The sequence below is a fragment of the Phocoena sinus genome, chromosome 10 (assembly GCF_008692025.1).
Source record: "Phocoena sinus isolate mPhoSin1 chromosome 10, mPhoSin1.pri, whole genome shotgun sequence".
Classification (NCBI taxonomy): Eukaryota; Metazoa; Chordata; class Mammalia; order Artiodactyla; family Phocoenidae; genus Phocoena; species Phocoena sinus.
In genome coordinates this window covers 57,075,547-57,219,725 of record NC_045772.1, presented here as the reverse complement: position 1 = coordinate 57,219,725, position 144,179 = coordinate 57,075,547, and the positions used below count along the sequence as shown (strand labels likewise).

The 144,179-nt window shown below is 39.9% G+C and overlaps 1 protein-coding gene across 2 annotated transcripts; it reads right to left on the bottom strand.

The window, feature by feature from the left end:
* Positions 1–32,235: 32,235 nt before the first annotated feature.
* Positions 32,236–79,555, bottom strand: LRIG3 (leucine rich repeats and immunoglobulin like domains 3). Of its 2 annotated transcripts, none has more exons than XM_032646851.1 (19): positions 79,017–79,555; positions 73,243–73,314; positions 72,953–73,027; positions 51,543–51,674; positions 50,856–50,999; positions 49,457–49,600; positions 49,003–49,146; positions 48,449–48,592; positions 47,410–47,490; positions 46,312–46,383; positions 44,064–44,135; positions 43,384–43,547; positions 40,967–41,287; positions 38,890–39,171; positions 37,452–37,904; positions 36,525–36,683; positions 34,529–34,672; positions 34,163–34,438; positions 32,236–32,899 (listed from the first exon to the last, which is right to left on the bottom strand). In XM_032646851.1, exons 1-19 carry the CDS (start codon positions 79,250–79,252, stop codon positions 32,655–32,657), a joined length of 3,360 nt encoding a protein of 1,119 aa, XP_032502742.1. In that variant the 5' UTR covers positions 79,253–79,555; the 3' UTR covers positions 32,236–32,654. The 2 variants fall into 2 exon arrangements, with proteins under 2 accessions (XP_032502742.1, XP_032502743.1); XM_032646852.1 differs by having other exon boundaries at positions 32,342–32,899; positions 41,102–41,287; positions 79,017–79,545.
* Positions 79,556–144,179: the final 64,624 nt, after the last annotated feature.

Sequence of the window (144,179 nt, the reverse complement as noted above, 5' to 3'; positions counted from 1 at the left end):
TTTTGGCATCATTCCCTGTAAGTACTAATTTGATCTATTCCTCAGTCTGATTTGGGCAGAAAAAGTTGTAATATTACATTCTTTTTTATTTTTATAAATTTATTTATTTATTTAATTTTTGGCTGCTTTGGGTCTTTGGTGCTGTGCGCGGGCTTTACTCTGGTTGCGGCGAGCGGGGGCTACCCTTTGTTGGGGTGCGCGGGCTTCTCATTGTGGTGGCTTCTCTTGTTGCAGAGCACGGGCTCTAGATGTGTGGGCTTCAGTAGTTGTGGCACGTGGTCTCAGTAGTTGTGGCTCACGGGCTCTAGAGCGCAGGCTCAGTAGTTGTGACACACAGGCTTAGTTGCTCCGCCTCATGTGGGATCTTCCCGGACCAGGGCTCGAACCTGTGTCTCCTGCACTGTCAGGCAGATTCTTAACCACTGCGCTATCAGGGAAGCCCCTGCAATATTACATTCTTAATCTCTACTTAAAATTAAACACATAAATTCATTTAAACTTGATAATAATCCTACTATTGTTATTATCATATTATTTTGCAGAAAAAGAAACAGGTTCTTTTAGGGTAAGTAAGGTAGCCAAGGCCACACAACTCATAAGTGATAGTCATCCTACAAAGCGGGTTCTGTCTTGGCAGAGAGCCACTCTGCAATATTCATAAGACATTCAAGATCAGCAAAAAGAAATGAGTCATTGATAAGAATTAAGTTAATAAGAATTTATTAGAATAATCAATAATTTTATCATGAACATATCATAATATGTTTGGATGAGTCAGCATTGGAAGGGAAAATTTAATTATCAGTTAATAGATTTTCCATTCAATCCTCTTGTTTTTCTAATTAAAAATAATAACAATGGTGAAATAACACCTATTTATTCAGAAAATCAAAGTATATAAAGCTTTTTCACCTCCATGGAACTCAACTTCTCTAAAACTCATAGAAACTCATACAACTCAATAGCAAAAAAAAAAAAAAAAAACCCAAAACCAAATATTCTGATTAAGAAGTGGGCAAAGGACCTGAATAGACATTTTTCCAAAGAAGACATTGATCATACACATGATCAATAGGTACATGAAAAGGTGCTCAACATCACTAATCATCAGGGAAATGTAAAGTAAAACCACAATGAGATATCACCTCATGCCTGTTAGAATGGCTATCATCAAAAAGAAAAAAATAAAAGGCAAAAGATAGTAAGTGTTGGGGCTTCCCTGATGGCGCAGTGGTTGAGAGTCCGCCTGCCGATGCAGGGGACACGGGCTCGTGCCCCGGTCCGGGAAGATCCCACATGCCGCAGAGCGGCTGGGCCCGTGAGCCATGGCCGCTGAGCCTGCGCGTCCGGAGCCTGTGCTCCACGATGGGAGAGGCCACAACAGTGAGAGGCCCACGAACCGAAAAAAAAAAAAAGATAGTAAGTGTTGGTGAGGGTGCAGAAAAGAGAACCCTTGTGCACTACTTGTGGGAATGTAAACTGGTGCAGCCACTATGGAAAACAGTATAGACGGTCCTCAAAAAATTAAAAATAGAATTACCACATGATCCAGCAATCCCACTTCTGGGTATATATGCAAAGAAATTCCAATCGCTATCTCAAAGCAATATCTGCATCCCCTTGTTCAGTGCAGCACTATTTACAATAGCCAAGACATGGAAACAACCTAAATGGCTATCACCAGACGAATGGATAAGGAAAATGTGGTGTATATATACAATATATAAAAAGAAGGAAATCAGTCATAAAAAGAAAGACATCCAGCCATTTGTGAAAAGGTGGATGGGCATTGAGGGCATTATGCTAAATGAAATGTCAGACACAGAAAGATAGATACTGTATGGTCTCACTTATATGTGGAATCTAAAAAAAATTGAACTCCTAGAAGCAGAGAGTGTATTGGAGGTTGGTAGTTGAGGTTGCGGGGGTGGGGTCAGGAATGGAGGAAATGGGTAAAGGTGGTTAAAGGGTACCAACTACCAGTTATAAGATGAATAAGTTCAGGGAATGTAATGTACAGCATGATAACTATAGTTAACAATACTGAATGATGTACTGTATACTTGAAAGTTGCAAAATGATAGATCTTAAAAATTCTTACACACACACACACACACACACACACACACACACAAATGGTAACTGTGTGAAGTGATGAATGTTAGCTAACCATTATGGTAATCATTTTATAATAGATATGTATATCAAGTCATCACGTTGTATACCTTAAACTTACATAATGTTGTATATCAATTATATATCTCAATAAAGCTGGAAAAAAATATTAGACATTGCACAAGAAACCTGAAATGTTGTGATTCATATAGCTCACAGATGAAGGAAACTAGATAGAGCTTATCATACATTTGACAAAACTCTAAATATTTTACGTGACATTATAATGAGTTGGAAGTAAAAAAAAAAATTTCTAAATCACCAATAATAAAAAAGCCCCACAAATTTCTAGCAGACTGAATTATCTTTCTCATTGCACTATAGACAGATAATAGAAAAAGATTTTATCATATAAAGAGATAGCTAAAAATTTGGAATTTATAGAGGTGTGGTAGGCAGTTCACTAGTAAACATGTTCTGTCAAATTTTTTTCTGGATTTTGTTATGTTTGTGGTATTTTTCAGCTTTTAGAATTTAGTATTTTATTATGATTTGTTACTTCATTTAAAATAAGTATTCAATTCGTACTAAAAATAATAAAGCACAGGTTGTAGGTAAATATAAAGTGACGTGAAAAATAAGAAAAAGGACCCATTTTATTCACCTCAGGCTATCAGTACATATTTCCCATTGCCTCTTCAGATGTCCGTCATATGCGAAGAATGAGTCAAACTGAGCCAGCTAGGGTTATGTATATTTTTTTTTAAAGTTTTTTTAAAAGGCTGGAATTAAACTGAGTCAAGTACAAAAGAGGAATAAATAAAGTTATTATACCCTATAGATCTTTTATCACTTAGTTTAACTTCATTGGGATTTAAAGATGACACAGTCCTTAATCTTGCCATATGAATGTAGGATATGCAGTTTAAGTAGATATGCTTTCTTTACCTCTCATCCTTTTATATTTCCTGGGGGAAAAATAAGTGAGGGTATTATTTGGTTACCTCCTCCTTGCTAAACTACTATGATTAAAACAAAACAAAACAAAACGCAAAACTTCTGTCAGCATTCTTGATCAGTAATCCAGAAATAAAGGATGCTTCTGATGAGCAAATTTTAGGAAAATATCTTAGCTCTTCAAACCTTTTTTTGTTGCTGTTGAAGTGTTACCTAAAGGCATGTATATGCTAAACGCAGAGCTCAATGAAATTTCACAGGCTGAATGCCTCTGTAATCAGTACCTTCTATGCTATTCAATATAGTCAAGTGTGATCATCTAACTTTAAATTAATTAAAATTAAGTATAATTTAAAATTAGTATCTTTTTATTTCCCGACAAAATAGAGTAACAGGGGCCAGATTCACTTTGTTAACTGCCAACTGAAAGCCTGAGAAGTGTATGAAATAGTTTTCATGATATTGAACTTCAGGCAACAAAAGGAAATTATCCCTGAGAGATGAAAACTAGCAAGGTGAGCCCTGCCATTGCCTCTGCTTACTGCCTGAAGGTTTCCAGGAAGCAGCACAGTTCAGGGAAACCCAGCAGAACCTGATGAGGAGGTAGGTACACCTGGGACTCCTCAGGGCCCAGGATGACTACAGTTCATAGGACAGAGTACCAGCGAGAAGAAAGCTGCCCAGAGAGAGAATCCTGGGAATTTGCAGACATTCCTTTTTGAATGTTTAGTTGAGGACTTATCAGTACGTGTATGTGAGGAAATCACCTAAGGCTGGAAAAAAAACCAGCTGGAAGAATTAGAGGAAACAGTGCTCTCAACACTGTTTCAGGGATAGTGTTTTTCTCCCACAGTCAGGGCAGAAACTTCATAACTAACAGGGCATGGGTTAGAGTACTAGAAGGTTATTGGATAAGTAGTGGAAAAAAGTTAACCTTAGACTGAAAGAGATCATCACCAACAGACCTCCACAAACAGAAATGTTACAGGAAATCCTTCAAGCAGAAGGAGAATGATACCAGATGGAAACCCAGACCTACACAAAGGAATAAATAGCACCATAAATGGTAACTACATAGATAAAGTCTTTTTTCTTATTATTTACATCTCTATAAACACGGTCAACTATTTAAAACAAAAATAATAACGATGGGGCTTCCCTGGTGGCGCAGTGGTTGAGAGTCCGCCTGCTGATGCAGGGGACACGGGTTCGTGCCCCGGTCCTGGAAGATCCCACATGCCGCGGAGCGGCTGGGCCCATGAGCCATGGCCGCTGGGCCTGCGTGTCCAGAGCCTGTGCTCCACAACGGGAGAGGCCACAACAGTGAGAGGCCCATGTAGCGCCAAAAATAATAATAATAATAACAATGTACTGTGGGGTTATAACATATGTATTGATAGTAATAAAGCAAATTAATAACACAATGACTGGGAAGGGAGAAATGGAAACACTGTTGTATACTACATATGAAGTGATGTACTGTTATCTGAAGGGAGAATGTGATAAGTGAAAAATATATATTATAAACTCCAAAGCAACCACTGAAATAATATAACAAAGAGTTATAGCTAGTAAACCAATGGCAAAGATAAAATGGAATCATAAAAAAAGAATAAAAAGGAAACAGATGTGACAACTAGAAAACAAATACAAAGATGGCAGATTTAAACCTAATCATATCAATATTCACATTAAATGTTAATGGTTTAAGTGTCTAAAAGGCAGATGTAGGATTTAATTAGAAAGGAAGACCCACCTATATGCCACTTACAAGAAACTCACTTAAAGTGTAAAGACAAAATTGGTTGAAAGTAAAAGTAAATGGATGAGAAAAAAATATACTGTTAACACTAAACATATAAAAGCTGGAATGGGCTTATTGATATTAGACAAAGTAAATACCAGACAAGTAAATCATCCAAGAAAAAGAGGGTAATTTCCTAATGATAAAGGGGTAATTCATCAAGAGGAGATAAGAATCCTAAGTGTTTATGCACCTAATAACCGAGCTCAAAATAAATGCAGCAAACCAATAGAACTGCAAAGAGAAATAGACAATCAAAAATATATTTGAGACTTCAACACTGTCTCTCCATTACTAGTAGAACAAACAGACCCCAAAACAAACAAACAAACAAAGGTAAGAGTTTGGAAGCTCTGAACAATACTATTAACCACCTTGGCCTAATTGACGATTATAAAACATTCCTTATTCTCTATGCCTTGATGCATGTTCTTTCCTTGCCTAGAATTCCTTTCTTTGTCCCTTCACCTTGCCCCTTCTATTTTCACATTATTGACACTTAAGCATCCTATGTTCTCCGTACCTCTGAGAATCTTACCATTATATCTTTCGCAAATTTGGGCCTAAAAACTCCCTTTTTAATTTTCCAAGTTGCTTGTCCCACATTGCTTTAAAATCAGCTCATTTTGAGACTCTCTGGAGGGTATGGACTTTGTGCCACTACTCACACTACACTGAGAATGTAGCAAATATTTTGTGTTAAATGTGAATGACATAGCCTTGTAATTTATAAAACATATATAAATGAGAGTCTTTATTTAGAATGCTGATTGCGAGCCATTTATAGAACTTTAGATTATCTTTGGGGCAAACTGTTCTGAGCAACTCCAAAAATGCAGCTATATTCTATAGAAATACCAATCTCCAGCAGAGTTTGCAATATATATTGTGTAGTATTTAAAGGCATAATAACATTTTAGGGACTTCCCTGGTGGCGCAGTGGTTAAGAATCCGTCTGCCAATGCTTGGGACATGGGTTCGAGCTCTGGTCCAGGAAGATTCCACATGCCGCGGAGCAACTAAGCCCATGCACCACAACTACCGAGCCTGCGCTCTAGGGCCCACGAGTCACAACTAGTGAAGCCCACGTGCCTAGAGCCCGTGCTCTGCAACGAAGAGTAGCTCCCGCTCACCGCAACTAGAGAAAGCCCGCGCGCTGCAACGAAGACCCAAAGTAGCCAAAAATAAAAATAAATAAATAAAATTTTAAAAAGGGATAATAACATTTTAAAAGTTATGTTATGCAGATTAACTAATACCTTTAAAATTCTGGATAGACGTGGCTTTCATTATATTCATCAGGCCTTGTAGGAGTACTACAAACATTTCAAAATACATTTACCATTTCATATACATTTTACCATTGGATCTGTTCAACAGCACTATGACAAGGCTAAGGCAGGTATTGCCATGTCATATTGTTGTATCTGCCTCAAGGAATAGTGAAATTCCTGCCACTGCAGACGTTGAAGTTGAGGCTGGATGTCAGACTATCCCCAGTAGGCCTTTCTCCAGCTTCAAAAACAAAAAAACAATAAAACAGAAAAAACCAAATTGACCACATAAAAGTCAGTGTCCTCTTGGCTGTTGACAATGAACTTTTAGGAGAAGTTATTTTTTATATAGGTCACATGTAACATAAAACTTACAGGTTTCATTTTTGTCTTTAAAATTACAGAGCTATAATTTTATCCAACGAAGTCATATTTCACCAGGCACCCTTAGTGGAATCATTCATGGTTTTCTTTAGTAATTTAAAAAAGTGCCTTCTTTGTATTTTCACAAAGCTCTTCTCCCATCTTTAATGATTTGCTGTTTAAATGGGCACGGATTAAAATATGTCTACTGCCAAAATGTGTGAACCATCAATAAACGTGACAAACCAAATGCTGCTGGTATCAGATGTCCAGTGCCACAAAGGGCTGGCAATACCACTATGCATTAGACTTGGTATTATTTATAGCTCCTATTGTTGACACAGGCAAGGATCAATACAGGGAAGCACCAATGATCATCTCCTGAACCATAGGTGTCACTCTTCCTCCTGAATCTGGACCCTATTTGCTTAGGAAGAGCTAAGGGGTTTAGTCATTCACTGTTTGTAGATACTGTCTTCATAAGTCAAGACTTTTATTAGCGTGAATAGAAAATAGTGTCTCCCTTGTTGCTTATAGACAATAATCACCCACTTTACAAATTGCTGATTGAAAAGATCATGGACATTAACATTTGTTGAGCAGCCCCTGGGTATAGTGGGGCTATAACAGGAAGAAGAGAGAGGAAAAATGAATGTAAAGTGAAGGGCAGGTTCCAGAGAGTTTTTAAGCTGCCTGTCAAGACTCTTAGACATACTATGTGTGCTAAGAAATCAATTTAATTAAGTAAATATTTATTTAGTATTAACTGAAGCACTGGTATAGTAATTTTTTTTGGTATAGTTTTAAAAGGTGATTTAAAAAGGCTCAGACATAGTATGCTCCCTCAAAGAATTAATGGTCCAGCTATACAGATAGGACATAAACATGTAAAAGGTAACTGATAATACCATTCAGTAAATTAGGTTCAAATGAATGATGAAGACCTATGGATGTTGGACAGCTGTATAAGGAAGAATATGTGACTTCTCAAAAGAAGTTGACTTTGAGATGCATCTTTAAAACTGGGCAATATTTGCTACATGGAGGAGAAAGAGACTCAGCGATAGGCTTGCACAACTGCTGTTCACGAGGGCTATGCTGAAGAGGGTGTAGAAGTTGTTGCCGAACAAATCAAAACTACCATGAGGTATCACCTCACTTCAGTCAGAATGGCCATCATTAAAAAGTCTACAAATAATAAATGCTGGAGAGGGTGTGGAGAAAAAGAACCCTCCTAAACTGTGGGTGGGAATGTAAATTGGTGCAGCCACTATGGAGAACAGTATGGATGTTCCTTAAAAAACTAAAAAGAGAGTTACCATAGGATCAGGCAAGCCTACTGGGCATATATCTGGTGAAGACCATAATTCAAAAAGATACATCCACCCCCAATGTTCATAGCAGCAATATTTACAATAGCCAAGACATGGAAACAACCTAAATGTCCATCAACAGTTACATGGATAAAGAAGATGTTGTATATATACAATGGGATATTACTCAGCCATAAAAAAGAATGAAATAATGCCATTTGCAGTAACATGGGTGGACCTAGAGATTATCATATTAAGTGAAGTAAGTGAGAGAAAGACAAATAGCATATGATATCACTTATATGTGGAATCTAAAAAAGTGATACAAATGAACTTATTTTAAAAACAGAGATAGACACACAGACATAGAAAACAAACTTATGGTTACCAAAGGAGAAAGGGGATGGGGCAGGGATAAATTAGGAGTTTAGGATTAACATATACACACTACTATATATGAAATAGATAGCCAAAAAGGCCATACTGTATAGCACAGGGAACCAAACTCAATATCTTATAATAACCTATAATGGAAAGAATCTGTAAAAGAATATATATATATATATCTGAATCACTTTGCTGTACACATAAAACTAGGACAACATTGTAAATTAACTATACTTCAGTTACAAAAAAAGAAAATGTTGCAGAATAATGGGAGGCAACCACAGGAAGAGGGTTTGGGGTACGACTGTGGCAAACTTGGAGTAATAATAAATATATTTTTCTTTAACGGATGCTGCATGCCAAAACCATGACAGAGATAAAATCTTTTTAAATGTTCCTTTTTGTGCTTGGAGAATTTGTTTTCCTATAGTTTTAAATAACTTCCCCCCGACACTGACTTTTATTTCAACCAACTCACATATATTGGGTAACTACTCTAGGAATGGCTCTGGGCTAAGGTAACAAAGCTATGTTCAAGAGCTTATTTTGGGAAAACAGAGACCTGGAACACAAATGACTCTAATATAGCGCAGCATGTACTTATCTGTGTAAGGGAGGTTTCAGGTGAGACAGAGTTCAGATAAGGAAGAATTTGCATCCAGCTGAAGGCATCAGCACAAAAATATCCTACATTTTTTGGTCACAGAGCCTGAGATGGCATTTGGGCTTGAGGGCTTTTCCAAAGTTTCTTTGCACAACCAGGAAAGAGCTGTCAAAACCCAAGAAGTGGTGCAGTTTCAGGCTCTATGACCCAAAATTGGGATATTTAAGTGAGGACCAGCGCCAGGATATTTGACATCTTTCTCATCAGGTGACTGCCTCTCTGTCCGACGAGACTCACTGGAGCACAAGGAATCCTTAACTCTATGCGCTGTAAAGAGTGGGTTGCAGATAATTAAGCAAACCTGTGGGCCTCTGAGCCACGCATGTGGGTAAGACCATGGGGTCTCCAGCTCAAGAGGAGGGAGAGTCTGCACAGGCACCTCTCAAAGCTGGTTGTGATCTTCTGGCATTAATATATAACCACTTGGAGAAAATGTCCACATCTGCTTTCATATTCAGAGGAAAAGTACACACCTGACTTTTCAAAGAAAACTATTATGAAAGAGAGGAAATGGGGAAAACTGGCTGTCAAATGGACACGAGGGAAGACTTTGCCCCTGTGTGTTAAAAGGGTCTTCCTTTCTTACAAAGAATGAAATTATTGACCTGGTTGAGAAGTAACACTACAAACTAAATGTGAATTGACAAAATAATTTCTTTTATTCAAGTTAATTTTAGTAAGGAACCTGTTTTCTACCTTCAACTTTTTTAAAATGATGATTCAATGACTATCACATACTATGGCAACTAAAAAATCTCTGTGTAGTGGTTTTTGGTTAATTAAATATGTTTTCCTTAAAAATTTGTTTCTGCTGCACAGTAAACTTAGCTGTAGGTTGAGCAGATATTATGCTTCCTCCTTATTTTATATTAAAACAAAAGAGGACCAAAGAAATTCCTCATCTGGAATATCTAGGAAGTCCAAATTCCATGTTCTTTCCAAATCACAACACTAAAAACCCCATGAGATGGCACTTTGAAATATACCTTTCTAAAATTAAGGGAGGTTAAAAATCTAGAAATGGATCTGAGTAGACATAAGAATTTAGTATACAAAATGGAAGCACTTTGTATCAGTAACAGAGGAATGGATGGTTTAATAAATGGTCTTGGAACACTGTTAAGTCATCTGAAAAAAATTAGGTCCTTTCCTCACATCAAAATAAACTCCAGATGGACCAATAAGTTAAAAGTAAAAGATGAACCCCTGAAAGAACCAGAAGAAAATATAGGTGGTGTTTCTATACCTCTGGTATAAAGATGATTTAGTAAATATTACAGCACAGCAAAAGCTAGGAAAGAAGCCTGTGATGTACTTGATTACATAAAATATAAAACTTCTTTAAGCCAAATTACTACATACAGAATTAAGACAAATGACTCACCTGATATAAATTTGCAAATTATATCAGGAAGTATTTTTAGAGTTAACATATAAATATTTCTTACATATCAATTAAAGGTGAAAACCCTAAAAAAAACAATGGGAGAATGACTTGAATAGTAAATTAACAGAAAGAAAAAGAACCGATAATCATATGAAAAAATTCTGTCTCGCTGTCACAGGCATTAAGGAACTAGTCTCAAAGTCAGACCGCATGTGTGCAAATCCAGGCTTGGCTACAGCTACCATTTTTTTAACCTAGGGTAAATTTTTTAGTTTAACATTTTAACCTACAAAAAAGGACTTCACTTCTGTGTCTCATTTTCCTTGCCTGTAATATGATGGTATTAATAGGACCTACCTCATAGTACTTCACAGGGTTACTGTGAGGATCCAATCATGTAATTCACGTGGAGTGCTCTGAAAGGTGTTTGGCATAGAGTAAGCACTGAAGAATTTTTAGGTAAATTAAAATAACAAGGAGGATCCATCTTTCAGTTCTCAGGTTGTCAAAAATTTGTGGACATAATAATACTTCTGGATAAGGACTAGGGAATTAGTCTCCTCTGCTATCTGAGTATAAATTGATGGAGTCTTCCAAAAGAAAAAATATATCAAGCTTTAAAATGTAGATCTCCTTTGATCTAATGTTTCCTCTTCTAGATATTTGTTTTGAACAAATGAGTAACATTTATCAATGTGTTATCTTCATTAAGGAAAAATTAAGTAACTTAAATGTCCAAAAATATAAAAATGGGTAAATAAATTATGATATACATATATGTTTTTTACTGAAGTATAATTGGTATATAACATTATGTTATTTTAGGTGTACAATATAATGATTAGGTATTTGTATATATTATTAAATAATCACCACACTAGGTCTAGCTATATTCTTTAAAATTATGCCTATATTATACATATATGTGATCTATATATACATATATTTAATGCTATATATTTGAACATATCGTGTTTTACATAGAAAATAAGGTGTAAAAATATGATCAGATTTCAAGTAGAGAATACATGAAGATGATATACACGTAGATTTATCACCAGAGGAATGACAGTTCATTTGAATTTTATTTTCTTCTTAACTAATACCTCTAAAGCTTTACAGTGATTACTTTTGTAATAAGAACAACAATAATAAAAGTATATTTTTGTTGTTTTCTTTTAAAAAAAAAGGCAAAGAAGGAGCAGGGCATGGAGAAACACTGCAACAGGCATTTAGGGAAAGTTGGTTTTAGATACTCATATGGTTGAATTCTAACATGGTAAGAGTAATTCAGATCTTACATGGCCTTGCAGACAAATATAAAGGTCTTTGTCTTTTACTCTGAAGTCAGTGCATGTTTTCAGCATAGGAGGCGCATGACCTATATGCTATAATAGGATCACCCTGGTAGCTTTCCTAAGAATAGATTGAAGGATAGCAAATACTAAAGCAAGTATACCAATTACGAATATAGAGCACTAATTCAGGTGAGGATGGAGGTAGCTTGGAACAGGTTAGTGGCAAGGGATTAGGTGAGAAGTTGCTGGATTCTGAATATATTTTGAAAGCAGAGTCAACAGAATTTGCTCATGGACTGGAAATAGGGTAGCATAGGAAGAGAGAAATTAAAAGTGACTATTGTTTTAGCATGAGCAAGGGAAGAATGGAATTGCCATTGAATACAATGAGAAAGACTAGAGGAGGAAAAGCTTTTGAGAGGGGAAGATAAAGAGTCCATGGCTTGACATGTGAAGCTTGAGATGTCTAGTAGACGTCTACATGGAGATGTCAAGGAGACAGAGGCATAGAAGGAGTTTAGGGAAGAGACTGAGGCTGGAGATAGAGACATGAACATCATCAGCATTTAGATGGTGTTTAAAGTCATGGGATAAGACAATGCTCATAGAGACTGAGTATAGATAGAGAGGAGAAGACGTTTGGGGGCTCCAATGTTAAGAGACTGGGAGAATGAGGTGGAACCACCCACGGAAGAAGGAACAGTCTCTGGAGTAAAAAGAAGATTAGAAAAATATCCTGGAAGCCAAGAGGAGGAGATGTTATAAGGGGGCAGGACTGATGAACTGTCAAATGCTGTTGGTAGGTCAGGCAGAAGTAGGACTGAGAAGTGACCGCTAGATTTGGAAACATGAAAATCAGAGATGTCCATAGCAAAAGAAATTTTAGAAAAGAGGTGGGATCAGAAGCCTGAAGGGAATGGGTTCATGAAAGGATAGGAGGTGAGGAATTAGATACAACTGTTCCAAGAGTGTTGTGGTTTGAAAAATAGAAAAAAGGAAAATAAAAAAGAGGAAGGAAGTGGAGCAGATGGAGAAAGACGTGGCATCCAGATTTTTATTTTTAATATGAGAGAAATAACACTGGTCTGTATCCTTATTTTAAAAATCCAGAATAGAGAGAAAAATTGATGATGACAAAGGGGAAATTACTGGGTCAGTGGCCTTGAGAAGGCAAGGGAGTATCTAGTGCACAACAAAAATTGTCTTCGTGAAGTTCCCTAGAAAAACGAAGCTTCACATGGTATCATTTCATTGGGAGGGTGAAGTCTCAAGGAAGCAGAAATGTGGATAAAGAGAGTGTGGTGGGAAAGGAGGAAAAACAAGAGAATCTTACTGATCTGACTACACCTTTGTGACAAATTGATCGCTCTGTCTTGAGGACATCTTCAGAGATGCCATATCAGAGATATTAAGTCCTTAAAGAGTCCAGAATTTATTCAACAGTTCATGCCTCCCACCTGTCAAAGTTATCTTGCTTAGGGGGAGAGCCGGAGTAGGAGGCGAGAGGTGTGCATGCATAGCAAAGGAGTAAAAGAAGGTGCCATTGGGTTGTGCTCACGGCAACTCTGGAGACTGACAGCAGAGCCCAGAATGGCTCCCTTGTCCTGTAACAGCAGTGGTGGCAGCAGCATACACCTGGCTCTTTGATGGTGGACACTGTTGTCAGGGTGCTCCAGGCAGAGGACAGGACAGTGCACGGGTCTGGGTGAGGCATAAAGTGGAAACAGTACAGAAGGATCGAGCCTTTGGTTGAAGAATGGATAGTTCATCTAAAATAAGAGAGATGGCAAGTTATTTGGACATTGATGCAGATAGGTGGGTAGTGGTGGAGTTTGTGAAAATTCTATTCTGTTTGCTTCTATTTTCTCAGTAAAGTTCGCTGAGTGAGGACAGGAGATGAGGAGGTGTGGGAGGCTCATGGAGAGAAGAGGTTAAAATGATCATCTAGGAGAATGGGAAGACTTGCCTTATCTAGGGAGTCTGTAAAATCTTCCTGGGGAAGGGGATCTTGAAGCTGAGACATTAAGAATGAGCTGGAGTCAACAGAATGGACAGGGGACTTAACCTTCTGAAAAAAGGGAATATAGTATATGTGCTAAGACCTGGAGACCAGGAAAAGCATAACACAATTGAATATAAATATTGCTGAGTATAGTACACAATGAGCGGAAAGCAGGAGTTGAGTTTGTAGAAATAGATAGGTGGAAGGTTTACTCTTCCTGCCTTATATTTCATGGGACTATATAGATAATATCTGTAATAAGAAAGAAAGATTAAAATATATTAACAAAGAGATAATTATTCTTAATTACTTTTGACTAGGTAGGGATTTGGTCTTCTCTGACATTGATAATAAAAATACGTGGTGAATTAGGAGTCTTCAAGCGCAAGTCAAGAGTTAAGGAATTTATAAATACTTAGGAAATTCAGATACACTGGGACTTGTTGATATCCACAATTAAAGTCACACTTAGTCCCATGAATGGAAAAGTAAGCATAACTGTGAAATACAAATATGAAAAGTATTAATCATTTCACAGACAACAGACTATATTATCTTTAGCTCTGTAATATCTTTTTTTTTTTTTTTTTTTTTTTTTTTTTTTTTTTTTATTTATTTATTTATTTATGGCTGTGTTGGGTCTTCGTTTCTGTGTGAGGGCTTTCTCCAGTTGTGGCAAGCGGGGGCCACTCTTCATCGCGGTGCGCGGGCCTCTCACTATTGCGGCCTCTCTTGTTGCGGAGCACAGGCTCCAGACGCGCAGGCTCAGTAGCTGTGGCTCACGGGCCCAGTTGCTCCGCGGCATGTGGGATCTTCCCAGACCGGGCTCGAACCCGTGTCCCCTGCATTGGCAGGCAGATTCTCAACCACTGCGCCACCAGGGAAGCCCTGTAATATCTTTATAGCTATTATATCAGATAGGAATTTAATGACAAATAATACTTCATATCTTTAGTAGTATCCTAAGAGCATACTCAGAATTACACAAACACACATCTATGCACGTACATAGATATTCATAACTTTGGCAGGGAAGCTAGATAAAATGTGAAATGGAAGAGCGTAAAAATAAAACCAATTACTATCTTGGCAATAAGAGTTCTTTCGCTCTACTTAGGCATCTCCCCGAAAATAAGAGTACGCATTAACATCAATTCAGATAGTAATATGTTTTGATACTTATATCTCTAAAAGGTTTTTATTCCTCTCACAAATAATGGAAATATACTTGGACATAATGACATCTAAAACTATAAAGAATTAAAAGCAAATTTGACAGAGTAATGAGACTCCAGTTTAAGAACAAGTCATGCTTGCAGTATATTCAAATTTTAGGTGTTCAGCTAAACTTGCTAATACTGCCCTACTTATCTTGTGTCCTGATGTAATGCATCTTTGAGGACACCCCTTTGATTTTATTCATCCTTCACTGTAGTATTTTCGTGTCTACTACGTACTCAGAGTTACGCTAAAAGCAATGGAGAATACTACAAGAAGTACCTACTCTTGGGAAGGTTCACAGAGAAAATTTGTGAGAACTACCATTCTCCCTCCATCCTCCACTCAGCTGAGATGATTGGCTTAAATCCGTTAGGCTTCTCAAAGTGGAAGAGGGGTCAGGTAGAATCACATGAATCATGTATGCGTCCATCATCAGCCATTAAAACACGGTGGAAAATTCAAGTCTCCGAATGCACGGCATGCTGTGGTCCACAGAAGGGGAGAAGTAGTGTGCCTCCTTTAATTACTCCCATGGAACGGAGCATACGTCTAGCCATGGTCTTTTCTTTTACTGTTTTCCAAATAATGAGTCCTCTCATTACTGTTTCGGCCGCTGCAGCCTCCGTCATTTTAGTACTTGGCCGGCAGTGTTCTCTTCCTTTCTTCCTCCCCCCTATTCTCTATACCACATTCTCCTCCCCGCCCCCCTTTCCGCCCCACCCTGCCTTTTTTGGTCTGAATTTGATGAAGTTTAAGTGGTTGAATTAAATCACAACTTGCTTTGGTTAATCATCTAGGGAGCTCTTTAGGAATTGGGGAAACATTTTATTTACGACTCAGCTTTCCACCTGTGCTGACATGGCATGGAATTTACAGCTATATTGAAAGTGTTATAACCAGCACATCAGAAATTCCACATTCTCTGGAGCTGTATTATTATGGAACATTTGTCAGGCAGCCAATTGCTGTGTCAGCCCCTAATTGATTTATATTAGCATCTGTAGGAATGAGGTGGAGTGAGGGTTGGGGGGAGCCTGGGTCCACTTCAGACAACCCAGTTCCCAAGCCTCCTGTGGACAGGAGAGGTTTGCGCACAGAACTGAACATAGACACCATGTTTTTCTGACTGTTTTATTTTTACGCGAAATGTTTAAAATTACAGATGTTAACAAAACCAGTATAAACTTTTATGATGTTGTGAACAGTTGATTGAGCTTAGCCTCTCCCTGCCATGCTATCACTTAACTGAAAGGAACACCTGGCCCTAAAAGGTGGGCTTCATTTTTCCCTGAGGGGTGAGGATAAAGAAACCAAGAAATTCCTTCAGAACATTTTCCTCTGACAGCCTTCATTTACAAAAAAAAAGAGTAGTTAGCTTTAATAGCTCTTTTTTATACTTAGATTCCACTCTTCCTGGATTAGAAACATAAATCTACATTACTCATTTAGAAACACCTGGTCTGAGGTTAGGTCCAAGTTGAGAGAAACTGGAGAAATCAGCCAAAGGGGATGGCAGTGAGAATGCCAACGGCATTCCGTTCACTGCAGCATTTGGTCCTTGGGCACAAATGGTTTATACAAGAGCTCCCAAACAGTGGAGCTCCCAGAGTGTCTTGGGCAACATGATTTTAGCTGTTGGCATCCTTAATGGACGCCACAGTCCCTGCCACTCCCTAATGTATCCTATCTGGCTCCATCACACATTTAGGTTATGTGCCTAGACTCTGTTGGTATGTGAATTTGCAACGATTTACACAGTGCCATCCTGAAGCTTCTGCAAGATGTGTGTGGCAGGGGTGGAGGATGAGAGGAGATAGGCATGGTGTGAGCGTGGAGACTATGAGCTCTATGATGAAGGAAAGGAGTTACTTAGGTTTACCTGCGCCTCTGGCTGTGGGGTGACCACAGCTGACAGTAACTCTAGGGAAGGGGCGTCTTTCTGCTGCTCCCAGAGAACTACTGGCTGGTCAACGGGGTCCTGGTGGCAGGCCAGGGGCACAGTGTGCCTGGGTCTTAGAACTCCTGGGCCACAGAAGACCTGGGTTACAGTGTTGCTTGATCCCCTTGTGCCTGGGTTAAACTGGGTACACTTTGTTCATAGCATGCCTCAGTCACAGGGCTCCTTGGGTACCATTTACTTTGATCACAACTTGCTTCAGTTACAGACTCCTTAGACCTGGCACATCTTGGTCAGAATGTACCTGGGTCACACCATGATTGCGTCACAGAGCTCCTTGGTCCCCATACGACTTGGTCCCAGCATGTTGGCACAGAGCTCCTCTGACATTGTATATCTTTTTTTTTTTTTTTTTTTTGCGGCACGCGGGCCTCTCACTGTTGTGGCCGCTTCCGTTGCGGAGCACAGGCTCCGGACGCGCAGGCTCAGCGGCCATGGCTCACGGGCCCAGCCGCTCCGCGGCATGTGGGATCTTCCCGGACCAGGGCACGAACCCGTGTCCCCTGCATCGGCAGGCGGACTCTCAACCACTGCGCCACCAGGGAAGCCCGACCTGGTATATCTTTGTAATGGCACCAACGTGCTTTGGTCGTATGATATCTTGGCCACAGCTTTCTTTCTCATGCAGGTATCTACGTGGATGGGGCTCAGCAGCCCTTGGTTATCGTGGGCCTCTGTCTCCATGTACTTGAGTCAGAGTATCTAGCATGCCTCGGTCACTAGCTACACGATTGTTACCGTGTACCTGGGTCACTGTGTGCCGGAATCATAGCTCATCTGGGTCACAGCACGACGTGGCTACGAGGTGACTTCTGTTTGCAAAGTAATGGTAATTAGAAATAATCTCTTAGAGTATGGTGGTGGAGGGCAAGGGTGGGATTCCAGAAGCGAAGCAACAGAGACACAAATATAGCCCGGAAGATAGGTACTCAAAATCAGATTGATACACACAGTAAAAGATACACAGTATTTAAGTTGATACATAGTAAAAGAATTTGTGCCCCATAGTGTTAAAGTGGGCATTTTGGAAATATGTATGCATACACGCAGAAGATAGCTACAGGATTTACACCCAAATGATAACAATTAGTTCTCTGGAGAGTGTATTACAGTCCACTTTTATTCTTTGTTGTAAACTTCTATATTGTTTTTCAAAGTTCTAATTCATTTACTTTAGGGAAAATAAAGCGCTTTATTCTTCAAGACTCACCTCTGATGTGACCACCACTGGGAAATCTTGCCAGATGGTTGCCAGTGAGAATCAATCACTTCTCCCTTTGGCTTACAGTCACTGTCTCTGCCATTGTCAGGGACCACACTGAGGTAGTGGTGGCAATGGACAGGAATCTGTCCCTTCATCTTATTCATCACTGTCTTTTTAAAAACATGCCTTTCCTTCACCAACAGAACATGACAGCACATTTCTATTCACAAACTACTCAGTGAGCCTTTGTTGAATTATCTGCAGTGCGCTCCACTCTCCCCATCACTGTGTAAATTCTGTATAGCTTAAGGAAAAATGTATAGAGGTCATTTTCTCATATTTCTTCCTTTATGTTGAAACGGGGCTGAAACCTTCTAGAGAGCAGGTCACTTTGCTATTCTGAAGAACAGAAGACAGGTGATTCTGCAACATCCTTTAGACCACTGCAGCTGAAGAAAGCTCTTCATAGTCAAATCTGTGTCCTCTTCTTCAGTGGAGGCTTATGGCTGATCCCAAGAGCAATGAAAAGACCTGCCTCAACATCCTTCAAAAACTATCAGCTCAAACGCAGTAAGAACATGGAATCCATTTTCAACTGTGGGGTCCTGGGCCCTTTACACTCAGCTGTGTCTACGGCACCGTAGTCTGAGTGCTTTCAGATATGTCATTTCCCTGATCTCCACAACATCCCTGTGACAAACACTTTACTCATTTTATGAACCATATTTTAAAAGTGAGGAAATGAAAAATAGTTCCCAGAAACACTCAAAGTATAGTTTCAGGTCAAATGGAGAACCCAAATCTCTGTCCTCAAAGATATAGCTTTTCATTTACATCTACAATTTCAGAGTGAGATAAGTATACGAGAGGGTGTGTTTTTTTTTTCCCCCATTACAAAGAAGTTGTCCAAGATTTTCACTGGCAGAAATGAAACCAGGTTTCCTATTCGCTCTATGTTATTCAATAACAGAGTAAGAGTAAAATAAATAATAATAGTAGCTATCTTTATTTAACCCAGGTGCTTGGAACCATATTCTTTTGTATAACATAATCTTCACAGAAACTCTAGAAAGTAGGTGTTATCGCCCAATGGCATATAGGGAAACTGAGGTTTGGAGATATTAAATAATTCACATCTTAGGTAATTGGAGTTAGAGCAGGGATGTCTGACTCCTGAATCTGGGACTTCACCACTAAACTGATGTGTCTCATTCAATTATGAACACTTGTTTTATTTGTAATATAATAGTCTCAATGCTTGTTCCAAAAATAAATACAAAGCACTGATGAGGTTTTTTTTTTTTTTTTTTTTTATAAATTTATTTATTTATTTATTTTTGGCTACGTTGGGTCTTCGTTGCTGCGTGCAGGCTTTCTCTAGTTGTGGCGAGCAGGGGCTGCTCTTCGCTGCAGTGTGCAGGCTTCTCATCACAGTGGCTTCCCTTGTTGTGGAGCACGGGCTCTAGGCACGTGGGCTTCAGTTGCTGTGGCACGTGGGCTCAGTAGTTGTGGCTCACGGGCTTAGTTGCTCCGCGGCATGTGGGATCTTCCCAGACCAGGGCTTGAACCCATGTCCCCTGCATTGGCAGGCGGATTCTTAACCACTGTGCCACCAGGGAAGCCCTTTAAAGCTAAGGCTGCAGTCAGAAATGGATCCTGAAGCTCCACCTTTTTTTTTTTTTTTTTTTTTTCTGCGGTACGCGGGCCTCTCACTGTTGTGGCCTCTCCCGTTGCGGAGCACAGGCTCTGGATGTGCAGGCTCAGTGGCCATGGCTCATGGGCCCAGCTGCTCCGCGGCATGTGGGATCTTCCCGGACCGGGGCACGAACCCGTGTCCCCTGCATCGGCAGGCGGACTCTCTACCACTGTGCCACCAGGGAAGCCCTACTGATGAGGTTTGATCTAATTTGTTTGTATAGGAAGTTTCTCTCTTATTCTCACCCCCTTCACACACTTATCTCTCATTCAATAGTGAATGCTCCCCCCAAATTCCAAAAATATGGCCTCCCTGAAAATAAATTGAATTGTGAATCCTAAAAAGATAGGTAGGTTTCATTCATACATTTCTTTCCAACTTGCCCCTCAGAAAGTTGTTGAGACTTCTTGATTATGGAAAGGTAGATACATAATTTGACCATGGTTACCAATATGTATTAAACTGGTCACAAATTAGTAATTTAATCATACAACGATTACATCATTAAAGAGTTAGCTTATCCTGTCATTCATGAAGCTTTAAAATGTGGCCAAGAGGAATCCAGAGTTTATGAGCCATCTCTTCAGGTTCTTAGAAAGTGTTGTGTTGGTGGAAGTGCATTGAGTTACATCACTCTCTTACTCTGCTGAGATCAAATCAATCTCTAACATTCCTCCTTTATTTCAATCTCAGCCAACTCCTTGTTCACTGAGAAGTTAGAAGATATTATAGACAGAAGAGAACTCCCACTATCTCCCATCACCACATGTACCCACCCTCCAGTATCAGTGTCCACATGGTCCACTTTCTCTCCTGACACCAGGGTGGATGTCACCCATGCTCATGGTTTCATGATTAAGGTTGGCCCACTGATACACTAAACTCTGGTCCTAAAATTCTGTCTCTCTCTCTCCCTCTCTTTCTCATGCATTAGCAATTTTTAATTCTCCACTAGAATTTTCTCATTAGCCTAAAGACATACTGGGATTTTATTGACCGTCTTATAAAACAAACAAACAAACAAAAAAACCTCTCTTTGCCTGGCTTTTCTCTTGCAGTGGCTGCCCTATTTCTCTTTTCTGTTACAGTAGAACACCTTGAAATAATCATTTATACTTTCTGTACCTAAATTCTTTCTTTCCACTCTCCCTTGAACCCACTCTAATCAAGTTTTCACACCCATGACTCCACCAAAACAGGTTACTGTCAAGGTCACAAACGATCTCCACATTGCTAACTAAATCCAATGATAAATTCTCGGTCCTGCTCTTTCTTGATCTGAATTAGCAGATTTGACATGGTCAACTATTCCCTTCTCCTTGACACATTTTTTTTTTCTGCTTGGCTTCCAAAGACACTGTCTTTGCTTGTTTCTCGCCTACTTAACTACTGGCTTCTCAGTCAGTGTAGATGGATTTTCCTCATCTCCCGGTCCTCATTGTTGGAGAAACCCAGAGCTCAGCCTTGGACTCCTTCTCTGGCTATGCTCATTCCCTAGGTGAGCTGACTTGGTCCAAAGACTTTAAATACCATCTTTATGCTAATGATTCCTGAATTTGTAAAGCCATCCAAGACTCATTTTCAACTACCAACTTGACATTTCCACTTGGATGTCACTAAGAATTCATGGATCTGTCCAAACCCGAGCTGATATTCTCTAACCTGATCTTCCCACAGTCTTCCGCATCTGAGATAAGACAACTCCATCCCTCAGTTGCTCAGACTAGAGCCCTTATGGTCATCCTTGATTTCACTTTTTCTCTCACACCTCACATCCAACCCATCGGTAATCCTGTTAACTCTAGATTCAAAATATATAAACAATATAATCCTCACTACCTTCACAACTATAACTTTAGCCCAAAGGACTATCACATCTTGCCTGGATTAATAAAATGGTCACATCATTAGTCTCTTTACTTCCAATGTGCCCTCTTTAGTCTATTGCCAACACAGCCATGACACGAACCTGTTAACATAGAAGTCTTTCCTCAGATCAAAGCCCTTCAAGGTCTATGCGTTCTGCACTGAGAAAAGGCCAAAATTCTTGCAGTGGCCCCTACGGCCCCATGATCTGACCCCTGTGTTACCTCTCCAGCAGCACCTCCTACTCTTTTCTCACTTGTCCCCTCCACCCCTTCCCCAGTTGAATGCTCCCGTTTCAACACGCTTGCACTTGCAGGTTTTCCACTCTGTGTGGACTGCTCTGCCCCCAGATATCAACGTGGCTGGATCCCTCACTTTTCTTTTTAATTAGAGTATAGTTGCTTTACAATGTTGTGTTAATTTCTACTGTACAGCAAAGTGAATCAGTTATGTATAAAATAGATAACTAGTGAGAACATACTATAGAGCACAGGGAACTCTACTCAGTGCTCTGCAGTGACCTAAATGGATGGATCCCTCACTTTTTTAAGACCACCCAAATGATAGTGAATTTTCTTTGGCCACCCTGTATAAAATTTTTAGCCCCATCCCTGATACCTCTAAACCCATTTCTTTGTTTCATTTTTCTTTTTAGCATTTGTCACTAGGTAACATACTATGTATTTAACTCATTTTGCTTATTGTCTATCCTCCACATTAAGTTCAGTGAAGGCAGCAACTCCAGTTATTTTGTTTGTCCTTGTATTCCCTGCAAGTGGAATAATGCTTGACATATAAAAAGTGCTCAATACATGTTTGTTAGATAAATGAATGAATACTAGGCAATTAATACATTTTAAGTCTCCTTTTTATTCTCTATTTTTCTTTTACCTTTCTGAAAACTCTTTCCAGGCTGCATCGCGAATTCCACTTCATTGATTTGTCCCCTATAATTTTGGCTCTTATCTACTCACCCTACAAACTTTCTTGGTCTCATAACTTCTCAGGGCTTAGACTAACTTACGTGATAATGATTCACATCTCTCCATCAGGAGCATTTTTCACTCTCCTGAGCTGTATGCTCTCTTCCTAACAGCCTCCTGAAGTTTTCACTTGCTTTGCTAATAAGTTCTTCAAATTGTGTAAAATAAAATTCATTCCCCTCTCTCTCCAACCTTACCATGTTCTGTATCTTGGTTAACAGTGCTACCATCCATCTAATCACAGAAGGTAGAACTTTGGTATCTTCTTCAGTTTCTCCCTCAGAATCACTTTCAATTTCAGTTAGAGGATCTTGTTCCTGGTCAGGATGACATGATTTCTTGCCTCAATCTTCACCCAGCAAGTATAAACACCTATGTATGTATGGCAATTATATATATATGTATATATTTGTGTGTGTGTGTGTGTGTGTGTGTGTGTGTGCACACATATATGACATAGTGACTCTCAAACATGACATGAAAATAGCTATGGACCAACTCAAGTAACAAAAAAATAGCAACACACAGCAGTAACAGAGGCTAAAGTCATGGGTCTATTAAGCTTTAAGTCAGAAAACTAGCAGATAAAACCAGAAGTTTGACCAAGAGTCAAAAGTTTCCCAGGTGTCAAAGGGAATGAAGCCAGGCTCACTGCATGAAACTGGACACGGGGACAGGGTCTCTACCTGTGAAATGTTGTAGGAAAATCAGGGACCATTGACCAGGTCTAAGGCATTTGTCAATCTGTTCACTTGCAGTATTTGAAGGAGACAGGCTGGACTTACCCCAAGCTGCCAGACAGCTCTTGTGACTGAATCTGAAAAGTGCCCCAAATCATGTTTAGCTTCCAATATAAAACTTCCTTCTGGACTAGGGGTCCAGCAGTGCCCCAAGGCAATTGTAAGATGACTACAGAGGGAAAGCGGTCCTTAAATAAGCAAAGAAGAATTATAAACCTGCAAACAAAAAAATCCCAAAGCACATAATTAAAACTAACACTAAAAGAGATAGCCAACAAGATCTACAAGTGGAAGACTGTGTCAGTCTTGAAAAAATAAAAATAATGGAACAATCTATACGTGATTCTGAAATCATTTTGTTTTAAGATTCTCAGAGACACAAAAATGTAAGACCCAGAAAAAAAATTGTGAAACACAAACTAGCAGATATAACTCAAGAAGGAATGACTAAAAACAGAAACAACCAGCAATCAAGTATAGAGTCTTTGACTTTAAAAAAGAGAAACTTCTAGAATGTCATTAAAGAATTAGAGGATTCAGATACTACTGAGCTTGTTCCTAGAAAGAACACAGAGGAGAGTAAATGAAAAATGTGAAAGATTACTTGAGGCTTCAAAACACATCTTAAAGAAATTTGAGAATTCAAAAACAAACAGAAAGACAGATAAGCAGTTTTCTTGAAATTAATTTTTCAGAATTGAGGACACGCATTTTCAGATTAAAAGTACATCCTTAGTGTCAGGTATGTTAAATAAAAATGAACCCACATCTAGACCCATGCCTGTGAAATTGAAAAGCATGAAAGATAAAGTGAAAAGCTACCAGAGAGAAAAGATGAATTAGCAGCAAAAAGAAAGACAATTACACTTAGAACTGATTTCAACAAATGATACTGGAAGACAATGGAGTAATATTTTTGAAATGTTAAGGGACAACTACCATCAATTTAACAATTTACACTAAGCTAAGCCATAATTCAAGAGTGAGGACAATATGAAGCTATCTTTAGACCCACAAAAGCCATGAAAATGTAGCTTTCAGCAGGTTAAAAGAATTCCCAAATAATATAGTTCATCATAAAAAAAGTGAACCAAACTTAATGAAATTAAATATGGAAACAAAAATGATTAAAGGGGTGGTAAAATGTGTTGGGCAATCTATACTTTATGCAAAAAAATTCCAGAAACGTCAGTAGCGATGGTGGGGGTAGTAGGATGTGGTGGGAACTCAGTGTGTTTGAAAAATGTATTTAAGTTATTACCTGGTTTGAGAGAAGGACAGAAAAGTTTCACCTTTTGTTAGGAAAAAAGAAGGAAGAGACAGAAAAAGAGAGAGAGAGAGAGAGAGAGAGAGAGAGAGAGAAATACATGTCAAAATTTTAGTGGTAACTTCCTAAAGAATAAAAAAAATAGAGGAAAGAAAAGTAAACAAGGAAAATTTCAGTAATGTAATAGAAGTCAGGAAGGGGAGAAATGAAGAGAGCAAAGAAAAAGGATGGGAAACAGAACAAAATAAAATGGCAGAAATAATTCCAAATACAGTAGTGATCGGAAATGATAACAGCTTGAACTCCTCTATTAAAAACTAAAGAACACCACAGTGACTGGAGTCTGTCATACAGAGTGAAGTAAGCCAGAAAGAGAAAAACAAATATCGTATATTAACGTGTATACGTGGAATCTAGAAAAATGGTACAGATGAACGTATTTGCAGGGCAGGAAAAGAGACATAGATGTAGAGAACGGACATGTGGACACAGGGGTGGAAGGGGAGGGTGGGATGAATTGGGAGATCAGGATTGACATATATACACTACCATGTATAAAACAGATCGCTAGTGGGAACCTGCTGTATTGCCCAGGAAGCTCAGCTCGGTGCTCTGTGATGACCTAGATGGCTGGGGTAGGGGGTGGGTGGGAGGGAGGTCCAAGAGGGAGGGGATATAGGTATACATAGAGCTGATTCACTTCATTGTACAGCAGAAACTGACACAACATTGTAAAGCAAGTATACTCCAATAAAAAAAAAAACCAAAAAGAACAACAACAAAAAACTAAAGAACACCATGTAGGGAAAAATTTCAGGTACATGTTCAGTAGTGTTAAGTGTATTCACATTGCTGTGAAACGGATCTCCAGAATTTTTCCATCTTGTAAATCTGAAACTCTACACCTATTAAACAACGACTCCCGTTGTCCCCCTCCCCCCGCCCATGGTAACCACTATTCTACTTACTGCTTCTATGAACTTGATTACTTTAGGTACCTCAAATAAGTAAAATTGTACTTTAAAAATTGCACAGAAAGATTGAAAATGACAGTTTTGGAGAAGATTACACCAAGCAAATAAAAAATTAAGTTGGTATAGAATAAATAGATGGACGTTAGGCACTCCAATCAGGTTAAGCCCTGAGCAGCATTGCTTTTGAAGGAGTGGGTCATGGAAGAAGCTTCAGTGAAGGAGAACAAGAAAAAAATGATCGGCAAAACACCAGTAGAACTAGAAGAATGTAGAGATTCAGAAAGGAAGGAGCCTGCAACAATGTATTAGTCCAGTCAATAAGGAATATTGATGAGCTCTTTTGGTGATCTTGGCAAAAGCAAATTCAGTTAAATTCGAGCAAATTCCTAACTCCCAAGTTGAAGAGGAATTATGCTTTTGAGAAGTTTGAGGAAAAATAAGAGAGAGGATTACCTAGAGGTGAGGTTAAGGAAAGATGAATATTGCTTTATAGGACTCACATAACCATAGGTTGAGGACAAAGAGATTAAGATGGAGGGGTGGCAACTTCTCTTTTCAGTTACATCTCATTAGTTCCCCCCCGACATAAATCACATTCTCTTTAACCCAAGGCCACTCACTGGTCCCTGAATAGCCTTATACCATCACCTCTCTTTGATATTGGTTACAGTTTCCAGAGCCTGGAATTCCATTCCCTTTATTGCCACTTCTTTGGACTCAGCTCAAATATGCCCTCCTCTGGAAAATCTCTGACCTCTCCTAGGAGAAACAAACCCTCTTTCTATTGTATCCACTGAGTTAGTAAAAATAGTCTTTTCTTCTATAACAAGGTTAAATATGTTATTTATATATGGAATATAGTTACAATGAGTTTTTAAACATCCTATCTACTAATTTTATTATCTGTGTCATTTCTAGATACGTTTCTAGCCATGGATTTTCCCCCTTTATTACGAGTCAGGTTTTCCTGCTTCTTTCCATGCCTGGTGATGTTTTTATTGTATATCAAATGGTGTGAATATGACCATGCTGAGTGCTGGATATTTCTGAATTCCTATAAATATTCTTGAGCTTTGTTCTGAAAGACAGCTAAGTTACTTGAAAACAGGTTGATCCTTTCAAGGCTTGTTTTTGAAGCTTTTTTAGGTCGAACAAGAGCAGTCTTCAGACCAGGCTTAATTTTGCCCCACGGCTGAGGCAATGTCCTTAGTACTCTCCCTGTTGCCCGTCTGAACCATGAGGTTTTCCACTCTGGTTGGTGGGCCCCTCTGGGAGCGTCGAGAATTGTTCGTTCTAATCCTTTTACAGGTTCCTCTTTTCCTGGTCTTTGATAGTTGCCTTACATGCAGGTTCTGATTGGTACTCAGCCAAAGACTTGAGGGGGACCCTCTGCAGATCTCTAGGATTCTCTATCTGTGCAGTTCTCTCTTTTGTAGTGCCCTAGTGGCCTTGGCCTTCCCAGACTCCCAGCTCTGCCCGCTTGACTCAGATAGATGGCTGGCTCCATTTTCCTCCTGTGCTAACGCCTAGTACATGGGTCTCACTTGGTATCGTAGGGCTCACCTCATTTGTTTTTCCCTTTTCTTAGGTATCACACTGCCCTGTGATGCCTAATGCGTAATGCCTGAAAACTATTGCTTCAATTATATAATTATGGTTCAATGAGGAAAATAAGGGGAGGTCTAGGGGCTAGTCATTTTCTGATTTAAAAAGATAAATGTCAATAATAAAGTTTTTATGTTATAAATGTTTAACTATAAATTTTAAATCTTATGGAGAAAATTCTAACTTTTGATCACAAGGAGTTTTTGCACAGATTTAATGGCTTTTCTTTTCCTACACTGCTTTTATTATTATTAGTGTAGTTTCTTAGATATTAGCATCCATGTAACATATATGAATTATGAGGCCACTCAAAAGAACTATGCGTGGGCAACAGCACTTTTTATTTTTATTGTTTTTTTGAGTAGTGATCAGCTGTGTCATAAGAAAGGCAAATCACATCCACTAATTAATTGATCATATTAATATCTTCTATTATGACACACCTAGCCACCTGTTTACCTTTAGTAGACCTTTAATAGACTGAATGTGAGTTGATTTTCCTGATGAGTGATAGACCAAAACATCTGGTGATTTTTTAAAAAAAAATCCACTGATCTTTTAACTTACTTTATTTCTTCCTAGAAAATGTCCTATTGACATACAAGTTAACTGTTCTTAGTATTTCTTGTACAATGACATCACAGCTGGCTCTGTAATTAACAGCTTCCCTGTGGTTTTTCTCACGATGGTTCATAGAAAGTCCTAAGGGAAGAAGTTGCTGTGCTTGGGGTAAAAGCAAAGGCTTGGTTTTGAAACAGGAGCTGGATTCTGCCAGATAAGAGAAAAAACATTACAGGGTAGTAATTCTGTCATCTGTCTAGGAGCTTTTTGGGGGAAGAATATTTGTTTTAATGGTATTACAGCTCAAGCATCTAAGACAGCGCCTAGCGTAGTAGTCACTCAAAAAATGTTGAACCAAAGATAAAATATGCACAGGGACAACTGACAGTGTTGTTACCAGATTCCAACTCTGAGCTGCATATATGTCAAAATAAAGCCACAGAGGGGCATAGGGGCTGGTCACAGGTACTGTGTGTACAAATGTTGGGAGTTGGGGGGTGGGGAGGGGACATGGCTTGAAGGGTGGGCTGGGATCAGTGTGTAAAAGGTCTTATACACTGTAACTAGGATTGAAAGTTTAGCCATCGGAGGTTTTAAACAGAAAAGTGACCCATTTAGATCTATTTTAGAAACACAATTCTGGTAACAGTGAAACAGAGAGAGACAAGGGACAAGACGACACCATGGCAAGAGACAGATAAGGGTCTGAAGTTGGCTATGGCAATGGGATAAGGGGGAAGATATAAACAGCTTTGAGGAAATTCAGGTGCAAAACAACAGGAATGGTGATGACTGATGATTAAACAAAAAAGGGAGTGCCAGATCTGGAATCGTTTTGGGACGCAGGTGGAAAAACCAGGTAATCAGCTTGTTCTAGGACATGCTGAGTGAGCGCATGTAACACATCGAGGTAGTTCAGTTACAATTAGACAAAATCGGTGGCAGTGACAGGCTCCCTACTAACCCATAGCATTTAACACACTGTACGATAAGAATTTATTTATGAACCCGTTTCCTGTCCCACTGGTAACTGGGACAAGTATCATTTTAATCATTTCACATCACCTATGCAAAATAAATACATAAAGAAGTTTGACAACTGACGGTGTGTTGTTACCAAATTCCAACTCTGAGCTGTAGATACGTCAAAATAAAGCCATATGCGGGGGGCTGGGGGGGAGAAATTAGGCATTTAGGATTAACGTATACACAACTATTATATATAAAATAGATAACAAGGACCTACTGTATAGCACAGGGAACTATACTCAACAGTTTGTAATAACCTATATGGGAAAAGAATCTGAAAAAGAATATATATATGTGTACATAAATACATATATGTATAACCGAATCACTTTGCTGTACACCTGAAACTAACACAACATTGTAAATCAACTATACTTCAATTAAAAAAATTTTTTAAAAAGAGATAGCTCTAGATGATACGTTAAAAAGTGTGGATGTTTATCTGTTATATGTAGTTTTACTCTGTACTATTATTTTTCTCCCACTCTGTAATGAGTGGGGGAAAAGAGCCATATGCAGAGATATCATAATAACCACCAAAACAGTGACAGTACTCTCAATGTATTGCCAAACAATGAAGGCACTAGGTGTTATATTCAAACGTGATTTAAGAAAAAAGTTAAACTTGTTCTTTAAAGGCCAAATCAACCACAAAACCCAATAAAGACAGGAGAAAAAAATAGTTGTGGAAGAAATCCAAGAATGAAATTGTAACAGTCGTGAATTGCTTTGCCTTACGCTTTAAAATGTATTCTTAAAAATTCTTTAATTAAAAAAATAATTCTAATAAAAAGCTACAGGTGAATAGTAGATATAATTTCTGTGTTCATAGGTATCAATCATTGTATGGGAGGATATGGAATTCAGGATATAGAATTCAGATCCTTGATACTAAATAGAATACAAATGGGAAAAGAACTTGAAATTTTTGCAATGGTAAGAATGTATTCGATAAACTGTATACCTTTCAATCTATAATAGACTGTTATGTATGTTTTAGTTTGATTGTATGCCTCAGGTAAAATCGAACATCTTTATTAAAAGACACCCTACCAGTATCACATTTCTCAAAACAAAACAAAAACCAAAAACCAAATGGCCCCAAATATTGGGATAATTCAGTATAAATATTGTGGGCAAATCCTCTTCTCTTTTAAAAGAAAATACGTACTAAAGTACCTCTGAGCCATTTTAGGTCAAATCTGCAACCTCTCGAGACTGTTCAGTACTCTCTATACGTTAGTTTAAGAAATGCCCCACAGAAATGATAAGTTCCGGTAATGGGATATTTCTGGAATACTGAAGCTATTCAATTCATGAAGAAACCGTACCCCTCTCTGAAGACTTTAATAGCTTCTTTGGCAGGACATTGTGTTATTCAATGTGTTAAAAGAATGCTGTCTTAAAAAATAGTGAGTTCTAAATTATCCCATTACACAATTCCAATCACTGCAGATTCCAAGAGCAGGAGAGACAGAGCAGGCATTTTGCAATGACATTTAGTTCTCATTCTCTTTGAAAAATACCAGGGTAGCACATCTATTGTAATATTGGTTGTAAAGTACTCCCTATCACATTAAATCAAGAGGACTAAAACTCCTCAAGTGTGTAGAAATACCAAATCATCCCTTCTTTTTTCTATCAAGTTTTTAAAATGGTAACTACCATTGGCTTTATTCTGAGAAATAACTTTTGGTTTCTTTCTTTTTTTGGTTTTCTTTCTTTCTTGGTTATTTTCTAACTGAAAATAAATGGTGATGTTTCACAGAAACTTAATTTTTATAAAACGCTGCCTACCACAATTAACGAATATTTATTCCCCAATATCTTAAAAAAACAGATAAGATTATACACAATAACTATCCCATCATTTAGTGTCAATAGTGGAATTGAGAGAAAATATACAGAAGTTATGTGAACATCTATTAAGATACACTGTAAAAGAAGTCTTGTACCACAAAGCACAGAAAGATCAAACTGAAAATTGTAAGCATTCTTTCTCATAAATAAGTCAAGTGATTTGACATTTATCTACATTTTTAATTAAGTCTATGTTATTTTAGGATATCTTAACCTACTAGATTCACTTTGTTAATTCAATATGGAGTCTCAAAATTATATTCTTTTCCTGCAAATTCTTTTCCTGCAAAACTCCCACTGTTTCTCCAGACAGCTAAGATTATATGTCATCCATAAGTTTCAGCACACAAGAAAAGTAAAAGAAAAATCATGTTAATGTAGAGTGAATCTAACTTTTGAATTTCAGGTGTTAATGATTTAAACCTTTGCGCTTAAGTCCGGAAAAATTAAATCCTTTAAAAGAAGTTCATAATCCTTGCGTAGAACCCTTATCGATGCCTGGATCACATCTGGCAATAATGAAGACAAATTAACACGATTTGGAAGATCTAGCAATATGATAAAGCCAAACCATACAAAATCACTTCTCTGCTCTTAGTCACTGGTGGTCCCAGGAAGGATCAACTTCCTGTCTTGGACTCTGGTGTCTAAATTAAAGGAGGAAAATCTTACTGCAATCTGGGTTCCAGGCTTCTGGCTCACAAACAACAAAGCTCTAAACTCACTAAATAGGAAAACTTTACCCTCAACAAACCCTCTGAGAAGAATCTGCTTTTCTAATACATGGTTTTAATTTAGTTCAAAGAACTGACAATGACATAAATTCACACCTTCAACAGGTTAGTAGATTTTAAAGTTTAATGTACTATATTAACTTCTTCAGTGCTAATAAGGGAAAAAAAATGTTCACCGTCTGAATTATTAAACTTAATGTTTGTTTCATTCAATTACTTCAAACTATGTCACTTAATTTTGGAAATGACTATATTCTTTTTTGTATGTGTATATAGGCCAGTCATGTAATGATATTTTCACCTAAGTACTGCTTAAAACAAGTATTTTAAATAACTGTATATGTTTAAGTAACAGATTTGATACTCAGTTTTTAACAACGTAGAGTTGTGGTAACCAAATTAGGAAAATATTTTAATTCTTCAAGAATGTTGCAGAATAGCTTAAGCGTACCTTTTCTGTAAGAACTGCTCATTCAGGAGAAAGCCAAGCACAGCAAGGAATTCCACCAGCATCCCATTATAACCTGGAACAGAGGATGAACACCACATCTGCTCTAGACATTTTAACTATAGAAATGCGAAATAAACCACTCTTGTTATAATCAAAGTGATGGTGGATGTGAAACTATTTGGAAAAGCACAAAGCATTAGATGACATAAAGCATTATTATAATTAAGGAAACGTGGCGTGAGCAGTGATTACAGCAATGGTGGCTGTACTACAGTACACTGGACTACAACACATCTTTTCGTTTGTAGAGTAAGAAATAAATTAATGTACCTCAGATCTCTGTAGCTCCCTGGTTTGAGTCTATATTACAACCACCCTGGGAGGTACGAAGAACCATCATGTGCTCATATTTTAACGTGCTGAATGCAATTTTCACCAACGTGAGACGTGATAATATGAAATCATTAAGCCTACAATGTGTTGAAAATAATAAAGATTGTTATCGTATAGATGGGGCTTGGGATCAAAATGACACATTTATTAAATGTAATGTGCAAAATAAAATGAAGCGACCTCTATTCAAAAAACGTACAAGACAGTTATTGTTTAAAATGCTTTAGTACTCATTTTCAATAAAAAGGAATCTGGCATTATAAAAATACATAAAATAGTCATGGATTTATACCATTAATTTACATAAGATATTTTCTGCATAAAGCAAAGTTATAAAATAGTAAAATAGTTTTAAAAGGTATTCTTATATGAAAGTTACTCCCAGTATAAAATTTTTATAACTTTTTGTAATTTTGGTCCATCGGTATAAATAAGACATTTTATCCTTTTAAAATTCATAGCTCCACTTAAAAACATAGGATTCTCTCTCTTTTAAATAAAAGTCCACTTGAGGTAGTATGTTAGAACTCTTCCTTGGTCCCATTCAGTCTATGTGTCCAAGTCAGAAGACTGAAAATTTGAAGTCCTGTGGTTTTCTAAGGTCTGTTTATAGGTACATGCGTGATTTTCTTGCTGAAAATCTGTCCTTTCTTTCCCATCTTCCTCTGACTCACAGTCCAAGTTTGGGGAAGAACGAGCTTTCAAGTGAAAGGTTCTTGGCTGACAATCTGATGACTGTCCAGAGCTTGAAAAGGCATGCAGGTGAGGTCTTCTCAGAGGCTTTCCAAACGTTCCTGAAAGAAAGAATCCCCTTGAGCACATGGGGCCTTTTGGAACAATCAACAAAATGCATTTCAAATGAAGGAGCATCTTCCCCATGAATGTGAATACCCCACGGACGTTCTACAAGTCCACATTATGGGACTCAGGTGTATGGTTGTGTATCTGTGCTATGGAGAAAGACCTTACAGAATGGAGCTGAGGGCATGTGTGCCCCTCTTATACACACATCCACTGAATACAAGCAGCCCTTCTTCACCACGTCTCAGGACTTATAGTAACATTCAACACTGAGCAATGAAGTTCCCCAACAGAAGTTCTCCTGAGTCCTAGCTGTATTAATTGAGAGCCCCCAATTCTCCACAAAGCGCATTTGGATAGTAACGTACAAGTCAACTGTTCCTGAGTATAGCACATTTCTCTCAAAACAACCCGTATGTCTTGCCCTTTCTTCCTTAATAGCAAATTATTATTCCATTGACTCAAATTATTGCCTCAGTCATGTAAAAGATATTATTTTCATTTTTTCAAAAAGGAATATGAATAATTATACCATGACAAAACATGAAATTTCTTAAAAGCTGGGTAAAATATTTTAAAATTCTATTTAAAAAAAAAAAAGTTGTGGTTAATTTTTCCATCTTTCCATGCAGTGAAAAGATGATCTCAGTTCTTCCATCTCATCGTCCCCCTGCACTAGACTAAAAAATCCACAAATGAACCTCAGCGCCTGCCAGTGTCCACCAGCACTACCGAGGGCTTTAGGGCTCTGACAGCCTCCTTCGCGGGAGGTAGTCCAGCTTGGCTGATCAGCTGTTGCCAGGTAGGACGCCGTCTGCCCTTTGACTGTGAGTTCAGTTATAAGCCACCAGACATCCCAAACCACAGCCATGCTGTGCACACAACTCCACCCCAAAGGCTGCTGTAGCCCAAAACCACTTTTTCCACATGACTGACAAACTGCACTCCTAAGTCACTTCCAAAACTCTTGTCTTCTAGATGATGCCACACACAGAGTTGCCCAGAAAGTTCCTAAGGCCTAGCGCTGGATTAAATACATAATCAAGTAAAATCCCCACATCTGTCTTTGCTTTTAGAAACAAAGATACTAACTAATACAATGTCACGACAGCATCATTAAAAAGAAAAACAAACAAAAAGACAACACCAAAAACTATTTTTCACCAGTCTGGCATTGAAAGCTCTCATAGCTCTCCTGCAATGCAACTTGGAATGTGGGTCCTGAGTCAAGGTGTCTAATAATTTAATAAACTTACCCATGAAAGATTTACTCAAAGTAACCGATGCTGGCTCTGGACTTGGACTAAAATCTGCCGAAGACTTGTTCAGACATAAGTTGTTCATTCCAGGTCCTTCGTGTTGAGAGTAAGAAGAGCTGAGTAACTTCCTCACGTGGGAAGGCCATCCTGTATCACTGACACTCTGCTCGCAGGATTCTTCTGAAGGATGAGGACACGGGTAGCCCTCCTTCTTCTTTATGTAACTGGGCTCAAAGTGTTCCATTAAAGCTGTTCTTGGGTCAGGACCACAACCTTTTAAATTTGGGGACAATATCCGGAGACAGAGTTAATGCTTCTGGAGGTCTCTACAGGAAACGGAACTCAGATAAGAAAACCACATACCTGTATGATAGGCTTCAAAAGGATCTGAGCCATACACACTCCCTTTCAAATACACAGGGCCTGAGGGTCCCAAAAAGGGACAAAGGAACGGGTCTGTGGCAGCTTCCACGTCGGCTTCACTGCTGTTGTCAATGTGGCATGTCCCTTTAAAAACCAATCTTAGTCACTGAATCAATTTTGTTCAAGTACCATTCAACAGTCTCTCTCCACTTCTGACAGTTTCCATATTTATAGATGAAAGGTTTAGATAGACCATTATACAAAGGAAACACTGTAGAAATTTATGGTAGAGTTTTTTCAAAATTTATTGATGCCTACGGATTAGTAACTGCGTAAATGTGTGATATCTTACTAAAGGAGGACTTGATTAACCATTGAACTGGAGCTAACCTCGTTGCTGGCCCCACCTCGTTTCCAAGAGACACTGATCTGTGTATGGACCCTGCAGCTGAAGCAGCCATGGTCTGAACCACATGATCCCGCCAGCACTGCCTGCTTCCTCCAGAAAGTCACTGATGACCAGGATAAGGCACTGGCATTTAACCAATGACCTCTTAATGGCCAGCTCAAAGATGAGCCCGGCCAAACAAACACAAACGTATCCATGAGTATCTGAGCTAAATGACCCAGAAATGATATGCTGGTTAGTAGCGGACACAGCAGCTGAAGGACAAGAGACATCATGAGGGTGAGAGATGCCACGATGGACCATGTACCCGGGCAGCAAGAATTGGGCAGTCAGAGGGTGGGTGGTGGTCTCAGCGAGAAGCAAGTGTGCAGAATGTGACTCAGTAACGCCAGTGGCCTCTAGGGCTGCTCAGAGGGGGGACCAATCTCCAGCCCCAGCATCCAGGCGACATGGCACTACTATGCTCCAGTTCTGTCCCTTTAGACTTTTGTAAGCATCTTTTTAGTAAACCCTGCTCCAGCTGAATGAGCTTGGGCCTCTGCTCTTTGCAGCCAAATGAGTCTAACAGGGACTACAGCTTTTTTTTTTTTTTTTTTTTGCGGTACGCGAGCCTCTCACTGTTGTGGCCTCTTGCGTTGCGGAGCACAGGCTCCGGACACGCAGGCTCAGCGGCCATGGCTCACGGGCCCAGCCGCTCCGCGGCATGTGGGATCTTCCCGGACCGGGGCACGAACCCGTGTCCCCTGCATCGGCAGGTGGACTCTCAACCACTGCGCCACCAGGGAAGCCCGGGACTACAGTTTTTTTGCTCAAATCTTCTATCTCTATACCCTCTATCACTGCCTTGCCAAGCACTTTGCAATTATTTGTGGAGTTTTTTGTCTCACCACTGACTAAACTATGAAACTGGAAACAAATATTCTTCCCTCCCAACTACGGAGTCCATCGCAGAGCAGATATTCAATCAACGCTTGTGAGAAAAGATGGTAAGATGTTTGAGAATAACGTCACTAGCTGCTAGTTACTGAGCCCTTAATATGTGTCATTTTCCGTTATCATTGTATTTAATGTTTACAACAACTTAATAGGGAAGGATTATAGCTGCCCAAGGTTATGCAGGGAATGTCAGGAGTGGGTCTTGAACCAAGCTGATGCCCTTGTATTACGCTGACTCCTTATTATTCTTCAAGCAATACAGTTCTTAAAGTGAGAGTCAGTATTAGATGTCTCTAACAAAGGATTTTAAATCCTTTGACTTTTTAAGACCACACATGAAACCAGTTAATGTCATTTAAGTAAGAAGAACACCCAGGGCCAAAGAACATTTACAACGCAAAGGAAGTATTACATCGCCTGGTGGAATTAAATTTTATTTAACCTACTTGTCTTCTGCTATTGCTAGAAACAAAGATTTGTCTAGTATTTAAGAGAAGGGCATAACTATTTAATTTCAGCTTTGCTAGTGATTTTGGGCCAGGGCCCTCTATATATGGGGGTATCAATTTCTTGTGAAAATTAATATTATATTTGAATTTCCATTGGGTTATTTCAAAACAACTACAGCCCACGTTCATTTGAAGCACGTACCATTACTGCTGTGTTGTGGTAAGAAAAATCCGCCTCCTGAAGAAGTGACGAACTGGTGGTGGCTTCCACTTTCTGAGGAGACGTACCCATCCTGTCTGTCAGCTAATGTTCCCTGAGATGACAAATAACTCGGGGTGTCAGCCGGCAAGTTGGTCTCATCTGGGATCAAACAACAGCATTCCATTAACCGAGAATGATCGTAAATGCCACACGGGCTTCCCTGATGCACGGTACGTTCTGTTTGGTTTTCGGTTCAAATCAAATCAGTCGACTCTTGCAAAACCTTGATGTAAGGCAAACCAGGGCTCTGCTGCTCTGGGGCGCCTGAGCTGACTTTCTACTTTATGGCCTGTGGGATATTCCTCCCAAATTTCAAAAACAACAATGCTGACAAAGGTAAAGGTAATTTTCATGGGAGCGTATCTAAGGTTTTGAATTAAACTTGATTTCTGCCATATTCCCAACTTAATTTTATTCACTGATGTAGGAGTTTTGCACATATAAGTCAAAGCCCCTCTCCCACCAATAACTAGAATCTTCCCTAGATGCCTGTACACATACATGCACACACGACAAAACGAAAAACGACGGCAGGGTGAGAGCCTCACGACTGAAGGGCTCTTCCTGGTCCTCCATCACCAGCTTGTGACGGGGTCAGACTGGTTTACGCTGTGATTTGGATCGTCTCTCATAGCCAACAGGATATTCTGATGAGGTTTTGACAGAAAGCACTCATCTTTAACCATCAGCTTTATTCTGGGCCAGGGTGTTATTTTTAGCTAACCGTAGTTCTGCAGCTTTGAAACAAATGAGTCACCCCTGTGACACGGCCTGAGACTGTGAGACACACACTCAGAAAGAAATCACGGCGGGACCATAAGCACACACACGACTCCTGCACCCTGTGCCAGGCTTCTGCTGACACACCTGTGTTGGTGATGCTGCAATCTTCGTTCCTCCGCCGTGTGTGGTATATGATGACCACCCACACGAGCGACGTGCCCACCACACAGCAAACCACCGCGATGATCACGATACCCACGGTGGCCCATCCATCATCATCCAGTGATGAGGCGGTCATCTGAGGGGAGTCGCAGGTGGGGGTGGGGATCACGCTGAGGCGCACGTGGCCTCTCTCGGTGCCCAGGGTATTAGACATTTCACACGTGTACTTCCCGGCGTCCCTGACGTCAGAGTCCACAATGATTAGCAGCTGCTTGCCTGCTGCAAAAAAGTGCCTTTCAGTGACCACCAAAGGGCCGTCATCCTTGGTCCAGTTCAATCTGGGAGGAGGGCTCCCTCCCGCGATGCACTGCAGGACGGCCGTCTCCCCCTTGGTTACAGTTCGATCTAACAGGGGCCGCAAAAATGATGGCGTCTCTGAAATGACAAGTTACGTTTTTCATCTCCGACATGAAATTAGGGTTCGCACAGCATAAGACCTCGCGCTTAAATTTATTCAAGTGGGAGCTGAAAACTGTATTCTCCCACAACCTCACTCCCATGCTTCTTTAAGACCCTACACATGTATACAGCATCTGGGATTTCATTTTATCATTTGGCTGTCATTTACTTACAACAACAGTTAAGGATAATATTTACTATTTCCTTTCTCTCAGTCTGTCTCACTCTTGGCAAGGCTGCGGGATGGTGGAAGTAGGGCAAAGCAAAACATTTTAGACATTTTTTAGAATTAGAAAATGTATAATAATAATTTCAAGCACAACTGTGTGTTGATGGATGAAAAAATTCAGAATGTTTACATTTTTAAAGGGAAACTTCCTAGTGCTAGATGTCCCAGCCTATATTAAAATTCTGAAAATAATTTACTTTTACTATTTGGTGTTCATAGGTTACTCTGATTTACTCTTTCAATGATACACAAATGATTGACATGCTCACATTTTTAAAAAGCATCTGTTTAAGTAAATGATAAAAGATGAACTCAGATTTCCACAGTGGTTATGGGAGGCTGAGAAAAAAGTCAGGGCCCTTTCAATCTATTTATACACTTATTTTCTTATATTCTTTATATTGTTAAGACTTCTGGTAGAGATTGCATGACGGAAAGAGCAGAGAAAGGTGACTCCTGCAAAAGGAAAAGCATCAAAGCATTTACTTTTCCCCCTCCTCACATGGGAGGGAGCAGATTCATTTCACTGGCCGCAGGCCTGAAGATGTAATACACTCGCGACTTCAAAGCTTCTGAGAAGCCATTGTCCCCTCCAGGAAAGGGCAGTGTCCTATGGATCATCTCTCACCCTCTCCACTTCGGACACAACTTCTCACAGCTTCTTAGGGCCTTTGGGTGAGCTGGTATATTTAAGACGAACGTATATCACAAAATCTGAAAATATCCACTTACCGAGGACAGTCAGAGTTGCATTTGCAGAAATGCTCCCTGCACTGTTTTGAGCGGTGCAGCTATACACCCCGATGTCCTCTATCTTCACGTCCACGATAAAGAACACGTCATCCTCGGGCATTACATGCATGCGTCTCTCCCTCGCGGCCGGGAAGTCTGTGCCCCCGTCCTTCTGCCAGGCTATCTGTGGGGCCGGGTGTCCCAGGGCAGCGCACTCCAAGCGTGCCATGGCCCCGGCGCGGATGGTGAGGTCCATGGGGGTCTTGGTGAACGAAGGAAGCACTGAAATCAGAGACACAACATGGGCAATTAGCATCCTGGAGTTTGAGAGGTTCATTTTCATTCCCTTTTTTTTTTTTTTTTTGATACTTATGAATGTCCCTGACATAGTAAGGCAGGGGTTATTTCCAACTGCAAGATGAGATGGAGTGATTAAGGTACTCCCTCAAGGTTACACAGGTACAGAAATGATGGAGTCAGGATGAAACAGGTCACCTGAGCTTCAGACTGATGGTCTTTCTGCTATTTTCCAGTCGCTTTTTAGTTTCCTCAATAATTACCTGTGAGACTTTAGGCAAATGAGTTTATCTCTGTTACCCTGACCACACCATCTTTTTTTTTTTTTTAAGTCCCTCCTCGCTCTAACATTCTATGACTTTAGACGTGTGTTTTGTCCCACAATTTTTTGTTCGATCTGTGAGGCCTCAGCAACCATTTATTGAATGAATGCATTAATGAATCATATTTTCTACCATGAAAGATACAAACAATTAAATGCTAAACTGTACAACTGCCTACCTGCCACACAAAGCACAGGATGAGACACTTTTATGAACAGCAGCTAACGCTTACTGCATTTACTGAGCACTTACTCTATTCCAGGCATTCTGCTAAGTTCTTTACACAAATTATTTTATTTAACAATTATCATACCTCTATAAGGTAGGTCCTATTACTCCTAACTGAAAGATGTGGAAAAGGAGGCACAGAGAGGTTAGGTAACTTGCTGAGAGTTCCACAGCTGTAAGCAGGAGTGGCAGGGTTCAAACCCAGATCTCTGAGCTAAGGGTGGTGTGCTCTCTATTGGTGGGAATGTAAATTGGTGCAGGCACTATGGAAAACAGTATGGAGATTTCCTAAAAAACTAAAAATAGAGCTACCATATGACCCAGCAATTCCACTCCTGGGCATATATCTGGAAAAGATGAAAACTCTAATTCAAAAAGATATATGCACCCCCATGTTCACAGCAGCACAATTTACAATAGCCAGGACATGGAAGCAACCTAAGTGCCCATCAACAGATAACTGGTTTAAGAAGATGTGGTACATATATACAATGGAATATTTACTCTGCCATAGAAAAGAATGAAATATTACCATTTGCAGCAACATGGGTGGACCTAGAGAATTTCATACTAAGTGAAGTCAGACAGAGAAAGACAAATATTATCACTTATATCTGGAATCTAAAAAATAAACTAATATATATATAAAAAACAAACAGACTCAGACACAGAAAACAAACTTACGGTTACCAAAGGGGAAAGGGAGAGGGGGAGAGATAAACTAGGAGTATGGGATTAACAGATACAAACTACTTTACATAAAATACATAAGCAACAAGAATTCACTGTATAACACAGGGAACTATATTCAATATCTTATAATAACCTATAATGGAAAATTATCTGAAAAAAATACATATAACTGAATCATTTTGCTGTACAACTGAAACTAACACAGTATTGTAAGTCAACTATACTTCATTTTTTAAAAAAAAGGTGATATCCTTTAACTCTATACTTCATGGCCTCCCACATCAGACCAGTACATTGTGAACTCTCACAGAGCAAAAAGTGTCTGGTTCATCTTGGTTACCCACCATGCTAAGTATGGGGTCTTCAACACAAAAACTGCTTGCTTAACCAAGACTATTAATCTTGTGGAGTGAGAAGGGTTAGGTGGAGAACTGTAAGAGCAGAGGATAGGGTTAGCAGTAAGAAAAAGAGAGGAAATGAGAAATATGTTTCTAAAACATATCTTTAAACGCAAAAGGAAAAGTCAGATCACATACTATTTACTGTGAGCTTGGCTTTGACAGAGTAGGATGAACCAAAGTGATTGGAGATGACACACTGATATCTCCCTTCACTGGTAAATTCCACACTGCGGAGCCGAAGAATGGTGGTGTACTCCATCACCTCCCCACCTTGGGCCCGGAGGTGTGCATAATTTTCCATTTCAGCATCATGCAGTAGTTCATTGTCTTTTTTCCAAGCAAAAGTCATTGGGGAATCACTGCTGCTGGCAGCTGAGCAGATAAAACTCAAATTGGAACCTTTTATTGCCGACTGTGTTTCTGGCTGAACTGTGATCTGGGGTTTAGGAAAATCATCTGTTCAAAATGGAGAGGAGGAAACAAAACAGTTTTAAGCTTGAGTCCAAATGCTACTCAGATCTGAACACCAAGAAACTCAAAACAAACAGTGGCTTAGGTTTTTACCCTCTGTGTATGTTTCACAGATGGACCAGCAGTCCCAGTGTTGAAAATAACAGACTGGGAGAGAGTTTATAAAGTAATTCATTCATTTCAACTAGAGATTGAGCCCTATTTATCCATCATTAACTGGGAGGAGACTGATATATTGGAATACAGTTTATTGCAGACCTCTTGGCTTTTTTTTTTTTTTTTTTTAACATAAATACAAGAAGAAATCGGTTAAGACACTTCCAGGTTCATGGATCATCTTGAAATGCTATTAGGAACTGCATTTTCCCCCCATGTTCTTCATAAATAAGCAGAAAAATTAAGAAATCAAACATCAATAATGATAATCAATACCACTAAAGGCAGCAAATTAACACCCCACTTACCAAAAATAGAACTCATTAAAAAGACCAGTCATTTTTAGGTTGAGCAGGAAAAAACAATCCTGTAGTGAAAGGAAAAGCATTTCTCAAGCTCCCTGTGAGCCCCCGGCTCCAGCCTGGAGTTTAGAGTGGACAGTCCATCAGGTCGCTGTGCCACACTGTCAGAGCTACATTATAATTACAGCTAAGCAACTCTTTCATTCCAAACAGTTATTTTTAGTTCTCTGTTACTTTTTGGAAAAGTTACCTTTTTGAACTTCAGTTTCTCAGAGATGGTCTAAACCCAGAAGGAAGCATCTTAAAGCAACCAAAATGTATTACTTGGGTGCTCTGAAAAAAATTACGTGTGTGTGTGTGTGTGTGTGTGTGTGTGTGTGTGTGTGTGTGTGTTTATGAATGGGGTATGGGGGACCCTCTGACAACTGCAATGCAGGTAATTTCCAATGCCACGCCTGCATGCTGTAATCAAGATAGTTCCTTCTTCTGTGTGATTATTCTAAAATTCTCATCTGGTAAAAAATCTATGGGTACTATGTAGATATGGGAAAGTGTGTATGTGTGTGTGTGTGTGTGTGTGTGTCTCAAAGTAATAGAGTTCATATCTCGAAGACTACGGAACAGAGAAATCAAGACCATGGAAAAGGAATAGCTCAGACCCTTACAGCTGAATGCCAAATGCTTACTTAGATCCAAAAGCTACATCAGATGTTTTATTTCCAGAAACTGTTGGCACCATTTAATGCTGCAACCTAAAAAAAAATATGGTTTTCTTGTACTTAGCTAAACAATCCTAGGCAAAGCAGTTTTAGATAAAATTTTAAAGGCCAATGTAGAATTAGGTTCTGCAGTATCTTAACACACATACTAAAATTCAAACAAATTTTGATTTCGTGTTCTGTACGCACATTTAGTTTTACAAAGGTCTCCATGGCAGCAAATAGTAAACAGCAGTGTAGTGCAGCAGACGGAAGACGGCACCAGAGAGATGAAAACTTGGGGTTTTGATCCAGATCTGCTGTCTGAAGTTGGGTAAGCAAATTTCTAACGCTGAGATGCTTAGATGCTAAGACAATGGACCTTACATTTATTTACAATAAACTCAAACTTTCTGTTACTTGTAATGTTTTACCCACTAATAGTAAAATTTTTAGCAGACTATAAATCACTAGCTAATAATTTTCTCTTTCTACTCACCATAAACAGCATATGCACAGGATTTAAGTCAGTCTCTTCACTGAGCTCACAAGAGCCTCTCAACAACCCCCGGAACTGGGGAGAGCAGAGAGCAGCGCTCCCATTTCATAGATGTGAAGACTGAGATTCAGGGAATCACAGTTAAGTAGCAGGGCTGTGACTATCCTTCAGTTCTCCCAAGATCCAACATCATTCTCCTTCTGCCAAACCACTCTGATGCCAATTTTAAAAATTATAGAAAAAAATGTTCTTTCCATCAGTAAAACTGTGATCCTCAGCAAGCTACAGATCCATTCTCATCTCCCTCAGCAGAAATAAGAGCTTTATTAAGGGAACATACATTTATTGAAGTCCATTATTTGGACAAATGGGAGAAAAAAAAAAAGAAGAATGAATAAAAAAGTCAAAGGCCATAGTTCCACTCACCACACACAAAGCCATCTGGGCTAACAGCAAAAATACTTCTTCCCTTCAGCAACTGAGGATGGGCACAACTGGCATTTACAAAGCTCTGAAAGTTGTTTTCCGCCACCCACTGTGGGAGCCATTTTAGTTGGCAATCGCACAAAAGGCTTGATGTATTTAAGTGCCTGAGGAGAGTAATTACATTCAATTTGTTTTGTACGAAATGCAGATTCCTACAAGTATAAACTAAACTCACGTAAATATTAACAAAGCAATGAATGGGGAAACCAAATACACACATCCCATGGACTAAATATTCTATAGTCCATCTTAAAATGCAGGACATGGAACTCACACTGTTTTTTTGTTGGTGGTGGTGTTCTTACGGACCAGCAGAGACAGAAGTGCTGATACACCAAAAATACCTTACTACTGAAAACTGGTTACTATGATGAGGCACTGTACTGTATTGGGTCCCACAAACTTCAACCGCCAATTTGTAACAGAAAGAAAAAGGAACTCCTCTTTTCAACAGAGGGAACAAAAAACCAACTCCTCTTGCTTTCTGGTAACAAAAGTTAAGGGATGTGATGAGTGTGCCAGACCCTTTCTATAGATACATAATCCAGGATAATCCACCCCACGTCAGTTTCCCCCTCCATGCTTTATGTGAAACTCTTGGAAGGAAAAGAGAAGCTTACAGTTGCTGAAGTTTCTTCATTTGTGAGAATGCATTGCCTTGTAATGACATGATTGCGTTGTCACTCAGGTCTCTGAAAAAGCAACCAAATCAAATACATTCGAGGGAATTATGGTCACCATGTGCCTTCAGGCAAAGGGTGGGCCCGCGCTGCCCACGCCATTCGCCACAAAAATACTCTCTGTGCTGAGATGCACACGTGGGGGTGACTAGAACTCATCAGGGAGCCTGGGCTCAAGAACAAGGATATCTGCATCAGAGGCAGGCTCTGTTACGGTGAGAGAGATTTCATATCACCACATACAGGATTTTTGACTCTTAAGGGCCTAAGCTGTTCTGCCATGTTATTTTATTACACTCCTTATTATTCAAATTAGTAACCATTAGTAACTTTTAAATGCACAAATAAAATTCCTCGTAATTATGCTTTTAAAAAATCATCACGTATAGAATACCTTCTATGATACACAACCATGTTAAGTGATTTACATTTACATATTATTACATTTAATCCTCACATCAACCCAAAAGCAGAGGGTATAACTACCTTGGCTTGGCGTGAAAGGGGCAGATAAGATTTGAACTCAATTATTTTCAATTTCCAAACCTATGCTCTCAGTCACTAGCCTATTCTGTCACACACAACTCACTCATGGGGAGACAGGTAGGTGTTCAGACAAGAGGTTCTCACTAAAACAAACCAACCAACAAACACTTCAGGCAGGACATTTATAAAATGAGAGAATATTCTGGGCTGGCTTTATTTTTAACTGGTGCTTATGAGAGCTCTGGATTAAAGTCCTCTCCACAGTGATTACTACTCTGTTTTCCTTTAAAAGGGTGGAGAAAAGGGATTTTGAATGAGACAAGTGGCAACAGAAGACAGAATCGAGGTCCCAAACGTGGGCAGAGAAAGAGGCTGAGAGAGTCATGAAGGTTTAGGAAACTGAAGCAGAGGCTAACGCTCCACGGATCCACTAACTCCACTTTCCCAGAAATGAAATGGGTCAGATGACAAACCCTTTTGGCTAGTTTCCCTTTGAAAATAATTTGTTTCAGTAAGCCCAGCAATACTGGTCCGCCTTTCCAGATGACGCTTTGCAGAGTTATCCCCTACAACCTGCCCTGCTACACTGTCGGCGTGGCTGGCGATCCAGAGCTCCCTGCAACCAATGAGTCATTGCGAAGACGGCAAGATGGTGGTGCACAGATTAACAGCTAAACACACAGCACCAGTGACGGTACCAAGCAAACGTGTATCTTACATGATAACTTCTTTTGTCCAGGTTAACAGATAATACAACTTTTGGCTATAAGCATTCCTTAATAGTCAGGGTGGACACACTTTGTGCTGCTTCAGACTCCCACTGAACACATATACGTGCACCCACGGTTATCAGAAGCTGGTTGGCTCTGTGCTCCTGCAGGCTTTGACTCCTATCAAGGCTGTGCTCCTAGTGCCTGAAAATATTCGAGTGCCTAAGTGTCATTTCAGAAATGTGTGCCAGGAGTTACTGGGGGCAGAAGATGTGAAGGCAAGAGCTGCTATGAGAGCAGGGGCTGCCCTGGTTTGAGCCCTGCTTCTGTCAGCTGCTAACTTACAGGTTAGTTGCAAAAGAGAGTGAGAAAAAGAATAAAGGAGGAAAAACAGGTTGTATGCTTTATAATTAAACAACAGTAACAATAAACAAAATTCTCAAAGTAGTGTTAAAACTCTCCTGTCACTCTCCAGGACTGGAGGGATTGTCTTTTTTGAGCGTTAAGATGTGCGTTGCCTTCTTAACTGTTCGATGGAATCAATGAACCCTCAGAGCCACTGCATCTTAACTTAAAAATTAAGATAATAGTAGCTATTAAATAGTTTTCTCGTGAGGATTAAATGAGAAAATATAAATAAGTACCTAGCATAATGCCTGATGTGCAGTAGGTGTGTGATAAATGGTAGTTTTTTTAAAAAATTAAATATACCACTGCTTGAGAGAAATAACTAAGAGAAAACCCCAAAGTGATGTATAGCAATGCCCTTAAAGGCAAAAGAAATATGCACCTGTACACTTATACTTTCAAACAGATATACAGACAGATAAGTAGGTAGGTAGGTAGACAAAGGACAAAGGATAGATGTGTATATTTTATTGTACTGAGAGGATACCAACAAAATTATGTACTAGTTTGTGTTACCTTTCATGACATATAAGTAGATAACCATTTCAGACTGCCTTTAGGGTAACTAAATTCCTGCTACTCACAGATGTTCTAATGCATCCAAACCAGTGAAGGCTTTTTTGGTAATGGATCGAATCCGGTTTCCCTGGAGTATCCTTAAAAAAAAAAAAAAATTATAATGGAACAGTTAGTAAAAGCCATTGTGGAGTGCAACTCTCCTGAAAAGAATTGCTTTTTAAATCATTTGTGAATATTCTATTTTCTTCAATTAAACAAGATATCCTTAAAAAAATGTATCCGTGCCCTCTATTTCAGTAATATGGTTCAGCATGGTTGCAAAGCATTCGACAGAGAACCCAGCAAAAATAGGTATTCGAGAAGTTACTCTGATGGTTAAATCAAAGCAGTGATTTTTCAAAGAGGTAGAAACTTTATTCCAAGTAAAATGTCTCAGAACACTAATAAATAGAGCAGGTAATACTGGAGACTTTCTCCTTACCCACCCACCCCATGGGTATCTTCATCACCCACAGAAGTTTAGGACTAAATGGAAGCCAATTTGAAGACTGCTTGCTTAAAACACAGAACTTAGCCATCTTCAAGGCCACTTTGTGGCTAAATAGAAACACGTTTTTATCCTGAATTGCTTGGAACCCACTGCAGTGTTATCATTGGTCACTGGATCGCTTCATTTAAACATTCCTGTGAGGGAAGGGCAACACTGCACGTTTCAAAATGCTGAACTTAGTGCACTAACCTTTACACAGTAGTAATCCCAAGGGTCTAAGCGCTCAAAACAACTTAAAATTCTTATCTGGATACTAAAGTCAGCTGCACTAACCCAAGTGTTGAGTAAAACCACTATACCCAAGGAAGAAAATCTAATCAATACACATCTCGTGTAACAGTAGTCATTTGTGGAGCTGACAAAGGGTAGCAACCAGATTGAGCACCTGTTTTAAAACTTTTTAAAGATGTCAACTTGTGTGTGGAACTGAGCTCAATTAAGACAAAGTGTTTAGGGAGTTCCCTAGCGGTCCAGTGGTCAGGACTCGGCGTGGCCCCGGGGTTCAGTCCCTGGTTGGGGAACTAAGATCCCGAAAGCTGCGCGGTGTAGCCAAAAAAACCCCAAAATGTTTAGGTCAGAAAGCAACGCCAATTATGAAGCAAATCATACTCACAGCCGCCTCAGTTTGTCAAGCCCAGAGAAGGCACCATTCATGTCCTCAATGGTCCAAGAAATTTCATTATTCTTCAGATCCCTGGTTCAAAAAAGGGAGAGTTACGGAAAGTGGTACCAGGTACTTAGTAAAAGATACAGGCATTCTTGTTAGACATATGCTTAGAAAGCAAAGATCCCCAACCAGGTGGCATGTGATTTGGAATAATTCCTCGTAACTGCCCATATCATCTCTCTCTGCCCCTTTCAAAACAATAGAAAACTGTTTCTCTCCCTAACGTAGATCTTACCTCCTGCCCTCCTCCCTCAGCAGCATTTTATACTTTTGTCCGAGATGAGGAGAGTTGATTCCGGCCCTATTAACTCCTCTATCAAGATGACTAAATTCTGCAAGACTTGAATAGTCTGAAAAATACATTAAACTTTAAAACCTCTGCTCCAACCACACAAGGAGCAGCTCGCCAAAGCACACGGCATTTCTTTCAGTCATGTAATGCTTCATGCTTCAAACAGTGAACACAGCAAAACTTTCTGACAGTGCAAAAATCAAAAGCCCGTTGCACAACGTTAAAATTCACATTTGAAAGATTTTTCAAAGGCCATTTAATCCAACTCTCTCTTCTTCCTCTTGGGACAGAGATCAAGTCTGGATATAACTGGTCTAATAAACAGGCGCGCCTTCCTTTGCTGCACTTTGTATATCTTGTTTGCTCTGGGTAATTTTTAATCTGCATTTTTACGAAGAAAAATTAGTGGATTTGAAATTGTTTTCCTCTTGAGCAGTTACCAACTTCCTGGAGATCCTGAGAAGGCTGACTGTAATCACCAAACCAATCTGATCACTGTCCTTTTTAATCCCTTTAAGAAGCACACATGGATGAAATGGACCGATCTTAATCAAACTGATCTGGGAAAGATTAAGACACTACTTCTGAGGCTGTACACATTTCCTTCATAACAAAGGAAATCTGCTTGGAGAAAAGTGGGCACATTTAGGAACCAATTAGGTTCATGGAGGAACAGCAAAATGTGTAACTTACAAAGTCTTTAAACTGGAAAGCCCCCGGAAGGCACAATCAGCGATGTAGCTGACTTTGTTATTCCCGATGTGCAGTGTGTTTAGCAAGCTTAGGCCCAGGAAGCTTGAATCATCCAACCTTGACAAGTGATTGAAAGTTAAGTCCCTGTAAAGGAAAAAGGAACAAAAAAACAAACGATAGCTTTTATTTTCCAGTTCAATGCAATGATTTGTTTAAAAAAAAGAACAGAAACAGGTAATATATATTGCCACAGTTACCCTTATTTTAAAACTCTGCCTTCTTAATAATACTCAGGTAAACATTATTTCTAATCCCAGTAATTAAAAAAAAATTCTCTTTATTTGAGAATCACCACCATGGCTTTAGCCCATGTGCCACAGAATTGAAATGGTAGAGCTGGCTTCTACTTATCACAAAACTATGACTAGGTTGCCCGTGCAAAAAGCTGTCACCTTGGAAACTTTGTTATGAAAATTTCACAGATCAGTGGTAAGAAGCTCATGCTCTGGCATGATTCCTGCTCTCAAACCTGAGGAGAATAAAAGGCAACTCACAGCTCACTGAGTTTCTGGCAGAACTCCCAGGCATCAGGGCTGATCCTGTTGATGGCATTTTGGCTGAGATGAAGTTCCTGCAGCATCAGTAGGCCGTAAAGCCAGCCTTTGGTAATCTCTGTTAGGTTGTTATGGTCCAGCTGCCTACATTTATAATAAGAGTCAAAAGCAGGATCCCAAGTTCATTATCTAGACTCTTCAAAGGGGACATATTACAACCTATTACATATTCCTATTGTTATGAGATGTGTAGCTTTTGTTACACAAAGACATCAGCAGAAAATACCATGCTTATTAAATTCTCAGTCACATTACCTGAAACAAAACTTAATATTAAATTATAAGCTTATAAATGATGAGATTTTAACATAGGATTTCAAATAAAAGCTGCTGAATGCTCACTGAGCATTCCATGATCATACCACCTGAGTAGGAATTGATCACCCGCACTTACAAGATTTCCATGTTGCTCAGCCCCCAGAAAGCTCCATCCATGAGTTTTGTCACTCCATTTCTTTGCATTTTCAGAGACTTCAGAGCACCAAGCCCTTGGAACGTGAGTCCATCGATGTTTTTGATCTTGTTTCGGTTCAGTTCACTACATTGGATGTTACAGTTAGACAGTTAGCTTATATGACAAACTCTGGAAGCAGTAATAAAATGTGACATTACTGCAATATAGTTAAACCAGCCTGTGTTAAATTACGTAGAATGCTTTAAATTTCTAAGCATTTTTATTGAGAAGAATTTTTATTTACTAGCAGTGAGTAAATTTCCTTCTGAAACATGTGATGTATTTTTGGGATCATCAAATTCTGACACCAGATTGCACTTCAATTTCTAAGCTGTTGTCCATTCAGTATGGAAGTAAACACATTAAAATTGGTCTTTAAAGTATCCAGAATGAGAGTACTGAATATTACATTAAAACACGAGGTCTACTCAGAAGCAGGGCCGTCAAGTTTATCCTGTCCAACTGCTTACAAAAGTTGATTCCTCTCTGTCACAATTTGTACTGTGTTTAATGCTTCCTCTTTAAGGCAGTCATTCGCAACCTTGGTTGCACCCTGGAATCACCTGGGGAGTTTTAAAAAATTACTGAAGCCTGGATCTTACCCCAGAGGTTCTAATGTAATTGGTCTAGGGTGTGGCCTGGGCACTGGGATTTTTAAAAGCTCCCCAAGTATCTGCAATGTGCAGCCAAGGCTGAAAACCACTGTACTGTAGGAGCCTGTTCACAGATTATTCCACCGTTATTAATGAGACAGCGCTTTACAGCTCCTTAAGCTATGAGGGGCCCTGCGGTCATTGGTACTGTTCTCACGATCCACAGCTGTGGAGAGTCACCATGATGTCTTCAGTGCCATCATGATGGCTTTGTATGGAGGTTGTTCAATGATTACGCTGCTCACTCTTTCAGGAACAATCCAACTTGCCTTGTCAGGCAGAAGCCTGTACCGGGTGACTTTTTTTTTTTTTTTTTTTTCGGTACGCGGGCCTCTCACTGTTGTGGCCTCTCCCGTTGTGGAGCGCAGGCTCCGGACGCGCAGGTCCAGTGGCCATGGCTCACGGGCCCAGCCGCTCTGCGGCACGTGGGATCTCCCCGGACCGGGGCACGAACCCGCGTCCCCTGCATCAGCAGGCGGACTCTCAACCACTGCGCCACCAGGGAAGCCCCCGGGTGACTTTTAAGGCTCTTTCTGATTCAGTGGTTCTACAACTCCAGCTCTCAGAGGAAAGGTGGCTACATCCTTGCTTCTAAACTCCTTCTGCCACATTGTGGATTTTAGGGGGTAGGTGCCAAGGGTTTAGAGGAGGTGAGGAAACAGAACCTAAGAGGACATTTTACTTACAGGTGTTGCAGTTGAGGCAGTCTAAACATCTTGGGTGGGAGAGCTGAGATTCGGTTCCTGTTCAGCTTCAGCACCAGGAGTGTGTTGGCCAGACTGTCAAAATACCCAGGTTCCATGGATGTCACTCGGTTGCTGTTGATATACCTGTTGAAAGTCTGAAGATGAGCTTCTCTTTCTGGTCCTTTGGGAAGTTAAAGTGCATGTATTCTCTGTATATGAAAGACTCTCCAGAGAACCTACCCATCACTTGTAACAATGGACACTTAAAATAATTAACTCTTTACGCCCTTGCAGGCCAATATCGACTATGATTCACACATCTCTCTGGGGGAAAAAGTGACTAAAATATTTGAAGATAACAAACATTACCCAATTTTTGTGAAATTCATTTATTAATGAAATACACCAGGGGTTTAATTTTGATTATTTTTTTACAGAATCACTTGGTTTTTCTATAACAGTCAAAGGATGTCTCAATTTTTGTAATCCAATAGTGTAAGAATAAAATGAAGACTGTGGTTATTCGGGCTTACAGAAAATTACCAGTCAGTAAGAAAGTGACATTTTTGATCCATCAGCAGTAAGAAATGGTCAGCATTCTGGTTCCTATCTTAAAGTTGTTTCCTTTTTTAATATAGCACAATGTTTTCATCACGGGTGAAAACTGTTAAAAACAACTTGACTTACAGATATTTGAGTTGTAGGGGTGGAAGTGCAGTTTTAAGCTCTGAAATATTATTGCCACTCAGGTCCAAAGTTTCGAGGGATTGAAACCGTCTCAGATGTTCAGGTAATATTTCCACAATCTTGTTTCCAGCTCTGGATTTAAAGAATAGCACAGATAACAGGGTTAATGGTACAACAATCTGAAAGGTGAAAAATAGGTTCTATTTCTAACTCGTTCTTCAGAAATTTGGAAAACTGTTCTACACAGCACGTTAAAAAGTTAAACAGCAACTCTTTAGTCACTTTAATGTTGCATTAGATAGTAAATCATAATTCTAGAATTATGAAAAGCTTTCCGATATAAATCTGGGTGCATTTAACAGCTGTGGTTATCTAAATGCGATGCACTTAAACTGATCTTTCTTTCTCTTATTTTGTTAACAGTCTTTCTTCCTTATCATTTCATGAAATGGGATATGAAATGACTAGCACCAAGTTGGCATATTCCAGGCACTGGTGTGTTAGTTCCCTATTCTTTCTTCTTGAGTCCTAATTCATTTCTCATTCTTCCCTTGGAAAGCACACACACTACAGGTGCCAATGAACTTAAGATACTCATCAGATTGGGCTTTTTAAAAGCCATCCTAGAGAAATCTCTTTTTCTTTGGAAATAGCAAGTTTCAATGCATTGCCATTGTCTTCAAACCCAGTGGATATGCTCCAAGGCTTTGAATATTATAAAAATAAGAGCACACCAGTCTAAATAATCTCTGGGAGCAATTAGATTTTTTAAAAGTTTGACATTAACCATCTTAAACACCAGACCACGATGTCCAACATTGTAGTCACATGTGGCTCTTTACATTTAAATTAAACATGTTAAAGTTCAGTTCCTTAGTCACAGTAGCCACATGTCAGATCCTGAACAGGTGCCTGGTATCTGTCAAATGGGCCAGTACACATACAGAACATCCGCACTATTGTGGAAAGCTCTGCTGGTGGGCACTAGACCACAAATGAGAAAAGATAAACAAAATAAAACAAAAAGAGGCCAAGTCAAAGCTTTTAGAAGGTCATCAATACAACAGTTTCCAAGGGGGAGATTCAGCATTAGACAACAACCTTGCTAGAAGACAGGAACCAAACTGATGTGCAAGCCGTCTTAACTGTCATATTAGACCAGGTAGCTTGGACTTTTTAGACATTAGGCAGGGGAAAAATGACGCGTCGAGGGAGAAGGGCTGGGATGATGGCAGAGTCCACCTACAAAGAAGGGTCTTCGCGTTACAGCTCAAGGAACAATGAAACGATCGAGGGCTCTAAGTAGAACTCTGTATGTCATATAAGTCACGTGCTGCCATTTTTAGGTAAACCCTCACTTAAGGGGAAAACTTAGAGATTTCATATGTGTATCTTTCTTACCAATAACTGCATTTGTATAGTGTTTTGAGTTCATTAAGTTCTGTTGCATTATTGTAACTCTCAGGCCTCTCACCATCACAGAAGGTTCCTGAGTTAGGAGCACCTCTTACGTGTTTTCACAAGATCCTCTGCTGTGCGTGACACAGCACTTTTTGCGCTGTTGGTCTTTTCTGCCATACTGTGAGCTCCTTTAAAGCAGGGCTGTATATCTATCCCCGTCTTGGAATGTATATGGAATCTAATAACGCTGAGGGCATTGGATGCCAAGCCCTATGCTACGCATTGTTCATATATTATGCCATTTAATCATAATAACATTTCTCTGCTGTTTAAATTAGGAAACTAGAGCTTTTAACCTAACAAGTCCAAGTACTCCCCCCAGGCCACCTCACAGACTAAGTCCCTATTGATCACAAAGCAAGCCCTGAAGGCTGTTTCATAGAACACAGTTTCAAACATTCAAACAACTTAATTTTGGCAATTAAGTTCTTACTTTCTGGAGGTGAAGATGCACCTCCAGAAAGTCTCGCAACTTCCCACTCTTGCAAAACTGCTGAGCTACTGGTTCCAAACTGCTGTGGGAATCCACACCAGCTCACTGAGCCCTCATCATGCCAACACTAAGGATGCCCTGGAAACGGGTCTCCCCCCAGTCTGTGCTTGCACCTCAGGAGGAAAAGAGGGTCACCAAGAGTTTGCACGTGTTTGGCAGCCAACAGAGTAGAAGACCAGCTTCCTGAATGTGTGCAAATGCCAGGTGCTGCTTTCCCCAGTAAGTGGAGAAACCAGGTTGTACATTTTAAATAACAATGAACTAACAAAACTTCTCAAAATATTGTGAAAAATCTTCCCTGTGCTACTTCTAAGGACTGTCGGGGAATCGTCTTTTTTGACCCAAGTCATCCAAAAATCTAACCCCATTTTTAAAGTAATCCTATACAAGGTAACAGGCAGGGGTGATGTATACCCTAACAGCTGAACTCTGTGATAATAGTAAGGTTAAAAAAAGGTGGGGGGGGAGGCGCGGTTAGCAGTCCCATGTACAAGTCACAACTATCAAGCCCCTCAGATTCCCATGAAGTCTTACAGATTCTGTTTAGAGTCAAGTCAGCCATGACCTCTGATTCTGACCATTTCCCACATCTGGATTCCTGAGTGTATAAACCCCTTGATCTAGCTGTGAGGTACAGCCTAATGCAAGTGAGACAATTAGTCAATTTCTACATCCTGGAGATGGATTCAGTCCAAGAGACAAGCCACAGGGCCTCAGGGTCAGGGTGTGTGGGTTAAAGGAAACCGCACTTTAGGGGGCAAAAATGTTCTCTTAAAAACACAACCCAAATGTTTGCATTACCAGGAAGCCCCCCCCCCACAAACAGCAGAGTAACCCTGAAACACCCCCCTCTCATCTCCTTCCCTCTCCCTCCAGTCCACAGCCACTGCCGCCCATCAAATTCTGCATCTGGTTTTGGACCCCAGGTTGTCTGGGGCTAGCTAGTACAGCTATGCTTACATTTAACAACAAGAAGGGACAGCGATAGGTTTTTGCAATAAATGGAGCAAACTGGTTTCTGGTGGGAGGGAGAGGGAGACCCACAGGTGTCTATCATGTTGCTCAAATAAGGCTACAAGTTAGATAACAGGCCATACAATCTTCGGTTTGTGTATTCGTTTGTTTATAAGGTAATTATGAACAAGGTATTAAAACTGCCAATTACTTGAGTGAGGAATAAAATTTTCCTTGCAGTTCAAGTCTGCTCCAGCTGAAGCCGGCCATTTCCTGAGCCGCACACCTCCTAAATTGCAGCGTGAAAGTGCTCAGTTATAAACGGAGCCTGTACAGTGCGTCTTTGTCAGCACTGCTTCCTAGCACAAAAATCCCTTACAACTGCCAGGATAATGGTCCCTGTATCACAAAATTTTAACTCTGTTCTAATGGAACTGAATTAAATCCAAACACCAGTTTCATATGAGCTCTCAGACTAACTGGCAAATAACCACCTAATAGGTACGAGTTTAAAATAAAAGAAAAAAAAACTTGCTTTATGTCAAACAAGAAGGGTTTAAAAAAAAGACAAGTACCTTAAAAAACTAGATTAAAAAATCTTTTTAATCACCTAAAACCCTCAAAATAAACATACTTCATAATAGAGTGGGTCACAGGAACCACTTCTAGGAGACAAAGATTCAATTCAACTCCAGCTTCAATTTTTCTCCAAATACGGATAAATGCCAAAATTGATGAACATATTAAAGCACTGCAGTTGATTAATAGTTTTGGCAGGAAATGTGCAAGGCTTCAACAAAAAACAACACAAAACAAACTATCTTTTTCCATTACTTAAGTTAATGTGGAAATGTCATCTTTCCATTGTTCAAAAATCTGTACTCTGAGCATAGGAAGACGTTTCAGCCTTGTGCAAATCCATCTTACCGACCACGAATATTTTGGTCATCTATGTTTGTTGATAGTACAAGGCGTTCCATGGTCAAATCATTGCTGAGGTCAAGTATAACCAGTCCCTTATAGACAAACACAGACTTGGGGGCCTGGTCAGCTGGAATGCAGATGGTTCCCTCAGGGTTCTCAGAGGCTATGGGAATAACAGAAGGCCCAGGTATGTCAGCCTTGGCTTCTCAGGCCCAACAATCATGGTTTCACTTCGTCGCTAATTTCACCTTTCAGCCTTTGCCAAATACCTTTAAGCAGAAGCAAACCCGACTTATGCTATTGGCAGGATGATATTTGCTCTGAGGGTCTTGAAGATCTGACAACGAACAAGACGGATATGGTCCCTGACCTCACAGCACTGAAATTCTAGTGGGGGAGAACAGGCAGGCAAAAGGGAGTGGACACCAGAGGGATAAGTGGAAGAAGAAAGGACAGTCTCCTAAAAAGTGATGGGAGGGGTGTGGGCGTCAGCAAAACTTTCCGTGGCAAGGAGGAGTCTAGAGTTCCAGGCAGAAGCAAGTGAGACCAAAGCAAGGCTTCTTTCCCTTGAGGAAATGAGTGGAAACTGGAGAAAGAGGAAGTTGACGAGTGAGGTGCTGGGAGGAGAAGAGAGTAGGTCAAGTGGGACCCTGTAAACCATGTTAGGCATTTGGCCTTTGTCTCAAGATCAAGTAGAGGGAGGAGGACAGAGGATTTCGAACGGCGGGGTGACAATATTCGATGTGCATTTTGAAAAGACTTCTCTGGCAGCAGTGGGGACAAAGACTGGGTGGGGGACAGGCAAGAGGAAGTACAGAGGACAGAGGAGGGATGGAGGGGCAATGGCGACGGTCTGCCTGGACACCTGTTTTGGGGGTGAAGCACCGTTCTTCCTCTGGTTTCCAGGGCACAGGCCGTGCTTTCCCCCTCCCCTGACATACAGGCTCAGGTTTCCAGCTCTGCAGCCTCTGGACACTGGGACCCAGTTCAGCACTACTGGAGTTCCCATCCACACTACTCACTACCCCTGTGTTCTGTCTGCTTGTACGAGAGGCCCTCTAAAGCAGGGGGTCCCCTTTTGCTCAGGTGTGAGATGCTACTGACCAGAATAGCCCAGTTCTGGCATTTTCAGGTCTGTAATCACTAGGAACATGGACAAATGTGTTATTCTTATATATAAGAAATGTGTGCATTTGTTCTGATACTCGGAACACCCGCAATTAATGTAAACCCGGACTAGATTAATAACAGTAAAATATAATCTATGAGGTTATTGACCGCTTGGTACGATGATGATTGGTTCTTTTTGACTCACGGTGATCTCCAGAAAGCATGAGAGTCTCAAAAGAACTTTATGCATACCTAAGTGGATATAAATGGTATGAGTGTATTTCTGGAGTCAGAGAAGAGAGTCCCAGAGTGGAATATTCTTTGTGAGGAACCAGAATATCAGGTTTTGTCACACTGGAATTCCTGAAACCAATTAAAGTGTAGCTTCTTGGTGAATAAGAAATATCTGTCAATAGTTTCAGGTGTCTCCTACCTACTGCACAACATAAAGGCAGCTGAAGGCTTTGCAGCTCGATGTGTAAAGACGTGCAAACTTGGCTATTTAGAGAAGGTATGCATGTGTGGCATTTTCCTTTTAGAGAGGGCATGTGCAGTGAAATTTAATCTGAAACCATTTTTTTTAACATGTTGCAATGCCCCCCTTTCTTAGAATGCATTACTCCGACCACATCCCTGAAATCCAATTCAGTTACTGCAGCCAAAAAATTGCTGAATCCGTGGTCACTCCACACAACCATAGAGCAAGTACATTAACTCTATTGACTGGGACAGTTGGCCTGGCCCCAAGGAAATACTGATTGCTATATGTAACTTGTAAGCAACTGGTTTAACACCATTTATAAAGGTATTACAAGCTGTTAAAGAAAACACGACATTTTGCAAACACATTAAAGATCACTTATATTTCCAACAATAACTCCTCTCCCCTCCCTACCCCCCCTCCCCACCAAAAAAAAGCTTCCTTGAAAACTACCTTGGCTGGAATAACTAACACCCCATAATATTAGGCTTCTTTTAGCAGAGAGACTTAGCAAGCAAAGAACCTCTCCCATGCAGATAAAAATAAACTGTCTCTGCTCATCTTTTTTTCTTTTTTCTAAAAAGATAATTAAGAAGTTTCATTAAAAGAACACATGTTTAGACTGGTCCACTGCTCCTGTGGCATCTAAGGATAAAGCCAACTGAGGAAGCTTTTGCAAAAGAAAGATTCTTGATGAAGAAGCAGTGATATTAAGCAGCAAAGGAGCCACCGTAGGAGCAAAGAATCCATTCTTTCAGCTAAATGTCAGGTCAACATAAAATATAATTATCGGGCTTCCCTGGTGGCGCAGTGGTTGAGAGTCCGCCTGCCGATGCAGGGGACACGGGTTCGTGCCCCGTTCTGGGAAGATCCCACATGCCGCGTAGCAGCTAGGCCCGTGAGCCATGGCCGCTGAGCCTGCAAGTCTGGAGCCTGTGCTCCGCAATGGGAGAGGCCACAACAGTGAGAGGCCCGTGTACCGCAAAAAAAAAAAAAAAAAAAAAAAAAATATAATTATCTTTTGGACTGTGAACATGATAAAGTTGCCCACAATGTTTTAAAACAGAGATCTTCAATAATCAGGGCCCTAGTTATGTGCCAATTATAATACATGTAAGCTTGAAAAAAGAAATATAAGTTGGAAACTCATTTACACCACATAAAAAACCTTTTTTGATTCCCAAATATAAATTCTATTTAGTCTATTTATTCTATTTTATGTAAACAGAAATTTAAGGGCAGGTCCTAGAAGACAACAGGATCCTAAACAAGACACTTACTCAATCATTATTTTAATCTGAAATAATTGAAGTATATACAGTAAAAATTAACTCTACTTTCGTTTAGTAAAATTAAAAAAATTTTCCCTACCTCTCTTTTGAGGCAGGGTCTTCCACAGCCATTTTCACAGGTCAAACCACTGCTATGGTTAAGCTGTGAGTTTGAGTCTCCCCATAAGTTTGTGATTTACTTGTGATTGAAGAAAATCTCTGATTCATATTTGGTTCCCAAAACTCAGGATTAAGTGAATGGATTCAAGATTCTGAAGTGACCAAATAGTCTTAATTAGTCTTGAAACTCTAGATCAAGCTTTAAATTGACCCATAAGGATGTACCTCAACTGTGGTTCAAGATGCATACATCCATCAGAAAGTGGTATGACCACCACAGCTGCCAGCCAGAAAAAGTAAACATAAAACTGGGATTCCATACATCAATCAACCTGTCAAAAGTAGGATCGCTTTGAAGCAGCAGTTCATACCACAGCTCCCCAGCAAGTAGATTTTGATTCTGTTCCCAGTTGTACGTCTTGATCTACCATACTTTGTAAACCTTGATTTTCTCACTGTCAATGGGAGGAAATGGAAGGAAATGTCCTCTTCCAGCTCTAAGGAGTTGTGGATTTGGATGACAATTCAGCAAATGACCAGATTTGCTACAGAGGCTTCACATAATCATCATATAAAACTGTAGCCTCTTACAGATCCTGGCCTCACTTTTGGGGGATTTCTTTCCTAGGGGAGTCCCACTGCCTGGCTGCCCAGTCTTCCTTGGTTTACTACCTCATTTTCCTGGGGCATATCCTCCATGAGCTTTCTAAGAAACCATCTGTAGAGGTACTTTTTTTTTCATACTTGGAAATGTCTTCATGGGATTGACAGTTGGGCGTGTACCGAGCTGAGATTAGAAACCATGTTCCTTAGGGTTTTGAAGACTGTTTTACCCTATCACAACACTCAAGGATGTAAGTTTGAAGAGCCAGAGGCCATTCTGCTTCTCAACTCCAGTGCTTCTTAAATTGCAACAGGCACCAGAACTGGGAGTGGGGGGCTTCTTGGAGCACAGATTGTTGAGCCCCACACTCGGGGTTTCCGTTTCGGTAAGCCTGGGTGTGACCCGAGAATCTGCATTTCTACCAAGTTCCCAGATGCTGCTGATGCTGTGAGGCTCACACTGGCGAGGGGAGAACCACTATTTATCCTTACAGGTGACCTGCTTTGTATTTGATCTTTCCTCCTCTCAGAGCTTCTCTTTAACCCTGATGTTCTAAAAGAGCACAGTAATGTCCCTCAGTGTAGGTTTTTTTTTTTTTTTCCATTTGCTGGCACTCAGTAGGGTCTTTCAACCTAGAGATGTGTGTTCCGTGGTCTGGGAAATTTTTTTGCCTCTTTGATAATTTCCTCTTTTCTATTTCCACAGATGTCTCTTCATGGAATTCCAATTAGATTTGCAAGTTGATCCTCTAATTTTCTTATTTTTCCTCTCCAGTTTTCCATCTTTTTATCTTTTGGTTCTTTCTGAGAGCTTTTCAACTGTCTTCCAACACTTCTATTACCTTTTTAAAATGTCTGTTATATAAATATATATATATATATTTTCGTTATGGTTGTTTTGGCTGTGTTGGGTCTTCGTTGCTGCTCGTGGGCTATTCTCTAGTTGCAGCGAGCGGGGGCTGGGCTACTCTTCGTTGTGGTGCACGGGCTTCTCATTGCAGTCGCTTCTCTTGTTGTGAAGCACGGGCTCTAGGCGTGCGGGCTCAGTAGTTGTAGTGCACGGGCTTAGTTGCTCCGCGGCATGTGGGATCTTCCCGGACCAGGGCTCGAACCCCTGTCCCTTGCACCATCAGGCGGATTCTTAACCACTGCGCCACCAGGGAAGTCCCTGTTACTATATTTTTAACTTTTAAGGGTCCATTTCTTAAATATTCCTTTTATTATTATTATTTACTACTCTTTTCTTATTTTGTGGATATAACATCTCTCTTCTCTCTGGAGATACTAAGTTGTTTCGAAGTTCCCTTCTCCTTCCATTGTCTCTGGTTCCCTCTTCCTATGTATTTTGGACTCTGACTTTATTCTTACAAACCCTTTCAAGAGACAGTGATCACTGGCTATCCACTCATATTTAGTAAAAAGCGGCCCTGGAAAGCTTGCTGAGGGCTGTGAGGCAAGGACTTGCTGACTGGTGAGTCTCACCACAGGTGGTCCGTTTCATGATGGATCCACATGCATCTGTCTAATCGCTCAGATCCTCCAACCTCCAGGCTGGTGGGGATAAGCTTGACTGCTAGTATCTGGGAAGGTGAACAGGAACATAAGCTGAGGGGAGGACTGTCATCCTCATATTCAGATCAGACTTAATTTCCCTGACTGCAGAAGATGCTCCCCTCAATCCCCACCCCTTGCCCAAGCTGGGCCTGTGCCCCAAATTCCAGAGACCTCGTTTCAACTCTCTAGAGAGTAAACTTCTAGTTTTCTGCCTCCATCAAGGGAGGGTTGGTCACTGGGCCTTAAGTTTTGGAGGGGGAACCTGGAGGTCTGCTTCTTATAAAAGAGTTTTCACCAATCCCCCATTTTCAGTCCTACTCTGCATCCCTATCTTTACCGACTTTGAATTCCTGAAGCATCCCGAGCTTCTGCAAAAAAAAAGCGTTTGCTTCTTTTGGGATTCACTCCACTCTCTCTAAATCATTTACAGCTTGGGTGCAGGATTGAAAGATTTTAATGAAATCTTTCATTTGGACTGTCTCCTCTCCTGTTTTCTCTTTGTTCCTGTCTGTGTACACTTTAGTCCTTTCTTTGCATTTTAAGGGGGTTCTGGGATGGAGCAGAGGGAAACAAATGTGCTCAGTCCACCGTGCCTTACAGGACGTCTTTAATGGGAATCTGATCAGTGAATAAGACCAGTTCTTCTCTAAAAACCTTCCCTCACAAGTTATTGTAATTTTTTAAATTGAAATATCATTCAACTTAGTCTAACAAAAAATTAGCCTATGTAAATTTTACCTTAAGATGACACTATGAACCAGAAAACGTGGCATCATTATTCTGAACCTCAGATTAATAAACAGTTCTCATACGGGGGATTAATCCTGTATGAACACATCAGGCTAAATTAATGTCATTTTATTTTTCTGATATGGTCCACAGACCAATGGGCTAGGAACATCACAAACACAGAATGTCTTGATCTCACCAAGTACTTAACTTGTCCTTGTGAATAAGACACAGAACATGCGGTGGTGATGATCACACAGACAAGTGAGTTTGCATCCTTAGTCTTTATTCAGAGACTGGCATGGACCTTTAGGGAAGATGCTAAGTGGTCTGCTACTGAGGCTACCTGTGGCCTTGTGCTGTCAACGTTTGTATGAATATGAACAGAGATGTGAATAATCAAGTGCAACTCATCCATTAGATGATATGACCCCAAACCTCTCAATATACTAAAATGATGGTCTAGAAGCAACTAGAGAAATTAAGCTGGGGAAAGGCAGTGTTTTGAATTTTTAATCAATCATTTAAAAAAGGCCTATTTGGAAGCAATTCTTGCGAGAATGACAATAGACTCGGCTGACCGCAACTTGGTATGTGCCAATAATACAACATGGTCCTTAAAAAGCTAACATGATGTTATGCTTCATTTACATCCCATATTCTGGTCAAGAGACACAGTCCACCGTGTTCTGCATTAGACCCCATCTCAATATCTTGCTGTGGGCACTGGAGTTTAGTGTCATGCTAAAGGACGAGTGTGACAGGAGGACTTTCAGAGTCTAGACCTGCACTGCCCAGCATAATAGCCACCGGCCACATGTGGCTCTTTAAATTTAAATGAAATTTAAAAGTTAATTCCTCCATCACACCAGCCACATTTCACGTGTTCAATCCCCATGTGTCCAGCGGCTACCTCAGCGGACTGCACACATTTCCATTATCGCAGAAAGCTCTACTGGACCGCACTGGTCTAGACCCCACATCGTATAGAAAATGGGAACTGGAACTTGAGCCAGGAGAAGAGAAAGCTTTAAGAAGACCTTACAGGTTAAGACTTGTCAGTATTATGTTACGTTGCGGAAAATAGACTGAAGTTGTTCTCCCCGGTGCACAGACCTAGGACAATAGGCAGAAACTACAGAAAGGCAGAGCCCAGCTTAACAAATAAAGAGTCCCAGCAATTAGAACTATACCAAATGGAACAGCTCCTCACCCAGGAGTGAGCTTTTGTCCCCGGAAGGGCTCAAGGGGAGGTTGCATAACCTCTCTTCCAGAGAGCTCTCTTCAGTGAGAAATGCCTCTTCCAACTCAAAGTTACAAGGATTGCATGCAGACACTCAAAACTAACATGACATGGGCTCTGACCAGTTATATAATATAGTAAACCATTTCTAATTCCCTTCACCCTTTTCTTGATACTTGTATGAGGACAGAGGTGAGGAAGTGAAAGCAAGACTGACAGGACGAGGAGAATAAGAGGAAAGAGGGATTTATACGATGAACTGATGAGTGTCCTGACTCTGTAAACATGCCTTCATCTTTAAAGAGTACTGCCCTCTATTCCCAGGCCAATACCTTATGCAGGATGACATGGCCATTGGTGATGAAGTACAAAAGCATCTTATTTTTTTCCAAAAAAATTATGCTCGTTTTGATTCTAACTCCGTACGTTCCTTTGGTTATAAAAAATTTAAAATGGCTTGTACATTGTAAAACTGACAGTCCCAGAATGTATACCATGTTTATCCTGTGCTGAACGGTACTTGCAGTGAATATTACCTTAATATTTCATGCTGCCTTCAGCCTCACTCTAGAGACTGCTTTATCTACCAGCTAAAGCTTTCTGGAGAGGAAGGGAGACAGCCAGGCCGGTGACTTTAAGTGCTAGAAAGGATGTGCGAATATTTATAACTGTCTTTTCTTTCATGTTTTGAATTTAGTACTTAAGCAACTTGCAGCCAGACAGAGAAGGGGAGGTGCTGGTTAGAGCCCTGTTTCATTGTTCTGGTCTCTCTAACCAACAACTAGATCCCATACCTCTAGGCTGTGGAGGACAGCACAGACAGTAAAAGGAGAGAAGGAGGAAAAGTAACTAGGCCAGGACAGAGACACATGTTGAATCTTGCCTCCCAGTCATGGAAAGCAACTGCTATAACGTTATTGTTTTGTCTGGTCTTGGAAGCACAGGCCTCACAAGCAGAGAGGTCTCTGGCAGGAGCTGTATTTGATACTTCCAAGCAGCCAACAAAAGGCTAACGTGAAGTTGAGGGAAAGGATGAGAAAATGCTGTAGGTTCAGGATAAACACTGGTAAAACAGGAGTTCTTGTGGCAAGTTATACTGGAAGGTCAAGTTCAAGGGACTGTGGGTCAATTTTATGGGCTCCAAGAGTCATCATTGAAGAAAGGTGCCCAATTGGGTCACCAAGTCAAATCTAAGAATGTTGCCACCTTGGAACAAAGTTTTATTAATGAAAATAATTTTAAGTGTGTACAGAGAGGCAGGAACAAAAATGGTTAACTGACTAGTCTCTTTTGCAATTAACTATGTATTAATTTGGACTGGGAAACTGACTCAGTCATTCATTTAGCAAACATGGACTGAGTGGCCACCATATGCCAGGCGCTGAGTTACCTGACAGAGTTACAACGGGGACAAAAACAGACGTGATCTCAGCTTTTATAAAGTTTCATTCTGGTGGTGGGAGTGGACATTAAAGAATCACAAATATACAACTGAAAATGGGATTGCGTTTATGATAACAACATAGACATTGTAAATAAATAAGATATGAAAATGTGTAAGTCTTAACTTAGCAAAAGCTGGGGGAGGGTGAGTATTTCTAGGCAAAGGGACTTGAGGCAGGAACAAGCTGGCACATTCCTAGAAACGAGGAATGTTAGAAGGCTAACAGGAAAAGAGGACTAGGTCACGCAGAGAATTGTCTATCTTGAGAAGGATTTTTGCTCCTGATCTAAGAGCAATGGGAAATTCTTGAAGGGTTTAAAGAGCCATGACACAATCACAAATTTATGTTTCAAATACAGCCACTGTAACTTGAGAATACAAAAACCTAGCAGATGTGTCCTTTGGGGACCAGTTTATGATTAAATGTGAAGGTAAACTTAGAGAGTATTACACATACGGCTCTGTGTACAGTGAGCTCTCTTATGTGCAAATCACATACACACATTTTAAAATCCAGTAAAAGATTACAACTTATCATATTAAGGTGTTTACGTGTTTGTTCTGTAAGACATGGGCTTCATGAGCTTACTGCTATTAAACACAGTAATGTCTGGCTTGCTTGTCCTGGTGAAGGTGGTGGCCCTCGAATGCAATGTCCTTCACATATGAAGACACTAGTCCATTTATCCTCATCTGTAGGGCACACAGTTGGGGATGAATTTTTCAGTTAAGGTGGTCAAATTCCTTGGGCTCGTCTACACCCACATGTGGGTAAAGATGGGATACAGTTTGTGTCTACTTCATCAGAACCCTGATTCCCCAGAAACTGAAGTTCTCATTTTGAGTGAAGTGTCTCCCTAATTTCCTTAATTGACATGATACACTGGTGACTGCTTTTAAAATACTGATTTATATAGGCTTTGGTTTAAAAAAAAAAACCTTTGTTTTTACCTTTGAGCTTTACCTCACGGTTATAAAATTACTTAGCTATACCATCACTGAGAACATATAAAAATGCTTGCCTTTCCCACATGCAGCTTTATTTCTGAGCTGTGAGCTATTAAAATAACAATGTATTTTCGAAGTTATAAGCAGAATTTGGTGAATCATTTAAATAAATTCTGTGCCAAGCAACCAGGCAATAGCCTCTTAAGTCTCCCAAACTGATTTTTCATTAGTCTGATTTGGGGACTGTAATGAGAATGCATGCTTCTGGATGGAATTCCCACTTGACATGGTGCCGGGTTCAGTACACAGTTAACAGAACACTGCAGATCTGACTTCTAGTCATTAGTTCAACTCTACTCCTTTCAGCATACAGAAGCCCAGGCTCACGTGACTCCCATGCAATGGTCAATTTCCTTTTGTGGGAAAAGGAGGTGTGGCCCTAACATACAGCAAGGCTCAGAGCAGAGAACAGTTCTAAAGGTGGATGGATAACAGGTATTTGGCGAGGCATAACTGTTAATTATCAAAGTCACATTACTGAGTGGTCTATGGCACTTGACTTTGAATATGAGCACTGTTTAATGACTACTTGAGAAAAAGGAGAGAAGCAGATTTGGTGCTTAATTGAAATGTAGTTATTTCATTCCTCTGCTTAAGAAAAAAGTCAATTACTCCCCCAAAACCTGTAAAACACCTAAGCTGATCCCTGTCAGTGTAACCAAGTCTCCTTCCCAGTCTAGACCTCACTCACCCTCTCACTCTACACACATTGAAAGGACAGCCCTCCTCTGCTTCTCTCTATTATCCAGGGCATCTCCTCCTTGGAGTATCTCTTTATTCCTTATTGTCTGTCTGCCCATTATATTTATTCAAAGCCCCTGGGAGGCAGAGGCCGGGTGCTATTTTTCTTTGTTCTCCAGCACTCAGCACATAGTAGGTGGTGTTCTGGGGGCACTTTAAACAGCTCCAAATCCACCTTATAGTTATATAAACCCTCAGGTTAGAAACGGTGTTCATTTATTAATTATAATTGGGTGCTCACTGATTTTTTGGGAACTATTTGAAGAGAGCAAAAGTTTTCCTGATAACTCACCCCAAATGCCAAGTTCTTCCTCCCTCCCTCATCTATTGCTACCAGGATAATGTTTCTAAATCCTGCTCTCCTCCGGTGACCCTCCTGTTCGAGAATCCACTGTGTGCCCCCCCACACCCCACCCCAGTCTCTGTGCCTTCCCCCAGCCCACTGCAACTGTATCAGCAGCAGCTGTGGTCGCTCACGCCATCCGGAGCCTTTCATGTACAATATGCCATTTGATCCTTCACCGGAACCATATGAGATAGACGGGCAGACATCTTACACTGTTCCTACAGATAAACAAAGCAGAGTTCATTAGCTCTGCCTGAGGTCAGACAGGTCATTAGCGTGAAACAAGACAAAAACCTGGGGGGGGGGCCCCATTTCCAGCTCAGGTCTCTCTACTTCCGCACGAGGGCCCGAGATCTCTCATCTGCTCAGATATTTAATGAGAACCTCTTATGTGCCAGAGACTGGACTGGGCTCCTGAGGCGACAGAGAGCTCAGTAAGACACGAGTCCAACCCTGGAGTGAGAGGTATGACAAACGCCATGGGAGAACCACAGGTACTGCGCTTGTAGGAGTTTCAAAACTGAAGAAAGAAAGGTCACCGCCCTTCTCCAAATTCTACAATGACTACTGTTCATGCTACAGGAATTGCTAAGACTCCCTACTACCCAGGATTGTTCTCCATAGCATATAAATCAGATCAGGCCTCTGATGGAAGGCAGGACTCTCATCCCCAAAGCATCTCCCATGCAGGAGGACACATGATGTGATGGCGCCACATCTCAGGCAGACTCAGGTTCTAAAGCCCGTGGAGGGGGGAAGATCATCTATCATTGATACACCCCTGAAAAACCCTTAAAACAGCAGCAAAGGTTTTTTATGCACACGTGTGTTCTCTCTCTCTCTCTCTCAATGATTCCTGTAGGGCCAGTTTTTCCTTTGGTGTTAGGACAGATCGATTTCATGTTTTGTTGTTGTCATTGTTTTGTAGTTTGAATTTTTAGTTCAGGACCTGATGAAGTAGTTCCCATGCACACTGGGCACAGGGGCTAGGAAATATATCTATCTCTGAAGCCTAGTAATCCTCAGTCGTCTGAGTTATACAAACTTCAAAAGGCAAATGGGAAAGGGGGCGTTTATTTCCTGCATACTTTCACTTCACACACACTCCAGGCCATGCGCTCGCTGGGTAGAGTGGTGAGCTAAATCCTTTTGCTACTTAAATTACTTCTCTTGTGTTCTTCCTTTCTTTCTTTTAATTATTAGCATTGCTGTTGCTATAATTTTTTATTTTGTTTATTGCCAAGCATGCACAGCTGAACACAGGTTGAGACACAGGTGGGCATTTTCTCCACTGTAAATGTTTAGCCTCTTCTATAGGCTAAGTCTCTAGGAGGAGATCTGTCTGAATCATGTTAAATGCATGTGGTTGTTCCATACGTATTCCTTAATTCAATTCATACACTAATTAAGCACCGACTGTATGCCATATAACCTGCATTAAGTACTAGGGAAAACAAGAGTCAGCCCCAGAGGCCTCATAGTCAGGGGAGAAAAACACGAACAGAGTTATCTCATGGCCATGTAGCAGTTGGATATACAAGGCAAGATGGGCCTGGACAGGGCAGGGGAGGCTTACGGAGATGACCCCCACCCCCAGGATGCTCCTCATGACTCCCTCCCTCACCTGCAGACCTTAACTAAGTGCCACATTCCCAGTGGGCCCCTCCCCTCAGCCCTATTTAAAACTGTAAACTGCTCCCCCTCTTCCACCACACATACTCCTATAACTCCTCTCTCCCTAGCACTTATTCCTTCTGATCACATCTCTCTCTTTTTTTTGGGCGGGGGGGAGCTGTGTCAGGTCTTTAGTTGCGGCATGCGGGATTTTTTTTTTTTTTTTGCGGTACGCGGGCCTCTCACTGTTGTGGCCTCTCCCGTGGCGGAGCACAGGCTCCGGACGCGCAGCCTCAGCGGCCACGGCTCACGAGCCCAGCCGCTCCGCGGCATGTGGGATCTTCCCGGACCGGGGCACGGACCCGTGTCCCCTGCATCGGCAGGTGGACTCTCAACCACTGCGCCACCAGGGAAGCCCAGTTGCGGCACGTGGGATCTTCACTGCAGTGCACAGGCTTCTCTCTAGTTGTGGTGCACGGGCTCCAGAGTGCGTGGGCTCTGTAGTTTGCGGCACGCAGGCTCCTACAGTTGAGGCGCACGGGCTTAGCTGCCCCGCAGCATGTGGGATCTTAGTTCCCCGACCAGGGGTCAAACCTGCGTCTCCTACATTGGAAGGCGGATTCTTAACCACTGGACCACTGGAGAAGTCCCATCTCTTATTTATTTTACTCTCCGTCTTTTTCCTTCCATGAGAAGATCAGCTCCACGAAGGCAGGGATTCTGTCTGTTTTGTTCACTGTTGAACTTTGGCCTTAGAATAGCACCGAACACATAGCAGGATTTGGTAAGTCTTCAAAAAGCAGCCTTCCTGACCATCCTAAAGGGCAGCCGACCGAGCTCTCCATCCCTTCGCCCTCCTTTCTTTTCCTTCACAGCCATTATCAAGAACTGAAGTTACCTTTTCTTTTAAAGTTTGTTTACTTATTTTTCTCTCACCCCTCACACGGACAGAAGCTTCACAGTAAGAGGGAGTTTTTTGTCTGCTTTGTTCATTGTGGTGTCCCCAGCACTCTAAACAGAACCTGGCACTGTTTGTTTCTTTGATAAATTTTCGTTGAATGAATGACCGTCATCCCCATGCCTGTGGCTCATGTCCACTGACCACTCAGCTTACGCCAGGCAGGTTTCACTGCATTCTCTCTCCCAATCCTCACAACAACCTGATGAGGTGTGTGCTTTCATTATTCTTGTTTTATAGAGTAGGAAGCACAGACAGACTGTACCTTGCCCAAGGGCACAAACTACCAAAGAGAAGAGCCAGCTATTACCAAAGAGAAGAGCCAGCTATTAATGGCAAGCCATCCAACTTGAGCTTTGCTTTTAATCACTGTTCTACTGACTCGACAGAAGCCGCACTATGGGACAACAGGCCACCATCGCATCAGGTCTACTGTGGTGGATTCCTCATTATCTGGCCCCTCTAAGCCCCCTCCTGCCACTGCCAGGCCATTCTCCACACTAGAGCCAGAATGACATTTTCCAATAGCAAAACTAATCACCTCACTCTGCTTTAAATCACTTCAATGGCAGTGGCGCATACCTGTTGGGGTCCCACCAGCAAAAGTGATCAGTATTTGTAATAACCTCTCTAGAAGGATGACACTGTCATCTCTGAAAAAATGACAGGTTATGAAGAAAAGGATGGACTTGGGAGAAATGCTCTACCTTCGAGATAATAATGAAAAAAGGCTTATCTGGTTATGACAACTTGGCCTCTTCAGTAACTCAGAAATATGTATGTAATATCTGATCAGAATCTCAAGTAGATGTGTTAAAATGGATTTACTTGGGCCCCACCCAACCACATTAATTCAGAATCTCTAGGGATGGGGTCAGGAAATCTACATTTTCACCAGTAATCTAGGTCTCCCTTTGACATTCCTTCATGTAAACCTTTTCGAGTCTAAGATACCAGGCAAAGCACCTGCATATTGGACGATACCATATAAACGATCAGTGTCAAGACAAGACCCCAACTAGCTCTATTTTATGACTAATAAGGTCTCTTGTTCAACAGTAACGTTACATAACTTATGGATTCAAACCTGCCCTAACTCAGGTTACAGGTTTCAAAAATGTCCAAAGTTGGGCAGCTCGTGCAACATACAAGAAGCCAGAACTATCACATCCGGTAAAATCAACTCGCTTATGCCAGGTCAACAGTTTTAGTATAAGATATGCTCATTCCAAAGATTATTCCACTTCTTCCCTTAAAATATACCATCCTGCCAAGTGTGGCTAGGAAATTAAGAAAAATAAACACAAAACACAAACCATGTTTTGCCCACAGCGTGCCAGTTGACTTCTGAGCTACTGCTGTGTGGGATTCAAAGGAAAGCAAGTCCATTCAGGTCTTTTACCTCCTGAAAATTCCCATGGTCAGAGATGAGCTTTGTTAGTGGGGAAGTTGAATGCTCATCCAACCTTCATTCCAAGATGCTGGCATTCTACCAGGCTTCCCTGACATTATCAGAACTGGTCCCTAAGTGAATTCATCTCTGGCCATGGGTGACAACTGACCCAATATTAGTTGTTGGCTCCTGCAGCTGAGAGAAGAGGAAGGTCTTACCAGGTACAGTCTTCCCTGCATCCAGGCCGTCCAGCTGGCAGAGGCCCTCACCGCACAGAGCAGCAATGGTATAAGAAAGAAATCTTGACAGAAGTCAGATAGTCTTGGGAACTACTTGGAAAGATATGGGATTTAATTGTGGTGCTATAGCAAATTTCTTTTTTTTTTTTTTTTTTTTTTTTGCGGTACGCGGGCCTCTCACTGTTGTGGCCTTTCCCACCGCGGAGCACAGGCTCCGGACACGCAGGCCCAGCGGCCATGGCTCACGGGCCCAGCCGCTCCGCGGCACGTGGGACCCTCCCAGACCGGGGCACGAACCTGCATCCCCTGCATCAGCAGGCGGACTCTCAACCACTGCGCCACCAGGGAAGCCCGCAAATTTCTAATCTGAGCCATGTTATGTGGTTTAACATTTTTTTTTTTTTGAAATTTCAGAAATGTATTTAAGTACTGACTTTTGGCTCTGGTTATTTTCAAGTGCTTCTATATAAACAAAAACAGTCTACCCTATGCAAGACGGAAATTAACAGTGCTTTAGAAACAATGACTATGTATTACGAAATCCAAAGAAGCCTACAGAAGAAACAAAACATTTACAGAAAAGAACAGCCAGAGAAGTAAATTTTTCAAGATATTTCACAGATATAAAAACAATGTTTACCATGCACATGGAATTAGCAGGTCTGTGACATAAATTACTCTTTGGAGAGTCTATGTGATCTAGGCAATAAATAGGATCTATCATTATATAAGAGGAACAAAGCAATCCCTGGTTAGACGTACTACGACAAATTAAGGGGAAGAAAGTGAGATTATTCGAGTTCAGTAAAGTTTATTCAGCACTCACTAAAGTGAAACACAAACAAAAATATGGAGAAGAGTTCAGATGTTGAAGGTTTCTAGTTTTCTAACTACAAACTACGTAAAAATCACTAGGTTATTTACTTCTCATCAAACTTTCTAATTTCCTTACAAGTTCTTACGCTTTCACCTCTATACCATGCCAAAGAGAAGATTGTTTTCCTCATCCCACCCAGATTCCCAAACTCTACCGCAGACCCTCTCAGCCATGAATCATGCAGTGACCCTCAAGACCCCCTGAACATGCTGACAGTATCTGCCAATACACAGGACAAGGACAGCAGGGCAAGGAAGTGGCATTCCCTGGGATTTAAATAGGCCCCAGTGGTCAAATGAGAATAGCTAAAGATGTTAAGGATACCAAAAGCAGTATTCCATTCAGACTCCAAAATTTTAAGCAATTGGGAAAGCCAAAACAGGTATTAATGCTAGCATAAAAACCTTTTTTAAATTCAGTGTTTATTTGTCAAATACCAACTGCTTTTTCTTTTATTCCTTTCTGTTTCTGATCTTTGGAAAAACCCCATCAGTATCAAATGTCACTTAGTTCTCATTCAAACAGAGGAAAGCAGACACAGCGGCTGTACCCATGACTTAGCTGACCTGGGCCCTCAGTAAAAACAAACCTCTATAAATCACCAGATGTAAGCAATCGGGTAGTGATCAGTGTAATTAATTGAACAGATTTCCTGAAATTTACTGTACAATTTCAACCCTCCTAACACCTTTCCCAGATACAACTAACAATGGTGCTTTTTTTCTTAAGCTGTTTGACAGAGGAAAACATTTTAAACTTCAGCGGCTTAAATATATTTTTTAATTACTCAAGATTAAGGGGGTAGACTATTTAATTTTAGAAATCAAACCATGCTCATTCTAAATGCTGTCTTAGGCCAAAAGTTAACATTATTCCAAAACATCTCCACTGCATGAATATAAACACGAGATCTGCCCTAATAATACACAAAATTTAAGACAATTTTACTCTTATCTGAAAACTCAGAACTGCAAAATAACATGCAATGATATTTCTAACTTCAATGACCTATTGAATTTTAACTGTATCAAGTCAATATTTTGATTTGATGTTTCTGGACCTTGATTTCCACTGCAGGCGCCCCACTTAAAAGAGGATAAAAGAGGATGCCTCAGTGCTTCATTACCGACTCCATTTCTCCTCCCAAAATAACTCCGATCGTTCTCCACTAGGAACTAGGTAATACCGAATCCACAGATCCCATGCAGACCATTGAGTGATAACCAGAATTTAAGTCCTAGTCACCATAATTAAATACATGTCCCTACGGGGTGAAGGCGGCTTCTCTGAGTCTTGAAGGCCACAGCAGCAATAACAGCATCGTGTTAAGTGTTCTTGTTACAATGATACTTAAAATTTAGGAGCGCGCGCGCGCGCGAGAGAGAGAGAGAGAGAGAGAGAGAGAGAGAGAGAAAGAGAGAGAGAGAGAAAGAGAGAGAGAGAAAGAGAGAGAGAGATAGAGAGAGAGAAAGAGAGAGAGAGAGAGAGAGAGAGAGAGAGAGAGAGAGAGAGAGAGAGAGAGAGAGAGAGAGAGAGAGAGAGAGAGAGAGAGAGAGAGAGAGAGAGAGAGAGAGAGAGAGAGAGAGAGAGAGAGAAGAGAGAGAGAGAGAGAGAGAGAGAGAGAGAGAGAGAGAGAGAGAGAGAGAGAGAGAAGAGAGAGAGAGAGAGAGAGAGAGAAAGAGAGAGAGAGAGAGAGAGAGGCTAGGAAACAAGTCAACCAGTTTAAAGGAAGCTTATTTTGCTTGTAAGATCTGTACTCTAGCCCATATGGAACTGCCCCTCCCGCCCCCACCCCCCGGCCCCGTCCCCGCAAACATACATTCAAAACCCTCCTAACGTTCACTTACAAGGAGAGAAGTGTAATATTTGCTGAGACTGGCCCTAGATTTGGAATGGTCTCCAATTCATTGTTGTTCAGTTTCCTATAAATGCCAAAAGAGAGAGAGAGAGAGAGAGAGAGAAGCAGATTATGCAATCTGTAATCCACAGAGGTGAAAACTTTATAACATTATTTAAAGATCCCTCCCAAATTAAAAGTTTTAAATAATTCCCTGTAACCCAAACGTTCTTTACAATTAAATACTGTGATAGGTGGTACATTTGATTCCAACCGCAAGCAGAAAGTAGCTGAACTCACACTTCTCGAAGGCTGTGAAGGTGGCTCGTGGAACTTGCCTTGATGAAAGACAATCTGTTGTGACTTAAGTCCCTATGAAAACACAAAAATAAAATTATAAGTAGTTTCCAAAAATCACTAATAATGCTTCATGATGGGCAAGACAGAGTGGATTTATGAACTCCTCTCAACACTAGCGACAGCATAAGAAATAATCGGTCCATCCTGTCCATAAACGAGAGGGCAAACTCCAAAATACAAACTCTGAGGACAAAGTTAGTTCAGGAGGCTGGCAGATTCAAATGCTCCAAGCCCACAAATGTTTTAGGAGATGGGTTTTGGTCCAGGGTGAACAGATCCTTTGTGAACTGGTTGTTTTGCTTCACCCTCCCCATCCACTACCAACTCCTCACTTCCACCTTGATATGATGAAGTCATAGCTTATGAAAAGTGTCTAATTAGTCAGGCTGCTGAAACTAAAACCTCTAAAGAAACCTTATTATCACAAAACTAAGCATCAGAGTCCTTGTTACAGTCAAAGTAGAAATTCCTTTTCACACATATTTGTTTCCCTGGGTTAAGGCACCAAATTGTTTAAAGTACTGCTGTGTGTGTGTGTGTGTGTGTGTTGAGCAGGTAGGAAACGACCCAAACTCTCTGCTTTCCTGAATTCTCCAAATCTCAGTATCTCAATATAATGTATAATTTAAACCACATCAACCACCTAACAAAGCTTAGTAGACTGTTCAGAAATCCGTGATCAGATTTCTTTTCAATTATTAAAATAAACCTGCCTCTAACTCAGAGACTCAATATAACTTAGTAACCATTTCCATAGGACATAAACCAATCCGCCTACGTATGCAGTATTCTAGGCTAGGACGTCAGCTCAGCATTGAGGATGCAAATGTGAAACAAAATCCGGCAAATACTTGGTTATATTGGTCAATACACTAAGTGCCTTCAAACTGGTCTAAGGAAAATGAAATGGCTGAACAGCTACTGAAAACCAGGCTGCCACACAGGATGGCTGAAAGCTCTCCCGCTGAAAGAGGCATACCCACCCTTCCTAGATCAATTCCTTCAGTGCTTAAAAGTGAAGAGTTTTTAATAACTGAAGTCGGAGATAACCAGACTTGATTGGAGAAAAGCAGGAACCATTTGCTATATATCAATACCTAAGTATGCCTCCCGCAACAAAAAAAAAGGCAGAGAAATCACATCCAGAGAAGCGCAGTGTTACTTTGTGCACGTCCATTAGGGTAACAATTAGAAATCAGAGATCCTTTCAGTCTTTGAATTTTTGTTTTGACAATAAACCTGGATTTCTCTATTTCACCTAAAAGGAGAAAAAAAATTTTTGCAAAAGGTTTTATTTGAAACATGTTTGCCTAAAGACCTACCAGACAGTAACAGACATGAGCAGATTTGTTCCGGTAGAGTTATAACATGAAAAAAAAATCTGGCACAGTCTTTAAACTATAAAAATCCTGCAATTACAACCACTGCTGTGCATGCTCCCCACGCTGGAACCAGACACTTTCCCTCACGGCCCAGCTCGCATCCATCTGGAGTTCATCAAGGAAACCATGGGCCCCACGGCTCACGTTAGGATTCAGACAAAACCTGTGTGCTTTTAGCACCCCAGACAGTCACAGATTTCCCACAGGCTTTAAAAAACAACCGTGGAAAAGAGGTCTTCACCTGGGAGGTAGCCTGAATCAACAGAAAGGCTCATTTGGACCCACTCAACTAAAGAACGTTGCACTAAGCCTACAACTGCATCCCCTATTGTTTCAAGTGTTCAGTGGAAAGGGGGCACCCATCTGGCATTTCCAGCTCACACAGGTGATTTTCTTTTTGATTAGAAAAAACAAAAATTCCACTTTTCATTTCATTTTAAGGATTATTTCTCAGGGCAATCCCGTGAGGAAAAAAATAAAAAGATGGTGTGCTTTAACTTTTTTTTTTTTCCTGACCAGTAACAGGATGAAATCTCCAACAAAAGACCTGTAAAATGAGAAACTGTGCCTTCAGAGAACAGGGCACATGCTGGGGACCCCTCACTTCTGATCCAGAAGCAGGAGCTGGCAACCTTAAATATTTCAGTTATTGTGACACACTTCCATTCCAGTGCTGTGTGTACTATTAAAACCACATTATATGGGGAAGAAAAAAAAAAATCATCCCTGAAGTGACTTTTACTGCTAAATACTTAAAGCCATGAAACTTTTAATGCACCTAAATTTAGATTTAATACAGTTTATGTTTCAGAAATGATTAAAGGATGCCATATTTTCCTAAATCTCCTTGTATTGCTTTTTATGGCTAGACCATTAAAAACAAATTCAACTTGTACAATGTTGATGTTTTCTTAAACCCCATTACATTCAATAAGGAAGGCAGATTCTTTGTTTTTTTAGATTTCCAGTAATGACCACCTTCCCCAGAAACCTTTCCTAAAAAACTTTTTGTAATGAGGTTAATAAATGGGAAAGGTGGCGAGGTAGGGAGGTGTGAACTATTTACCCAAAACTCAGCCGGCCAAACACTTGCAAACCAAACTCTACACAATAGAGAGAAGTCTCTTTTCCTGCATATTAGCAAGCGAATAAATATATATGGAAAATAATTAATATACAACATTTGGTTCCAGCTCTCATTTTCTTCCTTTTAGCATTTGGAAATCTGACTTCAAGTCAAATTTTAAAATGCAAATCCAGCACAGCTTCTTAATCAATCCCACTGGGGCCTGCAGAGCTGCTAATTCAGCAGAAATCTGGAAGGCTGAAAAACAAAAAGCCAAGCTGTAGCTGTTTTAAGACACTGATCCAAAGTGACTCATAAATCAGCCTGCTATGTTCAAGTTTTAGTCTGGAAAATATAGAAAAAAGGCTGTGAAAATCATAAGGACTAATACCCCTAACCCGAGCCCCAATTTTGGTACGAACCAGAGGATTTATAACAGGCAGACACTAAAGAAGCCACACCAGCAGAAAGTACCTTTCAGACTTTTTTTGCCTGAGCCCAGCTAACTCAAAGCTTTCTATGTGAGAAGACAAATAGTTCTGAAATTCCACTGAGATTTTAATAATACTTGAAACTCTTCTTGATAATTGGGCAACTTTTCCCTCTTTTGGCTAAGTAAACATATTCTAACTAGCACTCCTCTTTGGGCTCCCAACTCGTTGTAAGCACACACTCTAGATGTAAACTCAAGTCTGCTTTTAAAGGCAGTTGTAAGGAACGCTGAAAATACTGACTGTTTTAAGAGCCACTTTCATTAAAGGATTAAAAGTTCCTTTTTGAAAAGAGAACTAACTACAATATGACGACGTTACAGCTCAAACAATTCAACTTTTCACACATGGGATTCCTATGGCCGTACATTACAACTGAATAAACTGGAAAAAAATACATACACACGTACATTAAATAGATTAAGTTTTTAACTTACCAATTCAACAAATGAAACAAAAGCTAGACACCAAACTTTTTCTGAAGAGTGCTCTCATGAAGTATTCCTAAGGAGAACTTTTACTTTCTTAATTACCTGAGGAAAAGGAAGTTAAGATATGGGGAAGAACAATATGCATTTTCTACTTATTTCTGAACTCTGGGAACAGTCTCCTTAAAAGCTTTTCAAATTATGTAAAATTTAAGAAGCAGCTATCTTATGCCTCCTGCTCCAAATACCAAGTTAAAGAGAAGTTAAAGCTCAATTCCACGTATTTTTCTGCTCCTTTCAAAGGTGGAGAAAGGAGACCTCTAGAGCTTGAGGCACAAACAAAAGAAACATTTCCAATAAAGAATTTGGACCACATGGTTTGGTGACAACTACAAAGTCACACAAGTACAAGAATGACAGAGCTGTCCAATGAGTGATCACAGCAGGGTTTCTGACAACAGGCAGTAGTGCTTATTTGTACAAGTGGAACTTATTTTCGCATACATTTAAGGAATGTGGACTTGTATTAAGACAACTTACTGCTGGCGGAAATGTAATTAAAGATTGTGCTAACCAAATAAACTGTAATTTGTTTTTAGTGTGCCACCAAATTATCTGCAAAACAAAATCCTAATTAGGTCAGCTACTTTTAAGACAATGTTTGAATAGGTATCAAACCCCTTTTGGTTTAACTCAACTTCTAATCAAGAGCAATCCGGTTTGTTGTTTTTTTTTTTTTAAGATATCCAATTTTTAAAAGAGATATTCACACACAAAAATATCCTGCACCCTGGCAGGATCCGATAGGCCACCTAACATTGAGAAACTACTGAATATAAGTTAGATCTGGTGAATGATTTGAGCATTTCTAAACACAGCCCAGGAAGCATTGTGTTCTTTCTCTTTCTCATCCCTCTATTATTCATACGTGTTCACCTCCAGTCATTCAAATGTTCAGTTCCATATGATGTCAATAGAGCCATTCACATCTCATGAATAAGGCAACATGACCTCCACAAGAGGCAATTGAACAGAATTAGCCACAACTAATTGAAAGTCTTCCTGCTTTAGGTTAAAGCCCTTATCTCCTCCTTCAATTGTAATAAAAACTACTAAACAAGACATCCCATGATAAGAGATTACATATCAATCTAAAACTCTCTACTTCTACTTTTTTTTTTATTAAACTGAGGCATATTAATACAAAGAATATGCTTTTGATGGTCCACAGTTCTCCAAGTAAAGACTTTGATGAGCACAGTGATTTAAAAACACAATTTCTTAAACCACCTGACTAAACTTCCTACCACTATTATTTGGATGTTTGGATAGTCGACTAGAGTTGTTTCCAGAGTTTCAAATTTCCACTGCAATTCTGCTACAGCCAAATCTAAGGATTAAGGATGGACTGCACTTTTGTTATTTTAACAGGATAGCTACTTTGAAAAAAAAGAAACACAAGTTTTGACTGTTTACATTTTGCACCAATCTTCCAACTTTAACAAAACGAGAGTGGGAGAGAATAAGATGACATTTGGAACTAAGCTACATTTTCTTCCTCGTTCTGGCAGTTGGCAGTGATTTCAGGTTTTCGGACTTCACATCTAGCATCCCCAAACTTGCATAGCAGCACCCAGCGCTCTCTCCTAAACCTTCTGGACCTGCTGAGAAGCTACATAAATCACGCTCTCGGTTCTGAAACAACTCTAGTTCCTTCCCTTCCTTATCCATTGATCACTCTTGCCAACTTCTTACAGTTTGGTCGAAGAGGGGAATTTACTAATGCGAAATTAAGCCCAGGGTAAAGAACAACAAAAGGATGTCTACCACAGCTTGGACAGTGACCTAACTCTGTAGAGGGGGCTTCCCAAACGAAAGGAGCGCGTTCGATTACTAGTTGGGAACGCGAAAAGTGGCATGAACCTGTTAGAAACTATTGAGCCGCGGGATCATCCTCTCAAAGTGAGAACTGCGAACTCAGGGCGGCAGCAGGTTGCCAACTCTCCCGCCCCGGCCTGGCAGGGCTCGCATCTGAGCCCCCCTAGGCGAGCTCCAGGCGCAGGACGTCGATTCTGCCCCTGGGAGTTGTCAGCGGCTGCATCCCCTCGCCCACCTGCGGCCGGGTGGGGCGCTCTCAGGGCCCACCTGCGCGGCCCGCCAGGCGCTGGGGGATGGAAGGAGACTGAGGCCCGGTCGGCTCCTTTTCCATCTCCGCGGAGGGCCGCTGGAGGCCCGGGCCAAGAGGAGGTGCCCTGGAAAAAGCTGCTGTGCGCCGAGCATCCTGGCCCCTCGCCCGCAGTTCCGAATCTCGAGTGGTTCCCCCTCCGCCCTCAGGAAGAATACTTACAGCCGAGCGACCCAGGTCGGGAGCGGCTCGGGCAGACGCGACAGCCGCTGGCGACTGCAGTCCAGGAGGTCCCCGAGGCAGCGGCACGGAACGGGGCACCGGCGCTCTGCGCCGACCCCAGAAGGCGGCCCCAGGTCCCCGCGGCCGCCGCCCTCGGCAGGGCCCGCGCATCCCAGCACCGCGCACAGCAGCAATCCCAGAGCCGCCGCGGGCGCGCGGAACCTCGACGCGCCCATCGCGGTCCTGCAGTCCCTCGCTCTGACCCGGGATCCGCACCGGCGCGCGCTCGGGGCCCTGCACCAACTTCCAGTCGGGAGTGGACGCCCGCGCTCGGGGCCGTGCGCGCGCGCCCTCCTCTAACGCTCCCAGGTAAACCCCTTTCTTTTAGTCCTGGCAGTAAAGTTCTTTCATGCCCCGGGGAAGCGAGAGGGAAACCGAAAAGAACGGCCAGCTGCGGCAGAGTTGCAGTGGGAGCAGCGTCCGCGCGCCAAGGCCTCTCCTCGCCCGCACAAGAAACTTTTTCGCCTCCTCCCCGCAGCGGAGCGCCAAGTCCCCGCGCGGCGGAGCCGAGGGGCGGGGCTGCCAAGGCCCGCGCGAGCCCATTGGCCTGCCGGGCGCTTCGCCCCCGTGGCCACGTGACAATAACAAGGCTCCCGCCCCGGGTCGGAGCGCCGAGAAAGCGGAGCTGAGATTGTAGGAAATTCCGAGTTACATTTTCCAGCCTCTCGGTCCAGCAGTCTCCACTGCGTCCTGGGAAACATATATCAAATGGAGTTGAAGAGAAAAAGGGAGTGAGCCACGAAGTGAGCAAATATTAGGCCAGCTCTCGGAGTTGGAGGTATTTGGGGGCACTTCAGGGGAGTAAAGTTAGTTCTGTTATTAGGAAACCTTGCATTCCAAATTTTAAAATAAGTATAAATTATCCTACTATTCACAGAGGAAACAATGGTTTCAATAAAAATACAGTTGTTGGTTTTTTTAACATTAACACTGGTCGCGTTTTTTCCGTATGTCAGCTCCAAAAGTAAAAAGAGTAATAAAATGAAAAAGTCATGGCATTGGAAATGGTATATTGAGTTACAAATAGACAGCGTTAGTGCATTGGATAGAGCTGGGGGGAAATTATGGGAAATGACCTTCTAATATACCGCGATGGCAATCACAGATCGCACGCCATAGGTAAAAATAATAAAAGTAGTCACCATAGTATTTCAAAGCCAAATGAAAACAAGGACCTTGCAGGAAAAATTAATATATGCACCATGGTCCACCTGTGCCTTGAGTGATGACAAATCCTGATTGAGAGAGCTACCAGGCTAGAAGTAGTACTTGCTGGATCCCTCCGCCAGGGGAGGATTCAGGCCTACAGGACTTGCCAGTGAAGTCTGTGCCTTGTCTTACTCTTGCAGGTGATTGAGGCCACAGGAAATGATGGAGACCTCAGAGATCATCTGGGAACACCCTCCTCCTCTGGGTGAGGAGCTACACTTGTTTGTGGCAAAAACTGAAAACTTACTTTTATACTTTCACCTCTGCACATTGTTTCTTGCATGTTGTCTGCCAAAGCATGCTTTGGGCTGCTTAAACTGCTCATTATTGAGGAGTGGAGATCGCTTGGAGAGTTGAGACTTGAACTCCAACTCATGCCCATTGATTTCCACTGTGGCAAATTACCTGTATGAACACACCATTCATGAGGGCGGGAAAAGACTCAACTGTGAAGTTGAGGCACACCACTTTAGATATGATACCCCATCTTCTTCTTTCCAGCTACTGTTAACATCCACCCCACTGCCTTTTTTTTTTTTTTTTTGACGATGTACAATTAGAAAATATTTATAATGAGGGTACTTCAGTTTTGAGTTGTTATTTTGCCTGCTTGGGAGTGTCAAGGCACACCCCAGTCATGGTATGGATTTTCCAGCCCAGTAGCTCTCATCTATTTCATATAAGGAAAATCAGGCTTAGTGCATTGGAGTTTTTAAAAAGAAGAAAGATGCCATTATACACGTGTCATTAGATGTAGGCATGGTGCCACGAGTGTGGTGGCCTGCTCATTGATGTGTCACGCATGTGACAGATGATCAGAAATTGGGAACCATTTGGGGCGGTTGGCTCATTTTATTTCCCCATTCTATACGCTCCTTATATTACTTCATCTTCTTTTGTGAATTGCATTTACATCCATATTCTGATATTTACCACATCTATATTTCTAGCCCAGGTCTTTCTCCTAAACTCTAGACCCATGTATTTCAACCACCTGTAGGTTGTCTCAAATTGAATGTTCAAATGTAACAACATATCTAGAATTAAATTTCACCACCCATGAAACTTACTCCTTTTCCTTCTGAGTTCACTATCTCAAGGAATGATACCTGCCTCCATTCCGATGACTACTGCCCCAGAAGCCTAATTCACATTTCCTCATTCTCACCACCACCTCTACAATCAATCAATTAGCAAGTCCTAATGAAGCTAGCAACTAAATATATCTCCTATCTCTATAGACATTATGCAAACTCAGCCCCCTATCAGCTTCTTGCTTGGATTACTGACACAGCCTCTTTCCTGTCTGGCATTCCAGTCCTTTCTCCACAGTGCAGTCAAGTGATATCCCAGAAGCTCAAATCTGCTTCTGTGACTTAACTGCCTAATTCCTTTCTCTCGCTCCCATTGTCCTCAAAGTAAAGCTTAAATTCTTTAGAGTGACTTATGCAGCGTTTTTGTGTGCTTGGCCTCTACTTACCTCTTTAACTCATTTTTTTTGCTCATCTCTCTTTTACTCCAGGACCTATCTGCAGTTTTCTTCCCATGCTGTGCTCTTTGCTTTTGGCCTTCCTTCACATGCTGGTCCCTCTGTCCAGATCATTCTCTGCCCCTCTTTTGTCTGATTGGTTGGCCCTTTGACTTAAGCATCCCTCTTTTGGAGAAGGTTTTCCTGAGTCCTGTTTTAGTTATCCCTCGAATGCACTCCCGGCACATCCGGTATTCACTGGAATGTAATTGGCCATTTTCACTCTAGTACTTACTAAATAATGCTTAATGTGTGATAATGACTTTCCATATAGCCATGTATCCTATATATCCTTTACGGGTTTTGCCAGTTACGTGATGTTGATTAAGTTACTTAAATTTTCAGTACCTCAGTTTCTTCATCTGTAAGTTGGGGATACAATAACACTCTCTTATCTGATTTTCATTTATCAGTTACTGGATTATCTGTTATTCTCTGTTCCTCTCTAAGATTTATGGACTAATGCCTAAGACTAGCTGAAATCTAGTGGCTACTGGCCTCTCCCCAGTCCTCTCTTTGCAAGGTTTGCTCCTACCCACTGGAGTTCAGTCTTGTTTATATCTATAATTACACAATTAAATATTGCATCTACCAGAAGTAACTTCATTTCTATGATAATGAATTTGAAGCTTTGGAAAGATTCTTTACAGGTAATCACTAACATGCAATGCTGTCAGATTAGATTTGGGTGAGACAATTGTAAAAACTGGGGAGAAATTAGAAATCTAGATTTCTTCACACACCTTGCTTTGCAAGCATCTTTAAGTTCTTGTTCCACTTTAAAGTCATCATAGTTGGGAATCAATTAGCAGAGGATGTTTTATGGGTGTGGCTTGTGCTTACTCAGAAGTTCACATAGTTTTTGAGAGAGCAAACTATGATGATACAGAAAGTCATTGTCACACATTAAGTATAGCTATTCCTCATCTCAGTATATCCTGAACCATTCAGTCAATAGAAAGACGAACTAGTGCAACATGGAAACTTTAAATCAATGTAATATTTTCACAAACTAAGATTTCCTAAACCCTTCACAAACTACAGGGCAGAACCTCCATGGCGTGTCTCCCTGAGCAGGTGAGGACTGAATGTCTTTGAGGTCTCTCACAGCCCTGTGCAGTTTCTTTTAGTACCTAAACAATAGGGATGAAGACACAGTGCCAGGAAAGATGGTCTGTATTAGAGGGAAAAAAGGAACATACAATTTTGTCTAATCTCCCCAAATTTATCAGTGAATAACTGTGACCCCCAAAACAGCCTTAATGTATCACTGAATTCTCTGTTCCTCTCATGGTGTAGTTATTCTGTAGTTATTCACAATAACTACATACACGCGCGTGTGCACACACACACACACACACACACACACACACAGGGTGCAGTAGTATCAAATGGCAATTTTCAGCTCTTGTGGCTAATCTTTCATAAACAAGGATTTAGTGTGAGGTGATCAGATTCATTTGAATGTAGATCTTTTAACGTTTGGATTAAAATGCGATCACGTGTTGAATTTCTCTACTCCTTAGAGGTTTATACAGGTTAACTGGGTAGTTGAAATTGACTCTCCATTGGAAATGATCTAAATCACACTGGACAGTTTCTCATTTATAACTTTGTCTTGCAGAATGGCAAGGTCTACATCCATTTTCAAAACAGCCTCCCACCCTCCATTCTGTGGTTAGTACAACTCAGCCCCAGTGCTCTTTTCAGTTTCCTGTTTTTTTTCTTTTTTTCTCTCTGGCAAGTGTGAGACTTTCTTATCTTGAGTGCTGGCAAGGGCAATGACTCACCGATAAAAAGTAATAGAGGTGCTAAGCTGTCAGTTTTAACATCCAAGGACAAGAATGAAAGCTAAACACTCAGTACTTGCTTTATCATTACAATGAATGACACAGTTTGTGTAAGTGTGAACTGTGAAAAGGGAAAAGAGATAAGGCAAAGGAGGAAGAAAAGCACAAAAATCCCCAGATACTGATGCCAAAAGCAAATGTTGCTGTACTCTGTAACCTAACCATATCTTTCCCATTCATTAAGGCATTTTAGAAGAAATAGAGAGCCTCCTTTTCTCACAAAAAAGTTTACCATGCTTCACTTAAAGAGCAGGAGAAGAGAATCTTACTTTGCAAAAACCCTGCAATGAACATGTCTGAACTCTTTAGAAAATATTTAGAAAAATGAAGATAGCCACGCATCTGTTTCTCTCAAGTTGGCCAATTGTGGGAAATTGCTTGAATTGAAAACAATGTTATCTGCGTGTTCACTTAACTATAAATTAAACATATGATAGCTTTTATTTTACTCATTTCTCAAGTCACCCTCTAGGAATAATATGTGCCCTGAGGAAAACTCATATGGTGGACAAAACTGGGTTCCCTGGAAATCACCTCAGTGGAGGCTAGAGCTGCTGGGAGCTGGGAGCCCTGTGGTGGAGGTGGGAAATGGGTGAAGGCTCACAGCAGCTGTGACCCTCAGATTTTTCTCAATGGTGAGTGTCCTTCCCCAGGAACAGAGCATTTCTGTGTGTGGTCTTCAAATTTCTCCACTCCTTTAAGGACCTCAGGATATTTTCTCTTCTTCCTACCCTGTTCCATGTCTTCCTCTAGCCAGCAGCAATACTAAGACTCCCCTGGGAATCTCAACACATAGATAATAGCCCACCCTGTCCGAAATGCAGAAATCCAAACGCTTGAGAATTTGTTACAGGGGCTGCAAGGTGGTCCCAAGTCTGACACTGAGGTCAGAAGCCCTGTAACTTTGGCTGACCGAGCAACTCTATGCTTCATTTTCTTTACCTGTAAAACAGGGTGACGAATGTTACATCAGTACACTATAAAGTTCCTGATAGATTCTAGTGACTATTACTTAACTCTCAAATTGCTGTTTTCTTTTCATTATTTGGGGAGATAAAGTGAGTTAACTACAGAAACATTCTCCTGCTGGGATTATTGACCAAAAGAATGTTGGAATTAAATAAACCCTCAACTATTTGTCCTAAGTAACAGGAGGGAAAGAATTAATGCTAAGATGGAAAACAAACCGAAAACATTTTTTTAACTTTCATATAAAACCCTTAATTTGTGTATTAGGACAGCATACTGTACATCCTGAGATATTTTAATAGGAATTTTGTTTTGCCATATCAGAGAGTTACTGTATAACTCAATTTGTTATGATTTGTGCCATGAGGTCAAAAAGAATGATTAGGCATATTTACTAAAAATATTCCCATATCCCTCTTGGGAACTTTCTGAAGAATATTTTTCTCCACTTCTTAGATGAACAGTTGGCCTATATACTAAGAATTCATTTGCATTTCCAAACCAGAAGAGGGCTTATAAATGAGTTACTTACTGCTTTTATTTATAGTTTCATTCTCTTACACATTGGATATTCACCCAGGCCTGACTATCAAATTATTAAGGTGACTTTATCATGAATATTCTCAAAATCACGTTCCCTGAATTCAAAACTCTGTATCTGTCCCTAAATCTGAGGATCACTATCAAGCTACAGAATTCCCAATATTGTTCTGTGTAAGTATTTTCAAATAGAGAATGAAGAAGGATTTTCAGCTTTGTGGGGTCCCTTTCACATGACATTGTGCTCCTATTACACTGAGGCAGAACAAATACTTTCCTGCTAAAATCTTTAAGTTTTAGCCCAGAGATTTACACACTTCTATTATGTTTAAACATACATACAAAAGATTTCAGGGAAATACGGACACAGAGCATGAAGAAGCTTTCAAGGGGACCTGCTTATCTCCTTGCCCCCAGCACAACCAAGTCTGCAGCAGGCAGCCTCCTCCACTCCCATGGCATAGTGATTTCAGACTTGAACAACTTTATTTCAGTCTGAGCATTTATCTTTAGAACCCACATAAATGAATTCCTTCTGCTCTTTTGCTGCCATTTGAGCTTTTCTGCTTCTTCTGGGCAAAACAGAAGCTATTACCAGAAATAGTCCTTAGCTTTCCTCTTTGCAGATTAAATAATTCAGTTCTTTTTATTAATTTTATTTTTTTTAAATTTTATATTGGAATATAGTTGATTAACAATCTTGTGTTAGTTTCAGATGTACAGCAAAGTGATTCAGTTATACATATACATGTATCCTTTTTCAAATTCTTTTCCCATTTAGGTTGTTACATAATATTGAGCAGAGTGCCCTGTGCTATACAGTAGGGTCTTGTAGGTTATTTTAAATATAGCAGTGTGTATATGTCAATCCCAAACTCCCAATCTATCCCTCCCCCCCCACCCACCCCCCCACCTGCCCCCAGTATCCATAAGTTCATTCTCTAAGTCTTTGAGCCTGTTTCTCTTTTGTAAATAAGTTCATTTGCATCATTTTTTTTTTAGATTCCCCATATAAGCGATATCATATGAGTGTGGCTTTGTCTGACTTACTTCACTTAGTATGATAATCTCTAGGTCCATACATGGTGCTACAAATGGCATTATTTCATTCTTTTTAATGGCTGAGTAATATTCCACTGTATATGTGTACCACATCTTCTTTATCCATTCATTTGTCGATGGACATTTAGGTTGCTTCCATGTCGTGGCTACTGTAAACAGCGCTACAGTGAACACTGGGATGCACGTATCCTTTAGAACTGTGTTTTTTTCTCAATATATGCCCAGGAGTGGGATTGCTGGATCAGATGATAGCTCTATTTTTAGTTTTTTAAGGAACCTCCATACGGTTCTCCATAGTGGTTGTACCAGTTTACATTCCTACCAGCAGTGCATGAGGGTTCCCTTTTCTCCACACCCTCTCCAGGATTTATTGTTTGTAGACTTTTTGATGATGGCCATTCTGACTGGTGTGAGGTGATACCTCATTGTACTTTTGATTTGCATTTCTCAAATAATTAGCGATGTTGAGCAGCTTTTCATGTGCCTCTTGGCCATCTGTATGTCTTCTTTGCAGAAATGTCTATTTAGGTCTTCTGCCCATTTTTGGATTGGGTTGTTTGTTTCTTTAATATTGAGCTGCATGAGCTGTTTATATATTTTGGAGATTAATCCTTTGTTCATTGATTCGTTTGCAAATATTTTCTCCCATTCTGAGGGTTGTCTTTTCGTCTTATTTATGGTTTCCTTTGCTGTGCAAAAGCTTTGAAGTTTCATTAGGTCCCATTTGTTTATTTTTGTTTTTATTTCCATTACTCTAGGAGGTGGATCAAAAAAGATCTTGCTGTGATTTATGTCAAGAGTGTTCTTCCTATGTTTTCCTCTAAGAGTTTTATAGTGTCCAGTCTTACATTTAGGTCTCGAATCTATTTTGAGTTTATTTTTGTGTATGGTGTTAGGGAGTGTTCTAATTTCATTCTTTTATATGTAGCTGTCCAGTTTTCCCAGCACCACTTATTGAAGAGACTGTCTTTTATCCATTGTATATCCTTGCCTCCTTTGTCATAAGTTAGTTGACCGTAGGTGCCTGGGTTTATCTCTGGCCTTGCTATCTTGTTCCATTGATCTATGTTTCTGTTTTTGTGCCAGTACTGTATTGTCTTGATTACTGTAGCTTTGTAGTATAGTCTGAAGTGAGGGAGTCTGATTCCTCCAGCTCCGTTTTTTTCCCTCAAGACTGCTTTGGCTATTCAAATTTGTGTCCCCATACAAATTTTAAGATTTTTTGTTCTAGTTCCATAAAAAATGCCATTGGTAATTTGATAAGGAGTGCATTGAATCTGTAGATTGCGTTGGGTAGTATAGTCATTTTCACAATATTGATTCTTCCAATCCAAGAACATGGTATGTCTCTCCATCTGTTGGTATCATCTTTAATTTCTTTCATCAGTATCTTATAGTTTTCTGCATACAGGTCTTTTGTCTCCCCAGGTAGGTTTATTCCTAGGTATTTTATTCTTTTTGTTGCAATGGTAAATGGAAGTGTTTCCTTAATTTCTCTTTCAGATTTTTCATCATTAGTATAGGAATGCAAGAGATTTCTGTGCATTAATTTTGTATCCTGCAACTTTACCAAATTCATTGATCAGCTCTAGTAGTTTTCTGGTGGCATTTTTAGGATTCTCTATGTATAGTCTCATGTCATCTGCAAACAGTGACAGTTTTACTTCTTCTTTTCCAATTTGTATTCCTTTTATTTCTTTTTCTTCTCTGATTGCCGTGGCTAGGACTTCCAAAACTATGTTGAATAATAGTGGTGAGAGTGGACATCCCTGTCTTGTTCCTGATCTTAGAGGAAATGCTTTCAGTTTTTCACCATTGAGAACGATGTTTGCTGTGGGTTTGTCATATATGGCCTTTATTTATTATGTTGAGGTAGGTTCCCTCTATGCCCACTTTCTGGAGAGTTTTTATCATAAATGGGTGTTGAATTTTGTCAAAAGCTTTTTCTGCATCTATTGAGATGATCATATGGTTTATAGCCTTCAATTTGTTAATATGGTGTGTCACATTGACTGATTTGCGTATATTGAAGAATCCTTGCATCCCTGGGATAAATCCTACTTGATCATGGTGTATGATCCTTTTAATATGTTGTTGGATTCTGTTTGCTAGTATTTTGTTGAGGATTTTTGCATCTATATTCATGAGTGATATTGATATATAATTTTCTTTTTTGTAGCATCTTTGTCTGGTTTTGGTATCAGGGTGATGGTGGCCTCATAGAATGAGTTTGGGGGTGTTCCTCCCTCTGAAATTTTTTGGAAGAGTTTGAAAAGGATGGGTCTTAGCTCTTCTCTAAATGTTTGATAGAATTCACCTCTGAAGCGACCTGGTCCTGGACTTTTGTTTGTTGAAAGATTTTTAATCATGGCTTCAATTTCATTACTTGTGATTCGTCTGTTCATATTTTCTGTTTCTTCCTGGTTCAGTCTTGGAAGGTTATACCTTTCTAAGAATTTATCCATTTCTTCCAGGTTGTCCATTTTTTTGGCATACAGTTGCTTGTAATAGTCTCTTAGGATGCTTTTTATTTCTGCAGTGTCTGTTGTAACTTCTCCTTTTTCATTTCTAATTTTATTGATTTGAGTCCTCTCTTTTTCTTGATGAGTTTGGCTAATGGTTTATCAATTTTGTTTATCTTCTCAAAGAACCAGCTTTTAGTTTTATTGATCTTTGCTATTGTTTTCTTTGTTTCTATTTCATTTATTTCTGCTCTGATCTTTCCTTCTGCTAACTTTGGGTTTTGTTTGTTCTTCTTTCTCTAGTTCCTTTAGGGGTAAGTTTAGATTGTCTATTTGAGATTTTTCTTGTTTCTTGAGGTAGGCTTGTATAGTTATCAACTTCCCTCTTAGAACTGTGTTTGCTGCATCCCATAGGTTTTGGATTGTCGTGTTTTCATTGTCATTTGTCTCTAGGTATTTTTTGATTTTCTCTTTGATTTCTTCAGTGATCTCTTGGTTATTTAGTAACATATTGTTTAGCCTCCATGTGTTTGTGTTTTTTACATTTTTTCCCTGTAACTTATTTCTAATCTCATAGCTTTGTGGTCAGAAAAGATGCTTGATATGATTTCAATTTTCTTAAGTTTACTGAGGCTCGATTTGTGACCCAAGATGTGATCTCTCCTGGAGAATGTTCCGTGTGCACTTGAGAAGAAAGTGTAATCTGCTGTTTTTGGATGGAATGTCCTGTAAATATCAATTAAATCTATCTGGTCTGTTGTGTCAATTAAAGCTTGTGTTTCCTTATTAATTTTCTGTCTGGATGATCTGTCCATTGGTGTGAGTGAGGTGTTAAATCCCCCACTATTATTGTGTGACTGTTGATTTCCTGTTTTATAGCTGTTAGCAGTTGCCTTATGTATTGAGGTGCTCCTATGTTGGGTGCATATATGTTTATAATTGTTATATCTTCTTCTTGGATTGATCCCTTGATCATTACGTAGTATCCTTCCTTGTCTCTTGTAACATTCTTTCTTTCTTTCTTTCTTTGTGGTATGTGGGCCTCTCACTGTTGTGGCCTCTCCCGTTGCAGAGCACAGGCTCCAGACGCGCAGGCTCAGCAGCCATGGCTCACGGGCCTAGCCGCTCTGCGGCACGTGGGATCTTCCCAGACCGGGGCACGAACCCACGTCCCCTGCATCGGCAGGCGGACTCTCAACCACTGCACCACCAGGGAAGCCCCATTCTTTATTTTAAAGTCTATTTTATCTGATATGAGTATTGCTACTCCAGCTTTCTTTTGATTTCCATTTGCATGGAATATCTTTTTCCATCCCCTCACTTTCAGTCTGTATGTGTCCCTAGGTTTGAAGTGGGTCTCTTGTAGACAGCATTTATATGGGTCTTGTTTTTGTATCCATTCAGCAAGCCTGTGTCTTTGGTTGGAGCATTTAAGCCATTCATGTTTAAGGTAATTATCAATATGTATGTTCCTATGACCATTTTCTTAATTGTTTTGGGTTTGTTTTTGTAGGTCCTTTTCTTCTCTTGTGTTTCCTACTTAGAGAAGTTCCTTTAGCATTTGTTGTAGAGCTGGTTTGATGGTGCTGAATTCTCTTAGCTTTTGCTTGCCTGTAAAGGTTTTGATTTCTCCATCGAATCTGAATGAGATCCTTGCCGGGTAGAGTAATCTTGGTTGTAGTTTCTTCCCTTTCATCACTTTAAGTATATCATGCCACTGCCTTCTGGCTTGTAGACTTTCTGCTGAGAAATCAGCTGTTAACCTTATGGGAGTTCCCTTGTATGTTATTTGTCCTTTTTCCCTTGCTGCTTTCAATAATTTTTCTTTGTCTTTAATTTTTGCCAATTTGATTACTGTGTGTCTCGGCGTGTTTCTCCGTGGGTTTATCCTGTATGGGACTTGCTGCGCTTCCTGGACTTGGTTGGCTATTTCCTTTTCCATGTTTGGGAAGTTTTTGTCTATAATTTCTTCAAATATTCCCTCGGGTCCTTTCTCTCTCTCCTCTCTTTCTGGGACCCCTATAATGCGAATGTTTTTGCATTTAATGTTGTCCCAGAGGTCTCTTAGGCTGTCTTCATTTCTTTTCATTCATTCTTTTCATTCTGCAGCAGTGAAGTCCACCATTCTGTCTTCCAGATCACTTATCCGTTCCTCTGCCTCAGTTATTCTGCTATTGATTACTTCTAATGTAGTTTTCATTTCAGTTATTGTATTGTTCATCTCTGTTTGTTTGTTCTTTAATTCTTCTAGGTCTTTGTTAAACATTTCTTGCATCTTCTCGATCTTTGCCTCCATTCTTTTTCCGAGGTCCTGGATTACGTTCACTATCATTATTCTGAATTGTTTTTCTGGAAGGTTGCCTATCTCCGCTTCATTTAGTTGTTTTTCTGGGGCTTTATCTTGTTCCTTCATCTGGTACATAGCCCTCTGCCTTTTCATGTTGTCTATCTTTCTGTGAATGTGGTTTTTGTTCCACAGGCTGCAGGGTTTTTGTTCCACAGGCTACAGGATTGTAGTTCTTCTTGCTTCTGCTGTCTGCCCTCTGGTGGATGAGGCTAACTAAGGGGCTTGTGCAAGTTTCCTGATGGGAGGGACTGGTGGTGGGTAGAGCTGGCTGTTGCTCTGGTGGGCAGAGCTCAGTAAAACTTTAATCCGCTTTTCTGCTGATGGGTGGGGCTGGGTTCTATCCCTGTTGATTGTTTGGCCTTAGGCGACCCAACACTGCAGCCTACTTGGGCTCTTTGGTGGGGCTAATGGCAGACTCTGGGAGGGCTCACACCAAGGAGTACTTCCCAGAACTTGTGCTGCCAGTGTCCTTGTCCTCCCGGTGAGACACAGCCACCCCTCGCCTCTGCAGGAGACCCTCCAACACTAGCAGGTAGGTCTGGTTCAGCCTTCTGTGGGGTCACCACTCCTTCCCCTCGGTCCCGATGCGCACACTAGTTTGTGTGTGCCCTCCAAGAGTGGAGTCTCTGTTTACCCCATCCTGTCGAAGTCCTGTAGCGAAATCTCGTTAGCCTTCAAAGTCTGATTCTGTAGGAATTCCTTCTCCTGTTGCTGGAACTCCAGGGTCAGCAGCCTGGCGTGGGGCTCATAACCTGCACTCCAGTGGGTGGACTTCTGTGGTGTAAGTGTTCTCCAGTTTGTGAGTCACCCACCCAGCGGTTATGGGATTTGATTTTATTGTGATTGCACCCCTCCTACCGTCTCATTGTGGCTTCTCCTTTGTGTCTGGATGTGGGGTATCTTTTTTGGTGAGTTCCAGCGTCTTCCTGTCGATAATTGTTCAGCAGTTAGTTGTGATTCCGGTGCTCTCGCAAGAGGGAGTGAGAGCATGTCCTTCTACTCTGCCATCTTGAACCAATCTCTTCTGCAGTTCTTCTTAATTCTTTCTCCCACGTACTACTGTTCCTCTAGCACCCTTGTGAGGAACAGAAATGTCTTCCTTCTGTTTATTTGCCTTGTAAGATGGAGTGGAAGTAACAGAAGCTCGCACCTCCACAAATGAGGATATTCAATATTTGTCAAGCTCTCGCCATTCTTATTATTCTCTAAAGATTCAGTATGTATTAACTCAGTTATTTCTTGCATCCACCATGTAAGTTATCATCCCTGTGTTAGCAGATAAGGAAATTGAGGTATGGATATGCTAAGGAATTTGTCTGTGGTAGAGCTGGGATTCGAACCCAGGCAGTTTGACTCCACAGTGTACTCTCTTAACCACTGTGCTCACTGCTTTCCAGTAGTGTCAGAAGGAGCAAGGGTTTCCAGGGTCTTCCTTAGTGCTCAAGAGAAGGGGGATCCAGTCAGCAGACTGGGATCAGTAAGGGAAGCAAGGGAACCTGCCTGGTAATTCTTGAAGATGATCGATTGCAGTCACTCCCTCTCCTTTCCTTCCGTCCTTCTTCCCTCCTGTCTTCATTGATCCACGTTTGGGAGAGCATACTTGTCTTATGCAGATGTATGAATTAGTCACTTTAGGTTCTGCTTTATAAAAGTTGGTGTCCCTGCCCGGGTGTCAGAGTGGTGCTTGAAATCTCACCATTAGAGATTAACTATCTATGCTCAGGCATGACTGTCTCCCTAAAGTTCTCTTCTGTAATGTCAGTACACCCCCACTTCCAGGAATGTTGCATAAGGTGGTGTTGGCATTTAGGGTAGGTGTTCTGTGAAACTAAATATGGCTTGCAGAAGAACGTTGGTGGTTGATAGTCAGAAGAGACAAAAAGATGTAGAAAGGGAAACAGGCTTTGCTTTCTTTACAATTTTGTCTAGGGTTGTACCTAACTAGGGGAACCATGAATGGGATATGTGTGATCCAAGAAGGCCAGAGAAATGAAATATTAATACTAGAGATTATATTCCAATTGTTGAGACACTTTGCATGTGATAGCAGAGTTCTCTTTTAGTTTTTGGTTTATTAGCTAATGCTAATTTTTATGCTTTTTTAACTCTTGTATAGGATATGGAGAAATTTTTTTTAAAGTGTCCAAGATTGGCTAGTTTTGAATTCTAGTTTCCCAAACAGCTTTTTGAAAAAGGCTACCCTTCAAATCCATTGCTCCGGGAGCAACTCAAAGGCTTCCCTTCTTTAGGGCACTTTGCCCAGGTCCCTTCAGTGATGTTTGAATTAGAGTCTTTCTCTCATTCAAAGACCCAACTCAAGTTATAAGATGGTAGCTTTCATTATCTTCACTTATACTTATTAAGCCATCCGTCACCATGACAAATAATTTTATTATGAATAATGTAATAGACATCATGAAAATGAACTTGCTGTAATTCCGATAAAAATCTATATTTTCTAATATTATAAGAGAAAATGCTAGAGATACAAGCTACCCTGTGTTAAAAGTTGGGAATTAATTTTTAATGGATTAGGAGCTCTCGTCTATGATTTTATGAGACTCTACACAAAAATAATTAATTTAGAAGTGTATTGATTTTTTCATATATTTCTTAAATATGTTATTAAAAATAAAGTTTAGCTGAACAGTTTGTCCTAGAACATTAAATTATTTAATGTAGTGGTAAAAATTTTTAAAAGCCAAGGAGTATCTTAAAAACAGAAATTTGTACAAAACCTTTATTTCACCTAATGAAAGTACACCTAGGAAGTTAATGGAAACATGGATAATTATAATTACATTAAATGCTGGCGGATCTGCTCCAAAAGGATTCTATAGCATTAGAAGTTGATAATTATCTTCCTGAAGTTCGTGATTACTCACTGAAATTCATATGCTTGGGAAGAGAACAATAAAATGTACCGTATTTTTTCCTTGTAACTTTGAATCTTTTCCTATAGTGTTAGTGAGAGTAGATGTTAATGTCTCAAGGTGAGGGTAGAATTCTCCATCTTGTTAGTAATTATACTTGACTTCTTGTGATCCAAGATGAGAATGTTAGAAACAAAATTATGTATAATGTGAACATATTGACTGCAGTCACAAAAGCTCTTCCTAAAAGTTTTGCCCTAGGCAAAAACATAATTTGTTTTTAAAATCGGCTTTTATAAAATCACTCAAATGTAGCCTGCTTGACTCCATTAGAAATAACTGGAATAGCCTAAGACAATCCATATTTGGGAACTCAGATGTGTTTTATATGTGACTAGATCTGAAATTAAGAGCAATCATCTTCTTGAAACTCTGATATTTAAAAGAATAGAAGGAGGTTTAGTCCATAGAATCTTTAAACTATCTATCATCTTTTATTATCCTTAGCTCTAAAACTTTATATTGAATATGATTCCTCTGTCTACCCTTTAGAAGGCATAGGATACAATGAAACAATTAATAGATACTAGTATTTCTCCAAGGGTGGTCCGTATAACTCTAGCATCAGTTACAGGGGAGGCTTACCCACATAAAGACTATTTGGCCCTTTTCCCAACTTACTGAATCAGAAATTCTACAGATAGGTTCTGAGGATCTGCATTTTAACACACCCTCCACAGTTTGAGAACCTGCAACGTGCTCCTCTGGAATTGTTGGGGACTAATTGTCCTGTTTTACCACGTAGCATTTCTTATGGTTTCTTTCCGTGGGTGATGAAACCCTTACCATGAGTGCCTGAAACTCCTCTCTCTTCCCACCCTGCTCTGTCAAATGTAGACGGATCATAAAGAGCAAAGAAAAAGACACTATGATTCTATCGTGAGTGATTGAGGTTGCCTGGGACCAGTATGGAAATTTGGAAAAAAAGAGGGATACTTGCCCATATGTTTACACGGATTGAGGAGAATACATTTTGTGGTGCCAAGCAATAGATACTTAGATGATAGAGAACAATATATACTGCTGTACGAAGAAATGTGTACAGTTAGCCAGGACTGAAATATCAGATATCCCAACAGGCCACACTATTCAGTTGTCTAAGACAAAAGAAGTGCTTAAATAAAAGTTATGGAAGATCCAGAGATCAGGAAATTCCCTGAGTATATTTCTATTACAACACTCATCAGAGGATGTGTGACTCTGTGTGTGTGTGTGTGTGTGTGTTGTGTGTGCTACTGGCTTCTTCCCCATGATGGGAGCTCGTTGAACCTTTGAGGCTCTAGACAGACTGACAGTGATCCGTGAACAGCCATCTCAGCTGGTAGCACTGCCTGTCCCGCAGCCACGGACTCTCAACTCTTCTTTCTCTGACAGCTTACAACCTACCTCCCTCATCAGCAAGTCCTGTCAGCTGTGTTTTCAGAATGTGTGCTGATTCTCACTAGTCTCAGCACCTCCAGTCCCACTCGCCTGTTCCCAGCATAATCCTCTCTCCCCCGGATTCATGGAAGAGCCTATTACCCAATGTCTGATGCCTCTCTTGCATCCCCATAATCAGTTCTTCACCAAGCAGCCCAAATCTTTCTAAAGATAAACCAGGGGCTTCCCTGGTGGCGCAGTGGTTGAGAGTCCGCCTGCCGATGCAGGGGACACGGGTTCGTGCTCCGGTCCGGGGAAGATCCCACATGCCGCGGAGCGGCTGGGCCCGTGAGCCATGGCCGCTGCGCCTGCGTGTCCGGAGCCTGTGCTCCGCAACGGGAGAGGCCACAACAGTGAGAGGCCCCGCGTACCGAAAAAAAAAAAAAAAAAGGATAAAACCAGATCCCTCTCCTCTCTTTGCTCAAAAATCTTCCCGTGGTTTTTCTCACACTTGGAATAAAATCCAAAGTTTTCCCCGTGGTCCACGAGGCCCCACAGGATCTGCTTCTTCCCCAACCTCATCTCCCACCACTCCGCTGATACTGAACCACTCTCCCTCTGGCAACACCACCCTTGCTCCCTTTCCTTTTATTTCTGGAACATACCAAGGTTTTTCTCACTTGAGGACGGTGTCTGCTGCTGTTCACTGGACCTAGAATGTGCTTTCTGTAGCTTGTTCACCCTCTAGCTCGTTCTTGCCTCACTAAGGTCTCTGCTCAAATTTCACCTGCCAGAGAAACTTTCTTACTACACCTTCAAAATAGCTTCTTTCCCCTCCCTGCCCCCCGGGCAATCTCTGGTCCTTACCAGACCTATTTTTCGTGTTTGTAGTATCACTTTCTGAAATTACATTGTACATATATTTTATATATATATATATATATATATATATATATATATATATATATATATATATATTACTGCTTACATCCTCCACCAGAAGGCAAGCCCTCTGGCTCTCAGCTTGGTTCTGTTGACCACTGAAGCTCCATGTTAGAGCAGAGTCTGGCATGGCTTAATAATCAGTCAGACTTCATTGAAGGTCTGCATCCCCAAAGCTGTCACATAATCTGAGGTGTGTGTACCTGGCTGAATGTCTAAATGAGTGACTGTTAGAAGCTTTGTGTTTCTGGTTGCAAATATTTCCCTGGAGCAGAATGTGCTCCTTGCAGATGAGTGCCCTTACGTGATCCTCCCCTCTGCCTCCTTGATCATATTCTCCCATTGGAACACATTTATTTCTCCTATTTGGAAGAAGGAAGTCAAGGAGAAGGCTAGTTCTCATTAACTGAAAAGGAATTTGGGGCTTATTTCATCCTGTAGGATAATCTGATGCCGCCCAACAGAAGGATATAGGGTGATATTCAAGTTATCATGAAACAAGTCAATATCAGAGATAAGACAACAGAGACTTTATAATGGGCCTTCCATTTGTTTCTCTCTTTCTTATTCTATATCAATGAGAACCCAAATAGCCTATAAAAATCCACCTGTTACTGGTATTCTTCCCAGTACAATTTCAGATTCCTCATCAAGATTCTCAGAGGATACCAGTTTAGGTTTTAGACACTAACAGCCTCACTGTCACACTTCTAAACAGAAAGTCTTTATGGGACAAAAAAACCTTAGAACATGGGTAATTAAAAGCTGAGAATCTGGGCAGTACAGTGGTCTTATGGAAAACTGTATTGCTATTAATACTTTAAGAAGTGTCTTGAGATTATCATCTGCTGTCATGGGGGAGAAGTATGGCCTTTGAGAATCTTATCCAAAATATTTGGAAAATGAATTAACGGTGAATGCAAATAGAATCATAAGATTGCTTTATGTTGCAATTCTCCCTCATCCTTAGAATCAGTTGAGGATATTTCGCATTGGTAGACAACTGCCTTCCCACATGTGAATTAAGGTTAAATTATACCAGTGATGTCATTGATGTGGAATAAAAAGTGTTGTGATTTTTAGTGATGGATATTTCACCACAGCTGTGAAAAATGTGTTCCATAAAGACTGGTATAAGTCTCCCAGGAGCCCTGTTAAAACACTACCCATGCAACTCTTTTAGCAACATAATAATGATTAAAAATGGATGCAAAAGTCATTTACCCACAAGGTCAGCATTTTATGTATTTCCTAGTTAATAAGTAAGAAAAAAGGTCCCAATATTATTATACACATGATATATTAGGCTAAAGTCCAGCACATACTTTATTATTAAGCAAGTGTGCAAATTAAAATAAGAGGGTGATCAAATACAGTAAGAGTGACTTTCTGGTTTGAAATAAAAGTATAAGCACACAGTGACTTTGAACTTTAAATATTTGAAGAAAAATAGCCTGGGTCAAAGGTAGAACTAGATTTTTTTTTTCTTTAAAACCTCTAAGACTGCCTGCTCTTATTTTGGTTGGATTAAAGCCGATCTTTAGCATTACCGTAACCTGGGTCAGAGCCAGCCTGGGGGGGATGGCTGTGTGCCCAGCAGACCCACTCTACGGGAACTGCCACGGTGGCCCTCTCCACAGGTGTCCTCCACGGAGCACAGTTCTCTCCTTGTGGGGTCTCAATGATTCACCACTGAATTTTCATTGAAGAAAGAGAGTTTCTCAAAATGGGAAAAGGAAAACAACACCCAGCAACCAAAAACAGGCAACTGTATTTAGCATAGAGAAAGTGAATTATTCCTTTTATGTGCTGTCCTTCACCTGTATGTCCAGATCGGATGTGACGTGACTCAGAGCAGATTGCAGCCTTTGCCCAAGACGTCTCTCTGTCTGGGTCCTACTTGGCCACATTTTCAGAAGGACTATTTATTTAAGTCATTTCAAAAATAAAGACTCCTGGGTTGGGGTTGTCTGGGGGTGATGGTTATCCAGGCTGGTTGAAGGCTCAAGAGTGAATGTGAATAATGCGTTTACCATCTGTGTTCTGAGCTCATGGATTCACGAGTTCGGAGAATGCACGAATTATTTCTAGATGATTTATCACAGTATCTCCTGAATCTAGCCAAGTGCCTAGCACCTAGCATATTTTATGTACTCAGAAGAATGTGTGTGTGTTTTGAAATGAATAAAAGGAAAATGAAGAAACTTAAAGTGGGAAAATGAAAATGATGCTAAGTATCAGGTCTAAAAGGTGGTATGTGGCCATTTTCAGGGAACTACCCAGAACTCTGACCCGGAAGAACGAGGCTGTGAGCACAGGACAGATCAGTGTGGGTGTTCAGGACGAAGACATGAACTTTGCACGGTAAGGATATTGGTTGCCTTTCTCAAAGGTCCTCATAGTGTGGGAACAAGGCTGGCCTGGCAGTTTCCGGAAACCGTTCATGACAGTACACACACCCCAGCAGACACATCTCCTCTTCTGGTAGGTCCCATCCAGGAATACTTGCCTCCCTGAACAGTGCCTTCTGTCCTTGTGGCATCCCCTCCTCCTGCTTTCCCCACCAGAGAGTACATAAATCTTAAGAGCACCATGGATTGGCCTCTAGGCCTGAAAGACGTAGAATGGTTTCCAAAGACATTTAATTTGCAATCAGGAAGTAGCTCAGACATCCAGCTATTTTGGCTTAATTAAGAAAAAAGATCTTTGACAGCTACAAGTGGAAAGTTCTTGGGACGGGACAACCTTTAATAGCCCCAGACTTGGCAACTTTCAAAAGAAATGCTGCCAGTTCTGATTTTAAAATGAACGCTATATTTCTGCAACATTTAAACAATTGGTTGATTGAGTGAAACTGTCTCCCCAATGTAATTTGACAACATGTAGATGAACAGACGTTTGATTAATTCATCTTCCAATCACTTGTCAAGATGTTGCAAAAGTGGGCTGATTTCTGTTTCACGCAGCTGAGATTTATGATATCATTAAAGAACTAAGGTTCAGTGACTTTAAATTATGCTTGAATTATGACTTAATGTCTTACATTAATAACGGTGGGATATGAAGATTTTCTTTAAAACTTAGTGTGACTTTTTTGGCTTTTAGTGACATTTATCAAGGATAAGTAGGTGCTGAGTGCTCAAATGCACTTTAACCATGCTTTTATCTTATGCTTAGAAAACTACAATAGCCTCTTTGTTTTGCATTTTATGATGCTACTCTCTTTCCTCCAGTCTATCCTATACTGTTAAGGAGATGTTCTTAAATATTATTTAATAGTATAATTTTCCTCTTCAAAAACTTCAACACTATATGTGTACAAATCTCATTATAACCAATCTAAGTGAACATATGGAAAATAATAAAAGTATCGACACATGAAGGTAGTGAATATGGAATGTTTGGTTGCATTTTAGAGATTCTTGTTCCTTATCTGTGTTTTCTTATTTTCTGCAATGAGTATATCTTGCCTATGTAAAAATTTTTTTAATTCCCTTTCATATTTTTAAAGTTTCAATAATTCTCATTTCCTTGATTAAAAAAAGAAACAGGAAAGGGACAAAAAGTGAAAAGCATATAGGAAGAATATAGAAATAATCCAGATGTATTAGTAATCACTATCAATATAAGTAAACTAAACTCTCCAGTTGAAAAACAAATGTCATTCTCCAAAGAAGACATACAGATGGCCAAGATGCACATGAAAAGCTACTCAACATCATTAATCATTAGAGAAATGCAAATCAAAACTACAATGAGGTACCACCTCACACCGGTCAGAATGGCCATCATCAAAAAATCTACAAACAATAAATGCTGGAGAGGGTGTGGAGAAAAGGGACTCCTCCCACACTGTTGGTGGGAATGTAAACTGGTATAACCATTATGGAGAACAGTATGGAGGTTCCTTAGAAAACTAAATATAAAACTACCATATGATCCAGCAATCCCACTACTGGGCATATATCTGGAGAAAAGCAATTTGAAAAGATACATGTTCATAGCAGCACTATTTACAATAGCCAAGACATGGAAGCAACCTAAATGTCCATCAACAGAGGAGTAGATAAAGAAGATGTGGTACATATATACAATGGAATATTACTCAGCCATAAAATAAAACAAAATAATGCCATCTGCAGCAACATGGATGAACCTACAGATTGTCATAGTGAGTGAAGTAAGTCAGGCAGAGAAAGACAAATATCATAAGCTATCGCTTTTATGTAGAATCTAAAAAAAATTGTACAAATGAACTTATTTACAAAGCAGAAATAGAGTCACAGATGTAGAAAACAAACTTACAGTTACTGGGGGGAAAAAGGGGGAGAGGGATAAATAGGGAGATTTGGCTTGACATATACACACTTCTATATATGAAATAGATAACTAACAAGGACTGACTGTGTAGCACAGGCAACTCTACTCAATACTCTGTAATAACCTATATGGGAAAAGAATCTAAAAAAGAGTGGATATATGTATATGTATAACTGATTCACTTTGCTGTATACCTGAAACTAACACAACATTGTAAATCAACTATACTCCAAGAAAAATTTTTTTAAAAAATCAAAAAAAATGTCAGATTGAATTTTTTTTTAATAAATTTATTTATTTATGGCTGCGTCGGGTATCTGTTGCTGTGCGCAGGCTTCCTGTAGTTGCTGAGAGCAGGGGCTACTGTTTGTTGCGGTGTGTGGCTTCTCTTGTCGTAGAGCACGGGCTCTACGGGCTCTAGGCATGCAGGCTTCAGTAGTTGTGACACATGGGCTCAGTAGTTGTGGCTCACGGGCTCTAGAGCGCAGGCTCAGTAGTTGTGGCGCACAGGCTTAGTTGCTCCGCGGCATGTGGGATCTTCCTGGGCCAGGGCTTGAACCCACATCTCCCACACTGGCAGGCAGATTCCCAACCACTGCGCCACCAGGAAAGCCCCAGGTTGAATTTTAAAACAAAAAAATTCCAGCTATATTCTTCTCATAGGATATATACTTAAAACTTTTGGATAAAATTTTAAAGTCAAAGGACAGAAAAAGTTTATCACTCAGAGGTAAACAAAACAAAGTTGGTATGGTTATTTTATTATCATAAAAAGTAAACCTTAAGTCAAGAGGCATTCCTAGGGATGATGACTTTAAGTCAATCCTAAGATATAATAGTTCTCTTTTATATGCACCTAATAATGTAGTCTCAGATTGTACTAGGGGATCTTATAATACATCTCTCAGTAACTTATAGATCAAGCAAACAAAAACTTCAGCAAGGAAATAGAAGATTTGAAAAGTATGATTAACAAGTTTGATATATTTAACATTATCAGAGAACATTGTACTCTATAACTGAAAAAAAATTTTTTTTCAAGCATACCAGGAACCTTATGGAAACTGACTACATTCTGAAGCATAAAGGTACTCTCAACAAACGTCAAAAGATTGGTATCATATAGCTTATATTTCTTAAACACAATCCAGTGAACTTAGAAATTGATAACAAGTTTGAATCTAAGTTTCAAACTCTTAAAACACATAAAACACTTAAAAACACAATTTCAAAGAACTCACAGATTAAAAAAACCTAATTAAAATTATAAGTAGAAGTAAATGGTAACAGAAAATATTATATAGTAAAACTTTTGGTAGAAACTAAAGTAAACTTGGAACTGAATTTATCTCCTTAATACTTTCATCAGAAGTAGGCTCAAAATTAATGAGCTAGATTGTTTATCCAATAATACAAGGTTGGTTTAATAGTAGAAATATTTAATATAATTACTATATTAACAGATTAAAGGAGAAAAAGTAATTATATTAATAAAACCAGTTAAAAAAATAAATAAAACCAGTTAAAAACAAGTTTGACAGAATTCAGCATTCATTCATGATAAAATGCCTTGGCAAGCTTGGAATAAAATTGAACTTTCTTAACCTGAAAAAGGTCTTATACAAAAATGTACAGTAAGTGTCATACTCAACGTGAAGTGTAAGAAGCATACTTTTTATAACCCAGAACAAGCCAAAGATGCCTACTGTCATTGCTTCTAACCAATATGAAATCAATGAGAGAGTTTTGCGAGTTTATTTGATACTGAAATAAAACACAAACTCAATTCTATATCCTTGTACCTACAACAATCATGAAATGTAATTAAAATAAAACAGAAAATACCTTTTTTCTAGTATCCCCCAAATCAACAACAATTGCTAATCACCACCACCAAAAAAACCTGTCAAAATATGCATGCCTTTTATGGAGAAAATTATAACATTTTGTTGTATGATATTAATAAGACCTAAACAGATACATGTATACTATGTTCTCAGGCCTTACATATGAAAAAGTGAATTCTCTCAAATTTTACCTAAAAATTTGAAGTAATTCTAACTTGGTTTTCATGGACTTGAATAAAGTAATTCTGAAATGTATATGGAAGAGCAGAGATGATCAGTGTGGCGTTACTTGCTCAACCAGATGTTGGACAGTATATGTTGTCATAGAAAAAGACAATTAGACCAATAGGAACAAATAAAGAAACTGGACAGATCCTTTTCTATTTGGAATTTGAATTTTAGAAGAACAGGCATTGTAAATCAATAGGAAAAGGAAGAGCAATGTAATAAGTGATGCTGGGAACAGTGATAATCCCTGTGGAAAAAATAAATTGGAGCCCTATCTCATCTCACACACAAAAATTTTAATTCCAGTGGATTAAATGAAATGCAATATTTAAAACAAATACTTTGAGAAGACAATATAACAGAGTATCTTTATATTCTGGTGTTTGGATATGGAAGTGTCTCTTAAGATATTTAATGTTAATTTAAATTAAATACTTCTTTCTAGCAAAAGATAACCATAAATAAAAAAGAGTAAAAGATAAGCCAAGGGCTGGGACAAAATATTTCCAACATATGTCACTAAAAAATTATTACTAACTAGTATGTATAAAGAACTCCTATGGCTCAAAAAGGGCAGAGGGAAAACTCAACAAAAACTAATAGAAAAGTTGGCAAAAGTGATGAATAAACATTTCACAGATGAGGAAACAAGAAAAGCTTATAAGCATATGAAAAGATGATAAACATCATTAGTAATTAAAATCAAATTCAATTTGGTATATTTACATGTTAAACCATAATGAGGTATTTCTCTTTTTTTTTCAGTTTGCTAGTATTTTGTTGGTAATTTTTAAAAATTTTTATTTAATTTATTTTTTTTATATAGCAGGTTCTTATTAGTCATCAATTTTATCTACATATCAGTGTATACATGTCAATCCCAATCGCCCAGTTCAGCACACCACCATCCCCCACTGCCCCACGGCTTTCCCTGCTTGGCTTCCATACGTTTGTTCTCTACATCTGTGTCTCAATTTCTGCCCTGCAAACCAGTCATCTGTACCACTTTTACTGGTTTTCCACAAAAATGCGTAATATACGATATTTGTTTTTCTCTTTCTGACTTACTTCACTCCGTATGACAGTCTCTAAATCCATCCACTTCTCAACAAATGACCCAATTTCGTTCCTTTTTATGGCTGAGTAATATTCCATTGTATTTATGTACCACATCTTCTTTATCCATTCGTCTGTCGATGGGCATTTAGGTTGCTTCCATGACCTTGCTATTGTAAATAGTGCTGCAATGAACATTGGGGTGCATGTATCTTTTTGAATTATGGTTTTTCTCTGGGTATATGCCCAGTAGTGGGATTGCTGGGTCATATGGTAATTCTATTTTTAGTGTTTTAAGGAACCTCCATACTGCTCTCCATAGTGGCTGTATCAATTTACATTCCCACCAACAGTGCAAGAGGGTTCCCTTTTCTCCACACCCCCTCCGGCATTTGTTGTTTGTAGATTTTCTGATGATGCCCATTCTAACCAGTGTGAGGTGATACCTCATCACAATGAGTATTTCATATGCACCAAACTGGCAAAGATTTTAAAAGTCAGAAAATACCAAGTATTACAAGGATATAGAATACGGGTTGGCAAACTTTTTCTGCAAAGGGTGGAAGGTAAATATTTCAGACTTTGCAGGCGAGGAGTTCTCTTGTAAGGACTCAACTTTGCCATTGTATCACAAAAGCAATTGTAGACAATATGTAACAATGGTGGCTGTTTCAATAAACTTTATTTACAAATTAAAAAAAACCCAAAACCCAGCAGGCTGCTTTGCCTTATGGGCTGTAGATGCTGATCCTTGATGTAAAGGAAAGAGAAATCACATGGGAGTGTAAATTTGTGTAAACCTTTTTGTAATTATCTACCAGAAGAATGCACAGTCCACTCCTACATACATTACCGTAGAGGAACTCCAGCATGTATACACCAGTGGCCTGTGCAAAATGTTCATAACAGGATGTTCATGACAGCAAAATGCTAGAATCATCTCAAATGTGTATCACGATAACACGGAGATGAATTTTTTAATATTCATATAAAGAAATACTATATAACAGAGAATATGGATGAACCATGGCTAAAGGCGGTAACATGGTTGCATGTCAAAACATAGTGCTGAGATAAAAGGTCACTGAGGAGTAAAAGAGGCAACACTAAAAATATACATATTTTTAGAATGTCATGCTAGGTGGCAAAACTAAATTGAGAAGCCATAGAATGATTAATATAGAATGCAGGACTATGTTCCCTTCTTGTGGGCAGGACAGAATGTAATCTGGGAAGGTCACACGGGTTTCTAAGGTACTGGTGCTGTTCTCCTCCTTAATGCAGTTGGTAGATCCTTGGGGGTGTCTTTCATTTTATTCTTTAAATACTAAATATATATTTTATGTTCCTTTATGTGATATTTTCTGATAATATATCAATTCAAACAACAGCGTATGATCAAGGCAATTAGATTTTTTTAATTTATTTTTTATTGAGGTAACATTGCTTTATAATGTTATATAAGTTTCATGTGTATAACATTGTATTTCTACTTCTATATACTCTATAGTGTGCTTATCCCCCCAAATTTAGTTTCCATACATTATCATAAAGTTGATCCTTTTTGACCCATTTCACCTTCCCCTCTGCCTCTTCCCCACTGGTAACCACTACTCTGTTCTTTGTATCTACATGTTTGTTTTTGTTTGGTTTGTTAATTTATTTTGGTTTTTTGTTTGTTTTTTTATATTCCACATATGAGTGAAATCATACAATATTTGTCTTTCTCCATCTGACTTATTTCACTTAGCATGATAACCTCAAGGTCCATCCATGTTGTCAAAAGTGGCAGAATTCCATCTTTTTTATGGCCTGAGTAGTATTCCATTGTGTTTATATTCCACCTCTTCTTTATCCATTCATCCATGAACTGGCACTTAGGTACTTAGGTTGTTTCCATATCTGTTGTGAGTAAATGCCTCAATGAACAGAGGAATGAATATATCTTTTGGTATTAGTGTTTTTGTATTCTTTGGCTAAATACCCAGAAGTGGGATAGCTGGATAATATGGTAGTTCTATTCTTAATTTTTTGAGGAATCTCTGTACTATTTTCCATAGTGGCTGTACTAATTTATATTCCCACATCCTGGCCAACACATTATTTCTTGCCTTTTTGATAATAGCCATTCTAATAGGTGTAGGTGGTATCTTATTGTGGTTTGATTTGCATTTCCCTACTAATTAGTGATGTTGGACATCTTTTCATGTGCCTGTTGGTCTCTATGTTTTCTTTGGAAAAATATCTATTCAGCTCCACTGCCCATTTTTATATCAGGTTGTTTGTTTTTCTGTTGTTGAGTTGTATCAAGTTAACTAATGTTTTAGAACCATTACTCTGGTACAGGTATTCAGTACTAACCAGAGGGATGTAAAGAAGTATTAGGCAGACTAGTTAAGAGATGTTAGAGTACTCCATGCATAAGGAGCCTTGGTCATGTAATTTGAGAGAAAGAAGTAAATTCAAGAAACTTTTAAGATACAGATGTAAAGATCTTGGGTAGAGGTGGGAAGCTTGGGAAGCATGGATAAGGCTAGCAAACTTCTTTTGTTGTTGATGTTGTTTACATCTTTTATATTTTCTGAGCGCTTGTTGAAGATGTTAAGAAAATGAGGAAAAAAATTAATGAAGAACTTTTGAGTGATCTAACCAAGTAATTTTGCCCCAGAAGAGCCTACATGAAATGTTTACTGGAACAAACACAAAACATGAAAAACAAAACAAATATTTATTGTAAAAATTCCCAAGAAAAGTTGAACAGCATTTGTTTTGATGTAGTGATGAAAGAATAACTCATAGTAATATTATTTAATGAATAATGACCAAACAGTTGGCACCATATAAATAGTAGCTACTTTGAACAGGAAAAGGTAGGAAGAAATGTGATCAACTTACCTGTGGTGGTTAAGAGTGTGAGTTCAAACCCTGAGTGATCTTTGGCAACGTTTTTTAATGTTTTTAAAACTCAGTTTCCAATCTGTAAAATGGGTGTAATGATATCTATTTCAGATAATTTTTGTGGGACTTGGCGTAGTGTTTTCATGTGCTTATTACTACATTGCATAGCACATGAGAAAAACTTGGTAAATGACAGACAACAGAAATATAATGATATAAACATAGGAGACATTGTGTCTTTTAAGAAATATTTGGTAAGTTTTTTTTCCTAACATTATCTTGACCTGTTTATATCAATAATAATGTTTTTACAAGTGGAACCATCAGCTGCCTGGCTTTGCTGCTTTGCTGGTGTTGCTCTTTTCCTCCAACACTTTGAAAAAACGCGGGATGATACAACTGGATTTATTTTAGCTCATACTTTGATACAGTTACTTTTCTCTCAATGACTTTGGAAAGGGCAAATTCACTGAATAAGTGTAGCTGTGATTTCACAAAACGTATCTCACACTTCTGTGCTTTGGAGTGTATCCTTAGAGAAAAAACATACCCGTCTCACTCCTAGCCATCTGCAAGAGAGAAATGGGTAAAAGCCGGGCTTATGTGCATTGAAATTCTGAGTTCTGAGCTTCTCATTTCTGTGGGAAACTCAGTTATAATAAAAAAAATAGAGTGGGTAAAAGGAAGGAAGGTGAGAACCCTTGCACAGGAAGGACAACGGTCACTGTTTGGAGTGAATGATTTACATTAACTGCCTATACAACTCAAATTGCACTGATAATAGTTGAATTTCCTGCTGTATTTTTTATTGGGTACATTCAACCTTTAATGGCTCAAAACTTTTTTTTTTCTCATTTAATAGTAAGAGCAATAAAGTCATATCTTAACTACATGAAAGGGGATTACTTTAGGATTTTTAAAATATGCATTGCCTTGGGAGAAAAACACACAACCTTCAAGGTGAAATGTGAAATATTGCCTTTCAATTATTAATTATATTTTATGGAGATACTATTTCAATCTTACTTGACTTTTGAATTAGACTGTTTAACGCTTGGGGCCATATACAGCTACTATAAGAAATTAACTTCAGAAATACTTTAAAAGAAAATAAAGAGAAAGAAAATGGAAACTTGGCTTCTTTATGAAAACCTGAAAACTCTTTCTAGTAATCTTCTCAAGTTAATCAAGCAGGTAGTCTGTTAATTGTCATATTTGTAATATTTTAATAGTAAGTTACTAATCACCAAAACAGTGCCTTATTTGGAAGTGGTTTTGGTATATTTTACATAAGAGTAAAAATTAGATTTTCCTAAAGATGTAGCTAGTCTTTGCAACGGGGGAGGTGGGTTGGGGGGAGAAGTAGGTTGGTCACTTCTAAATATAATTTGTTTTCATTCACTTGTTCTTCTTATGTAGGTTTTAATATGTCAAGTTAAGTAAATAATGAAAAAAGAAAAGATCAAATAAATGCACAGGGAATATCAGAGATATTCTTGACCAGGACCTCATTCATCAGAAAAATTTAGTAATAGTATTTCACAACTTCCTTTACAACTAGGACAAATAAGTAGTGACCAAAGCACCGTTTACATAGATTAAAAGCATGGATACATTTCAATCATAGCAATTAAAAACATTTTTTCAGTTTGGTAAAATCCGAAGTAAATTCTTGTAACTTGTTAAAAAAATAAACGATCTGAACGAATGTTTTGCTTTTGGAGAGTTGTGTAGACAGGAGCCAATCTCAATGTCAGTTTGGTAGTATATGCATCATCATCAAAGGGAAGCAACTGGTTACGGTGCCCACAGCGCTCTCTGATGGGTGACACAAGATACGATAAGCCACGGACTGAATTGGAATCTCTGTTTTGCTTCAGGCCGTTGGCTGTCTCTCAATGATGAAGGATGGAGCTGTATGACTGGCAGGAAAACCTGAGAGTGTGTTAGTAAATAAAGTGAAAAATGAGGGCTAGCCTCAGTCTTATTAACTCCACAGCAATAAGAACACATGGCAGAGTGTAAACTTTATTCCACAAGATCGAGAAATGATTATAATGGCCAGTACTCTTCAGTGCTTGTGATACACTAGCCACTTGACTAAGAACTTCACATACCTTATGCCATCTCTTGATTCTCGAGCCTCCTGACAACACTGTGTAGTAATTACTGTTGTTATCGCCATGTTATGAGGAGGAAGCTGAGGCCAAGGAAAGCTAAATAAATTGGATCAAAGTCACAAGCTAAATAAATAAATGAACTAGGTTTTGAACTTAACTCTCTGATTCCAGAGCCCATATTTTAAACGCCTTACTGTGGTTCTAGGGTAAGGTAAGACTAAGTGACTCCCACTGTAGGAGATTCTACTGTGAGACCAGGATTAAGCATTTGATTTGAGGATCTAGTAATAATACCTGTGCCTTCTGCGTGACCAATGATAAATATGAAAGATCTGATAAGATATATTGGTTGTTATCTATCATAAAATGTCTACAAATAATAAATGCTAGAGAGGGTGTGGAGAAAAGGGAACCTATGTACACTGTTGGTAAGAATGTAAATTGATACAGTCACTATGGCAAACAGTATGGAGTTTCTTAAAAAACTAAAAATAGAACTACCGTATGATCCAGCAATCCCATTTCTGGGTATACATCTGGAAAAGAAGAAAGCTCTAATTCGAAAAGATATGTGCACTCCAATGTTCATAGCAGCACTATTTACGATAGTCAAGACATAGAAATAACCCAAATGCCCATCAACAGATGACTGGTTTGAGATGTATACACACACACACACACACACACACACACACACACACAATGGAATATTACTCAGCTATAAAAACAATGAAACGTTGCCATTTGCAGCAACATGGATGGACCTAGAGATTATCATACCAAGTGAAGTAAGTCAGAGAAAGACAAATATGTTATCACTTATATGTGGAATCTAAAAAATAATACAAATGAATCTGTATGTGCAAAACAGAAACAGACTCATAGACATGGAAAACAAACTTATGGCTACCAAAGGGGAAAGAGAGGGATGGATAAGTTAGGAATCTGAGGTTAGCAGATACAAACTACTATACATAAAATACATAAGCAACAAGGATTTACTGTATAACACAGGAAACTATATTCAGTATCTTGTAATAACCTATAATGGAAAATAATCTGAAAAAGATATATATAACTGAATCACTTTGCTGTACACCTGAAACTAACACAATATTGTAAATCAATTATGTTTCAATAAAAAAGCAATAGATCATCGAAACAAATGCAAAAAAAAAAACCCCGCGAATAAGTATTGCCTGTTATAATTTAGGTAAGCTGAAGAAAGCATTCTTTGAAAGTTCCATCTGTTTACTAGACACTTGCTTATGAACATCTGTCAAATTTCCAAGTGCCTATGGAGGGTCAGCAAGGATATAAGAATAAAGATGTCCCCAAAGAGTTCGTTTGGGGGAGGCTGTGAAATAAATGTGGGAAAGTGCACTAGGTTAATTATTGCAGCCATTTAAGATAACTTAAAGTCTATATAGTATCACAAAGAAAAATGATGAGAATATTAATGGCATAGGCAGGATATAAGTTGCACATACATTATTATTATGGCTGTATTTTAAAAGGCACTCTTAAAAAACCCAGAAATATACTAAATGCTAATTACTTACTAATTTTTTCTCTAATTATGAGTCTTAAATAATGTAAATTATTGTCATAATAGAAAAGAATGAATAAATAGGAAACCAAAACAGGAAAGTAAGAATGTATTTGAAAGAGACATTCAGGGCTTGGGATCCATGGGGTTTCTTGACCTGTGGCTGTGGCTGATGATGAAGCAGAAGGAGCTGAGGATGATGAATCCTAGCTTTTCTGAAGAGTGAAATGCACTCTTCAAGATAAGAGGAGCAGGTTGAGAGGAAGATAATTGAGTTCAGTTTAGACATTGTAGAGTGTTGCAATTAACCCGAATACCGAATGCAGAAGAAAGAGGAGGAGATGATGTGGGGGGAAGAAAATTTGTTAAGTTTATTATATGCTGACTATCCACCAGACAACTGGTAATTTTATACCAGTGTTTGGAACAGAGGTTAGGAGTAGCGATTATCATAGGAGAGCTGGGGCTTCCCTGGTGGCGCAGTGGTGAGAGTCCGCCTGCCGATGTAGGGGACACGGGTTCGTGCCCCGGTCTGGGAAGATCCCACATGCCGCGGAGCGGTTGGGCCCGTGAGCCATGGCCGCTGGGCCTGCGTGTCCGGAGCCTGTGCTCCGCAACGGGAGAGGCCACAACAGTGAGAGGCCCGCGTACCGCAAAACAAACAAACAAACAAACAAAACAATATCATAGGGGAGCTACCGATGCATAATGACTGCAATTCTGAGAGTGTATGAAATTGTCCAGGAAAAGATCCCAGAGAGAAAACAGAGCCAAAGAAAGAACCTTGAGAAACTCAGATGGGAGTAACGGAACAGCTGAGACTGTGGGCGTGGAGTCTGTTTCAGAGGCTGGTACTACGTGTCTTCTGTGAGTTACTGAGGGCATCAGGAATGGACTCAGACACTGAAAGTAAAAAGTATTTAGGTGTAAATCTGAGTTAGAGAGGTGATTGAGAAAGGAAATGAGGGGAACTTCCAGGTAACTCCAGGTTTGAGTGGCTGAATGAATGGTGGTGTCCCCAACTGATTAATGAATAAAGAGGATTAGCAGATTTAGTGAAAATTCATGGATCTAGATTTTGAGTCTCAAATGTCTATGGTATATCTGAGAAAAAACAGCCGGTCAGCAGGGAGATCTGATTGGAGCTCATGAGTGAGGTCAGGGCCAGTGTGGAGATGGTGGTTGAAAACCCTGCCAGTGGGTGTTGTATCCCAGAAAGAATAGGTCAGAGAGCATCCAATGCTGCAGAGACAATCAGGACAAAGTATGAGAGGGGGCCGCTGACTTGGCTGTGGGAGGGTCATTGGTACTTTGGTCAGGGTATAGGATCAAAAGTGCTGTTTCACTGGGTTGAGTAGTGAATGTGGAGGACAGAATGACAACAGGGAAGACAGCCCACCCTCTTAAGAATGTTGGTACATATAAGGTGCTGAGTCTTTTAGACTCAGGAAAAGATGCACCGCATGTTTTTAGAATGTAGAAAATGAGCCAGAGAGGAAAGAATGGTTGAAAATACTTCAATATGGAGATGATGGATAAAGTAGGTCCTAGAGAAGGTCTCAGGGGGTCAAGTGGAAGTGGAGTTGCCATGGAAAGAATAGGGATACCTTCTGCTCTGAGAAGCCCACCATGAAGTGCTTTGCAAACACACATTAAAGCAATAATTCTTTTTTGTTGTTGTTGTTTGTTTTTTGTGTTTTTTTGTGGGTTTTTTTTTGCAGTACACGGGCCTCTCACTGTTTTGGCCTCTCCCGTTGCGGAGCACAGGCTCCGACGCGCAGGCTCAGTGGCCATGGCTCACGGGCCCAGCCACTCCGCGGCGTGTGGGATCCACCCGGACCGGGGCACGAACCTGCGTCCCCTGCATAGGCAGGGGGACTCTCAACCACTGCGCCACCAGGGAAGCCCCTAAAGCAATAATTCTTGCCCTCTCTCTCCATGCCAACCTCAATCTATGTTACAACTAGACTGTCATTGTTCCAGAAAAATAGTTAGCAATCTTCAAATTAATAAGTCCTGACCACTCTTCAGCCTTGAGCTAGCTATCGGAGTTACCCAAGTAAGAGCAGCTCCATTATTAATCAACTCCTGAAATGTGGATCATCTGCCCTTTTGACTTTGAAATCACAATTTATTTCCTCTCCATCCTTTGGCAGTGGAGACTCTTACTTTTGAGATGACATTAGACCCCCAACATAAATAGTCCATGGAGCTTATATGTTAAGTCAGAGCACTCCAAATTTGGTAAAAATTCATCGAGCTGCTTTTTTGTTTTAGTTCATGAGGGAGAAAATGAGAAAAAATTAAGCATACATTACATATTTTGCATATGTTGCGTCAAACCGTCATTTCCAGAATGAAGGAAAAAGCTAAGATCTAAAGGGATGAAGTAACTTAGTAACTTGTGGTGACAGAACAGGAGCTGCAGGTGAGGCTTCCTGCCTTGAATTCTGGTGCTTCATCCTGTGGCATACAGTTAGAACTTTCCATTATTAAACACGGGGATGCTTTTTCCCACTTTCACTTCTTTTTCTTTAAAAGTACATTCATACTTTACTGTATTTGCCCTCAAACAGTAGGCTCATCCTCTTATTCCTGAAGATGATCTGATCTGGGTCTGTTTGAGAGTTTTGCTACTTACATACGTGACAGGATTGGGCTGTCAAATAAATAAAACGGTGTTTCCTTTGGCCTCAACTGCTGTAATTGGCTTATTTTGTAATTATCCCATTTGCCAAGAGAATTGGTTTGAAGGACTTCTTCAGCTTTCACATTTGCATGGTATGATGTACCATGTCCTGAGTAGTACATGAGTAATAAAAAATAAAAATGGAAACAAGCAAACCTGTCTTAGAACTGGTATGTTATTGGCCCCTGAATTTGGTTGTTTCTAGTTTTATAGATTTAAATGTAAAACATATGAAAAGATTCTTTTGAAATTCAACCTTTAAGCTTTTCTGAGAAGAGGAGGTTCTGCATGTGTCAATTGAATTAAACATGACTTGGGATTCCCAGAGTGGAAATCTGAGCTCTTCAGACAGTGTTAGGTGTTGGACTGAAGGGACAAATAAATCAGAGATTTGGAAAGCTTATAGGTCTTATCAAATCTTATTTACACTCTGGAGGGTGACAGCATGTAAAACAAATTAAGATGTGTCATTATTGGTATCTAAATCCCATGGTAGTTTTTCAGCTCTTCTGTGGCAATAATCCTACTTATTTAGTTTGGGTTGATGCCATCTTATTTCAGAATTGGAAGTTCTTTTGTCTTCCATGGATTTCTGTCTTTCATTTGAATGATATTTTTGATGGTAGAGCCGGAGCACAACTAAACAAAACAAAGCAATCCCCACTGGTGACTGTGTTACATTTAAGGGTATTCCTTCAAAGACAAGACATAAATAAAGTGCATCAATTAGGAGTAGGTTGGTCTCACTTTAACAATTATGTGGGCAGGAACAGGCTTAAATTATAGCTCAGCAGTTGGGGAAACCCTTCTTAGTCCAGGAAGCTGAAGTCAGTAACTTGGAAGTGACACTAGTGTGTTAGAAGCGCAGTGTGTGACATGTGTTCCTTATTTGAAGCGGTAATCACTATAGTGCATATACACTTCAGCATTTCAAGGTTTGAAAATTGTCATAGCAATATTTTGTTCATGTCTACATCAGGTGATTTCATTTTTCCTGGGTTTTAAAAGCCTTGCATGAATCTCTTCCTAAATTTATAAAAAACAGAAAAATATAAACAGAAACTAACAGTCCCATATTAAACCTACAGTGTAGAGATAACCACTATAACAATTTGGGTCCTCTTTTCTCCTTGATTAAAGAAAGTTATTAATAATAATAAAATAATAATATTAAAAACAACAATAATTATAACAGGTAACATTTACTGAGGATTATGAACTGATAACTTCATAGTTTATTTTGCATTTATTAAATGAGGAAATTTATATAAAGTACACAGAGTAGTGCTTTATATACATTCTATGGGCTTTATATAATTTTCTTCATTTGATCCTCACAAAGATATTATGGGATAGGTAGGTTAGTGTCCAGCGTACAGGGGACTGAAATACAGAGAGGTTAAGTAACTTGCCTAAGAGCACACAGAGTAAAGTGGTGGGGCGTTTGAATACAGATTCAAACAGTCTAACCCCGGAGTCTGAACATTTAACTGTCACCCTCTGCTGCTTCATATACATGCTCATTTATATTTAATTTAAATCATTCTTTAGAAATAATGTAACATTTTGCTTTTTCTACAGACTTATAATCATAAGGATTTCCTATGTTAATAATTCTTCATAAACATAATTTAGTCACCTAAGACATCATTATGTGACTATCTTATTATATGTAATTGTTCCCTTTAAGTGAGGCATTTAGATTGTTTGTAGATTTTTCATATTATAAACAATGCAATGATGAAGTTATTTTTCCATAGATCTTAGCATTTCTGATCCTTTTCTTGGGATAGATTTCTAGAAGTAGAACTATTGCTCTGAAGACATTTTAAGGTCACACTTTTCCAAATTATAATGAGTACAAGTCAATTTTGAAAAAAACCCCACATCTACAAGTAAACTCCAAATCTTCTTTGAGAGTTAATTAATGGGAGTGCCTACATTTTAGAAGCTTTTATGACGTGATGAGAGAAGGCAGGGGGCTAAGCAATGGGGAAGCCATTCTCTTAACTCAAGCCTGACCTTTGCTCATTAATAAGCCATGGCCTTATCTCTGTATGTGACCCCTGGAGCTAATCCACCTGCGGATTGCCCATTGATTTTGAATAAGCTGTGTTTTCAGAACAGCTTTTTAAGGGGGATACAGCAAGAAGAGAAATTAGGCCAAAGATCGCAAAGCATGTACAAATGCTTAGTTGTTTTTTATCACAATTCTTTGTAAGACAAATATCAAATCAAATCAAATTCTGTTCTAAAATAGTATTCAGCATGAATATGAGAATTTCAAGATCATTATGAAATAAAAGCAGGATGAGTCTTCTGCAAACATCTTTATTCCCAAAGCAGAAGCCAGAACCAGTGAAGTGAGTTGATCTCAAGCGGTGGTCGTGTGATTCAGTAGCTGAAATGCGGTAGCTTCCTTTGGTAACCCGCCTGCTCTTCACTATTTTCTTGGTCAGTGCTTCACTTCTGTCTTTAATCCTGGCCTAATCAATCCTATCTCCAAATCTCAATCTTATTTACTCACCACGCTCTTCTCTTCTTGCCCCTGGTAGTTTCTCTTAAATTTTTTTTTTTTAATCTTGCTATCTATCTATCCTACCCTGGACTCCAAAAGAAAACCATGTACTTGGCTTTATCTATGTTTTTATATACATGTATACATTTGCATATACATATGTACACGTGTGTGTGTGTGTATGTATACATACACACACATGAACACGTACACACACACACACTTATATTTGGGGATATTTTAATTATATATTGTCTTCATTAACCAATAGGCTTGACCCCTAGGTGAAAATGTAAATCATTATTCAATGTCCCCTCTTTATTCTTTGTCTTTGTTCAGTGTTTTCTTACTGTCCTCTGTCCCAGGGTAGGTTTACCCACCTGGCCCAAACTTGTCATGACTATTTTCTGAAAAATGACAGCTGAGTAATTGAATGAGCAAACTCAAGCTAAACGAAAGGGCATGTTCCTGGCTCTAGTAAACTGACAAATGAAAGCAAGAGGATTAAATACAATATGATTACAATGAGAACACATAAATATGTAATTGCATTTAGGGCTGGCTAGGAGATTAAGTTCTTGCAGTTATACCTTGCCTTAAATAACGTCCAAATGCCCCTTTTCCAATGCTCCCACAGGGAAGGTAGAACTATGTATAATGTTACCTATTATAAAGGATCTATTGGTGCTTCATTCAGAGGCTAAGCTTTAAATTCTTGACTTTCAAGGAACACTGCATAAAGAACTCCCCCTCGGTGAGCCTCTAAACACTAAAGAGCAGCGGCTCCCAAATTTAGCTGCACATTTATATTATAAACAAAAACATATATTATAAACAAAAATCACCTGAGGAGATTTATAAACATGCAATGGGGCCTGAGAATTTATATTTTCCAAAAGTTCTCCAACTGATTTTGTTGCTCAGCTAGGTTTGAGGAGTCCTGTTAAAGTGGTTGCTTGGAGATTAGCTAAGTTGGTTTCTGTGCCTTCAGTGGGTATTCAGTAGGAGGCTAACAGTTATTGAGCGTGGAAGCTGTGCCAATAACCCTGACCTTTTATAGCTGAGGAAATTTGTCTAGGTTTGTGAGTGGCAGAGGCTGAGTTCAAAACAAGACTGAGCACTCATTCTTATGGACCCTCTCAACAAAAGGTTGATTAAGGTACACAGAAAGGTAATGAACAGGTCAAGTTAAAAATTTGCTCTTTGGGGGGGACCTTGAAGATGGCGGAAGAGTAAGACGCGGAGATCGCCTTCCTCCCCACGGATACACCAGAAATACATCCACACGTGGAACAACTCCTACAGAACTCCTACTGAAGGCTGGCAGAAGACCTCAGACCTCCCAAAAGGCAAGAAACTCCCCACGTAACTGGGTAGGGCAAAAGAAAAAACAGAGACAAAAGAATAAGGACGGCACCTGCACCAGTGGGAGGGAGCTGTGAAGGAGGAAAAGTTTCCACACACTAGGAAGCCCCTCCGCGGGCGGAGACTGCGGGAGGCAGAGGGGGGAGTTTCGGGACCGCGGAGTGGTGCACAGCGACGGGTGCGGAGGGCAAAGCGGGGAGATTCCTGCACAGAAGATCGGTGCCGACCAGCACTCACCAACCCGAGAGGCTTGTCTGCTCACCCGCCGGGGCGGGCGGGGCTGCGAGCTGAGGCTCGGGTTTTGGTTTTGGACGGAGCTCAGGGAGAGGACTGGGGTTGGCGGCTTGAACATAGCCTGAAGGGGTTAGTGCACCACGACTAGCCGGGAGGGAGTTCGGGGAAAAGCCTGCACCGGCCGAAGAGGCAAGAGACTTTTTCTTCCCTCTTTGTCTCCTGGTGCGCGAGGAGAGGGGTCTAAGAGCGCTGCTTAAAGGAACTCCAGAGACGGGCGCGAGCCGCGGCTAAAAGCGCGAACCCCAGAGACGGGCGCGAGCCGCGGCTAAAAGCGCGAACCCCAGAGACGGGCGCGAGCCGCGGCTGAGGGCGCGAGCCCCCGAGACGGGCGCGAGCCGCGGCTGAAAGCGCAAACCCCAGAGACGGGCGCGAGCCGCGGCTAAAACCGCGGACCCCAGAGACGGGCGGGAGACGCTAAGGCTGCTGCTGCCGCCACCAAGGGGCCTGTGTGCGAGCACAGGTCACTCTCCACACCCCTCTTCCGCGGAGCCTGTGCAGCCCGCCACTGCCAGGTTCCCGGGATCCAGGGACAACTTCCCCGGGACAGCGCACGGCGGGCCTCAGGCTGGTGCAACGTCACGCCGGCCTCTGCCGCAACGTCACGCTGCCTCTGCCGCCGCAGGCCGGCCCCGCACGCAGTGCCCCTCCTTCCCCCATCCCCCAACCCCCGGCCTGAGTGAGCCGGAGGCCCCGAATCAGCGGCTCCTTTAACCCCGTCCTGTCTGAGCGAAAAAACAGACGCCCTCCAGCGACCTACACGCAGAGGCAGGGCCAAATCCAAAGCTGAGCTCCTGTGAGCTGTGAAAACAAAGAAGAGAAAGGGAAATCTCTCCCAGCAGCCACAGAAGCAGCGGATTAAAGCTCCACAATCAACTTGATATACCCTGCATCTGTGGAATACCTGAATAGACAAGGAATGATCCCAAATTGAAGAGGTGGAATTTAGGAGCGAAATCTATGATTTTTTTCCCTTTTCCTCTTTTTGTGAAGGTGTACGTGTATGCTCCTGTGTGACATCTAGTCTGTATACTCTAGCTTCCACCATTTGTCCTAGGGCTCTATCCGTCCATGACTTTTTTTTAAAAATTCTTTTTCTTAATAATTAAGTTTAATTGTAATAACTTTATTATACTTTACCTTCGTTCTTTCTTTCTTTCCTTCCTTCCCTCCCTCCTTTAGACAACGAATCACCCCAAATTGAGGAGGTGGTCTCAGGGAGCAGGATTTATGATTTTTCCCCCTTTACCTCTTTTTGTGAAGGTGTATGTGTATGCTTCTGTGTAAGATTTTCTCTGTATAGCTTTGCTTCCAACATTTGTCCTAAGGTTCTATCCGTCCCTTTTTTTTTTCTAAATATTTTTTAATTCAATAACTATATTATACTTTATTTTATTTTTACTGTATCATCTTTCTTTCTGTCTTTTTTTCCTTCTTTCCCTCCTTCCTTCCTTCCTCCCTCCCTCCCTCCCTCCCTCCTTTCTTTCCTTCTTTGCTTCTTTCTTCCTTCCTTCCTTTCCTCCTTTCCTTCTTTCTTTCCTCATACTTCTACTAATTCTCTCTACTTTTTCTCCCTTTTATTCTGAGCCGTGTGGATGAAAGGCTCTTGGTGCTCCAGCCAGGAGTCAGGGCTCTGCCTCTGAGGTAGGAGAGCCAACTTCAGGTCACTGGTCAACAAGAGACCTCCCAGCTCCACATAATATTAAACAGCGGAAATCTCCCAGAGACCTCCATCTTAACACCAGCACCCAGCTTCACTCAACGACCAGCAAGCCACAGTGCTGGACAACCTATGCCAAACAACTAGCAAAACAGGAACACAACCCCACCCATTAGCAGAGAGGCTGCCTAAAATCATAATAAGGCCACAGACACCCCAAAACACACCACCAGACGTGAACCTGCCCACTAGAGAGACAAGATCCAGCCTCATCCAGCACAACACAGGCACTTGTCCCCTCCACCAGGAAGCCTACACAACCCACTGAAACAACCTTAGCCACTGGAGACAGACATCAAAAACAACGGGAACTACGAACCTGCAGCCTGCAAAAAGGAGACCCCAAACACAGTAAGATAAGCAAAATGAGAAGACAGAAAAACACACAGCAGATGAAGGAGCAAGATAAAAACCCACCAGACCTAACAAATGAAGAGGAAATAGGCAATCTACCTGAAAAAGAATTCAGAATAATGATAGTAAGGATGATCCGAAATCTTGGAAGTAGAATGGACAAAATGCAAGAAACAGTTAACAAGGACCTACAAGAACTAAAGATGAAACAAGCAACGATGAACAATGCAATAAATGAAATTAAAATCACTCTAGATAGGATCAATAGCAGAATAACTGAGGCAGAAGAACGGATAAGTGACCTGGAAGATAAAGTAGTGGAAATAACTACTGCAGAGCAGAATAAAGAAAAAAGAATGAAAAGAACTGAGGACCGTCTCAGAGACCTCTGGGACAACATGAAACGCACCAACATTCGAATTATAGGGGTTCCAGAAGAAGAAGAAAGAAAGAAAGGGACTGAGAAAATATTTGAAGAGATTATAGTTGAAAACTTCCCTAATATGGGAAAGGAAATAGTTAATCAAGTCCAGGAAGCACAGAGGGTCCCATACAGGATAAATACAAGGAGAAACACGCCAAGACACATATTAATCAAACTGTCAAAAATTAAATACAAAGAAAGCATATTAAAAGCAGCAAGGGAAAAACAACAAATAACACACAAGGGAATCCCCATAAGGTTAACAGCTGATCTCTCAGCAGAAACCCTACAAGCCAGAAGGGAGTGGCAGGACATACTGAAAGTGATGAAGGAGAATAGCCTGAAACCAAGACTACTCTACCCAGCAAGGATCTCATTCACATTTGATGGAGAAATTAAAACCTTTACAGACAAGCAAAAGCTGAGAGAGTTCAGCACCACCAAACCAGCTTTACAACAAATGCTAGAGGAACTTCTCTAGACACGAAACACAAGAGAAGGAAATGACCTATAGTAGCGAACCCAAAACAATATATAAAATGGAAATAGGAACATACATATCAATAATTACCTTAAATGTAAATGGACTAAATGCTCCCACCAAAAGACACAGATTGGCTGAATGGATACAAAAACAAGACCCTTATATATGCTGTCTACAAGAGACCCACTTCAGAACTAGAGACACATACAGACTGAAAGTAAGGGGATGGAAAAAGATATTCCATGCAAATGGAAACCAAAAGAAAGCTGGAGTAGCAATTCTCATATCAGACAAAATAAACTTTAAAATAAGGACTATTAAAAGGGACAAAGAAGGACACTACATAATGATCAAGGGATCGATCCAAGAAGAAGATATAACAATTGTAAATATTTATGCACCCAACATAGGAGCACCTCAATACATAAGGCAAATACTAATAACCATAAAAGGGGAGATCAACAGTAACACATTCATAGTAGGGGACTTTAACACCCCACTTTCACCCATGGACAGATCATCCAAAATGAAAATAAATAGGGAAACACAAGCTTTAAATGATACATTAAACAAGATGGACTTAATTGATATTTATAAGACACTCCATCCAAAAACAACAGAATACACATTTTTCTCAAGTGCTCATGGAACATTCTCCAGGATAGATCATATCTTGGGTCACAAATTAAGCCTTGGTAAATTTAAGAAAACTGAAATTGTATCAAGTATCTTTTCCGACCACAACGCCATGAGACTAGATATCAATTACAGGAAAAGATCTGTAAAAAATACAAACACATGGAGGCTAAACAATACACTACTTAATAATGAAGTGATCACTGAAGAAATCAAAGAGGAAATAAAAAAATACCTAGAAACAAATGACAATGGAGACACAACGACCCAAAACCTATGGGATGCAGCAAAAGCAGTTCTAAGGGGGAAGTTTATAGCAATACAAGCCCACCTTAAGAAGCAGGAAACATCTCGAATAAACAACCTAACCTTGCACCTCAAGCAATTAGAGAAAGAAGAACAAAAAAACCCCAAAGCTAGCAGAAGGAAAGAAATCATAAAAATCAGATCAGAAATAAATGAAAAAGAAATGAAGGAAACAATAGCAAAGATCAATAAAACTAAAAGCTGGTTCTTTGAGAAGATAAACAAAATAGATAAACCACTAGCCAGACTCATCAAGAAAAAAGGGAGAAGACTCAAATCAATAGAATTAGAAATGAAAAAGGAGAAGTAACAACTGACACTGCAGAAATAAAAAAAATCATGAGAGATTACTACAAGCAACTCTATGCCAATAAAATGGACAATCTGGAAGAAATGGACAAATTCTTAGAAATGCACAACCTGCCAAGACTGAATCAGGAAGAAATAGAAAATATGAACAGACCAATCACAAGCACTGAAATTGAAACTGTGATTAAAAACCTTCCAACAAACAAAAGCCCAGGACCAGATGGCTTCACAGGTGAATTCTATCAAACGTTTAGAGAAGAGCTAACACCTATCCTTCTCAAACTCTTCCAAAATATAGCAGAGGGAGGAACACTCCCAAATTCCTTCTACGAGGCCACCATCACCTTGATACCAAAACCAGACAAGGATGTCACAAAGAAAGAAAACTACAGGCCAATATCACTGATGAACATAGATGCAAAAATCCTCAACAAAATACTAGCAAACAGAATCCACCAGCACATTAAAAGGATCATACACCATGATCAAGTGGGGTTTATTCCAGGAATGCAAGGATTCTTCAATATACGCAAATCTATCAATGTGATAAACTATATTAACAAATTGAAGGAGAAAAACCATATGATCATCTCAATAGATGCAGAGAAAGCTTTCGACAAAATTCAACACCCATTTATGATAAAAACCCTCCAGAAAGTAGGCATAGAGGGAACTTTCCTAAACATAATAAAAGCCATATATGACAAGCCCACAGCAAACATCATCCTCAATGGTGAAAAACTGAAAGCATTTCCACTAAGATCAGGAACAAGACAAGGTTGCCCACTCTCACCACTCTTATTCAACATAGTTTTGGAAGTTTTAGCCACAGCAATCAGAGAAGAAAAGGAAATAAAAGGAATCCAAATCGGAAAAGAAGAAGTAAAGCTGTCACTGTTTGCAGATGACATGATACTATACATAGAGAATTCTAAAGATGCTACCAGAAAACTACTAGAGCTAATCAATGAATTTGGTAAAGTAGCAGGATACAAAATTAATGCACAGAAATCTCTGGCATTCCTATATACTAATGATGAAAAAGCTGAAAGTGAAATCAAGAAAACACTCCCATTTACCATTGCAACAAAAAGAATAAAATATCTAGGAATAAACCTACCTAAGGATACGGAAGACCTGTATGCAGAAAATTATAAGACACTGATGGAAGAAATTAAAGATGATACAAATAGATGGAGAGATATACCATGTTCTTGGATGGGAAGAATCAACATTGTGAAAATGACTCTACTACCCAAAGCAATCTACAGATTCAATGCAATCCCTATCAAACTACCGCTGGCATTTTTCACAGAACTAGAACAAAAAATTTCGCAATTTGTATGGAAACACAAAAGACCCCGAATAGCCAAAGCAATCTTTAGAACGAAAAAAGGAGCTGGAGGAATAAGGCTCCCTGACTTCAGACTATATTACAAAGCAACAGTAATCAAGACAGTATGGTACTGGCACAAAAACAGAAAGACAGATCAGTGGAACAGGATAGAAAGCCCAGAGATAAACCCACGCACATATGGACACCTTATCTTTGATAAAGGAGGCAGGAATGTACAGTGGAGAAAGGACAGCCTCTTCAATAAATGGTGCTGGGAAAACTGGACAGGTACATGTAAAAGTATGAGATTAGATCACTCCCTAACACCATACACAAAAATAAGCTCAAAATGGATTAAAGACCTAAATGTAAGGCCAGAAACTATCAAACTCTTAGAGGAAAACATAGGAAGAACACTCTATGACATAAATCACAGCAAGATCCTTTCTGACCCACCTCCTAGAGTAATGGAAATAAAAACAAAAATAAACAAATGGGACCTAATGAAACTTCAAAGCTTTTGCACAGCAAAGGAAACCATAACCAAGACCAAAAGACAACCCTCAGAATGGGAGAAAACATTTGCAAATGAAGCAACTGACAAAGGATTAATCTCCAAAATTTACAAGCAGCTCATGCAGCTCAATAACAAAAAAACAAACAACCCCATCCAAAAATGGGCAGAAGACCTAAACAGACATTTCTCCAATGAAGATATACAGAATGCCAACAAACACATGAAAGAATGCTCAACATCATTAATCATTAGAGAAATGCAAATCAAAACTACAATGAGATATCATCTCACACCAGTCAGAATGGCCATCATCAAAAAATCTAGAAACAATAAATGCTGGAGAGGGTGTGGAGAAAAGGGGACACTCTTGCACTGCTGGTGGGAATGTGAATTGGTTCAGCCACTGTGGAGAACAGTATGGAGGTTCCTTAAAAAACTACAAATAGAATTACCATATGACCCAGCAATCCCACTACTTGGCATATACCCTGAGAAAACCAAAATTCAAAGAGAGTCATGTACCAAAATGTTCATTGCAGCTCTATTTACAATAGCCAGGACATGGAAACAACCTAAGCGCCCATCATCGGATGAATGGATATAGAAGATGTGGCACATATACACAATGGAATATTACTCAGCCTTAAAAAGAAATGAAATTGAGCTATTTGTAATGAGATGGATAGACCTAGAGTCTGTCATACAGAGTGAAGTAAGTCAGAAAGAAAAAGACAAATACCGTATGCTAACACATATATATGGAATTTAAGGGAAAAAAATGTCATGAAGAACCTAGGGGTAAGATAGGAATAAAGACGCAGACCTACTGGAGAACGGACTTGAGGGTATGGGGAGGGGGAGGGGTGAGTTTTGACAGGGCGAGAGAGAGTCATGGACATATACACACTAACAAACGTAGTAAGGTAGATAGCTGGGGGGAAGCAGCCGCAAGGTACAGGGATATTAGCTCGGTGCTTTGTGACAGCCTGGAAGGGTGGGATGGGGAGAGTGGGAGGGAGGGAGACGCAAGAGGGAAGACATATGGGAACATATGTATATGTATAGCTGATTCACTTTGTTATAAAGCAGAAACTAACACACCATTGTAAAGCAATTATACCCCAATAAAGATGTTTAATAAAAAAAAAAAAAAAAAAAATAAATGAAATTGAGCTATTTGTAATGAGATGGATAGACCTAGAATCTGTCATACAGAGTGAAGTAAGTCAGAAAGAAAAAGACAAATACCGTATGCTAACACATATATATGGAATTTAAGGGAAAAAAATGTCATGAAGAACCTAGGGGTAAGATAGGAATAAAGATGCAGACCTACTGGAGAACGGACTTAAGGATATGGGGAGGGGGAAGGGTGAGTTTTGACAGGGCGAGAGAGAGTCATGGACATATACACACTAACAAACGTAGTAAGGTAGATAGCTGGGGGGAAGCAGCCCCAAGGCACAGGGATATTAGCTCGGTGCTTTGGGACAGCCTGGAAGGGTGGGATGGGGAGAGTGGGAGGGAGGGAGACGCAAGAGGGAAGACATACGGGAACATATGTATATGTATAGCTGATTCACTTTGTTGTAAAGCAGAAACTAACACACCATTGTAAAGCAATTATACCCCAATAAAGATGTTTAAAAAAAAAAAAAAAAATTTGCTCTTTAACTCTCACATCTTAATCAAACTCTTTCTTCACCGTTAAATGGAAATAATATCTTTGTAGGATATTTTTTACTTAACTTTATTCTAAAATAATTTTATACTTAGAGAAGATTTGCAAAGCGAGTACAGAGACTCCCTATACACCCTTCACTCAGCTTCCTCTAATGTCAGCAGCTTATGTAATGTAATACCTAACATAAACATTTTATGGAACCATGGTATATTTATCAAAACTAGGAAACTGACGTTTTGGTTTCCCCAGTTTTTCCACTAATGTATTATTTTGTTCCACTGTCCAGTCCACGATACCACATTGCCTTTAGTCATCATTGCTCCTCCACTGTGTGACAGATTCTCGGGCTTTCCTTGTCTTTTGTGACTTTGACACTTTTAAAAACTAGTGGTCAACTCTTTTTAAATTATAAACTGTTTCCTTTTCCCTTCTCTGCTTTACTTTTCTCCATGTGTAAAACTTTCGAATGAACTATACAACTTACTTGTTTGGCTTATTATCTCCCTCCCTCTACTAGAATGCAAGTTTCATAAAAGCAGGGATTTCTCTCATTGTTATATCCAAACACCCAAAAGAGTGACAGGCTCATGGTCGGAACTCAATAAACTTTCACTGAATGGAAGAATTTAAAAAAAACAACCCAAAACAAACAAAAAACAGACAAACAAAAACTGGTGGTCAGGTGTTTTTTAGAATGTCCCTTCATTTTGGGTTTATCTGACTTTTTTTTATGATTAGACCAATGTTACGAATTTGGGGGAAGTATACCACAGATGTGATACAGCCCTTCTCGTTGCATTGCAATAGGGCTTTTATAAGATTTCTGACAGTGGAATCCATATGTTCCCTCCCAGTGGAGACATTTAAGCAAAAGCTAGATGATTGTTTGCAATGCTGAAGGAATCCCTGTATTACACAAGATCTTCAAGACCCCTTTCAACTCTAAAAGTCGAAAACTAATAAGTGAACAAATAAAAAGTCACACATACAAGACGAATATGAGATTTGGGTAGAGCTCAAAGAATAGAAACAACTTTCCAAATAGCAACCTCCGCTGTAGAGAGTACTAGGGTTTTCCTACATGGGGGCTGAATTTAGAATATCTCCATTACACTGAGGACTTTTCCCAACATTACAGCCCTGAAGAGGCATCTGTAAGTGAGTGTTTGCTCTGGGTAACTGAAGCCACTGGGTTGCTCTTGTGGTTTTCCTCTGTGTTACAAAAAATTAAATTGATGTGTAGTTAATTAGAAAGCAATCTAATTCGAAAGAAAGCAGTGACCTGACTCTAACTATGACTCTGTGGTTTGGATATGTTAAGTAACCTATTTTGCCTTAATTTCTCTAACTGTGAATTATAATCATTCCTGACATGGATTGACTTATACTGGACTTAGAACATATGTCCAGAAATACAATGCCTACGCTTGGCAAAATGGGATGTAACATGGTTAACCCAGAAGAGTTAATGCTTTATTTCAACATATGCCTAGTAAAGGTGCTTCATTACAGTATGTAGTTTAAAAATGAAGACGTCAAACAAACCAGAGAAGTGGAGGCACAACTGTCACATTGCAAATGTTCTGTTGGAACGCTGACTGCAAATTTTGGAAAGACTGTGGTACCACGGAGGATGCTCTTGGAAATCAGAATGCCTGGTTTAGTGCCAAGGCTGCAGCTACCTTACCACATGTATGACCCCCAACAAATCATTTAATCTCACCATTTGGCTTCTTCTTCTGTTCTATTAGAGAATCAGACGTGATTTTTAAGACTCTAGTTTCTAATTTCTGTAGCTCTTTGATTTTGGGGGAGGGGGACTTCATCCTTCATATCTATAAAGCCATTGATTCTGTATTGCTAATACACTGTTTGTAAATATATTGTGCTGATATGCCTTTGAAAATTCAGGAAACGCTTGGGTATACATTTTTGCAGCTTGGAAAAAAACTTGTCAGTGTCTCACAGTGCTTAATCATTTCTTTGAAAAATGGATACATTTTTGTTTTTGTATTTCTTAACCAGATAAAACCACTGCTTCAATCCCCAAGGAGAGAATAGTTTTGTTATGAGATCTGAATATTTGAAATAGAAAATTACATCATAAATGAATACATATACAATTTAATGAATAAAATGTCTATCTACTCAAGATGTTCCAAGTTATTTTACTGGCGTGAAAACTGTAAAGTGTTTGGAAAAACAGTTTCATTGTGATAAGTATAATCAACACATTTCCTGTACTCTAGTTGCAGACCTGTTCATAAACAACATTAAAAGAAAAATAGAGTGACATAATGTCTGGGAAAGAATTCTCTAATAGAAACAGACTCAAGTTCAGGGGTTGTGGTTTTGCAAGTACACAATTCCTTCTGGGAGGCCCTCTTGACAGATTGGCCCGGGTCAGAAAAGGAGTGTCATTTAGCTTCGCACAAAGGTGGTTCACATCAGTGTGGTCTGGCTCATTCTGTCATCCTTGCTGACCAAAGAGGGAGGAGCAGATTACCCAGACTCCGAACTATACTGCAAATGTCCTAGCTCCTTCCTTCTGGAATTTTTGCCAGCTCTGACTAACCCTTTAAGGTCCAAGATGAGATTACTTTTGAGGGACCTTCATGACACCTTCAGTGAATTATACTGAGAGGCAAATGGAGCTTTGTGATGGGCCTGATGTGTCATGAATAAGCACCTTAATTCAATTAAATTCTAGCCTGGGATCAATCCCGACCTGAAAGTTCATTGTTTTTCAAAGTAACAGGGAATCAAGCTCTATTAATGATTTTCTATAATGGTTTATAATGAACCCTGTTCAAATAAACATGTAGACTGCTTTGGTAAACAGAGTCAGAATATTTACAATCTACATAGAAAAAAGCAAAATCAAACACTTTTTAACAACGTCCCTAAAGCCTGTCAGCACACTGACAATATGGATGCTGTACTTTATACTTTGTTTCGCGGTAAATGTTTAACAGCTGGCTCTCTGGAGAAAAGCTGTGATTTTTGTAGTGTTCTGCCATGTCCGTGGTGTCAGCATTCCCACCGCGGCCAGTTGCAGACTATCAGGGTTCCTGTTCGTGGAACGGAGGCGACAGGTGCACAGTCAGCTCTCAGGAGCTGAGATGAGCAAGCTCTAGCACAGCACTGATTATACCCAGGATGTGAATGAAGAAAGAGGAAGACCAGGTGGCAAACTCAGGACCACAGAGTCATAAACACGCAGAAAAACGCCTGCTTCCTAGGTTCAGTCAGGCAAACCCAGCGATTTCACAGACATGCCTGTCTACTTTGGAACATTAGGGACAACCTTCTGCACAAAAGTAGATTAGGATTGAGATGTCATCCCTTTTTGCTAAGGTTTTTTACTACTGTTTTCAAAATTGGATCCCTAAGAATTGTGGAATTTTGATCCAAAAATGTGTGTGTAAGTAAAGAGCCACTAAAACTACTCTTCTGGCATTTGACGGGAAAAGACTCTAAAGATAAACTTGATGGATGGTGACTTAATAGTCTTATTTATGAGCGTATTCACTTAAGTGTTTTATGATGTTTGCTATAATCAAAACACATATAAGCCTCACACCTCTTTTGAATGCTGGGATTCCTTAAATGTCTGCTTAAAATCTTTCTTCCTCAGGCTAAGGACTTTTTTTTTTCTCCTGTGTGGGAGGGAATGATCATTTAAATGTCAGCTTCACAAATCTTTTGAACACTTTCTCTTTTTCTCCCGTCTCCTTCCCTCTTTTCCTCCCGGCTCCTTCCCTCTTTTCCTCTCTCTTTCCTTTCTGTTCTCCCTCTCTCCTCCCCGACAACCCTCTCCCTAACCTCTTTTCAGGAAGAATGAGGAGAATCAATCCAGAAAATGAATTATAATTGAAATACAAATACAGGAAATTCCAGGCTTAAGCTTCATATGGCAGAGTTAACTTGGCCATCAGTGGGTTGCATTTTATATTTTTCGGACGCACTGACTACCTTAGGATAAGGTAACCAGATGTTCTGCATTAGGGAAGACAGTGTCTTAGGTTTCAGCTTTTTTTTTTTTTTTCTCTTGACAAAGTTTCTGCTCAAAAATTTCTCCCAGGCCCATTCTGCTGAGTGGCTCATTTTGCTTCCAGAAATGCTAAAAGCCTCCCTGACCAAATTTGTCTTTTGGAGTCCTTGAAAGTGGGCATTTGATCTGGGAGGGCTCCAGTAGAGCTCCAGAGCAGCAGAGAACTGAATCGTTCTATAGTAGGATCTCTTCCTGTCATGAATAGAGGACCACTTCTTACCTTCCAGCAGAGGATACAGCCCCATAATAATGGGCCAGGAATGTTTTCTTAGAGGAGGGAAGTAAATAAAGATTCTTTGCTTGAACAGTGACAGGGCAAATAGCGACGGGAGGCCAGAGAAGAGGAAGGCTAGATACAGGAGGAAGAAATTACCTAAAGGAGGGGTAAAGGAAAGAAGAAGAGCAAGGGGCTACCTGGGAACATTTAGCATTTCTGACTGACCCTTCGTTCTCAGAAACCTCTGCCCTGTTCCCCAGTCTTCCTATTCTTCACCCTCCCCCATTTAAAAAACTGATTTGCTTTTGCCGCTCTGTTTAAATTTGCTAATCTATAGGGCATTTATTTCTCTAATTTCCGCAAAGAAGGGAAAAGTCTATCCACCTGACTCGACTCACTCTTTATTTTCTGATGGTGCTCATTGGCTGATTTTACACACCCTTCCTAAGGTAGATTTCTTCACCTAGAACATGACTTGCCTGGCCACGAGCATGCATCCCACAGCTGTGCTAGGAGTCTCTATAGTTGAAATCACAACTAAAATATATGGTGATTTGACAAAATTGTGATGAGGTTCCACCTCACACGGGTCAGAATGGCCATCATTAAAAAGTCTACAAATAACAAATGCTGGAGAGGGTGTGGAGAAGAGGGAACCCTCCTACACTGTTGGTGGGAATGTAAATTGGTGCAGCCACTCTGGAAAACAGTATGAAGGCTCCTCAGAAAACTAAAAATAGAGCTGCCATATGATCCAGCAATCACACTCCTGGGCGTATAACTGGACAAAGCTATAATTCAAAAAGATGCATGCACCCCTATGTTCATAGCAGCACTATTCACAAGTAACCAAGACGTGGAAACCACCTAAATGTCCATCGACAGAGGAATGGATAAGGAAGATGTGGTACATATATACAATGGAATATTACTCAGCCATAAAAAGGAACAAAATAATGCCATTTGCAGCAACATGGATGCAACTAGAGATTATCATACTAAGTAAAGTAAGTCAGAAAAAGACAAATACCATATGATATCACTTATATGTAGACTCTAAAATATGATACAAATGAACCTATCTGCAAAACAGAAATAGACTCACAGACATAGAGTTGTGGTTGCCAAGGGGAAGGGGCAGGGAGAGGGATGGACTGGGAATTTGGGGTTGGTGGATACAAACTATTACATTTTATTTATTTATTTATTTTTAAAGGCATAAAACCAAGTTTTTATTAAGTGTCTTTATGATCTCATGGATTCACATATATTTGATATTGTTTCAAGTCCCTTGAGTTGTGCCAATTGGTGCTCAGGTCACCCCATCTCTGGCCAGTGGAACTGCCTCAAGTTGGCCCCTGGGTCCCTTTGACACGACACTGGTAGTCACAGGTAAATAGTTGCTTCTAGGCCTTTCTTATAAGACAAACCTAGGTTCCAAGCCCAGCTCCACCACTTGCCAGCACTTGACCTTGTAAAGTTACCTAAATTCTGAGCTTCTGTTTGCTCAAGGTCCTACAGTATAGCACAGGAATCCAATCTCCTGGGATAAACCATAATGGAAAAGAATATTAAAAAAAAGAATGTCTAGGGCTTCCCTGGTGGCGCAGTGGTTGAGAGTCCGCCTGCCAATGCAGGGGACACGGGTTCGTGCCCCGGTCCGGGAAGATCCCACATGCCGCGGAGCAGCTGGGCCCGTGAGCCATGGCCGCTGAGCCTGCGCGTCCGGAGCCTGTGCTTCGCAACGGGAGAGGCCACAACAGTGAGAGGACCGTGTACCGCAAAAAAAAAAAAAAAAAAAGAATGTCTATATGTGTAAAACTGAGTGACTTTGCTGTACAGCAGAGATTGGCACAGCACTGTAAAATCAACTATACTTCTATTATGTATATATAGTAATTAATAATTAGATGCTAGTGATGGAACTCTAGGTTTAAATTTGTGCATCACACAGTTAGGTAAATACGGTAGAGTCAAATCCTGTACTATAATCCTGGAACACATGAGCTCTCCATGAGCTGATCCCCTCTTCCATTTCTCAATTTACCTCCTGTCACTACCTGCCACCCCTCAACATGTGCTCCTAACATCACAGTTTAATCATCAAACATACCGTGTGGCTTCCTATTTTTCTGTTTCTGCAGAAGCTTTTCCTTTTTGCTGGAATGTACTCCCCTCAATGTGTCCCTTTTTTTCACCTCTGCTTGAAATAGATGTGCCTTTTCATAATGAGGAAGACAAAGTATGGTTTTTACTTTAGAACTAGGTAAGAGTATGCTAAATGTTATTTAATAAAATAAGCAAAAGGACGTAGAAAATATTTGAAAAGGAGTAGTAATGGGGTAGTAGTAGTAAATAGCCTACTAGGTATTAATGGTATTATCAGGTATTAAAATGGAAAATAAATGAATACAATTAAATCAGTTAATTAAAGTAAAATTTTACCAAGGCTTAGGGAAGTAGAGCTAAATAGACATAGAGACATAAAGATCATGGATAAGAAGACTAAATCATGAAAAAATTGTGAATTCTCCCCAAATTAGTAACTAAATACTATTTATATTATAATTTCAAAATTATTTTTCATGCAAATTAACAAACTAAATCTGATATGAAAGAGAAAAGATCCAAGAATAGGCATTTTTTAAAGAAGAAAACAAAAGAGGCACTTGCCTTATCTATAGGCAAGATAACATATAAAAAGAATTAATGGTAATTTAAACAGTGTGGGGTTAGACAAATGAATTAGTGGGATACAATAGAATCCCAGAAATGGACTATGGGTAAGTCATAATTTGATATGATAAATGTGGCCTTTCAAATTAATGGGAAAAAGTTGTGGGACAACTGTATATTTTGAAAAAATATGTGTTTCTACTTCCCACAGTTAAAGAATAAAAGTCAAGTGTATTAAAAACTTGCAAGAAAAAAATATGGAGTAATTTTCCCTACCTTGAAGTAGGGAAAGCTTGCATTAGCAAACTGAAAATCAACTTGAAAAATAGACCCTAAACAAAGTTTAAAAAACAAATGAAACACTGGAAAATTACCACATATAACAAAAGATTGGTATCTATATTTCACATTTTAAAAACTTCCAAATTTCAATAAGAAAAAGACCAACTAACAGAAAAATGGGCAAGTATTTAACAGTCAATGTATAAAAAAGGAAGTACAGATAAATAATAAATGCAAAGAGAAATGTTTTACTTCATTAATAATCAAGAAAAATACAAAACAAAAATTAGGTGCTACTTCATAACCACCAGATGGGCAAGCTTTTAAAAGCACGCTTGGACCAGTGTATGGGGAAATAGGCACTAACACACAGCACAGCTGAGAGAGCAGTGTGGCTCCCCTCCTGGCCTCCTCAGAGCAGTTCTCTCAGGGTTACTTGAGGTGCTGCCTCCCGGGCTTGAAGTCCTAAAAATTCCCCCCGAATCAAACATAACTCTCAAGAAAAATAAATAAATAAAATGCACATAACCTTTTGAGCCACCAATATGCTTCTCAGTAGACATCAGAGAAATGAGCACAAAGAAGCCTCTGCAAAGATATTCTCTGAACCATTGTTTGAAAGACTGAGAAACTCCTTTGGTTTTATCAGCAGAGGAGTGTCTAAACATAAAGGAATTGTAGAGTAGTATAGACATGCAATTACATGTATGATATAGCAGGTGAGAGAAGTACATTTAAGAGTAAATAATATACAATATTTGTTTAAAATGTGTATATATTCTCTGTGATTTCATGTTTGTATGCAGATGTAGAGAAAAAAAAAGTTTGGAAGGATTTACATCAAACTGGTAACAGTGGCTGTTTTAGGGGATGTGCCTTGGATTGGGAAGGTATGTGGCCAAGGGGATTTCAGCTTCATCAGACTAGAACCTCCCTGCCTCTCTTCCTTTCCTTCTTGCCTTCTCTCTCCCCCCACCTCCTTCTTCTCAAGGAGAATCATTTCATGTATTACTCACTTATTAAAAAGTTTAAAATTTAATCTTTATGCATTTTGTTCCAGTAAATTCAGTTTGTAGTAATGTGTTTTATGGAACCAGAGATATACACGTCTATATGAAAGAATGTTCGTTACAGCATGATTGTTTAAAACACACTGCTATATTTAAAATAACATGCCTTTCCATGAAAAAATAAATTTAAAAAAACCCCACCAAAACCCCCCACAAAGTTGGAATCAAACTAACTGTATAACAATAGAGACACACCAGCTTGTGTGGCTTCTCCTGTTCTCTTATCAAATATCAAACAGTTTCCTATTCAAACAGAGTTCTGTTTTTTCCCTTTCAAGGGGATGCTTTGCTATGTGATAAAGGAATCCAAGCAAAGGGACTACTGAATAATGATGGAAAGTATGTTTTGATTCCATTGAGTATTTTTATTTTAACAGGTATCCAGGGGGTAGTTCCCCTAGAGAAGGAATGTCTAATGGTCAGAATTTCAGACGTGTGGAGATGTTTTGGGGCAAGCCAGACTTCAGGAACTTCTTCATCTACTACTTTATAATGTGTCCTACTTTTCAGATCTGTCTGGAGATCTTAAGTCCTGAGAAATTCCATTCTCAACTTACAGGAACCTGTGTCGTAAGGGAATAGCTGAAGGTATAGGGTATGTCTAGCCCAGAAAAGAGAAATTTGGGGTAGACTGGATAGCTGTCTTGAAATGTGTGACAGGTTGTCATGCAGAAATGGTTGTGTTCTGTGTTGCTTTATATAGTCAGTACTGGGAGTAGTGAGTGAAAATTTTGGAGGAGGCATTTTATAACTTTCATGGGTGAAATTTCCCCCATCATGATAATAATACAGTGAATTACGTGGACAAGAAATGATAGCCCTATTCCTTGAAGTATTAATAGATGGTGGATGAAAACTCACCAGGGATGGTGTAGACTGGATCCCCGAAGCTAGTATTTTCAACTCCAATCTCACCAGTTTGAGCAGAAGACACACTGTTGGAAGCACCCATTGAAATAAGAGCTAGATGGAACCTGACTGCCCCCTCAGGACCTCTGTGGAGAAGCTGAACTGTCACCTTGATTTGATCAAGGGAATTGGCGTTGGAGGAGGCCACTGAGAGGACATGACCACTGGTTGACCCAAGAGCTGGACCTGGGCAATCAGAGACTCCTCAACTTACTCCCATGTCCTTGGAAGGTATGTTCCACCTACCATTCCCACACCGGGAGGTGCTTTCAAGGATACAGTCTTGAGAAAGTAAGGTGTTGTTGAGACCGTCTGGACTGAATATGTGACTGAATCCCGGTCAGGCCTCCATATGAACTTTAAGATGCTGGTGGACAGATGCAGAGATCTACTCATTTAGTGGCGTTCTAAGACAGGTCTCCTATGTAAGTTCCCTTGCTCATTAAAACTGCCACCTACCGATCTAGAGTGGTCTGCCTTGCCCTCCCTGGGTCTCTCCTTGCCCTCCCTTTGTAGCAGCCAGTTTCAGATTTTGCCTGAGAAGTTCCCGAGTTTTTGAACCAACGGTGGGTTTTGATCATAAGCCTCAGGTTTGTGGAGTTTGCTTCTTGATCATGAGCTTGAGTGGGGCTGATGTCTTGTTCTGTTCTCACTTTGTTTTCCTGATTCTCATTTTCTGAAACAGTGGCTCTGGAACTAGGCAATGATGCATTCATGAAGGTTTGTCTTTACATTTTTATTTTCACAAAATTATTCCTCTTGGCAAAGCTCTACTTTAGATCTAACTTGATGTCAGTAGATACATATACTGGCAAGTCAACTTCATAGGGGACCCAGAGAGCGACGAAGAAGAAAGTCCTTTCAGGATGTGTCCTGCCCTGTAGCCCTTGCTGGCAGGAGATGCCAGGAAACAAACATATGCTTTCTCCACTAGGGGGTCTTCCCACGGGACTATGATGGGTGTGTATTCCACGTCCTCTCAGGAGGCTTTTCATTTAAGGAGAACCAGTGCTAACATAAAACTAAGTATTTGGGGGAAGCTTGAACATAAGATAATGCCACATGATTAAGGCCATAACATGTATTTGCTGTTAAGTTCTGAGGGGAATCCTTGCTTTCAAAAACGAATTTTTGGAAATGCGAAGTTGGAGAATCTCTTCTTTTCCTCCCTTCGCTAGTGGTTGTTTGTGGCCAAACGGGTGATTTGGGAACAATCAGTGTGACTCCTAGAGTTCTGAGCCATCGCAGGCCATATATTTCTACTCCGTGGATCTCAGGAGGTCAGTATTCAGAGCTTTAGTCTTGGGGGATTCACATAGCCATGGTCTCTAGTCTTAGATGATTCTTTCCTGGCTTTTTTTTTCTGTGCCTAAGTTAATCAGGTGGTTGTAATTACTTGGAAAGAGTATGTGTAGACAGTTGTTCATTTTGAGTAATTGATGGTGACTGGGAAAGTGGCCACATGGAGGTTTCTCTATTGAGAATCCATGTGAACCCTGAAGGTCTTGAGCATCTGACCTATTACACAGTGGTTGAGATGGGTTTGAACTTAGTCTCTATGATGTGTTTTGCCTCAGGCTCTCAATTCCTGTCATAGTTGAATTTGCAACTTGAATTTTCCAGATAAGTGTTTCAGTTCATAACTTTTCTGTGTTAGCAGAGACCTGATTTTTGTGGTTGGAAATGTTATGCCCTCTCTTATTTATTGGAGGGCCCACTGTTTAATTTGGGGAGTCCTCAATGCACCTGCGAGAGAGATGCACAACATTGTACTCATTGGAATATTTAGTATTTGATACACAAAATAATATGACATATATGTTCATTATAATTTATATCAGTCCCAGGTTATATATGATGTTGGAGATGCTTAGTATTGGTAAAATCTCAAGTAATTTAAGTCTTAAGAATGGGCAGTCACAGACAACAGTTATGAAGGGCCAGTTGATGTCCAGGGTAAGTTGATATATGTGAGATGAGAATAGTCCCTTCCTTATTTCTTTCTTTGAGTTTTATAACTGACTTGCTGAAGGTTAAAAACTTGGAAATGAAAAGATTTTTTTGTGCCTTGATTTATCATAAACATCAATGACTTCCTCATCTTTATGTTGACAGTAGCTTGTTTCTGTTTTATTTGTCTTTCTTTCTCCTATAATATCATCTCACTTTGCTTGGGCTTTTCTTTCTTTCTTTTTTTTTTTTTTGCGGTGCACGGGCCTGTCACTGTTGTGGCCTCTCCCGTTGCGAAGCACGGGCTCTGGAGGCGCGGGCTCAGTGGCCATGGCACACGGGCCCAGCCGCTCCGCGGCATGTGGGATCTTCCCGGACCGGGGCACGAACCCGTGTCCCCTGTGTCGGCAGGCGGACTCTCAACCACTGCACCACCACGGAAGCCCTGCTTGGGCTTTTATAATATATAGTACTTATGAGTGGATGGTGTGTGGAAAGAACGTGAACTTTGGTATTAGGGAGACCAAACTTCAAAGTTTAGCTCTGACAATTGCTGGTTTACTTGTGTGACCTTGGGAAAATTTCTTAACCTCTTCATTTAATAATAACATGTGTATTGTAAGGACCTTATGATAATTAGAGAAAATTCTATGCATGCACTCATGTATACACACACACACACACATATATATATATGTGTGTGTGTGTGAGTGTGTATATACACATATATACACACTCTAGGTGTTTTGAGACCTGGAATCTAAAGTCTGTACATGAAGGTGCTTGTGAATTAATTTTCAGAAATAAAACACTTTGATGTAATAGCAAGTTTTTCCTTTTCTAAAAACAAAAAATTCCATTTTTAACCTTAAGTTCCCTGGCTTCCTTTTGTAATTTTCAGGCCAGATCAAGGGCTTGGAAATCAAATCAATGACAAGAAAACACAATGCACAGAGCTACTCTGGAGGGAGCCTCAATCACCTTCGCACCCAAATGTTTGCAATTTTTCAGCCTTACTTCATCTGTAAGTGATTCCATTTCGGAGACCAGGAAGGGGGAAGTTAAAGGTCAAGGGAATCCAGTTCTCTGGGGTAGTTTGTAACAATCAGGAGAACACAGAAAGCCGAGGGAAGCCGATGGTCTTCCTGTCCTGGCTACAGGCACCATATGGAAATAGATTTGTTCTACAAAAAAGGGTCCGGGAGGGTATAGGGAAGAAGTCAAAGAAAAATAAATTTAGTTCAAAATTGTAATGAGGAAAAGGGAAGCTGAAATGCAAAGCTGACAAATGCCAATAATAATTTGCATCTGCCCCCAACTTGATGTTTTGAACCTTTCAACTATTTAAGCAAGGGTGTTTTTATGCCATTCTTCTAAGGTTCTTTATTTCTTACTAGTGCAAAGACCTCAAAAATGTGAGCATTCAGCCACCAGGGGTAATTTGTGGCAATCCTAGCAGCTTCATTTGCCTGAGTAACCCCACATCAAGGTTACGTTACTGTACTGAGTTCATAGACCACACTGGCAAGAAGGGGAGGGCTCTGGTGTGCTGGGTGTGTACAGATGGCAAAGTCCCAGCAGTCCTGAGTCTGAGTATCACACACACACACACACACACACACACACACACACAATACTTACATGCAATATAGCATATTATCTATATTAGATGTAAACCTGAAATAAAAGTCTTTAAAGTATTGTTCTTTAGTTTTCCAGGGCAAATATTACTCTTCCAAAATATAGCTTCTATAAACAGAAATGAGCCATAATAACCAAGAGCAATACGTTTCATTCATTCACTCAACGATTTTTGAATGCCTACTATATGCCAGACACTGTACTAGGGAAGTAACACTGAAAAAGCAGTGACTTCACAGAGCTGATACTTTAGCAGAGGAAGGTGGAAATGATAAGAATGATAATAATATGAATAACAGTATTAACAAAAATAATAAGAAATTATAACCAATATTTTAGGGCTATACCCAGGACACCTAAGTCAATGTAACAGGGCAAAGATGGAAGGCTTTGCTGAGAAAAATTAGTTTTTAAAAAATTTTTTGTTTTGAAAACTGGCAAATAGCAGGAGAATGTGATCAAATTTGTACTTTGTAAAATCATCCCATGGAGAATGAATTGGGTTTGGGGGTGGGGCCACAGAGGGTGAAGGTAGACCTTTTCCAAGCTCTTTGGGGGGAGTCTTCTAGAAGCTCAGATCCTTTCAAGCAGGTGAAAACACATAAAGGCACTGGGAAATACAGGACTGAATGCACACATGTCAGTCCATATGTGGGCATGTAGGAAGCAGGACGGTTGTGAGGCCTTGCTCAGCCTGGGTCCGGGGGAGACGCTCGTTCATTGTCAGGCAGGTTGGTGGTGGAGGAGGCCCTCCTCACTGGCTGCAGAGTGGACAGGTGTTCAAGTTCCTGACTGTTGTCTTCCCTGTGGGCAGGGTGCCTCTCCTGACTTGCCCTTTTTTTTTTGCGGTACACGGGTCTCTCACTGTTGTGGCCTCTCCCGTTGCGGAGCACAGGCTCCAGACGCGCAGGCTCAGCGGCCATGGCTCATGGTCCTAGCCGCTCCGCGGCATGTGGGATCTTCCCAGACCGGGGCACGAACCCGTGTCCCCTGCATCGGCAGGCGGACTCTCAACCACTGCACCACCAGGGAAGCCCTTGCCCATGTTTTGACTTGTGATCAGTTTAGACCTTCACTCAGCAAACAGAACTCATCTTCCATAGGAGATTTTGCCTCCTGTTTTGCTGTCTTGTCTCATGACCCCCCACTTCTCTGAGCAGGTCTGCAACACATTTGCACAGTTGTAGAAATTTTCCTTTCTGAACTCAACTTTCTAAATGAAGCTTCAAGATTTATAAGATATTGACAAATTGCAATATAGCTCAGAAAATCTTGAGAGTTATTTAAAATCAAAATCAAAACAAAAAAACCCTTTTTTTAAGTTGAGTTAGAAGTCTAGAAGTTAATGAGTAAAATAATCTCTATCCTTTAAGCTCTTCATTTGGTTGTCTTGAACCTGATGAGACAACATGTGTCCACTGCAGATTAACTGCTGCAATGCAAGTGGGTGATGAATTTCCTTGGGACCAAAGCACACGCATGACCAGACAGCTGTTGCATGACTTCATGCCTAATCCTCTACATGTGTATAGTGAAAAAATAACATAAAGGGAGCAGAAGGCCGCTTCGTTCTAGGAATATCCTAATCCTTCAAGTTGAAAGCGATCGTTGAATGAAATAAGTTGCTTCTAGTCTTAAAATGGAACAGAATTCAGATATTCTGAAATTCAACTCTCAATGTTAAGCCAGTCTTAGGACTCATCACTGAGAATGTACCAAGTGCTTGAAAGGTTCTTGCTTTGTTGTAGAGCTTTTGATGATCTTTGATACTCAGAATCACAAAGAATTATGCTCTAAGTAATCACAGATGTACTGGGAACGGATGGTTTCTCATGCATACTGATACAGTTATGTTTGGCTGTTTCATTTTTCTTTTGGCACAATATATACCATAGTAATCAAATTCCAAGCTCTAATTTTACTTGCTGTGCTTCCACATTTATTTTATTGATGACTGATACATGATTTATGAACATGTGCACTTTTGTCTGCACATGTGTTCATATTTCCCTTCTTTAAAGTTTTAGTGTTAGTTTCTTTAGTAAAAGAGCTATTTTTAGTGACTTACATTCCACATATTTAGGGTAAAGTTTATTTTCTTTGATAATCATTTATAATTCAAGAGGCAAGTTATAAAGTTTTTATGGAATAACATCTGAAATTATGAGAGTTTTGAAAATTCAGTTCCTGGTGAGAATTTTTATCTGATATAGACTGAATGATTTCATTAAAAGCAAAGCTCTACCTGAATCTGTCTTGTTGTCTTCGTATCTTAATTACTTATTATTCCATGAAAAATCATCAAACTTTATTGTAATATCTGGCCTTCAGTAGTCATCATTTGGTTTTGTATGGTAAATGCAGTATAAAGGTTTTAGGCATAATCTTCACACAGTATATTTAGATTATGCAATAGATGCCTCTGGAAACATAAGGGCATATTGGTTTTTCTAAAAATATATAAAACCATTTGTAAAATGTACTAGGGACACATTAAAAGCAATGCTGCCGCAAAACATTTTGCCATGTAAAGAATATTCATACTATGAATACAGACCACCTATTATATTTGTTTTGTCTTTCTGGATTCTTCTTCAGAATTTCCATAAAACAGGGCTGTTTTCCTCTATGAAAGGATTAGAGATGAAAGGCTGCTCTCTCCCCGATCCAACTTCTTCAGTAGCATCCTTCCCCATTGCAACATCTGGTAAAGCAGCCTGCAGACAAGAAAGTATCTCCTGCAGGGAATGCAATTTTTGGCCCCCTTTGTAAGGAGGATTTTAAATAAAGCCAGGCCTGGTTATAAGCTACCCATCCATTTTAATATAGCCTTTGCTGATTTCACTTGGGGTGATCTTTACAATCATTTGCAAAGGAATTGTAATCTGCTGTGCTTTCTTCGTGGTTTCTGAGAGTCATTCCTGTGTCTTCTACACTCGTCTCTTAAGATTATTTTCTCTGAGCCAGCCTGTCTAGCCCAGTCCTGAGTATAAATAGCTCCAAGTTTGGATTTCTTGAGCACTAATGCCCTGCTATTGCTGGGTTATGTGAAACCCTTTCTTATGTTGAACACAAGAAGCCCATGATTATTGGTACCACAGATTCTCACATTCTTAATCAGTTCCACCTGGCCAATAAACAGTAAAGCCAGGACAGCTTCTCTTCTGTGTGGGTTTTCTACTTTATGGGTAATAAAACTGTCCTCAGTGTGATTTAGGAATCCCTTTGATGCCTGCTAGTTTACTGTATTGGTATTTCAGGGGTGTTGGCAGTCACTGGTGATACTTCACTACTGGCATCCCAGAACTGTGGCAGTGAGGTAGTTCTGCTAAATAGTGGGGAAACACAGCTGGTAATGCATTTTCTTTTACTTAGATCCATCAAAGGAAAATTTAGAAATGGTCTTGTTGAAACAAGCAAGGTCAAGGGTGGTTAGATTTCTTTCAAACAGAGAGAAAGGAAATGAAGAAGGGACAGGGAGAGAGAGGGGAAGAAGAGGAGAAAAGGGACAAAGAAGATGGAATGTAATGTTATGATCCCAAATTCCAAATTGCTTTCTTGCAATGGTTCTTTCTTAAAATAAAATCATTGCTAGAAATCAAGCTCCTTGTCTGCAAGTTAAAGAAATGAAGCTGGGCTAATTCTTAGCTTTTCTGTATTGAATTAGCTAGGAAGTAAAAGTGCTGTCTGCAGATTTCAGGAAAGAGAGGAGTATTAAGAACATTCTCTCTCAGCCCCTTTCCAGCTCCAAGTTTGAGGGCTTTTTATTTTCAGTGCATGGTTTTGGTAATATGTTAATGTTTCATGGGGGATCGGTTGTGTTTTTTTTTTATTTTTACTTTTTCTGACCAATTCGCTAGGATGTTGGAAGTGGGAAAAACTAAATGGTGTAGGAGGTTAACTCCTATCAGATCAAAAGAGACAAGAAACTGGGGCGTCTGGAAACAGTGAATGCTTTGCAAACTTGGGGAGCTCTCATTGGTTGGCACTATTTATTTTGAACTATTTCTTTTAACCACACTAACCATTAACTGTTAAAAATTGCAACTCCTTTGGACTTTGAAGTCGTTTTGTTACAAAGTGCCCTTCTTAGTATTAGCATTACCTACTCTTGTCTGTAATTATTTGGGTCACTTCTTGAATGAAATAAATGCCATCAACCTTATCATTACTATCATCATCACATTTTTTTTTTTTTTTTGTGGTACGCGGGTCTCTCACTGCTGTGGCTTCTCCCGTTGCGGAGCACAGGCTCCGGACACGCAGGCTCAGCGGCCATGGCTCACGGGCCCAGCCGCTCCGTGGCATGTGGGATCTTCCCGGACCGGGGCACGAACCCGTGTCCCCTGCATCGGCAGGCGGACTCTCAACCACTGCGCCACCAGGAAAGCCCCATCATAACAGTTTAAAGATAAGTAATATTAATTAGCCACAATTTAAAGAGCTTAGGGAAAGTTTTATAATGTACAAGAGAGAACTCTCCTGTGAGTGCCTAGTGCCCAAGAGTTATATTTATCAAATGCATAATTGTTGGCATCATCTATGTGTATTTTTAAAGATCCAAAGTTTCTCCTAAAGTACTTTCCCCCCCAGATCAGTTAATGTACATTAATGAATATTTTTAAATATTGGTACAATTTTCTAAAAATCTCACTGTAAAAATTTATTAATCCATATTGCAGGTGGTGAAGTAAGTGGAGACAGTGCAGTGTGTTAACAATGAGCAGAATCTGTGTGTGTGTGTGTGTGTGTGTGTGTGTGTGTGTGTGTGTATAATAAGACTTTAACAAACATGTACTGAGCATCTATTATGCATGTGCTAGGTACTGTAATAAATGCCGGAACTATAAAAATGAATGAGGCATAGTCTCTATCCTTGAGAATTATGTGTGTGATAGATTTTCAAGTAAATAATTATAATAAAAAGTGTTAGTACTAAAACAGAGACTAATTTTGCTTCAGGGAGTTGAGAAAGGCTCCCCGAAGAGGTACCTTTTGAACTGAGTTTTGAGTAATGAACTCAGGTTTGGTAAGAGCAGGGCAGAGAAGAATATTTTGAAAGGAGAAGTCTGAAAAGGCATCAAGGAGTGAAGTACACCATCTGTCTGGGAAGAGCTGGAGTATGGAAAAGAAAGACAAGAATTAAGCAATGAAAGCTCTTTTCTCTGCCTGATTTTTACTTATGAGTTGCTCTGATAAAAAGTTTATGAGGGAGCAGGTTGACACTTGTGATCAATGTTCCACAAATGTAGTTAATTGAAAGTATTACAGAAGAGTGAAAAATACAGCAATGTGAAACCAAAATGATGGAGTCTCTAGCCAGTACTTCCTGACTACATATTAAATTCTTCTAGGATTATTATATCTGCTTATATTAATTCTTTATGCATTTATTAATAATGTACACCTAGTCTTTTAAAAAGTATTTGAAATAATAAAGATTGTGATAGCTTTACATATTTGATCAAAATTAACATAGCGATTTCTTACATTTATATAAAGTCAACACTTCTAGCTGGCTTTAAAGGAGAAAACAATTTAGACATTGAAAAAATTGGATTTCAGTAAATCCTAAGTGTGAAAGGAAACAACTTTGTTTTATCTTAGTTTTTGTCTACGTGGGTTAATATTGATAATACTTTGTGTCATGTGTTTCCCATGGAAAGAGATTTACTCAAATACTAATAAATTAGTGTGTCATCCTAATTGAAACTTAATAAGCAAGAGAAGCTCAGTTACCCTGCTCCCATGCTGCATGCCTACCTCTTTCACACTCGGACAGCCACAGAGTGACATGTCAAAATATCGTTTGAAATGCTTATATTTTTAAACTTAAAATAACACAGAGTAAGACTTTTGGTTTAGGAAGTGATGTGGGAAGCCACTGAAGAATACCTTCCTGGACTATTAGAAGTCTCTTTTTTCCTGCATAATTATAATTTCCTATGGAAAGTTTAAATATTTTAGCCTGTATCCTATTATAGAAGACTTACTTATTTAAAAAATAGAGTATTATTTAGCCTTTAAAAAGAAGAAGATTGGGCTTCCCTGGTGGCGCAGTGGTTGAGAGTCCACCTGCCGATGCAGGGGACACGGGTTCGGGCCCCAGTCCGGGAAGATCCCACATGCCGTGGAGCGGCTGGGCCCGTGAGCCGTGGCCGCCGAGCCTGTGCGTCCGGAGCCTGTGCTCCGCAACGGGAGAGGCCACAACAGTGAGAAGCCCACGTACCGCAAAAAAAAAAAAAAAAAAAAAAAAAAAAAAAGAAGATCTTCTTATATGCTATGACATGGATGAACCTTGAGGACATTATGCTAAGTGAAATAAGACCCTCACGAAAAAACCAGTACTGCGTGATTCCACTTATATGAGGGATCTAAGTAGTCAAACTCATGGAAACAGAAAGTAGAACGGTGGTTGCTAGGCACTGGGGGGAGGGTGAAAAGAGTTGTTC

Bases quoted from the DNA above. Each gene is read 5' to 3' on its own strand.
- LRIG3 (XM_032646851.1), bottom strand. From the start codon at position 79,252: ATGGGCGCGTCGAGGTTCCGCGCGCCCGCGGCGGCTCTGGGATTGCTG. The intron at 51,000-51,542 runs GTAAGTCAAGTT...GACTTTCAACAG, and splicing joins CCCCTACAACTCAAATATCT to GTATATCAACAGCAACCGAG. The intron at 41,288-43,383 runs GTGAGTGGAACT...CATTTTGAACAG, and splicing joins CCCAGATGGCTTTGTGTGTG to ATGATTTTCCTAAACCCCAG.